Genomic DNA, 101,673 nt, shown 5'->3' on the forward strand with positions numbered 1-101,673 from the left:
TGAATACAGGTCCAACTCTACCATTGGAAACAATTGCAGTAGACCTAAGTGTTTGGCGAATTAGTTTTGTACTTGATTGACTAGTCGTGTTGAATTAAGATTCCTGAGCCAAGGCACAGGATGTTAGTATAGTGGTTCTGTGTGTAGGTTTGTGCAATGGAAAACGATTGATTGTAACAGAGATGTTCCTTGGCAATTCAGGTATTTTGTTTTTCAATCATGCCGTCATTCTCAGGTTCTTGTGGATGAAGTGGTCTGAATGCAGATTGATAATAATGTTCCGTGTGTATGCTGTCGTAAAAACATGTTTTCTGTCTTAGAGGTCCATGGCCAAAAGAAAGACCTGCCCTGAAACCTAGGCTGCGTTGTGAATGAATTTACCTCTGTGCAATACATACCCCAGCAAACTATGTTTAGTGATCAAACTCTGTGTTTCCAATTTAATCCTCTTTCTCCCAAGTTGTAGTTTTTTCTATGGCTTGTCTATGGAGCCTGGTAGAAAGAAAATTAATATACTTTGTGTTTGAAATGAGCTAAGACCAATCTAAATTTAATTTTCCATCCAAATGTTAATTTAATACTAAGGCTTGGAATAGTTGTGTGAGAGCTAATACCTCGAGAGAGGTGGAAACAAAAGTATTCAAAGTATTTGTGTGAAGTTCAATGTCAGTCTATATCATCTGGTAATATTTGGTAGTAATTGACTTTAAGAAAGGTGCTCAGCTGTACATTAGTAGCTTTTTCATTGTATATTGTCTGTCTTTGTGACTTCCCCTTTTATGAAACTTGAGGTCTAGTATTTACAAGAGCTTTGTGATGATGTCAATGAGGTCTTTTCTATCAAATATTGTTCATATTTTTCAATGAAAATCAGTTTTTAGTCACTGTGGAAAAAACATTTGTACACACAATCATTGTTGATTCTTGTTGTCATGTGCTGCATCTAGAATACAAAATATTTCCTATGAAACTTGTGTAAGTTGACTTCTGGGTACATCATTACCCAAAGATTCTCCAGTACTCGGTATTTCATGTTTGTTTAAACTCAGTCTTCACAACATATCTTCCTATGAAAGTTCCTTGTACTGCATTTGAATCCAGCTGAGAGATTTTTATGAACATGGAGGAAGCCATGTTAATAGTTCACAAATTTGTTAACTTGTATTCAAAGTTCACTTTTTCAGCCAAATTATATCACACTGTAATTTGTTTGTGTTCAATGTGTTTAGAAGGTGCAGAGCTAGTGAAGGAGATGCAAAAATGTTAGTTTGAAAATTTTAATAGCACTACCAACCAAAATCTAGTAATCACACACATTGATAAAGAAACCAAATGAACTAGTGGGAACTTAGGGACGGACCATTAGATCTTGGGAGGGGGGGGGTCAAAAACAGAAAAAAAAAATTTTCAGAGCAAAAAGTTAGGAAAAAAAAATCTTCAAACTAGTTTGCAAAATAAAAAAAAAATAAATCAGAAGACAAAGGCGTAAAAAAAAAATCTGCAAAAGTCTTTAAAATTTTGAATTTTTTTTAGATTTTACCGACAGAAAGCAACTTTCTGTATTTTTTAGTACATCCTCCAGGCACATTTTTAATTGTAATTTATACATTTAGAGTGACTGTATCCCTTATACTGGAAGTTGTGATTATCTTAGCTTTTCAGGACTTTTGTATTCTGATCACTTGAAAATTATGAAATATAGAGCCTGTTTTCTACTTGTTTCCTGCGTACAAACCAAGCAGGTACACTAGGTAAAACATTGAAACTATGGTATGGTTGTCAAGACTGAAAGTTGTATTTGCCTTTTAAGATCAAGGTAAACAGATGCAGGCCACATCAGTTTCATTTTTTTCACAGCATTTTATTGCAATGATGAATGCAAGAATGGGTGAACAAGTAGAAACACGTCAATAGTAATAAAACAACATATCAAGTCATTATGTATTATTTTGCTTTTAAAAAGGCATTTTCAATTCTTTTTTCTCAAAAAACAGCCTCAAAAAACAACAGCAACACATGGTTTAACATTCAACAATACACTACGTAGAATGCCATCTATCCAACAAATCCCAACACAAAAACACACAAAAAGGTTGAACTTTGAAAGTTTCTCGATAGCAAATACTGAATAAATCTGCATGAATAATCGTTTTTGTGTAGCAAATTTCAAAGAAATTGGACAAGCCCTTTCAGAGAATACAGATTTTTTTACCATGAATGGCATAAATTGTCCTAAAAGACAAATATTGAAATTTCAACACATCTATACACATCCAATCAATTTGGACATGCTGCTACAGCGAAATAGATGTTTTGATCAAAAAAGTGCATCAATTGCTCTAAAAACACAAATATGCAAATTTAACTATATTATTTAGCTTATTTTAGCTTCTCAGCTTGTCAAAATCAATTGTAAATCATGAGATATGCATGATGTTTGGTGGGGTGAATGTAGGCATTTCACCACGCAGTAGAAAGGGAAGCCAGGAAACCAAAATAGTCAATTTTCAAAACTTATAGGAAGCTACTGAGGAGCAAGAAGACCATGTTTCAGAGGAAGATGAGTTATCCGAAAAAAATGCTCCCAAAGTGCCACCAAATAACACCATTTTCATCTCTATTTTTCAAAAGCTCCAACAGCAGGAGGGGGGACACCCCCCTCCTGACCTCCCCCCACAAAAATACTCCCCAAGTGCCACCAAATAACACCATTTTAATCTCTTTTTTCAAAAGCTCCAACAGCAGGAGGGGGAAACCCCCTCCTGACCACCCCCCCCGCAAAAATACTCCCCAAGTGCCACCACAAATAACACCATTTTAATCTCTATTTTTCAAAGGTCCAACGGCAGGAGGGGGACACCCTCTCCTGACCTCCCCCCGCAAAAATACTCCCCAAGTGCCACCAAATAACACCATTTTAATCTCTATTTTCAAAAGCTCCAACGGCAGCAGGGGGACACCCTCCCTGACCCCCCCCCCCCCCCCCCCCCCCCCCCCCCCCCCCCACCCCCCCCCCCCCCCCCCCCCCCCCCCCCCCCCCCGTGACCGCTTCGTGGCCGCTTGTGGTGCTTGGCACCACATCTTTGCCCTCTTTATCTTCAGACAGCGACGAACTAAAAAAAAAAATTATAAATCTGAAAATTTACTCTGAAAAAAAAAATTTGCACAGCTAATCTCAATTGGAAAAAAAAAAATTTCAGAAATTTACAATAGCAAAAAAAAAAATTTTCACAATTTCATTGTGACCACCCCCCCCTCCCAAGATCTAATGGTCCATCCCTTACAGTAACATGAAAGCTAGTTGCTAGCTGTTTTTAGTCTACACCTCATAATTTCCATAAACTCATTCTGAGGGAGTTTTAGTTGATTCACAGCTTCATTGTGAATGTGACTATGTAGTAGTGACAAGTACAGCTTTGGTACTGAATTTTTGAGCTGATAGCAAATTTATTCAGATATACCATATCATATTCCTCTCTTTAAATGGAGAAGTTAGATGTGTTAAATAAAAAGTAGAATAAAAAGTCTGCTTTTGCTCTGTGATTAGGCTCATTTGCATATTACACTCATCCAAACCATCTACAGTGAAATGATATGAGGGTGTTAGGTCAAAGGGCAGAGGAACAAATCTTTCAAAGTTAACATGCTCCCTATACTTCACTACATTCAATTACCTGCCAAACTCATCCAAACCATCTACTGTAAAACTTCATGAAGCTTCTGTAACAAAGTTAAAACCATCTTCTCAGACATGTTTGTTGTATGTCACAGCTCAGTAGTGTTTCACAGTGGATCCTATATTATATAGCAAATGAAGAGAAACTTAGAAAAAAGAAAATCATGACAACAGAGAATCCACAGCAAAACATTTGATTATGAAATATTTACTTTGGTATTTAAAATCTTCATGTAGTCATTTTTTGACAAAATGCTGTCAAGTATTTTCAACAGTCCATGAATGCAGAGTGATATGTAATTGATTTAATATATGTGAGTTTATTATTACATGGAACCTTCCATGATTTTATTTAATGGCAAATTTGTTTTTTATTTACTTTTTGTACCCTTTTATTTATTGTTTTAGCAGCCATAAAGTTTTTGTTGAATTTATGATACTTTGATTCTGAAAAGTGTAATTATTGAGAGATGAATTTTGCCACATCTGCTGTGCTTTTCTCATGTGTTTTGATATTCAGTACTATTTACTGTGAATGTATGGGTGCTGCGTTGTTGTTTTTTAAAGAATTCACAAAATTCGTACTTGTTACAAGGAAAGAATTCACAAAATCCGTACTTGTTACAAGGATCAAAAATAAAAAAGTCCTTTAATAATCTTTCTCAGTTGCCACATGTTGAAAATGTGTACTTTCTGAAAATGTTGACAGTGGGAAATTGTAAGAGCTTTACAATGATTTACTGAACATGACTCCAGCCAGGACTCTCAAATGTCATTCGCAACCCTCTCACCACCATGGTTTTGCCCAAACCCATTGTTCTCAATGGTGTTTGAGGACCTGTTCACTGGGAAGTGGGAGGCAAACAGGGTAACGATGTGCTGAATGTAAATTTTAAGTATTTTACAGCGAACGTCAAAATGAACCGGAGATCAACTTTGATAAGCCCCTATCAATTTCCCTGGCAATCTTCCAATACCCCTTTGAAAACACCGAGGTACTTTGGTCAGTAAACATACACTGCGCCTGCTGTGCTATCTCCATTCGATCTCCCTATGCAAGCTTCTGCATGGATCAAACCATTTTGCGCCAGTTTACAGCTATGGCTGTTTGATATCAGTGTATTCAACGAAGCTCATGGCATACTTGTTATATATTACAAAACAATGGGACGCTGGAGATCCCGAGACAGTATCGTTAGGAAAATGACACGTTTTCCCAGTACTTTCTTGATCTTTTGACCCTGCCCACCCCCGTCACCTTAATAGTATAGTTCATTACACGGTTACGTCCGCCATTGTTTATTTTCACTCACGGACCACAGCGATGTTAATTTTCATCCTCTGAACATGAAGTTTATTAGTTTGAAGCAATTATCCTTTCATCTGTGAAGAGTTTTACTGGTGACTATTACAATTTTCACTGCTATGTTGTTGTTTTCACAAGATGCAGACTGCTTTTCCGTGCAGTCAATCATAGACAGTTTCTCTACACTCTACAGTCCATGAGTCAATAAATGCCAGTTCACGGCATGCACTATGCTGTTGATCGGCACATGACGTCCTCATGTCAAGTTTTGGGAATTTTTGATGCTGAAATTTCACCAAAATACCATTTCTGTATCCAGAGATTGTGTAATCAGTTTGATTTAAAACAGCGATATAAAACACTGTGTCAGTTAATCTTGGAAATTTCGGCTGAGTTTTGCTGTCTTATCTATGGTTGTCAATCAGTATGTGCACTGCATTAGGGCCTGTATAGAGAGACCCTGATGTAATCAAGGTATGACAGTCCATAAAATCGTGAGCATATTTTTTTTTCTGTCGACATCGATTTGCCTTGCAATGGAATTTTAGGCAAGAAAGAGCATCATAGAAAATTGGTTGACAGGCGTTTCCCAAACCAGTATCGAAACAGAAATGCATCGCTCAGCACTGTGAACGATGTCATAATGAAATACCGTAGAACTGGGCATCTCCACGCGTAGAAGTTCACCAGCCGCCGAGAGTCAATCAGGGCCTCACTCAGTACAACAACATTGTCACTAGATAACCTAACTGGCTGTATCTCAGTCGTTCCATGTGAATGTTTCTAATTTTATGGGCTCTCACACTGACAGTTGTTTACTTTGCAAGCTCATGGAATTTACTATTCAATTTGGGTAAAGTATGTCGTGTGACATGACTGCATACGGGAAATACTTCACGATAACAGGATCGACGCACGTAACAATGCAAAACAAGTTCTGTGAAAATCGAGTTTGAAATTATTATTACAATTAAAGGTCTTAAAATCTCATGCTTTATGTCATTTCTTGTCAACCACTTTGGGCTTCAAAATGGTTTCTTCCGGAAAGGGAGCCAGAAATAGAAGGGAGATCGAATGGCGGTAACACAGCAGGCGCCTTGTATGTTTATTGGCCTGTTTATGGGCAACACTGACCAAAGTACCTCGGTGTTTTTCAAGGGATATTGGAAGATTACGAGGGAAATTGATAGGGGCTTATCAAAGTTGGTCTCCGGTTCATTTTGACGTTCGCTGTAAGTATTTTACTGTTTCCTTGCATAAGTAATTCTTATTTGGATTATCACAAAAATCTGCACATCTTTGTTCTAAGACATGCAAACTCTGTGAATGCCCTTCTAACAAATTCATTGATCAACCTGATTTTAGAGAATACAACATACATTCTTTGTATTCCTTAGATAGAGATAGTGTCCTAGTGTCCTTTGTCATGATATAGAATGTATACATAGAGTATCTTTGCAAACCAAGTATACCATGTCCCTTCATGTCCATTTCCATTGGCACAAGTAGTTATGTACTGACAATGTGATTGTACAAAATGGTGAGTTCAATCCAGCAACAAGTCATCGTTGATGACACAGTCCCCACTTGTTAATGGGTGCTTTGATTACAGGTCCTCAGAGAGGATAGAGTCCTCTTCATTAGGTCTGTGATAAAAATACTTTTGAATAAATTCGCTTGATACATGTCTGAGTTGTAGTTCAGGACATGAAAAAATCATAATAAAATGGCCACATGGTGGCCATATTGGATTGAATCACTAAACAAATCAATGTGCATATGTATGACATAGGTCAATGTCCTTGTACCAAGTTTGAATAAAATTGGTTGAGACATGCCTGAGTTATGGCTCTGTACATGAAAAAATCGTAACAAAATGGCGGCCATATTGGATCGTATCACAAAACAAATTGATGTGTATAGCTATGACATTGGTCAATGTCCTTGTACCAACTTTGAATAAAATCTGTAGAAACATGCCTGAGTTATGACTCTGTACATGAAAAAATCGTAATAAAATGGCCGCCTGCTGGCGGCCATATTGGATCGTATCACAAAACAAATCAATGTGCATATGTATGACATAGGTCAATGTCCTTGTACCAATTTTGAATGAAATTGGTTGAGATATGCCTGAGTTATGGCTCTGTACATGAAACAATCGTAACAAAATGGCCGCCTGGCGGCCATATTGGATCGTATCACAAAACGAATTGATGTGCATAGCTATGACATTGGTCAAAACGAATTGATGTGCATAGCTATGACATTGGTCAATGTCCTTGTACCAACTTTGAATAAAATCTGTAGAAACATGCCTGAGTTATGGCTCTGTACATGAAAAAATCGTAATAAAATGGCCGCCTGGCGGCCATATTGGATCGTATCACAAAACAAATTGACGTGCATATGTATGACATAGGTCAATGTCCTTGTACCAACTTTGAATAAAATCTGTAGAAACATGCCTGAGTTATGGCTCTGTACATGAAAAAATCGTAACAAAATGGCCGCCTGGCGGCCATATTGGATCGTATCACAAAACAAATTGATGTGCATAGCTATGACATTGGTCAATATCCTTGTACCAACTTTGAATAAAGTCTGTAGAAACATGCCTGAGTTATGGCTCTGTACATGAAAAAATCGTAATAAAATGGCCGCCTGGCGGCCATATTGGATCGTATCACAAAACAAATTGATGTGCATATGTATGACATAGGTCAATGTCCTTGTACCAATTTTGAATGAAATTGGTTGAGATATGCCTGAGTTATGGCTCTGTACATGAAAAAATCGTAACAAAATGGCCGCATGGCGGCCATATTGGATCGTATCACAAAAAGAATCGACGTGCATATCTATGACACTGGTCAATGTCCTTGTACCAACTTTGAATAAAATCAGTTGAAACATGCCTGAATTATGGCTCTGTACATGAAAAAATCATAATAAATGGCCGCCTGGCAGCCATATTGGATCGTATCACAAAACAAATTGACGTGCATCTGTATGACATATGAAGTAATCCTTGTACCAAGTTTGAATGAAATCGCTTCAGGCATCTCTGAGATATCTGCGTGAACGGACGGACGGACGCACGGACGCACGCACAACACGCACGGACATGACCAAACCTATAAGTCCCCACGGACGGTCCGTGGGCACTAAAAAGGTACACCACTGTAAAATGTCTGAAAACACTTTGCACTTACCGGGTATATGTAAAGTCTTTACAAGGTCACATGTATACTTGTATATCATGCTGAGAGGATAAATGCTTGTGTATCAACTCATGTAGCAGTAGCCCTCTATATTGAGTCAGCATGGGTAAGATTATGTGGTTATTGTGATACGTAGTGTCAAGATAGTGCATTTGTGATATAGAATACATCAGACAATTTTGCTGCCACCTGCATTATAGAGCTCCTCACTGAATATTGATGACATCATCATTTGATGACATCATTCTTAAAAAGCATGTCAGCTTCCATACCAGAATGGAATTCAGAATTGAATGTCAAATCTTTGAATTAGTATCCTAGTTAGATGTAGCATCATAGGTTAATTGTAAATATTGTTTTCAAACAACAACGTTGCAAGCCATCTGGTACAAGAGATAAGTACCAGACAATTGCACAAGGCAGCTTGTGTCAGTTCATTGACGTTTCAATCTCTGGACAAGCACATGTATTGGTGCCTCCATGTTAAACTGTGAACACCAGTGAACTCATGTATTACTGATATTTACTCTGTCACTGAATACTTTTACATTACATGTCTATGCAGCTAAACAATCAATGATGTGTATATTGAGTACTTGCACAGAGGCATTTGCTTCAATTTTCATGTGGGTTAAGCTAGCTTTTAGCCAAAGATCATCCTCTCTGATGATCCAAATGATAAGTTACAACATTTCATCTCTCATTCACTTGTCAGGAGGAAGCTGTTTAAAACTGGGAAATTACTATTTCCCTTTTAGTTTTCCAGAAATTACTTTTTTACTTTTCATTTTTCCTTACAAATTATTTTCTCTGTGTAATCTTACTCTGTTATTGTTACATAATGCTTTTCCCAGTTTACAGTGTTCTTCCTATTAAACTTCCATCTTTTGCTGGATATGGAATGTCATTTCTAGTTGTTACTGGTTTTATAACTCATTACATTGCAATATGGAATAGGAGTGGATAATATGACCACTGCACACCAAACTTCCTCACTGTCTTAGAGAGTCTGCTGTCACAACAGACAGCACTTACTTTTCACTTTCCCAAGTTTGATGAAAATATTATTTTTGGCATTTTTGTATGACTGAATGTAATTTGTCTGCTATACATCCATCTTGCAACTGTGGAATTATATGAATTCATACAACGAAGTACATTTATGTTAGTCATTGGCAGCTGAGAACTCTGTTTTGCTCGCTTAAATTTTGTTGTTTTGAAAAAGTTTAAATTGTTGTTCAAAGTATTTATTTCTGCTGTAAATAAAGTAGTCTTTGTTGTTAAAATACTAAAATCACAAAAAACTAGCCAGAGAATTCTGTCTTGTCACTGATGCTCATGTGTCTTTAAAGTGTAAACACATGCACAATACCGATAATTTAATGTCTTCTAGGTGCTTTCACAAGATAGGGGTCAGGTAGGTGTTAAAGAAGAGAACACTTTGTGTAGAGGAATGTACGAGATGACACAGATATGTGTACTTTTTTTGAAAACGGACAACATTTACCGGCAACAGTGACTGCATGGAGCATGATTCACTTGCTATTTTTATTTTGCAGTCAAAAATATCCTCATTTATTATCTCAGACAGCAGTAACTTATCCCCCACATTGGCATTGTTGATCCCATCTGAAAAGAAATGGCTTACAAGAACCAATTCACAGGAAAACTCTTCTGCATTGTAGTTTATTCTCTCTTGGAAGGAGAACATCTTCCATATGGACATGATGGAAGACTCAAGGAGTATTTTAGATAGCATGGTACGGCATAGCATGAATAGTTTTCTGCAATTTCTTCAAGTAGACTCCGTAGACATGGTGATGATTTTCATTTAGAAATTTACGTGTCCATGATGTGAAATTTTCATAAGTGTATTAAATGTACATTTACATTTGTCAAGGAAGATATGACCCAGTCAAAACTTTTTTCAAAATGACTTTCAAGCTCTTGCAGTTTGACTGATATTTGATGGCACAAGCTGGTGCAGAATGTTAGTCGGTGTTTGATTTATATCTTTGAAAGACTTGTGAGAATCTGTGATATTTATCTGTGGTTTTATGAATTAATGTCACAAGTACATGTAATAGCAAGATTATGTACATTAGCATAGTCTGTATGTTGTCATAAAACTGTCACAAATGCTTGATAATTGTATGTGTCATTCCAGTGCAGTGACCTCTTCCATTTTAATCAAATAAAAAGTTTATTTTCCTGTCAAACTTACTTTTGTCTCCGGGTATTTTTGAAATCCTTCGTGTACATCCATTACCAGTAACTAACATCAAACAGGAAGAGTTCATTGGAAATGAGAGATGGCTAGGCCAGCTAATTCTTGATCGTGCTTTGTGAAACATGAAGCCTAAGTTAACCAACAACACCAATTAAACTTCACAATTTCTAGAGGATCACAATATTTGGGTCCGACATTTTGAAAAGACCAGATGACTTGCCAGTCTATATGAATTGAGAATTCAAACTGTCATTTTAACCAGTGCTCAGTGTAATGTGTATTGCAAATTAGCACCTCAGGCCAGTAATGCTAATTTTTCATGATTTTTACCTTCTCGTGTCTATTTATAGACAGAGAAGGTATTAGAGTTGAAAAACCAGTATGCTGGTGTCAACTACTTCCGTCTGTCAAGACTTCCGTCTGTCAAGATCTGTTGACGTCATGCCATTGTGATGGGTCATATCATAAACTGGTGGGGGTGTTCATGGTTCAGGTTGAGGTGCAGGAGAACGATTTTGAGCTGTGACAAAAATCAAAAGGGACTTAGCGGCATAGCCACAGTGTTAAGCCTTTCTCCAAGGTTCTTAGTTGACTACGATCTATTACAGACTACTGAGCTGACAGCTAGTGTTTGGTACTGAGTTGCCTGGATATCCCCTCATGGCCTCACGTGATATGGGCCTGTTGCATAATCTGCAGATGATCATATGCCTCTGAGTCTGAAAACGGTCATTGTGTAAGCCTGTCGGCATTTTCCTTGCATTTTTTCTCATTAAATTTTGCAAAATATCGGCGAGTACCTCAATATTTCAAGATAACTCTTTCTTCCCAATCGTTTCCTGGAGTTTCAGAGTCATATGAACAAAAATGAGTGAAAGTTTTAGACAGGAAAATCGGACGTCGGCCATGTTCAATGTTTACAGTACAATCAGAAGTTTATGTGGAGGAAATAACTAACAAACACTGTTCATGATGCCCGCCCTCTAGAGGCAGACCTTCCTATATGAAGTACCACATTTGATGCTTGTGGAAAGCTTGACCACACAAAGGAGCATTTTAACTTTTAGAAAATGACAAATTGAATAAGAAGGTATTCTGAAAATGTCAAATACTGAGGAAAAATGCGCAAATATTCAAAATAAACAGGTTAACTGACTGGTCAGCTATAAAAAACAATGAAAATGTTTATGATCAAAAGTTTTTGAGATGCGCACATTTTAACAAATACAGAAATTATTAATATTATAAATATAAGACCAAACTATTTTTTCAGGGATGGGACAGGTTGGAAATGAGGGGTGAGAGACAAAGGCACTCCTATTGCTGCATGTGGATGCAGCCACACCATTTCATTACAGCATACTTATTCACTGTGTTGTGTTCAAGTTCCATATTGTAATCACTGTCATACAAGGATAACATAAGCAAAGCAAATCAAATTAGAAAAGGATCAATGCTGTTGTGTGGATTTTGCTGAACATGGCTGATTTTAATATTTCGCCCTATATATTTGGTATCCAGCAAAGGCATATTTTGATGTAAAGTCAAAATTAACACTACATTGCGGACAATATATGTTACCGTTTCTGCATGAACTTTTCTTTTTAGCTCATATTTGGTTTTATATATTTTAAATTATAGTATAGTAGTAGTTGAACAGATTAACAATTATCGTGATGTCAACCATAATTTTACATCACAAAGACTGTAATTCTGCCAATATTTTTATTTTCAGTCATTTTATAAATTTTGCACTAAACAAGATGATTGAACAAATTGCAATGTTTGAATTTGTAAACTCAAAGAATAAAAATCCTTTGGTCACAGATTAAATTATTTTTTGAAAAGAAATTTACTCTTAAACACTTTTAGCATATATTCTTTACACGGTCATGTATTTCAAGGAAAATATGCCTATTAAAAACAGTAATTTCTTCACTTTCAATTTTTTTTCAATACTATGACAATTATCAGCCATGAGGTTTTACAAACACAAGACCAGATAAGCGTTTTTCATCATTTCCACAGGACTCTTTGGAAAATCCATTAAAAACAGTTAAAAGTAACTTAAAATGATCACTTGGTATACATTTAATTTACAGATGCCAGGTTGTGTATTTCACATGCACTCAGGTCAGTAGGGAAGTGCGTCATTACTATTTTGGACTGTTAATTCTTATTTCTGAATTATTTAACTTTTTTTTCCACATTGAACTATCTTTAGGCAGTTTATACTGTAGCTTAGAATTTTTTTGATTGATGTATTTAATCATCTTTTGGGTTCTTTGGGTCCATATCCCACCTCATGCCCCTACATCATCAACTATTACCAACAACTCCATGCCAACAACCAATTACCTGACCTGGCCACACATTAGAGAAGGTACAGCGTCATTGACGGTATTTTTTATGAATAGCTCACGTGTGTCACACACGTGCGCTTATGGTTTAACGATGTGTGTGTGTGTGTCTGTCTGTATACACAATATCCAAGAATGGCTGGACATATTTCAACCAAATTATGTACATAGCTTCAGATATCAAATAAGAAGAACTGATTAGATTTTGTGGGTGTGGTATGCATATTAATGAAGTTATCAAAGTTTTAATTTTTCTGTTACATGGTTGTCTATGGGACACATCATGACCATAGTGTTATATACCAAGATTTACTGCACTAAATATGATGAAACTTGCCATATAAATTGTAATATGCAAGAAATGATAATATTTGGAGCATCATGCCATTAAAATACTTATTTGAATATTGTAATTTGTGATACAATTCTGAAATTGGTTCACCAATTTTGATAGAACGTGCAGATATTGAAGTTACAGACATTTGATGGTGCTGTGAGACATTCAGCAGAGCCATGTTAATTAGCAGCTCGCAGTGTTGATGGTATAATCTGAACCAGTGAAGGAAAGGACTGCTGAGTACTGAATGCTGGATTTTTCATCTTTGTCACCTCAGTCCTGGAGGCTAGTGATAGCGCCACCACTGGGTGGAGTGTGAATATAAATGTTAGTAAAACGATAGTTTGACCATATTGGCCTTTTGAGGGCGTGTAAGTACCATGTATTTGTATGGAATGTAGAGACTTTGAATATTAACTGGGATAACTATAAAAAGTCCTTGTTCCAGCTTTTAAATTGTCAAAACAGACAAAATTGTCAGCAATGTGGTAAATGACCTAAACTGGAAAATATATCATAGAGGTTTAGTCATAGAAAGTTTGACAAAAATTTTCAAAGTTAGTGAATGGGAAATGCCACATATCTGGGGACGAAGAGACCATTAAACATGCAATTTTTGATTGCAGATATGCAAACGAACTATGGGATAAATGCAAATTATTCTTAACAAAAGCGCATGGACGACATGAAGATACTGACTTGAAAAAATGGCAATAACTTGAGCAGACATTGATGATTCAATCTCAGAAATAATATTTTGTATTATTTCTATGTTATGTTAAATACACAACCTGGAAGATACGAAACTCTGTGGTTTTTGATAAGATAAAAGTTACAATCAATGCATATCTGATTCAGCCAAAGGTGGAGAGAAAGTGACCATTAAACTTCTGCAACTGCAAAAATGAGGGTGCACTTTCTACTCCACTACAACTTTTAGGTATTGCTCTTACACAAACAAAGCCATACTGTACCCCTCTTCTACAAAAATATTTCCAGGAAAATCATGAATAGTAGGGCAACATTCCCAAACCTAATAGCATCTACACTGTATCAAACCAAAGGAGAAATTTCTCCATCTATACTGTATCAAACCAAAGGAGAAATTTCTCCAAATATTCTGTAATCAACTTTTATCATCAATGATGTGTTTTTCAGATCAGACTATTTTTATTCTAAAAACATATTTAATATGATATATCATATTAATCTTGCAGACATCTTTCTGAACTATGCAACGACATTTTAGACTGAAACTCATCAGCCACTAATTACCAGATCCTGTAATTAATCACAAAAATTAATAAAACTTGCTACTAATGCTTATGTCACATACCACTCTGTGATAAAGACTAGTCGGACTAAATGACAGCCTTGACTCACTACTACTCATGTGGGCATGTTCAGTTCATATCTGGTTTTTGTTTTTAATGTCAACTGTAATTTCATGAGTTACTCCCCAAAGCAAGTTGATATACACAGTATTCAGCTTATCAAATAAGCCTGTAAATGAGTAAACTGTGTTGTTATTGTTGATGAGTGAATTCTGGTCTGGACTAGAATTCAAATGTAAACAATAACAGTGCACTTTACACACGTAGACACTATGTTGACAAGCTAACTAGCTGGTGTTGCAACATTCTCTTTGGAGTAGACTAAAAACTTGCGATTGACATACAAAGCAATAATAATGAAAATATCACTAAAAGTTAGCCTTTCTGGTCCTTTAAATTGCACAATATTACTAAATGTAAGATTAGTCATGAACAATTTATTTATCACTGATATTTTAGTATTTTGACTTTGAACATTCTATGGAATAAATTCCTGGTCAACTTTGTGGTGGTTGAAATGTTCTCAATTGTGCACATCGGGGCTGTGAGTTTACACACAGGTCATGCAAACATGATAAATGTAATATTCTTGTACATGGTTATTTTGCAATAGTCAATGTTGGTTATGAGACCAGTGTCTTGTTCTTTTTCATTATTCTATTTATACTGGTTCTTTTCACTGACATCACGGAGTTGATAGAAACAAAGTGAATATTAATGTTTGGAGTTAACTTTGTGCATAAAATACAAAATTCCTAAAATATTGTGGGACTTTAGTAAATGCAATGACATGCACAGTTTTGCGAGTGTCTATGGTAACTGTGAAGTAGAAACATACAGCAATGTTCACCATTTAACTTTGAAAACAGCCAGCTTAAGATACTTGGACGTATAGACTGTATGCAAAGCTTATTCATATTTGGTAGTGTGGTATTTGCAACTTTCAATTTTGGAGCTATTTTGTTTATGAACATGAAAATGACCAATGCTAGATGAAATAGAGCAGTATATTTTTAAATGTGTTTCTGTTACCTCAGTTCTATATTAACTTTATACTATCACTTTATCGGTATGCTGGCAAGGTTTCTTTTTGTGGTCAGGTGAAATTATTCTGGGTCTTTAGATTTGCATATTTCTTTATTTTATGTGACAAGGTTTGTTAGTGAAATATTCATTTTGGTCCTACCGGTATAAAAACTCACACAGTGCCACATTGAGCTTGCTACTGTGAGTGCTCTGCCTGTACATAATATTCATGTCTACTCGTGAGAGAAGTTTGGATCTGACTTCAGTGTAACTCTATTGTGAAGTGTCTGTCAGTATAGAAATGTCTTCCGTGCTGAAGATATTCTACATTCTGATGACAGAATTGGAAACAGAGAGATAAGAGTTTCTGCACTGCAGAATTCCATGCATGATATGATCTGCAGCAAAACTGTCGAATGTAACATGTTACTGTTCATCACTAACCAGAGAGCTCTCCCACTGGACTATGTACTTTTAGTTTAGCCGGGCTATATATATATTTTGTCACCTGGTCACACTCACCTTTACCATTTCGGGATTTATTATCATCATCATGTGGATCACTTCATTAAACTGGTACTGCACTTCATCAATAATGTTGTTTTGTCTTTCATTTGACCATCCTTTTACAAATTGCAGGTCTGTTTCTAAGTTGTGATCGGCTGCTTAAGTATGAAAATTGTAAATTTATGTGGCCAGAAATTTTGACCCTTGGGACGTACATGTCGTAAAAACATGTATATTGGGGGAACTGCTGGTGTGAAGCAGTATCAGTAATAACATTACTCCTTGTATTCAGTTGGTCTCATGCAGGATGATGTCACGTCAGTCTTGACAATAAACAGACTTGCAGTTTAACCTTTCCAAAACAAAATAAACTTTCTCTTTGATTGTGAAGTTCTATCTACATGTATGCATGGCGAATGGAGTGAAAGTGCTTTTGAAAAATTTGCATCTGAAAATAAAAAGTGATATGAGGATATCAATCCATAGCATCAACTGGAAAAAGATTACACTTTGTTTCAAATCACGCATCTGTGGCTGCTTTGAAACTTTTGAAAAGAACACACGCACACACTTGGTATTATACAAACATTACAACAAAACCGTACTTTATTTCATTTCTCTTGATATATAATTTACTATCACCATCATTTTTTTAAGATGTCTCAATATGAGGTGTGTCACTGATACAACATGTGTGCTACCTATAAACCACCTTTCAAAATAATTTTCTGACAAAAAAAATCTTTAAAATATTTTTACATAAGCAATTAACAGAAAGCTGACAATACAAGTTTGAATGTCTTCATTCATCATATGAAAAAAGTATGTCAAAAATGAAAGCTAGTTTGCCACTCTTGTAATATGTGAATATAGACATAACTCATTGTACTGGTTTGACATGTATTTGACTTATTTGAGTTTCTAGGAATGTGTCTAAGGTACCTTAAAAATTGTGTTCTTAATCATCTGCTGTTGAGAAGCAATTTCATGGACTCTGTTTGTGGTATCAAGTTTAATGTTCATGGTCAGAGTCTAATATGTGCTTGACGTCTGTTCAGAGAGGCCTAGTACAGTTCAAATCTGATTTAGTATAGGTCCTGTCACCAGAATTATTGCGGCCAAAGATTAGGCGAGCACCGCCTCTTATTCACTATACCCAAATGTGTATACCCATACAGACGTGACCCATGATAAGTAAAGCAAAGTGTGTCTTACATCTGTGTCGAAGTGTAAAACTTAGTAATTAAAGCCCTATTTCGATAATGACATCACGCTTCGGCTAAGTCCTTATATACAGCATCACACCAGGGCATTGTATAAAAACCAACATATCAATTCTTGCGACTCAAAATGAATGTCTCCTTGACTTTGGTACATGAAATTTCTCTTTAATCCGCATCTTCTCTCAGGCAATGGGTGTTTGAACATGACTGATTTTGTTTTCCATACTCACACAAATGAAAACCCAAACTGAAATTACTGTAACTTCTTATTTGGTCATGTGTTAGTGCTAAACCAATGAAAAGACCTTGATTTGTTTGCTGTTTACAAGAACATGCTACAGTTTCATATTTACCTACATGTCTACAACTCTTGGCCTGCAAGTCACCGTCCTGCCAACTCAGTAAAAGCAGCAACAAACATTAACTTATTTCCACAAACTTTGCATATCTCATACAAGAAGTTACCATATTTGATCTCAGTTTGGCAGTTGAAATACCCCTGACATCTACAGACATTACTGAATTGCACTGACTTGACAGGACGATGACCCCCCAGGAAAGAAAATGAAATTTTGTTGATCTTGGAAGAAAAGATAATTTGTGAAAAGGAATTTGGTGTTTTTACAGCTGAAAATTTATTGTACTATAAAAGGAATGGCCTTTACTGTTGCTTTTTGAAATTTCTATCAGCATTCAGTTTCTTCACTATGGTGATGACCTTTGACCTCTGACATTTGCTTTGATCACACTGTCTGTAAGGCGTGGTTCAATAGATCTACAATTGTTGAATAACGGTGGAAGCATTCAATGGAATTTATAAAACCAAAGAAACTGTAATCAGTAATTGGGGAAACACTGGTCACATATACAAGTAATATTGGGATGTACAATACTTCCTGTAACAAGTTTTTAAATACGCAGAACAAATTTAAAACCGTTTGGTTGTTTGACAGGCTCTATCCCATGGCATACTGAATGCAATATCTCTTCTCTAAAAAGACTATGATAACAAAGTTTGTTTGGTAACATGCCATTGATGTTTTATAAATGTTGCTCATCTTGAAAAAAACATGAAAAGAAAATATAACAATACAGAGTGACTGCAAGAGTATTCCACAAGTAATTTTAAATCAGTTTGCCATAATTACAGGGCTTTCAGTTATGTACAATTGCAATGTGGCTAACAATTAAATATCTGCTTTGGTTGACGACATGTTCATATGCTTTGTCAAAAATGTGAAAACAGTCATAATATCAAACAAACACAACTTATCCTTTGTGCTTGAAAATAAAATACAACCAACATACTTGGAAAATATCTGGAATCCTAGTTAAAAATATTCAACATGCATTATGGATGCTATTTACAATGAGTATAACCTTCCCCATGAGTTGATCCCACCCATGAAAAGCTTGACAAATTTATGCTGACCCCAAGACTTTACCAGATACAGGTGAACATATGCAGCATTTCTCTAAAATCATATTGTGGTGTAAAAATCTTTGTCAGAATTATCAGGTTCAGGGGTGGCGAGGTGTCATACCAGTGTTCATGATTGTATGTAGAATAGATTATCCAAACTATCCATAGAATGGTGAGGATTCATCGAACCAACTCCAACCATTCTTAAACTGGGTTTATATGACCGTGCAAACTGTATGACGCTACAGCCACTTGAATGAAACTGTCTCATTACCTACTTCCCCTAAAAAACAAAATTCTATAATATTAAACATGATTTATCTTATAGAATGAAGCAAAAGATACGCCCTGTGCCTTGGCATATTGCAAACAAAAAAGAATGATTGTCTGTGGTAGAAAATGTTGAGACCAAAATGCATCTTATCAACTTTGTCTTCAACAGTATGAAACTATCAAATCTTATTCTACTTCCACAGATATTTTCGCAGGCAATGTTTCTGAATATTGGAGTCCTTTCAAAATATCATGAACATATGAACATATAGTACATTGAATTGCGATATCCTATACTGTACACTTACAAAAAACATTTTTTTTTATCATTACCTTGCTTTGGTGCATTCTAATAGTAAAGCTTCTGGATTTGCAAATTTAGCCATTCCTAAACTAGATTCTGTGTTCTGAACTTATCTTGCTGTCATTACACTGTCGGCTATTTATTCTACAGTATGTGCAAATATCAACTGGAATCTGTACATGCCATAAAAATACCATACGATTTAGTGAAAATAAACACTGTTGGGTCAACATCATTTGTCTTGCCGCAATACACAGATTTCAATCTGAAGGACACGTTAAGGATGGTACAAGATGCATTATGTTGGTATCATACAACTGTGTATGAAGGTTCCTTAAAGCATCCATGATGACTATTAAAGAGTGATCATTTTTCTCCTTCAGAATCTCTCCATGTGGTGTTTCTGTACTTTGTCTATTGTGTCAGTTCAGAAAAATGTGTACACCTGATGAAATTTGCAACTTTTTTCATGCCCTAGGACAAAGGGCTAGGATGGAGGGCCTACATGTTATGCTTGGCAGTGCATTTTTCAACAACCCAACCATATCAAACTCACCCTTTTAAATAATGAAAACTGGATGGAAATTAAAGTATTTTCACATCACACAATCAGTATTACTACCAAACAATTTATTAGTATTTTCAAAAGTCTGCACATGATTTGTCTTTGTAATAGTACTCTGACAGATGGTTATTTGGCATGTGAATCTGTGTCCGGGAATAAAATTCAAGCTAGATCAGAAAGCCCTCATTTTAAACAGCACTGCAACTGTCTGTAACAACATGTCCAGATCACATGATTAGAACATAACGTATCTCTATCAAAAATAAATGAATCAAATATCATTATCTTCTTTACCAACATTACCAAAACTTTGACTCTTTTTTTCTTTACATGTACAATACAACTATGTTGTCCACTGCATATTATTACCTGCTTCTTACCTTATGGTGGTGAAGAAGATAATGATATTTGATTCATTTATTTTTGATAGAGATACGTTATGTTCTAATCATAGTTGTATTGTACATGTGAAGAAAAAAAGAGTCAAGGTTTTGGTAATGTTGGTAAAGAAGATAATGATATTTGATTCATTTATTTTTGATAATGATACGTTACCAAAACCTTGACTCTTTTTTTCTTCACATGTACAATACAACTATGTTGTCCATTGCATATTATTACCTGCTTCTTACCTTATGGTGGTGAACCATGAAAATTACTGAGAACACCAAGCTGTACTCGCTACAGAAAATGTCTAATTGCAGTCAAGTAATGTGCATCGTTTTTTCTTATTGATTACTAGAAGGCATGGGTATATGAATATTAAATTATTTTAGTGCACTTTCTTTTCCTGTATTGATTATTATATGCATGGGCATATAAATATTAAATTCGCTGTTGTAAATTGTATTCATCAGGAGAATAATAGTTTTCCTGCATTGTTGTGGTTTTCTATTCAAGAGAATAGTGTATTTGTTTAAAGGATACAACCCGAAGACCTCTCTCCATTGGATCTGTGATCATGAGTCCCCTAGGCAGATAAATATTTTCATTCTGGTCTTGTGCAAATAGTGCTATTCGTTTTAAACACTGAAAGGCAAAAATAACCAAGTGAGTGTCTGTGTGAAACAATACAGAAACAAAAACTTGCTAACTTTGAAGGATAAATTCCCAAAGTAATTTCATTTCCATCGCAACTGATCAACGCTGGTCTCAACACCCCATGCAGCTATTGTAACATTACATCCAAGTGTGTTGGACCATTTATATATTGTGGTCTTTCAGATTGACTTACACACTTGCATGTTCATCACACACGTTTTCTTCCAAAGAATACACAGAATGTGTTGATAAGCCAGACATTAAAGTTGCTAACTCAATTATTGGTTCTATTTATGTGTGTGAGTGGCTAATGTTGTCTGTGTCAGCAGTCAATTGCCTTTCTGTTTACTTGAAAGAGGTCATAAACTGGCACCCTGTGTTCTGTGTTCTTTACAGGCTACATAAGAAAACAACTATTTTGTTTAGCAATAAAGTTCTTACATTTTGAATAAGGGGCATATTCATTTTAGTAACCATGTTTTTAATTACTTTTGTTTGAGTGTCAGTCTTTCAACCCTGCCATTTTAAAATAAGGATGGATAATGCACATACTCTTGTTCCAAGTGAAATATCACATTTCAGAAAATAGTATCAAGTATTTGACTTAAATTTTTATCATTAATACTAAAATTGTGGTTTCTTACCCCAAATATGCACCCCTTCATCCTTCATGTAAACTATTGCTATTATAATAAACTTTAGATTCACTGCTTTTTGAAAATATATAGTATGAGGGGTTTCCTTTTCTTCTTAGTCCAGAAATATTCCTTTGAAAAAAACTGTATTGGCAATGTGCAGCTCCACCTTTAGTTGTCAGGGCAAGTTTTCAGCCAACTACTCACGGTGAGGTAATTGACACAGTTAATTCACTTTGTTTATGCATATTACCGTACTCGTCCGAGTATAAGCCCCTGCTCGTGTATAAGCCCCCCTACTGATTTCAGAGGATTTTAGAAAATGCATTACATCCGTGTATAAGCCTCTACCCTAGTGTAACTCAAATACAGAAAGGTTAGGAGAGTATATTTGGTCATTTAACTTGGTAAAATTACTTTTAGATAATAAAGAAACTATTAAAAGATGTTAAAACAATGGGAAACTGGAGTTCCCTTGACATCATAAGGAAAATGACATGCTTTACCAGTACTATCTTGATTCTTTGACCCTGCTCACCCCTGTCCCTTAAATAGAATAGTCTCACTCACGTCCGCCATTGTTCATTTTCATTCACGGCCACGATGTTTTCATGCTTGAAACATGCAATTTCTTTTGTTTGAAGCAATTATCCTTTCATTTGTGAAGACTTTTCCTGGTGACTATTACAATTTTCACTGCTATGTTGTTGTTTTCACAAGATGTAGACAGTTTGATACTGGAATATTGAGTTGCCTTTCCGTGTAGGCAATGCATGCCTGTTCACATTACTGTTGATCAGCACCATACATGATGTCTTTGTTTCAAGTTTGGGTTTGTTTTCGATGCTGAAATTTCACCAAAATGTCACTTCTGTATTCAGAGATTGTACAATCAATTTCTTTGGATGAGTAAGTCGATTTTGAAAACGATAGAAAGATCGAGTGGTGTTGAAAAAAATAATGCATAAAATTAGCATAAATTAAGCGTCCATGGCAGATAACATGGGGTTGCTCGAGTATAAGCCCCTCCCCTAGTTTTACCGCTGTTTAGTGTTGCCGAACCGGGGGCTTATACTCGGACGAGTACAGTATCAAGAGTATCCAAACAAAATGTTTTCAGGCTGCATGTCACAGTAGTTCAATCCTTAAGATGGTACCTACCTTTTGGTAATGTGTATCCATACAAATGAATATTGTGTACGCAGTTAAACACGCAAGACACCCCTCGCAGTATGCTCTTGATCCTACTGCTTCTGCCTCTGAGAAGATTTCATTGATTTCGTTGATGGTATATTGAAAATTGCTTTGATCAATCTGCACAGTGAAAGACAAGTATGTCAAAAAGTGCATGACTAGAATCTGTGTCCAGACAGCTGTGATTTTTATATCATCAAGGACAATGCTGTCAAAATACACATATATACAGTTGAAAATCACAGAAAAATAACAAAAAGCCTTTGACAACATCGTTCACATTTGTGAGGCACATGTTTCAACACGTGAAAATGGAAGAATGGCACTGATGGAAATCAATAGAAATTCATTGTGATAATGCAAGAAAGAAGAAACTGTTGAGCTTTTCATCTGCAGAGAATTTGTATCCTGAATTTGAAAAAATACCGATATGAAGATAATATTCATAGGGATAGAGCTTTATGACCTTCATGGGGAAATGATTTATGATGTTGCATTTATTAGCATATTAATAAATTAAATGGACTGCTAGACAAATTTTTGTACATAAGTATTAAGTCAAGGGAATAATATAGGATTGTTGATAGTGCCAAAATGTACTGCAATGAACCAAATGGGAGACATATCTTTCATACAGTTGTGCATTAAGGTAGTGACTCGGGTTCCTTTGTAAATTTTAGCGATTTTGTGATTATTTCATATTCTGAACCCCTGAAATATGATCTTTTTATTAGAGAAAACTGTGAGGTAACATTGTACTGGAAAATGTCTTAAATTTTAGTGAAAACACGGCCTTCTAACCACTGCGCGAGTTATTATTTTCTTTTTGTTTTAACGGTCCGGATTACTGTCAGCGTTATCGTTATACCTTGAGGAGATTATGTAAATTTTTACGCACCATGTTGCGCATGCGCGCACGTCTTCATAAGAGACGCTATCCAACAATGGCTGATGACTGCCGGCAGTATAAGCAGTGTAGAAAACGCAAACGGGGCCGAAGAAGCAAAATGGAAAGCTGATGGACGCGATGTTGTGTGTTGGCCGCTACAGCTAACACACAGCATCGTACACAGGGCTAGCGAGAGAGTTGCCGACATCGACGGTTATTTACGAAAAGTGAATAAAAGACTGGCATTTTTGGAAGCGATCGAGTAGCTGAGGTAAGCAGGGATACGACTTGGGCCCAAGAACGCTGAATTTCGACAGTAATTTGGCTTTTTACGTCAAGTCCCAAAATGGATTTGAAGTCACCGACCCTACGTTCTGGTCTTTGCAGGGTTGTGGTGAGCGAGGCGATTAGCTGTAGCGGAACACATAGCATCGTACGCCGGGCTATAGATTACACTGCCGTCCAAAGAGAATCTATTTAATTTTCACTGGAAAATATGGTTCTATAACAGCAGCCCATATCTTGGACAGGTGCAGCCAACGAACAATGCACTTTTAAAAAGGTCCTTACTATGATAAGATACATGTTGCATGACAAATAATGTGAACTGACTAAATTTAAGTCAAGTGGGTAATTAATTAGCTGTTCATAATTTGCCCTCCCACAGAAAATTTTTCGACTTACTCTCCCACTCTCAAACTTCATTTTTACCCACTCCCCACTTATTTTTGCCTGTTTCCCCTTCCCACTGTGAATTTTTGAAGCTCCCTCGCCCTGTGGCGAAAAAAAATTGCCAATTTCCCCTGCCCTGGAAACAATTCCCCTCAAAAAGTTTTTCGCCAAGCCCTGTCCCCAGGACAATCAACCGATATCCGCCCTGCCCTACAAAACAAACTAAAATTTGCTCCCCTACCACCTAAAAACATGTCCCCTGCCCTAGCAAAATTAAAATTTCCCCTGCCCTCAAAAATTGCTCCTGGAATAGCTTTTTCGATGAATAGCTCCGTTGGCTGCACCTGTCTTGGACTTAGTTTGTCCATGGATGTAGGAAGCATGGTTTGTCCAATTTGTCAATCCGACACTGTAATGTCGGTCTAGAGCACAGCAACGTACGCGAAACGTCGCTTCACGATCGTTGCCTGTCAATTTCTATCTGTGGTCAAGAGAGTGTCGCTGGGTGTCGCGATATGTCGCCGTTTCAATTTTACAATGAGTGAATCTGTCGAGTATCGCCTCAGTCGTTTATTTTAAGTCATGAAGAATCGCTTTTACGTGTAACTGAAGTTGATTTTGGTTTCATATTCGAGGCCATAATAGTACATGTCACAGTGGAAAGCGAAATAGCGCACGAAAACCCGGTCATTTTTTATGGTGAGCAAAAGGACTGCAGCAGATCACATGTGAAAACCACTAAAACAAGTGCGACTTTCCCGCATTCCTCAAGTTGAACTTCTCAACTACAGAATTTTTTAGAGCATCGAGAGTTGGTCGTCTCATCTCCGAAAGCAAGCAAGCAAGTGACGTCTTGTACTATAGGCACAAAAATCGGCACTAAAATGAACTGGGCAACCATTTCACACTTGGTACGTGCATAAATTACGGGCTGTGAGACCGGAAGTCGAGCGCTTGCGAGAGAGCGAGCGCACGTCGTCGGCAGAACGCAGACCTGTTAACCATTCCGGCTGTATGATTTTTTTAAACTTTTCTCGTCTTGTAACCAGACTCTAACCGTTACCAAACAGTGTACAGTTAATATAATTATAAGCTAGATACGTATTTGACAAACAGATTATGCCCTGAATTATCTTTCTAGTGTTTATCGTGTAAATAGTACCCACCGCTTACGCTGACCAGCCTCACGTTTCTACGCACAATTTTCATCATTTTTAGGCGAACTAATGTTCAGGACTTGTCAGAAATTCTCTAACCTGATGCCCAATATTTAACCTAGACCCAGATCGAATAATTTGTTTTGAAACGCACAAAAATCCGACTTTTTTCGGCGATATTGTGTGAAAAATGGGACGTTTACACAAATCGTCGATTTTCTCAGTTCCGATTTTTGCTATGTATGCGCACCTTCAAATGAGTGTAAGTCGGCGACGCGTGGGCGGATTTCCCCGATTCTTCGCATGCTAACACTTCATGAATAGACCTGAAAAACCGTGTCTTAGATTTTTGATAAACCCCCCTGAAGTGACGATAACTTGACAAACGTGAACAAAAGCCGATAATTTATGCGAAAATCCGACAGTTCACACTTCGAAGGCTCACTGTGCAGAACACAAAAGCGAATTTCAAAAATCCAAACACGGTTTTCCCCCCTGTATATCCAGCTGTCTAGTGCCGTTAACAGATCACTTAGGGGTGCTGCCAATTCTTACTTATACTCTTTTAAGTGAAAAAATTCAAAATCACATGTTTTTGACTTAAACAAACATACCAATGCATGTTTTGACAACTAAACAAAATTTTTACCTTCTTCAAATATAGACCTATTAGAAAATGTACCACATGTTGGGTGTGAGACCCTGTTTTCTATGTGAAACTTTTGATTGAAAATATGTGTCAACGAAACTGAGTCACTACCTTAAATCATGGCTGATGGATACAAAATCACAAATATTGCCTGAATTTTTACAAACACTCTTCTAACATGATAATAAATCTAGAAGGCGCAAGAATAGCAAAATTGTGCATTAGATCAACTGATTGTCAAAATATTCAATAGAATAACAGTGCATCAGAAAGAAGTGGTCAGGAAATATGTAATATACCAAAACTCTCAAACCATGTGAATGTCCAATACAAGGTGACATGCACTTGTACTGAAGCAAAGTCCCTTTCATGCTGTACCGTTATATTTGTAAAATATGAAATCCATATCCCTAATCATATGTATGCAATATGGTCAAGAGTTAAAAATCAAAGAATGTAAGTAAAATCAGCATATGCTGTGGTTGCTTGCTGATGACCCCTATAGCTAAGTTAGCATCATGTTATGAATCTCAATTCTGATCACTGGGTATTCAGCACTTTATTGCCATTGGAATGACAATTCTGTAGTCACATTGATTGGCACATACACCAGCTTGCAAGCATTTCTTGATTGACTCAAATACTTTGGAATGGTCAAAGGCACTCTTCTTGAGTGCAAAAAAAGTCTGTTGCCATACTTAGTATGCCAGTTTGAACTCTGAGGTCAAAGGGTCAGCAGCTGTTTGTTTGGGCGAACCCTGGTCTTTCCTGTATTGCTTGGAAATGTTTAGGCATGGACAAAACATCAAATTTAAAATATTACAATCTTAGCCCAAGCATGGTGCTGTTAGTCAACATACATTTGAGAGTGGTGACAATGATTTGACTTGCACTGTGCTGGAGTACATGAAATATGGTTTTTAAATAAAACATTCATGTAAATAGCTATGCTGCCATCTGAATTCATTCCTGTTACAGTATCTGCATTTTTGTAATTTGTCTGTATCACCATTTAATGACAACTTTAACCCTTCTACTTCAAAGTTCAAATATCACCATCAGGCAAAGTTGGTTATAATAAAACCAGTGAGGCATAACATGCCCCATAAGTTGCATTTTAACAAGGACTTGAACATTTGAAGGCCCCAGAAAACATAGATGCTGTGAACATGACTTGTAATGACTCAACCTGTGGTAACATATCATGCCCTGTAGGTGAAAATGTGTACAGTTATGAGAATGCATAGGAGTGGTGGAGATGGCCACATCAGTGTTCTCCCTAGGATCAAGGGCAAGCATGTCGGAAATTTGCATAAAATTTACATAATTAATTTGCATACATTAACATATATTTAAATACATACACACATAAAACAGTCACCGCAAATTGTAGTCATTTAACATGCGTTTTATTTACTTACACACACTGCTGCATGAACATACATATCAGGGGAATAAACAATTTAGTTTACAGGTAGCACCATGAATTCATACATGAAAACTGAACGGTCACATCTTGGTTTCTTCAGCAATCCAACTTCAGTTGGAAAAATTCAACTCGTACGCTCATTGCATGGAGAAACGTTTGCGATGAAACATTGCGTCACTTGTTTACGAAATTATACAGAGCAACGAAGCCACACAATCAGGGCTGTGTACCGGGTACTACCCCAGCGAGTTTTTGAGCACATGATTACGGTCACGGTCCCAATGAATAGAGGGACTGTTACGGTTTACCATAACATAAAATTCAGACATATTTACACGAATGATAGTCACCAAAATTTATGAAACGCCTGTCGTTTTAGTAACTTGCCTCCTTAGCGAACCTGAAACGAGACCTGCACTTGAAAACAGCGCGAAACGCTAGCGCTCAAAGCCCACACATCGACCGCCATCTTGGAAATCGCCTGACCTGTTTACGTCACATGGCACTGTAGACATCATTTCGCGACCAAATGTTAATCCAAACTCATATTTTTAAAAACTTTGCGCGAAATAAAAAAAAGATTACAAGAATGCAAAAGAACGATTGTACGGTTAGCCAAAAAACTTGTAAAATTACAGTGACCCCAACATTGAGAAACTAGGTCAAGTCAGCGTAGCGTAATATGACGCACACGTAACGTGTGCAGCCCACGGACTCTACCGTTCTCCTGCTCTGATACTTTCACCGTTTGTCTCAACAACAAGAACAGAAAAATAATTAAAATACAAATGCACATTCGTAATACTGCCATGGAGATTTCATGTAGACTAACTGTCATCAGGTATAGACGCCTTATAAACCTTTCTTGAGGGTCGCAATTTTGACTGATAGCTTTGACCACCAGCATTTTCACGGCGTCGACGTCACTGTTATCCCCCCACGTAACTTGATAAACGGCCATTGACACGACGCTCGATCAACATGATCAAAGTCGCGGCCACACCGATGTGCCGCTCGGCCGGTGTTTTTCAACACCTTTGTACGTGTCAATTGATTAATGTAAACTCGTCAATCAACACGAAAAAGTCTATTCAGGACTAAAAACGATGTTGATAAGGCTAGTTTTGGCAGATGTCCCATGCCAATGAATACACTGAGCCGTCAAGTGGGGCTGTCAATCAAGGGTGTCGGGAAAAATCTGAAGCGTCACGGCATTGTAGCAAGCATCACGGCGATCAAGGCAAGCGTCACGGAGACGTGATGCTTGAAGGGCCTAGGGAGAACACTGCCACATGTATCTTTGAATGACCCATTCCAATACATTTTAACAAATGAAAAATTTGCTATATGTAGCTTTTATTGGCACAACAATTTTAAATCAGTCCAATAATCATAACAGTTATCTTCAAAATCGGAGAAAACTTTGAGTGGTTTGAGCATGCATATGAGTGTCCATGTTAAGGATGTTGCCATATCAGCATATTGACTCTTTAGGCTTGGTCCTAGTCTGACATATGCAAGTGTAGAAAGCAAGTCAACCGTCCTGTCCAAGCCGGCAAGGTGATGATATTTCAGATTAAGATAACCCACAAGACATAAAAGGAAAGAACGTAGCCAGTCCCATTTTTTCAAGGTCTATGGTTAGACCAATGTTCTCAACAGCTTGAAAAAACAGAAGGACGGCACACTGATATAACAATTCATAGTTTGCATATTCTTTTTGTTGTAAAAATGTATCCTTTGGTATGCTTATAACATATGACTGGATTGCTCAAAAAACAGACGGGTGGTCAAACCTGAAAAAAAATATCCTTGTTGAGAACCCCGAGTTAGACAGTTCAATTCGTCATTTTTCTTACTTTCCTAAATGCTAAACTGTTGACATATGCTTCTTACCTTGCCTTCAAGTTCCTGAGGAAACCTTGTTTGGAATTTCACTCCTGTACCATCTGAGTAATCTCTTTGGATGAAGACCTTGGAAACAACTTGTCTGGACAGACTATCCAGAGGCTGTGCCTGAAAATAAAATTGATGGTCATTTAGTTTTCAAATTTACAGACAAGAAATGAGTACCGGAAAATATATATACACATATATGTCTGCAAAGCTCAAAACCAATGGTGGTCTTGCATCCAATAGTCTTTCACTTTTTCATCTGGACCACCTTATTTGGATGTTGGCGGTCCAATTTGCACCACTGCAAATATCTAACAATTTTGCAATGATTGGTTACCTTGATGATTGTAAGAAATTCAACATTCATTGTTCAAAGGTCAACAGCAAGCAGAGCTGATTTACCCACTCCTACTAGTCCTAGCTGTCACTCATTTAGTATTATCAAATCAGTATTACCAAATCAACACATTTCCATATATATCCACACAGTACAGACAACCAGGGTGTCAGGGGTGCCATGAAACTTACATCAATATGCAATTGTGTCATGTATGACATTCTGCATCAGTGTTGGGCATCCTTAACCCTTTTCCTGCCAAGTCCATATTTCACCACCAGGTCAAGATGGCAAAAATTAATGGAACACAGCATATTCCATATGGTGTATTTTTACATAATACTGTACATTTGAAGGCTGTTTAAAACATAAATACTGTAAACTTGATTTTTTGGGACTAAAGATGCTATAAAATACCAAGCCAAGTGGGTGAAAATACGTCATGTTTTGGCTCAATACCACTTTTTACTGACTTGGCTGATGGGGAAATGATACTGTCTGGCAGGAAAAGGGTTAATACCAGTAGATACAAGATTCAATAATGCACATCTTAATAAATTATTCTAAAGAACCCATGACATTTTGCATCACTGTGAGCATTGCCAACAGATACCAGATACGACAAGCATATTCTCGTACATGCTGTTAATAAACAAATGTATTCAACAGTTGATTGTTTTTGGAGTTTTACTAGGTTTTATGGCAGAATTTTATATGATTAGACATGGTAAAAAAGTGCTGAAATTCTTTTACATGTAAAATGTAAGCAGTAAGGACCATTTTAGCTTGGATTCAGCTGAGTTTCTAAGGCAAGTGAAACCATATACCCTAAACTTAGGGTCTATGGTGAAACCTGAAGCTAACTGGATGGAAATGTCAGCTGCAGTACTGTTCAGTCCTCTGCCAGTGAAGCAAAAAACTGAAATGGTGAAAGCATCAGATGTGTAAAGCAAAACATCCTCTCTGAAAGACAATAACCAGGACAGTGCTGTACTATCTTAGAAAAAAAGTGGTCAAAAAGACATGAAGAACTGGGTGACTGGTTGTATTTTAACCCAATATTGACAACATAGAGAAGTACTGTCACTGGCAATGACACTATTAGCCACAATAAACCTTTGTCAATATTTGATGGTAATAAAATAGCATTCAAGTTGCATAATTTGAGTGACCATCACATTTTCAGTTTAGACCACCAAAATATATTTTTGGAAGTCTACATGGACAACCGTGTTAAATTGTCAATTTTAAAGCTTTAACATTCGTTTTTATCAAACTCTGGCACTGAGGCTGTATTGCTTGTAGGTTCTTTGGAAAGTGAACCATCAAGATCGTATTATACATGTAGATGAATTACTTGTGGTCATCCTGTCTGTACACAGCATCTCCTATGAGCAGGAAGTGATATGAGACTTTTTGTCTAGCCAACTGAAACATTTGAAAATGATAAGGCCGTAGAAAAATTTGATGGTGTTCAAATTTAACAAGTGAAATAAGTGTGGAAGCTGTGCAAATTCTGACATGCTGGCACTCTTGGTGATGGTCATGAAAATGTAATTTGTGTGCCAAATGGTAAAGTACCTTTCTTACATAAAATTAATATTCAATTTTTAATTGAAATGCTTTTTGTAGGAAAAATTGTCACATGGGAACATAAACTTTTAGGCAAAAGACAACATAATGGTCTTACAATTAAAATGTACATATCTATGCATTGGAATGAAGTATACTGTCCAGTATTAGTATCACAACATACACCTACACTTTATAAACTTTTTGATGAGTAATAGAATAATATAATACAGCAAAAAGGTTTCATAAAGAAGTGGTTGAAACAATATTAAAGTGGACAAAAATATTTATTAATACTTAACAGAGGTTTTTAAGCTGAGATTAGTGACTGTAGTCAAGCCATTGAATCTATATGTTTCATCAAAAATAATAATTAACAGATACCCTCGGCATATCTATTACTACTTTTTGAATTAGGAAATAACGTGACAAACAAATAAAATTACAGATGTCAATGTTAATAATCCACTAAATGTCTATGCATAGTACCAGCAGATGGCATTGGCTTTCTGGTGATTTATTTGAAATCGCATTTACAATGAGAGGTCACAAAATTTGTAACCAGCGTTCTCCCTGAATAAGGTAACAGGGGCGTGGCGCCCTCTTGTAAATTCCGAGCGCCCCCTTGCCAGAAATGAAAAAGATTTATTTTTTTGAAACATAAAACAATAAAATGTACGGGGAAAAAAAAGTTGACAGTGATTTACAAGCAAAATGCGAGCGTGAGCGTCGATCCTAGCAGACTGCAAACGTAATTCTCATCGATCTTGCAAATCTCGCGAGTTTGTGATGTCATCCGAGATCATAAGCCCATGTGCAACTCATCGTAGGCAGCCATATTTGCATGGCTCAGTCCGTAACGTTACGTTAGCCACGGTCCCTCCATAGGGACCGTGCATTAGGTAACCGACTTAGCTGAGTAAACATGGCAAGGAGCTGGAGGGTAACCAAGGACAGCAGAGTACACTGAAGTTTTTATGGGAGGTTAGAATTTTGTTTGTGTATTCCTTCCCAAAGCAAAACAACCTAATGTTAGGCTCGGTCGGACGTGTATGAGGATGAGAACACGTGAGTGTTATGGTGATAATTTTGACATCGATGAATAAATGTATGTCTCTAGACTCGCTATGTTTTCGTTTTCAAATGTAATCTTCATAATTGAAATCAGTGAACTGTAATAAAAGTTATGAAACACTGTCTCAGATCTCCTTTCCTTAGAGTTTTTATACGAAAAAAATCTGAAAAAAATACTCCCCAAGTGCCACCAAATAACACCATTTTAATCTCTGTTTTTCAAAAGCTCCAAGGCAGGAGGGGGACACCCCCCTCCTGACCTCCCCCCGCGACCGCTAAAGCGGTCACTTGTGGTGCTTCACACCACGTCTTCGCCCTCTTATAAAAAAATCCTGGGGAGAACACTGATTTGTAACCAATATACATGAAAAAAGTTTAGCTATCAAATCTGGATGTTTGTGGGTATATGTGGTATAGATAACTTATCTGTCTATCTGTCTTCCTGATGGTCGGTCAACACTGCTTTTATTCAGTTATATTTTGACTTGTTGATGAGGAAGTTGGAGAATCGTCATCATTTTAGACATTCATTTGTGACCCGTCAACATGATATCAATGCAGCACTCGGCAGTATTATAAAATTTCCGCAAACCTTGTCAGGATGGTAGTGAAGACTACAACTAAGTACAACCAAACAGTGTGCATTCTTTGACCCTAATGATTGCTACAAAAGATGTCAAACAAATCACTTGCAAGGTTTTCTTTACATCTCTGGTTACCTTTATTAAAAAAAATTTCTTCAAAACTTCAAATGACTTACAAACATGATGTGAACAGTCTTTGATCATCTTCACTTTCTAAAATAACACTTTAAATTAGCACAGGTCCAGACTGTTCCTTTCCACTATCTGCAATGACCTTATGAATGTGCCAAATGAGACTTTACTATTTACTCAGATTAATTTGGACAACTTGTACTTGAGTAAAGGGAAATTAATAGTTTGGGAAAATGGTTAGGTAACGAATGCTCAAAGTGTGGTAGCTTTATGACCTTAAATTTGACAATCATAAAATTGTAGCTTAGGGTTAACATATATAATATGTACAATGTTGAATTATCACACATCATCAATACATCTAAATTTACATTATGCTATTAGTATATGGTATATTTCTATTTTGATTGCATGAATTTCTTTTCAAAATCAGAGTGTGCTTGACACCATTTAGTGTATTGAGAAACTTGGTGGAATTGAAATTCATGTTTTGTTCTTCTTTAGCATGAACCATACTTCTTTTGATCAAGAACTCCTGTGCTAACTGCAAGAAATTTAATATTTGGCACAACTTCATTTTATTTCTCCAGTTAAATGCAATAACAAGAGATACAGGAATATTTTCATATTTTTATATCATTTCCAAATGTTTCATTAACCCTCAGCCCTGATATTGAGATTGTAATTACCAATTTGAAGTGGTTTCTGATTGTACTAGAGGATACTGCCCTTGTTTGTAAAGTGAGCTCAATAATCAATGCATGAGGTAACTGGTAATTGAGGTAACTGGTAATTTCATTATTGAACTGTTATGGCCCAAGTCATTTTGGTCCGGTATTTTCCAGCCCCAAGTCCCTTCCGCACCATGAAACAAGACATTTTGGCACCCCTGTTTCTGATATTTTAATGTGCTCTTTTTGTTTCATTTAATTATTGAACATGCTTAGTGTTCTTGTCAAACCTTATACATCTTGTATAATGATTTATTTTTCAGTTTTTGCACGTCATACTCTTTCAAGTGCCGCAGCCAAAGTCATATGTGTAACCATAGACCCTTGAGGGTCTATGGTGAAACCTTTGTCTTCACACCTGCAGCTGCACAGCTACTGCTGTGATAAATGATGACAATGTATACACCTCTATTCCGGAAAAAAAACATTTCACTCACACTTACATGTATTGTTGGCCTGGTGTACAATGAAAGTTTGTGGTGATATGTGTTTGTATCATGGCAATCACAGTTTTTATTGTTGTATCATGGTAGCCTAATATTGGTTTGATTATTGGGAAAGAGGGTCGTGCCGAAATGTCTTGGATTGTGGTGTTGAAATAACCTGGGGCAGGAATAAATGGCGCTGAAACGACTAGGGCCACAATGGTTCAGAGCCAAAATGTCTAGGAAACCCTGCACAAACATACACTGTGGTTTAATGTTGTCAACCTGGGACAAGAGATCGGCTGGGGCTGACTCGCAGCGTGTTTGCAAGGTTATATCTGATTGGTCGATTGTCACTATTCACAGCCACTTAGGGAGTCTATTTGTATTGTTTTCATTATATTGGTAAGATTCAGCCACCCAATTGGATAACAGCTTCGAAATCGCTGCGAAGAGATACAAAGGTAGTATCTCGCTTCTAGAGTCTATGTACCAACACACTGTAATTAGGTGCTAACGAGACAAATGCTATGTATTTGGTGACATCTCCGTGTCAGTAAATGAAAGAGAAGCAGGTGATTTTTTTAACTTTCAGAATCAACACACTATCTATGTCCCTCTGCCTGATTCACATTTTTATAGAGGAAGCATTTATCTCAAGATTCAACTATGGGTAGAAAAGGGACGAAATAGCTCCCTGACACTTACAACGAGCACTTGTTGATGTCCACAAAGGTCGAGTTAGTGGCCATATGTAAAATATAACACATCTGGCTGTCCGACCAACCACAGTCCCTAGGGTCTGTGTACCAACACAAACTGGCCATATCGCAAAGCGATTGTTGTTGGTTTCAACACAGTCCTTTTGTGGAGGGACCGTGGTTTCAACTATGGGGTCCTTGCTTGAACTCGCGTCATTCAGAACGATATTCTTTAACAACCGCTCGTGGATCTGAGCATTCATATTGCATGGTGGCTTGTTACGCCCTCAAAAATGAATATTGCCGTTCGCGTGTTTTTTGTCTCTTGGAGCTTAAAGATTATTGATACAAAACAGGAAACAAACGTCAACGTTGCTAATTTATCGATTCAATGATTATAGAGCTCAAACATTAACGGGATTGACTAATTCAAAGGTACAAATGAAGTTTCCAAGGCGTCCACCGCTGTCGAAAAGAAAGAATATCACTAACAGACTTCTGACTGCATTTTGAAATTGAAAACTTCTCAAAAGTTGACAAATTACTAAGATTTGTATAAGGTAACGTACCTGATGACTCGACGCCATTTTGGGTTGAGATGACATGACATCCGGGAAGTTTCTGCACTGTGACCTTTCTTATCTGGACGATTGAGGGCGCTTCGCAACAACAGGACAGGCTGACAGGTTTTATCACAAAGTTTTCAAGCCTTGTAAGACTTGATGGAGAAGAATGCATCCTGAATGCATTCATATGATGATCTTTGTAATTAAACAGCTAATTATTTGGTTCTTTTTGTTTTCAGACAAGACGCATTGTAATTTTAATGCATTCACAGTTATGTAGATTTGTTTTATTTGTGACTATGTGGAAATAAATTTATCTTTTTCAAAAAAAAAGATGTACAGCAGGTTACAACAGGAATTGTTAGCAGTTCAGTAAATGATTTCAATTTGAAGATTTTCCGTAGAGGCCTAGTCACAGGAAGCTTGGCCAAAACTTTCAATTTAAGTGATGGGAAATGCCATATTTGTGGCCAAGAAGAAAGACTGGAACACATCTTATTTGGGTGTAAATATGTAAAAGAAATCTGGCAGAAATGTATTTCTTTATTTGTCAGAAAACACAACTTTGATAACAATCTTTTGGGTGTAAATATGTAAAAGAAATCTGACAGAAATGTATTTCTTTATTTGTCAGAAAACAAAACTTTGATAACAATCTCAATATCAAAAGATTAGCAATTGCAGGAATCGAAAATGATCATAACGCAGCATCTTCCTTTGTAAAACACACACTTTGGAATATTCGAAATTCGGTTACTCTTGATGGGATTAAAGCTTCCCTTCAATCCTATGTTATGCAAAATTAAAATGTTATCTTTCCTCAAGGATGAATATATTATATTTCACTATAAGATGATGAACAAAGCTGAGGATTTTATCACAAAGTTTTCAAGCCTTGTAAGACTTGAAGGAGAAGAATTCATCCTGAATGCATTTATATGATGATCTTTGAAGTTAAATGACTGATTTTTTGTTTTTTTCAGACAAGTTGCATTGTAATTTTAACGCATTCACAGTTACTTAGATTTGTTTTATTTGTGAATTTGTTGAAATAAATTTATCATTTAAAAAAAAAGTGCAGACAAATAAAGCTTGCATGGACTCCATGCATGGAGTCCCAAAAGCACTTTGAGGTACATTCACAGTCCAACCACTGCACTGGGAACTCAGTCTTCGATGTTTTCTCATTGTTTGTTTGTTTTGTTTTTGACAAATACATGCATAGAGTAAATAACAACATTGCTGAAATATGAAGATGATTATAAAGTTATGTTTAAATGTGTGTCTAGGAAGAGTGTTAGTTTAGGCAGTGTATGATGCTGTTCAACATTTTTCATGTTTTATTATTGTTTTATTTCAAAAACAAACACACATCTTCATGTTTGCAACGTTGTACTTTGCTCTCTCTATATATTTGTAAACAAACAAACAAACAAACAACAAGAAAACAAAGGAGACTGCATTCCCTGTGGTTCCACCACTTTTCGTGAAGGGACTGTTGATCATCATACACATATTTAGAAGCCTTTTTATTGCCATTTAAACAAGAGTGTCCCTAATATTTTTAAAACAGTTTGCCTGTCACCAAGAATGGGCACTTGATAATATTGTACTATATTCAACAGTCTGTCAATATATACAGTGATTGGTTGAAAACATTGGTATTATGACAGTGAAGTTTTCCCTTTGTCTTCGTCCAATACATAAACCTCGAGCTATACACAGGAGCTAGAGATATCCCCCCTTTGTCATGTCACAGACAAGAGAAATAGCTTTATTCAATAGTCTATGAATATACATGTATATCAAAAGTTACAAGAGTATCTACATATGTGTGTGTTTGAGGATAACAACTTCATTATTTTTTTGTACTATCTTTTACTTAGTAACTATTTTAATTCATCTGGAGTTACATGGTATGATCTGCACTACTTAACTGGGTCAGCATGTTACAATCTCCCTGACCAACCCGTTAGAATTATTTGATGCTCTGCAGAAATATTTAAAATTGCTGCATTGGTAAGGTGAGCAAAATGACTACCACTGAATATACAATCATCTATCCAAATTTGTTTTGTTTTTTTTGTGGATGAACATCTTGAAAATGCTGAGAAGAGGTTGTAACGTTATTAACACACTATTACGGGCATTCAGTAAATAAGTATGGTATAATGATTACAATCTCTGACTCATAGAAGCTTTTCAAAAATGACAGTGACACTGCAATGGGGAAAACACTGCTTTGATAGCACACTTTTATTGTGAAACATTTCAATTTGTCCAATACACATGATTCCATGAGAATTCAGATGTTCTCTCCGTGTCCTTGTTAACAGGTTCACTCTTTGGTGAATTGAAGTCTAAGCATTTCAGTTTATAGAGCCTTTGTGACATGTTTGTACGGAAAATATGAATATTAATAAAAATACACAGATGCACTTTGAATAGGATATCTGTTCATATTTGAAGTGTTGAAGTTTTAGTTTGATTGAACTGCCAAACTTATATGTATTACCTTCATGTATAATGCATAAATTTCATGTTCTGAAATTTGTTTGTAGGTAAGACAAAATAATTATCTTCATGACCTTAGAGGGCGCACCACATCAAACTGCACAAGCTACTCTGATAGACGACTTTTTGCTCTCCTGGTCTTCACTTGACTCTGTGCAACACAGTGCTGACCATCTCACCAATTCCATCGTATATCTCATGAAGGTGTGTTTGACACATAAATGCTGGTGTTGTAACTATATTGTTTGTTTCATCAACATGGATGTCGTGAGGCAAGAGTTAAGGAAATGATATCGCAGTTCTCTTCTACTTGAATTGTCATTTTGCCCAATGAAGTATTTGGCTTGTTAGGCAATAAAATAACACATGTCACTTAATTTTGACTGGAACATAGTCTTTCCAGAAGAACTTTATCATTTGCCAATCAGCAACTTGAAAAATTAGTGAACACTTTTTGAAAATAGGGTGACACCCTGAAAGCTAAAGGTCATCCAATGAAAAGATGTCCTCAGACACAGACACACACACACATATATCTTATATATATATATATATATATATATATATATATATATATATATATATATATATAAGTTGCATGCCTGAAGGATGCACAGAAAACTGCAACTGTATGATGCAATGTGTGGCTGGTATGGTGCATTTTATGCAATTATGGGCTTGTGTCTTAATTCAAATACACACTTGACAACACCCCCCCCCCCCCTCTTGTAAAGAGCATTTCAAAAACATGGTGACCCCCTCCTACCACTAAGGTGAAAAACAGGGTGAATCCCCCAGCTGAAGAAATTTACCAGTCCCTAAAGTACAGTTTCTTTTCCTACTCCAAATATTACATCGAAAGTCTAGAATTTGACTTGTCAAAATGCTAGTGTTCAACTTGTCAACTTAGCCTATTGGATCACTATTGGGTGAACTACCATCAGAATTTTATCTTGGACATAGATCCTTTACTTTTCTTGAGCATCTATGGTTTGAACTGGAATTCATGTGTCAACAATAACATTACATGCTGTACACAGTGCACTGTGCTGGCAAGGATGATGTAATTTATTTCAACATATTTGATAAAGACATCTTTGAGAAGAGAAAATTTGCCTCTTGTCTTGAACAAAATAGTTTACCTTTTTCCAGAACAAAAATATTGAAAACATTACCAAAAGTTCTAGCTATCCTTCCATTAAGAACAGTGTACCAACAGGCTTCATGTTGTTGCCAAATATCAACGACTGACAAAGTCCATTGCTGTTTGAGGTTTGCATTTGTGTGACAGTTATATTGGAAATCACGAAATACAGACCCAAACATTGATTATACCTGGTAGCTGTTTCTTACTCGGTCCAAGATTTTACTGTGTACCATGAATTCATTTCATAAAATATATATATATCTTATATTTTCTAGGAGTGAAATAAGAGAAGCATATAAATGCAAAAGGTTTTAAAGGATATCGTGACACTTTTGTTCACATGCTTTGCTCCAAGTTCTTCCACTGCAGCTGCTGTTCCAGCATATGGCCACTTCCCTCCATCTTCTGTGTCATGACCCACTGTTATCTCACAGTTTTGGATCACCTTGGCAGCCAAAACGGGGGCAATGCAACAAAGCCTGGAATGGCAAAGTGTTTGTCTACGAACAAATCCTGGTAGAATGTGCAGACAAAACTCAAACATATTTTTGTAAGGCCTTAGGGACAGTCTCAGATTGTCGCATAAGTTCAAGAAACGAAATTTCTTCTTTTAAATCAAAACCCTCTTCCACCTCCCCTAAAACAAAAGTTCAAAAGTGCGAAATGTTGATGTCTGCCTGATTGAGAGTACAATGTAGCATTCTGAATTCTGAATCATATGTATCCCCTGACCACATAACACCCTCAAGAAATCGATCAAATTTGAGTACTAACCGGCATGACACAAATGAGTTGGAAACAGTTATAGCAAAATTTGTTGGTACAAGTGCAATTTTTGTTTACTTTTACACACAAAGTAAATAGAGCTTGTAATCACAAAATAAAAGTGCGAAAGTGAAGTTCACCAATTGAATGGGGGTCAAACCCCTTCCCCCCGTACACGAACAAATTTCGCTTTTTGAACTCACACAACAATCTAAGGCGGTCCTTCAAAGAAACTAAAGTCGCTTTTCTGACCTTTTTGTGATATAAAGAAAACATGGAATACTTGTACAAAGTCACTCAGTGTACAAAGTGATGCAAATAACTCCAAAAGTGTCAGCAAGCAACTGATAGAGATCTGTATGTGTTGATAAAGAAGGTGGAAATTTTTGATAACTCACTTCAGGACAGCCTGACCCGAAATGGTAAAAATAGTTGCAAAGATACACAATTGAAGATTCACCTGTAATCATAATTTGAATGTGTCATATATAGATCACCCCTAACAATATGTCTACCAAACATTACAGCTATCAGACAGGTAGTTCTTGAGAAACAAATTTTCTGACCAAAAATGGCAAAAAATGTTCAAAAAATACAAAATGGCAGGTTTCATCATAATTTCAATATTTCACAGTTAGATCATTCCTAGGAACCTGTATACCAAATATTAAAGCTATTGGATGAGTGTTTTTGAGAAAATAACAACTTATGGCAAAATAGCCTCAAAATACAAAATTGCAGATTTCATTATAATTTGAACATATCACATTCTAATCATCCCTATGAACCTGTATACCAAATATAAAGGCTATCAGATGAATAGTTTTGGAGAAAATTTTTTGACCAAAATTGACAAAAATTGCCCTAAAAATACATATATGCAAATTTAACAACAATATGAACAAACCTCACTGAAATAAGCTCAAGGAACCTCAATATCAAGTTTTAAATCAACTGCACCAGTAGTTTCAAACAAGATTTTTTGACCAAAAACAGAAACATACCACAACTATGAGCTAAAAATACCCTTAAAAATACAAATATGCAAATTTCACCATAATTTGAACAAAACTGACTAAGGACACCCTAAGGAACCTGCATACCACATAAGCCAGTTCAAATGTGCGTTTATCTTTCATGATAATATGATTGAGAACTAATTATTTACCCGATAGGCTTCTTTTCTGTGTGGAATTCCTTGATGACCCTTTCAACATCAGGGTCAATGGAACATTTGGTACCATCAACAGCAAAGGTACATCTGTGAAGACAAATTGTGACAATCCCAACCAGATCAGAGGTCATGAGTAAGGCAGCTAACTATCTTTACAGGTCAATTATTATGACAGATATGAAAAGAAAGAAAAATTATAATAAGGTGGTATATATGTATACGAGGAAGACAATTTTCAGGCCAAGGAATGTGTTGCTGTGGTGCATTTGGCAAAGATATTACATGTAATAAATGTATACAAACTGATGAAACACACAATGACTCACAGGTTCTTTGCAGCTCCAAATCCACCAGGGAAAACAATGGCATCAAAGTCACTTGCTTTCAGATCAACCAATGGAGAGATTTCACCGCGGGCAATGCGACCAGACTCTACCAATACATTTCTATTTTTCAGGGGAAATAACACAGAAAGAAAACAGAGTATTCAATATGTAATTTCATTGAAAGGATGCAGAAAATGGCAGAAATGGGAAATGGTGATTTGGAGGAACAGTTCATTTTTTCTGACTTGGCTAACCCTATGACTAGGCAAGTAGTTGGCTATCTCTGAGCTGTTAACATTCCCTTTTGCGATGTTGAAATATACCGCAAACTTAGCGCAGAGCTCATCTACTTTGCCATGGCAATCACATACTTAGTTATTGTGTAAATAATGCAACATGTTTGCAGATTCATTTGGAAAGGCTAAATTTAAGAAGAATTTTGAACAGTAATTTCTCAGTTCTTCGGAGCGAAATCTTAGTTCAGCAGGAGCTGTTTTGTCCTGGAATTCTATATTGTTTCACACAATATCTGGCATTACCTTGTTTCTCCCTCCATTGGCTCTCCCTTGTTATGGTTGATAACATGCATCTGTGGTTTATCTGGAGCAAAGATTGACGTCTCTGCACCACCTCTACTCAAATGAACCAAAATCCTGTCAATCAATTCAAAGTATGACATTTGTCAATCAACATATAAGTTGCTAAATCAATACAAATAAAGACATCTGTCAATCAAAATGTATGCTGCCATTCAATCGATAAAAACCAATAACATCTGTCAGTCAACCTCAGTGTGTAGTCTGCCAATAAACCAAAAATTCAAATTATTCTGATTAACTATCCTGTTATGTTGACTTTATACTTAATTGTAAACATTGTCATAAATGTGACAAAATGCAAAATGTTGTTGTGTACTATTTACATTTCATATTTCCAAACTGTTGTGATATCTTCTAAATGCGGCTCCAGTTCCAGAATAAAGTGGAGTTAAACCATGGAGGTAATACACTACATTACTAGTTATATGCTAAGATAAACTGGAAACATGTTATAAGTTACTGGCACTGACTTAGAAAGTAATGCATTCAATGTTGAAATAGTAAATGATCAAATAAGACATGATATCAGAGCAAAATATATCAATATTCTACATTAAGTCCTATACGCATGTTTTCCAAGCAGAAGTCAAACCTCTTTATGGAGGTTCACACTCCATTCTACAGAGGTAAGTACAACCAATTCACTTACGCGGATGCTTCATGTATTTCACTGCCATCATAGACCCCACTGCCAGATAGTACCTGGAAATGTGATAAATTCATTACAGCAACAATTGAAGAGACCAACAGAAAATACTTTACTCTTCAAAGAGAGAACTCAAAATCCAAGAAATTGAGTACACACATGGAAATAAATGTAATGCTGACATTGTTGAACACTAATAAAAGGAAAGCAATAACATAAACTCCATCTGTGTCTCTGAGTTGGCAGTAGCACATTAGATCACTGATGAAAATAGTAAACTAAGAATGTATGCCAAAATAAAGCATAATTTTAGATTAGAACCCTACTTAACACAGTTACAAGGTGAGAAAAGAAAATTACTCACCAAACTTCGCATTAGCAATCATGATCTAGCAATTGAAAAAGGAAGACACACTGTTCCAAAAACCCCAATTACTGAAAGATACTGCAATCAGTGTAACACCAACAGTATTGAAGATGAAACACACTTTTTATTAGTCTGTCAGAAATACAAAGTCCAAAGAAAGAACTTTTTCAGTAAAATCAACTTCCCAAACGACAATACTGAAAATCAGCTTATTTCTCTACTAACAAAACAAGAGTTCTCTTTTAATGAACAACTTGCAGATTATATTTTTACTTTATACAAACAAAGAAATACCTAGTTATATTTATTATTAGCTACTATTATTATACTGTAATACTTTATCTTTATTGAAGAAAATTTTAACTTATTTTTGTATCACACTTTTATTGCCACAAATGTGATGTAAATCCTATATTTACAAGCAAGCAATAAAATATTATTATTATTATTATTAGATACTTCAGTGAATTTTATATATATATATATATATATATATATATATATATTAGTTCACAGTGAACTACAACAGTCCGATGCACCAGCAGGTTTCTACAAATGTGGCTCAACCAGGGGCTGCAACATCTGTAAACATTCGACAAATGCCACCAGTTTCCATAGCTACTCAAATAATACAGTTCACACTATTACACAAAACATCACATGCAAGTCTAAAAACATAATATATCTTATAACCTGTAATAAATGCAAAAAACAGTACGTAGGAGAGACCAAAACAGAATTTCGATTAAGATTCAATAACCATCTGTCCACCATCCGTCGTAACTCAAACATGCCAGTAGCGCTCCATTTCAATTCAGATCAACACACAATCCAAGACGTTTCAATAGTTGGCATTGTGAAAATCAATAAAATGGACGACCCGCTTCGAAAAAAGCTGGAATCCTTGTGGATTTCCAAATTAAAGACATTAACACCTGACGGCCTAAATATTCACAGCTAGCTACTCCCATTGTCTTTATTCAAATTCCAACACTAGCGCCCTCCCAGCCACACTATAAATACACATTCAAACATTCTCCCAATTGCCATTCAACATCTGAGCCATTCAAATAGGTAAGAAACAACTCCTGTATTTCACCATACTGTCACTTAGTATTTTCTCCGACATGTAACTTTTGTACGTTAAATATCACTGTGACTTACTCCGTGTTGAAACGTTTTGATCTGTAGCACCTGAGGAAGTCCTACTTTTAGGACGAAACGTTGTGCAGATATAATAAACTATTTGAACCAGCAGATTGGTACGTGTGTAATATCCTACAAACGAATATATCATAACCACGCCACCGACAACACTGGGGACAACCTGAAAAAACCACAGTCGAACATATATATATATATATATATATATATATATATATATATATATATATATATATATATATAAACATAAAATTACTTCTAGTAGAAAGTCATAATATCTGTTACTTAAGTTTCATGCATCCTGCAATCTTCAGACAGACTGTCTGTCTGTCTGTCTGTAGATTGCAGGTTGCATGAAACTTAAGTAACAGATATTATGACTTTCTACTAGAAGTAATTTGTGTTTTCATAACACTCTGCTTTTACCATCAAGCAAAGTAATTTCTCACAAGGACTGATGTATACTTAAACACACACACACACACACACACACACACACATATATATATATATATATATATATATATATATATATATATATATATATATATATGTGTGTGTGTTTGTGTGTGTGTGTGTGTGTATGTATGTATATATATATATATACATACACACACATACATACATATATATATATATATATATATATATATATATATACATACACACACATACATACATATATATATAATAGAGATAGAGAGATAGAGAGATAGAGAGATAGATAGAAGGGATATTGTGCGCCTGGACGCTCTTATGAACGGAATAGCACAACAGCTTCGATTTACCGATTCTATTTCGAAAGGCAATGTTGGGCTTGAACTCTGGTGAACTCTCCCCTCCATCTGCGATAACTGTCGGGGTTTGGGATATTGCACGGGGGCTGTAAACTCACCACAGCCACTTTGCTGCCCTTTTTATGATGATGACACGACCGGGCTGCAATGTAGGAACTGCCGAGCACTCTGCTTGTCACAGGCGCGATGAAAGATCTTAATGCCATGGTTGTTGACAACATGTTTTACTTGTAGAGTTCTTGCCAGCAGACGGTACGTAGGTTATGCAGGGTCACCGACCAGATCTTTGTACGGCAAATATTCGTGTAATTTTAAATTCACACTTTCGCTGACATGCATTACATCATTCAGACAATATTACAAATAATTGAAATTATTTTTTTATGATAAACTTTAAGAATAGGGAATACAACTATAGGCTTTACACTTAGAATTACAAAATATATTTTTTCGAATTACATACTGCAAAGTTCAAGACATTGACCCGGAAAAGAAACAAACCAAAGGTCAAACATGTGCGACAGAATGATACGTTCAGGAGGTGCGAGAGGAGACAGTCTGAGGACGTAATGAAACTCATCTGGCGATATGTGTCCCTGTTATTTAGTCTCTGCATCTGTTGTTATTTTATCTTGAAATCTATGAAAAGTGGCTCAAAAGAAAGAGCACCTTTTCATGGCAACACTTTGTTACCAGATGGTCACGGTCTGAGTGAACTGACCTGTAGACAGAGAGAACGTATTTTTGGTGTACAGACACGTCGATTACAAGCCTGTAACACAGGCCACTTCAGTTTACCGGGCATGGAAGATTGTCACGCGTGGCTTACATGTGACGACATTGACAACAATGTTCACATTAAAAAACCAATTGGCCATGGAGCTGTGAAAAGGGTTTGTACTTTTTCACTCAAATCTTAGCGAAAGCCTCTGCTCTGTTCAGGTAACTGCAAGCCAGACAGTGACAGCAACAATAGCAATATTCACACATGCAGACATGTTATGGCTTCCCAACAACCAGATTGAAATCATATGTACAGATTTGCTCATAACCGTAATTGCTTAATTGCCTATCACATCAGCTACTGTCAGGACCCACCAAAGATGAAAGGAATACCAGCTGTAACCTTTGATGATTTTTCACTGTATTTGTTTTAAATGCCACCTCAAGTTTCTTGTTTTATTCCAAAAAATATGCTGAAACACAGGCCAACTGGAAATCAATACTAAAATATGATATTTTATTAATAATCATTAAAAATAATAAATCGTAATTATGAAATATTGATATCACGTAACAGAGTTCGTATTTCATCCAGGTTGCGCTTCCTTTATGAGGAGGAGAACTGGATGAAAACGCTCTATGTGTATGAGTTGTGTATGACATAAGCGGCCGGCTGGCGTGCATGCCCGGCCAGGCCGTCCTGTATACCAGAAGTATATACTCCTAGTATATGGGATGGCCTGGCCGGGCACACGTGCTGCTTATGTCCTACACAACTCATACACATAGAGCGTTTTTATCGAGTTCTCCTCCTAAAGGAAGTGCAACCTGGATGAAATACAAACTTGGTTACGTGATATCAATATTTCATAATTACAATTTATTATTTTGGATAATTATGAATAAAATATCATATTTTAGACAATTAATGTCCAGTTGGCCTGTGGCTGAAATACACAGTATTCAACTTATCAACTCAGTCTGCACATGACACAGTATAAACTGTGTTCTTATTGTTGACCAACGAATTTGGTCTAGAATAGAATTTAAAAGTAACTAATAACTGTGCATGTTACACATATAGGGGTGTGCAAACAAGCTAAATGGTAGATGTTTCATCGTGGTTTAGGGAGATGAACAAGAACTTGCAATTGACATACAAAACAAAAATAATGAAAAATCTTTAAAAGATACAGCTGCTGGTCTTTGAATTCAAAGGACGAGGCTAAGAGGAAGAAAACTTCCTACATCTGATTATTTTAATCAGATTGTCTTTTTCTAATTCCATTATGCATATGGCAGTCAATTTTTGGTCCAGACAGCCATCAACACTGTCATCATCAGTCAGCAAATATTGAACAAAAAAGCATAAGGCAACTTTAATAACATTCTTTGTTTGGCGTCTGTAAATTTTCATACAACCTATCCTCCTGCCAGGCAAACAAATAAACTCAGAAACAACGTAAATTTTTCACTGGATTTCTTTGTCAGATAATTTTTTATTAGCTCACATTTGGTTTTACCAATGTGAGTTTATCGTATAGGCTGAAGTCGATGGCGTCTGTATGTATGTGTGTATGTATGTATGTATGTATGTATGTATGTATGTACAGTATGTCCGTCAACATCAAAAACACGCAAACCGCTGCACGTTTCAGCTTGGTATTTGGTGTGTGGATGCATCCTGGGCTATAGATGGGATTTTGTTCAAATGAAGTCTGCATTGCCAAAATTATGCAAATGAGCTTACAAAATGTGAAAATGGTTAAGAATTAATAACTCAAGAACCGCTTTTTTGATTGCTTTGAAAATTTGTGTGCAAGTACCTTAGGTTAACCTTATACATTTTATGAATATTGTGAAGATATCCTTAATTTTGTATTTTTGCTGAATTTTTTTGTGATTTTTCTCATTTTCAGTAAAAATTCTTCTCTGAAACCGCCGGCCCAATCGCTCTCAAATTTGGGTTGTCTCTTTGCAAGGGTGTTACTCTTCTAATTTGTTGAAATTATGACAAAATTGGGAAAATTACTATTTTTGTGCAATTTTGTCATTTTTGGTCAAAAAATCTTAGACAGTGTTTCCTTTTTAAAACCCCTGTACAGACAGCTTTCATATTTCGTACACAGACGTACAGAGATAACAATATGAGGAAATTGTCCTGAAATATAAAAAATTGTATTTTTAAGACAATATTGTCATTTTTGGTCAAGAAAACTTTATCTCAAAATTACTTGTTTGATAGCTTTGTAATTTGGTATAAAGTCCCTTGTTTGATAGCTTTGTAATTTGGTATAAAGTCCCGAAAGATGTTATTAGATAAATTTTCTGCTCAAAGTGTTGGGAAACCCCAAAATTTGTATATTTTAGGTACTTTTCTCAGTTTGTGACCTTAAATGACCTATACTAACCCAGGATATGTTGTGAGACAATTTTGAAGGCTGTGAACATAATTTTGTCATATTTGATACCAATTTGTAGGAAAATTTGATCCAGAAAACAAAGCTGAGGTGATTTTTTTCATTTTGGACCAATTTTTGCAACTTTTCTATGTAAGACATACAAAAACTGATGAGAAATTTGGATCCAGGATAATTCCAGATGTTGTAATCACCACCCACAGTGGAAGGCATTTCACTATACTATCTGTAACTAACTTAAGTGCTGTTTACATTAGAATGATAACACTCATGGCATTAATTAAATATCTCCAAGGTTGTAAATGTACTTCCTGTCATTTGGTCTTATGTAATACCAAGGGGTGGAACATTTGATATGCAGGAGGGGGTAGGGTTTAGAAGATCAATGATGTAGCATTACTTTTATACCAGATCCCTTGTGCATTTTTTGCCCACTCCCACCTTTTCTTTTTATCAAGCCTTCTCTGTTTTTTGTTGTTGACATTTGCTTATGTATTTAGGATCTGCTTCTCCCATTGCTATAGAAGTTGATATGCATGTTCCTAAAGATGACCTCCAGTACCTAAGTTGGAGACCTTATTTGCTTTTGTCATTCTTGTTTTTCCTGGTTTAAATATTTCTCGAATGGACCAATTCAAACCGAATGTGAGCACATAGTGTCCTTGACGGTATTTTTTGTAATACCGTTTGCATAGCGTGTGTTCTTCATTTTGCATGAAAAATCTACCTGCCAGCAAGTGACAAACAATGTTATTAGAAGTGCTTTGGCTTTGAGATGGAGCTCTGAGATAGAGCTCTCAAGACTTGACTGAAGCCTGCGCAACTTGTAATAGATCCCAATTGACACATACAAGCACAAACACAAACAGTTTGTTTAATCATGCTTACTTCTGTCTTTTTTCTGAGCTATGTTTTTATCTCCATTAGGTATACTTTGCTGAATGGAAAGGCTTCAAAGTTGCGTATTGTAATCTTACAACTGAAGTATTCAGAGAAGACTTCAGACATGGCTTAAAGATGATTAAGTTGTTTCAGCCTTATGATCATGTTGTACAGCTTGTCGGATACTGTGGAGATGCCATGGTTCTGGAATACCATCCTTGGCATTCAGCAGACAATCTCAATCAGATCTTATCCCGAAGTGAAAATGAACATTTAAATACAGTTTTATTCAGATTTATACTCAGTATAAACTATGTTGAAATCATACACTTCCTGCACACACACCCTGCAGGAGTTCATGTGATGTGTGATTCAAATGACATTGTCAAGACTTTATCACAATTCCTTATAAGAAGTGATTTTCAGCTTATACTGTCTGACCTTGATGCACTGCCAAGGATAGACCCCGAACAAGAAAATCTCATCAAGTGTGGACACAGGCAGCTTTTTGGAAACTTTGTTGCCCCTGAGCAATTATGGCCATATGACGACAGAGACTTTGATGATGATGAAATGCCAGGTTATGATGAGAAAACAGACATTTGGAAAATACCAAGTGTTGTACAGTTCATCCTGGGAGACGTCCCTGGGAGCGATGTACTTTGGTTTCACTTGTTTAAAGTTCATAGGCGCTGCAGAGAAGTGGATCCAAGGTTAAGACCGAATACTCAGGAAATTCTGGACGAATATATGCAAATATATATCAGCTTGTACAGTAGCTGAAAGTGATACCCAAACCCACAAACCATCTGTCACATATTTCAGAATTCTACATTTCCACGTCGAACTGAACTTCACCATGCTGTGTTTGAAGATACCTCAGACCACAGTCCCTCCTCGGTGGAGGGACCGTGCTCAGACAATGTAAATGAATAGTCAAGAAAAACATTTGAATAATGTGGAAACAATATGCAAAGCTTCAAGTGTGATAGCACTGTGATTTTTTTTAGGCTTTCATGTGGGATATTTTCCATTTTTAAAGATAAATGGCAAAAGTTCATATTTTTTATTTTATTTTAATTTAAAATGAAATAAAATAAAATAAAAGTGTATATCATTGTTTAGTTTAAGTCAGTGTACATGTTTCTACCAAGGTTTTGGAAGATAAGTAACAGGTATGAGATCCCTGGCACCATTTCTATTGACCTCTGGTATTATTGCATCACTGTTCTAAGATGAAACCCTTTAGATTTTTACCAGTGTAAAGCCCTGATCTGAACAAATATTATATGTGTCAGTCTGTCTGACTTACAAAGTATCATATCACACAGTGTTGCACAATGATAGGAAAGTTGTTACTGTCCAGAAATTGATTGACTGCCCTACAACTGTCTGAAAAAAGGGGTTTTAAACTGAAGTTGGTAATACAGATTACCTCAAGAATTAAATAATGTACTTTAAACAGAAATGTTGTATTTTTGTATTTATTGTTTTTTCAAATGTACACAAACACATGTTAAAAGAAAATTTGGGAATTGGCTGTACATAGAAATAAATACAAGAAAACACTCAACAGGTGACAAAAGTTACAAATTTTAACTGTACATAATTCTAAAGTACAACAAAATATACAGACGAATGTATTCTGTACACTGCTAGAGACGAGTTTTTCTTTCCTTGATTCAACAATATTGAGCCATATCATTCAAATTTTGACTGAAAAAATCTGAAATGTGAGTGACATCTAATGAAATGTGGAATACATGAAAGGCAATGAGGCTTGTTGTTTGAACTGTTGCAGAGAGAAATTTTATTTGAATGTCAAAAAACAGCCCCCCTCATTTGTTACAACCGATTGAACACTTGCAATGAAGAGTAATCAGTGTACTTTACAGCTTTGGAAAACAAAGGGTGGCAAATTTACATAATAATACAAAATTTTCATACTCTTTTATTGTGAAAAGTATTCTTTTGTATAGTTATTAACATATGAATAGATTGCTCCAAAAACACAGGGGTGGCCTAGCCTTGAAAATTCCCTTGTGGAGAACCCTGTAATGATGGATACGCTTTGGATATCTGAAGCTGGTTTGTTGAGTTTAGCAAACCTGACAAAAAATAGTTTATGGATTCATGGGTTATCCTTATCTATCTGTAACATTCAAAATGAATTGTTCCTCGTTAACATTGAAGGTGTTTAAATGTTCTACATCAGGCTTTGCTGGTGTACAGTCCCTCATAGCATTTCAAAGTTTACCAAAATGAAAGGTTGTCGGAGTGTTAACAGCCTGGTGAGTGCCTCTCGATATTCAGGTTCCACATTTCACACACCCACATTTCAGAAATCATGTAGGGGCCATTTCTAAATGGCTGATGTGTATGTTCACAAATAAGACACTTTATCTTTGGAAAAATTCTTAATTTTACATACTATGCAAATACTGAACAATTGGCAGCCACTTAAATAAGGTGTCCTGTCAAGGTTTAATTAGATACAGAATTTTTCAAGAGAATAAACTGATACAAAAACAAAAAATTTGTTTGAAACTTTCAAGCCTACGAATCTTTATAACCTGTCTTGTAAACTCGTGTTAAGTACAACGTTGTAAAGTGTGTAGAGAAAACAACTTGATGACATCTATATGGCACTTCGGGGTGGGGGGTGGGGGGATAAACAAAAACATCTTGGAGGAAAGGTTATGAAACCATCTTTCTTTTACGAACTAGTCATGTTGATATACAGAATGGGTGATTTCTTCTGATGGGAATGCATATGGTATCACAGGGAAAAACTTTATCAAATTCTTGAAAAGTAAAGAAAAGTTGATTATTCTACAGAAGTTACTATGAAGCAATGCAAGGACATGTAGCAACTATACATGCATTGGAAGTCAGAACTTGCAAGTTCTTCCAAAGTAACCTAAAAATGATATTTAAATTTTCAGAAACAGATGGAAAGAAAACATCACAAATAATGGAAGGAATATATTAAATTGGATATGGATATGAACATTTTGGCATGGAATACAAATTGGAGGGAATTTTGACGTGTGACAAAAAAATATGCATATAAACAAAGTAACAGTTATACAACATTTGCTACGTTGTTGCACCTTGAACCCTAACTGTAATTAAATCAAATCAAGGCCAAGTGAAAGTCTGATTTCATCACAGAAAGATATTACTTTTCAGTATTTACATTTAATAGCTGCTGTGAATATATTTTATTATAAAACTTATCTTTAAATAAAAGTTAAAAATCTGATCACATGAAGGAATATCAGAGTATTGACGTGACCAAAAAGAATTGAAAATAGTTGTGAAGTGGCATTCTGTAGATGGATACCAAGGTATGATGAATACAAAGGTATCAATATCAATGTATCAAACACAGATGTACTTCTCAGTCAAGCTGTACTGTATACTAGTTCTGAATACAGATAGAAATCAACCTAAACCCTGTTGACCCAAATTTCCTTAACGCGATTTGCCCTCACAAAAATAATCACAGTTGCACCATGATTTTGATGGTAAACAGATGGTGTGAGGTTACAGGGACGGCAGGAGTAAATCTCAGCACTCTGGTCAATCTTTGATGTGTACAAACTGCAAACTGTTTTGTGGTACACAGGCACATGGGAAACTTAGATTTCGTATAGCAATTGTTGATTTTGCTGATGAATGGCTTGGAGCAAACTCCATTGTTGGCGCTGTGTGTTTCCCGCAGAATGTGTACATACCACTCCTTTGTAACATTCATACCTCGCTTCCCTGTCTTTATTTTTCTACCTTGAAAGAGGTACCATTCTAGTGGGTGAAATCAACTGAAAGTGTTACTCTGTCACCCCTAATTTCCTTAACATGTGTGCAACCACACTGTCAAAAGCTATGTGGATCAACCCACAGCCAAGTGGTGTAAGGTAAACCAACTCTTTGAGTCTACAAAGTATCATTCTTTGGTTTGATCATGAAGAGGCTGCACGTACAATACCGGCATAATCACTTAGAAAGACACTCAAAATGAAGCAGGATATTTTGTTCTTCCATGATTAGAATACACCTCCGCTACAGACAAGATTTCTGACTAACATTTCTTACATAGACAAGTTGTGTACTGTATGAGGATCTATGCCCCAGTGCACTTGCTCCAGACAGTATAAACAACCCTGATTTTGTATCATTCACATTGTCCATGTGTGTGTGTTCTTACATTCGTCAGATTCATTCTACTTTAAATTATGTCTATCTCCTACTGCGAATAACTGGAATGATATCATATGATTGTGATGTAGGGAACGGTTTCCATACTGGTTTCAATTTTGACATTGATATCTGGGTCAGTGCATACAGTGACCTTTGAATGTTAATGGAACAATGTCTGTACTTTGATAATATTTTCAATATTGTAATTTTGTTCTGTGGAACAAGTTTACATTTTTAATTGTCTCCCTAAAGTATGATGAAATATCAAGTATTAGCCTCGTCAACATAGTGCACTGTGTATAATATGCAAAGTTATCATTGAAAAAATGCTACAATTCTAGTCAAATAACATTGGATTTCACACATACAGGCAGTGCTACCAAACTGAACACTAGACATTGTGGGCTGATATGGGAGAAGAGAATATGGAACTTGCGTTTCATAAATATGACAAATTTACCGGGAAATAAACCAAAAGTTATAGCCAATGGAGCTTTAAGATGGTCAAAACTCTGTAATTTTGAAATCAATGATGATATTTTTTTAAAAGCTGTTTCTTGTTGTAGATAGACACTTCTTCTAGCTAGGGTTATTGCAGGTGCATGATGGGAAAACACCACTGTTACGTCTCCTGTATGCTGTAAGTATTTAATTGGGTATTAAAATCCATTATAAATAAATATTATCTGAAATCTCTGACTCACTGGTGCTGAAAATTAGATATGAAAATTAACAAGATGGGAATTTTTCTCAAATGGCTTGATCACAAGGCATTTAAGACAACGTCACTTCAAGAAAATCATCCAAGTTGCCAGGTTACAGTTACCGTGGTAACTATTCAGTCCTGCTATTCAAGTTCATGTACTCCGGCAAAATCCATCGGTTCCTCATGTGTTGCTTTCCTCGATGACTGTTGTTTGCTTCTCTCACTCAGGTAACTCTCCATGTTTCGAATGATCGACCTTGGATTTTTCTTTGCAAACGCTTCAACATCTGTGACAGATAGGAGAGAAAACAGAAGTGCACATTGAAATGGCTTACATATATCAGGAAATACAGCTATTCAGAGGGAATAAAAACCTGCTTCACTGTTTTCTCTGAGTGTTCATAAAAAGGGGGAAACTGTGGGTGGCCCTTTCATAAAAATGAGAAGGTACAATGGAATATTTTCGGTGAAGTGAACGTTTTTGTCTTGTTAATGGCAGGGTGAAGCACATAAGTGCTCTTTCTGACTTAACTGCGTTCAACGTTTACAAATGTTCACATTATTTTCAAAGTTGGTATCTCAAAACATTTGGAACTGAAGTGTGTGAAAGGTGTTGGTAGACGTAGGACTATAATCTTTGTCCATAAAATACTAGCTTTCACTTGCAGGCAATGCAAGATAAGAAATTATTATTGTGACACATAACAGTTAGTGATACAGTAGCATTTGAAGTGTATAATTTTTATGCAGTCAACAATTTTTTCTAAGATTATACAGGATCCTGGCATGTGCAATTTGCATCATTGAGCTAGCAAAAGAAAAATCAAACATTCCACACGGCATATTAGCTGATCTGCGATTTATCGTCACTTTTATAAATTTATTATCAATTTATCACATCAGCAATTTATGATCACACAACCACTGAATGTTTCACATTATATTGGTAATGTCAGCATTATGAAACTCTATATGTTTTAACAGTGACTACTTAGGGGCCGTTGATAGTAAAAGCTGACGCACGACAAACATAATTCTTTTGTTTAGGGGGGAGGGGGTAAAAGCTCATTTCGTTTTGTGTGCGTCAAAATCTCATAAGGATTTTCTATTGTTTTCGAAGTGCGACGTTGCTGCGAGAACGCAATACTACCTTCGCGTTCATCGAGAACAGAATGACCACAAAATACAGAGACAGATAAGACAACGAAAATACATGAATTTGAAATAAAAACTTGTATGCTTTTTCAACGTGAAACATGTACATGAAACATTTTCCTATGTGCGAAATGCATTAAAATGTTCTGTCTTAAAAAGTGAAACGTGTAAAGTGGAGGTTTATTAATTAAAGTGCACTTCCGGTATTTTTTCATGGGCGTGCGGATAGCAGAGGTGCGTGTGGGTTTGTCAGAAACGGCATCATAATATGAAATTGATTTCGCATAAGAACTTTCATTTTGAGGGGGGAGGGAGGGGGTTTCAAGTAAAACGACGGAATTACGTTTCTTGTGCGTCAGCTTTTCTTATCGACGGCCCTTATCCAATCTTACACCAAATCATGTGTTCTTTGAAAGGTCACGAGGGCGCTGTACTCATCACATAGATCTGTCATTCAGGGCAGGAAATACCCTAGAATGACAGATTATCTTGTCTACTCATCAAACACAACTGTCAGATTTCTGTTTAGCTTCAGTCATGTTGTCATCAAAGTATGGAAAAATATGACATCACAAACTTGACTTCAAAATTATCCTCACCCTTAAGTACATATCCTGAGTCTTTTATAGTTTTGTGTTGTTTCTTCCAAATGAGATACAGGTGTAAATATATGCCAACGTAGAAATCGTTGATGACACCAAACACTTGCTGCCGTCTATTGCATTCTCTGTCAGAGGTGAGAGAAATTGACAAAGGAACCATCAAAAATAGATCATTAAGTTTGACACCTGTAGGATATACATGTATCACTTATAATGGAGAAAATGTTTTATTTGTATTCACAAATGCAGACAAGTTTTCTTTTCATAACTTTTCAAAGTAAAGTTTACTACAACAGTGAAATATCTTAAGCTGTATTACTCACAGATGGTCAGTTGTTGAACACAAGTTTACTTATCCCTTGTCACTTCTGCATAAAGTTTAAATCAAAATCTTGATAATGCTACCGGTTGGATAATTTTCATGAGCAAATAAGCTGTTTAATGTCACAGTATATACATGGCTATATTGATATTCTGTTTCTATGATTGATCTTTCCAACAGAAAAATACCAATATATGTAATATCACAACTGCATGGAACTTGGTAAATAAATTTTGCTAGATTAGACTTACTTTGATAAAATTTCTTCCCTCAGGGTCTGTATGACTATCCTTGTCATGTTGATGGACATTACACAGAATGGAAAATTCTGGATAAAACAAAATCAGACTTTTTTCAAAATCATCTGAAGAATCCAGGTTTTTAATTCATGCAAGACACTTTCAACACGTTACGTACTATTTGTAGAAAAGGGTTATTAATCCTTTCAGACCTGAACTCCTGTAAGTTACCAGAAAGACATGCCTAGAGTTCAAAGTTTTTATTAAACTGACAAGTGGGCAAGCAGTATTGCATTTTGTACTTGACATATCTCAGACAAATCAAATCAGCCACGAAAGTAAATTTATTCAAATACAAATGATTAATACAGTGTCTACAGTTTTATCGCCACTGTCATACCTATACTGTACACTGACCCAATTATACAACTGTAACAGTGAAGTGACCACCTAGATCTTTCCTGTTCAACTTTACATTATTTGCAAGAAGTGCTGAGTCATTTCATTGCAATATGTTCATATGAAAACATTTGAAATACCCAGAGGCATCAGATATTGTCTCTTGCTTTAATGATGGAAAAGAATTATGTATCCACTTATTCACTAAATTATTATAGACAATCAACTCTGTAGTGCAAAAACAATAAATAAGATGATATCCCTTTCAATCAACAACTTCACGTTGGCTGAAATTTTGATACAGAAATGTGAACTGAAAAGAAATGAAAATGAAAATGAAATGAAATGAAAATCACAGGACTTAGTTGACCTTAAGGTACAACACACCTTGGGGACAGATATTTGGACTCTCAAATTTCTATAATTCTTTTCTGATCTACCACTTGTGGAGGCTCTTTTTGAAGCTCTTGGAGAAGGAAAAACTTTCACAGTCCTATTTTTTCAAAAATCCAAAATTTTGTTTTCCCCATAGAGTTAATACAGGGATGGCGGCCACTTTGAATTTCAAATATAGCAAAATATTTGAGCAATTTGTTTTGCCAGTTCCAAACTTTGCACGGTGACCCCCAATCTTCATTGTTGATTTGGTAAGAGAATGGATGAAAGTTTCACTTAGGAAAGTTTGAGCAAAAGTGTAAGTCTTTCACTTTCGAGGCGCACACTACCTTAAGATGAAAATATCTCTTCACGGTTAATTTGTCTCCATATGTTATGGTTTTCACCTGGCAATCTGACAGGCAATGGTCAATGGTATTCAAAATTTGGCTTACTTGTACTTCATGAGTGGACAGTTTGTAGATTTCTCTGGCAAGAGTCAGCGAGTTCGGATCCATGACAAAATATAACAGAGTCATCAAACCTAAAAATCCTGTTGCCCTCAGATCTGTTGCTGGATCATTACCTAGGAGTGAAATGGGATAAAGAAATGTCCGTAAAATGTAGATAAAGGAATAAATGAATGAATGGATGGATAAATAAATGAATGAATGAATGTATGAATGAATGAATGAACATGTACGATTGACAGGAGGTAATTCTCACAGACAAATACAATTTAACAACTGGGGTAGTGAATCAATGTACAGCTTTCTTGTCATATCACACAGTACATGTATTGAAAATATGATATGAATTGTCAAATGGAAGAATTTCATATAATGTAAAACGCTTACTCACCTTGGAAACCAATCTCCTCCCAATGACTGCCATACCTGGGACAATCAAATTGATTGCCTGTAAGTCGTTTGTATATCGTCTGTAAGGTCCTGGTGTGAATCAGTTCTTCATTGTTAAATGGACCTGTCAAACAATAACAATAGTTACAAGTTTGTCCATGCAGCAGTCTTAAGTTTTTAATGGGGCATTTTTCATGTGCTTAGTTTTTAAAACCTATATTCTGTTCACCTGGAATCAATGTATGGGTCAAATGTTAGCTTGCTAGTTTCATTGAGTCATTGCTGTCAAGGTCTCTATACAAAAGAATTCATAGAGTCACAGGTTGAGATTATATCAGTTTGTTTAGGAGTACATGAAAAACTTTGGAAATTAAGTTTAAAGACATTTGATGTTGTACTTTTGATGTTTCAACACTTTTTCAATTGACTGCATTCTCTATGATCTATATTCAATAACTTTTATTTTTCTCTGCTACTTGAAATGACAAATTTTGAAATGTTTTATCAAATGAATACTGTGTTGTACAGTTTTTGTGGGAACTCACAGGTCCACCTACACCTATTGAAAACAGCAGGGAGATACTAAAGTCTGGTGGTGAAAGGGTATAATATTATGATGAACTGTCGGTCACATAGCTTTCACTTCAAGGAGTTGTATGGGAAATCAAAGAACAAAGTGCCTGTATGTATCTGGTTAAGGTTAGAAAATATGAAAATCAACCATGTAGTTAAAGGGGCAGGTCATATATCAGCTTTATCTAACAGCAAATTGACAAACTTGATAAAAAAATTTCAATGGAAAACAAAGGGCTAACACCATGTGAGTACATGTTAACAAGAACTAATCTGAAAACCAGGGATTGATTTGTCCCTTTAAGGTACCCAACATCAGCAGGAAGGATGTAATTTGCTCTTTGCTTCCTTTCCTGAATTTCACAGGTCCTACTTTGTTACAAACAAATGTGAGAACCAACAATCAATACTCCTCTTGGGAATTATGTAGGGTTTAATCTACCAAAACCTTCAAATGAACGACTAGTTCTCATCTCTGACACAAAAGACTTGTCAATAACATGACTTGTACTTACACTGTGCGATGGCAAAAATCAAATTTCTCTCCTCGTGTAGATTTCTATTCATCTTGGGTGGGCCAAAGAGTAACTGTTTAAACGCTGCAAAGCCTGTCCTGTGTTGGGTGGGTTTAATTTTTTTCTGAAAAATAAAGTTTTAAAATTTACTATTATCAAGGGTCATCGTCAGAATGATATAGAATTCACGCAAACCAAAAAGCCTGAACTTGACTTTCTATTCTTCATCAAACTCTCTGAATGGATCTCAAGCAAATCAAAATTATCTCACAAGCTCAGTGTTTGCTGACTGGTCACCAAATGAAAAAATTCTACATCACCATTATTGTACCTGTGTGTCTTTTGTAAATTCAGATTCTCCACACTGTCTGAGTGACTAAGTTTTTTACACATGCTGATGACTTCAGACAAAGCTGTCTGTTCCATATAGAATCTGAATAATATAGGGTTATTCAAAAAACACGGCCCTGTATGGACGAGGGCTCAATGAGTGACGTATTGGACAAGCCAAAGGCGAGTCCAATACGTCACTCACTGAGCCCGAGTCCATACAGGGCCGTATTTTGTGTATAACCCTATTATTATACACCTCCCTCCATTAATCGTCCGTATAAACTAATTCTATGGTAAATTTTGAGGGATGCGGCACGCGCGATATGAGTGGAACGCGCGCGATTGTTGAAATAAAATTGCTACAAACTCCAAACAGGCGCGTCGTGCGTCTCCCGTATTCATGACTCCGCGTACTATACAAAATACGGAAAGTTATTAGACGGTCAAACTCCCATAGGTTACGGCAGTAGGTGTATAATAAGGAAGTTGATGCATTCTATACTCACCAAGTACTGGTCCATATCGGCTACTTGAAAATGACCTAACACCTCATTAAATGAAATCAAAGGTAACCTTGTCACTTCTTGCCCTGAACCCAGAAAGAAAAAAAAGAGAACTATGAAACTCTTATGACAATCCAATATCAGAATTGACAAACTGCTTGATAACTGTGTTTACCCACTCACAGAGCTGAACAGAAACTGTTCACAGTTTCAGTTCATGTCAATCCCGTTATCATCAACAAATAATTTCAAAAGTCAGAACACATAAAATAGCAGATTTAAGTTTATTCTCTGTAACCTAATTTGGACTAGTTTGACACAAGTCTACCTCTACTACGATAGCTCATCTTGCAAAAAAGGATATCATATATTACCTAACAGGCACAAAGTAAATATCAATTCTGTCAAATTTAACATGCAGTAATAGCCACATGTAAAGGTGAAAATAATAAGATATCTAGGAAATGAAAGATAGCATTATCTAAATTATGCATAAATTTAAAATAACCCAAATCATAACGCTACAACATGCAATGATTTTATAATGTGAAACTATAAATCATCATGATGAAATGCAGCAATGGGCATGCAATTACATTTGATTTAACAACATTCTTTCTCAATAAATACACATGCACAATAAAAATTCTTCAAATTACCAACCAAAGAGCTACAGATATTTTAATGTGACACATTGAGCCATAAACCGTGTAGTGTTGGATTAAATTAGATGGATTTTAGACAACTTTTCCTCATTTAAAAGGTTTGTACAGTGTTGCAAGTCACTGAGTCTTGTCTTTTGGTCTAGAGAGTTTTAAAGCCCCATTAGCTGTATCTTTTGCATTCTTTTTCAATAAGTAACTCATCTAAACATGCTCACTGAAGTATGACCACAGAATGTATTTTCATACATTGGTGATGAACATAATTAGATTTTAACAACTAAATAATTTTTTACTTTTAAGTTATATGTGGCCGTTGTGAGTGAGTACACAAATCTAAACAATTGACCGAATCCATCGCCAAGGACTGAATTAGTGATATTTTCAAATGCAGTATTGGCTCCACAAGGGAATCAAAAACATCTCTCCGATGACTGGATGATTTCTTTTGGTCAGCAAAATGTGAAAAAATACAGCTAACAGGGCTTTAACAATTTTTTGTAAAACTGGTCTTGTACGTATCTTCTAATTTAACCCATTCTCCCATTCACCAAATTACCTTTTCCAGTGAACTCTGCCAATGTGTGAAAGAAGACATAACACGAACATGGAAGTTAAATGAATGAAACAGAAAAAGAGAAAAAAATGTTATTACAGGATTATTAGTAGCTTAATATGTCTATTAACATGCAATCAATTTGCAATTATTTCCCAGTAGATCACATATATTAAGTTCCACAGTGGCAGATGGATTGAATATTTTCCAGAAATGACAAAGCACTTCAGGCAATTTCAACCAAGAGCGAACCATATTAATTTTTTCTATTCCGCATTGCGAAAATGTTATTTCATTGATTCACGGATGGTTTGTGCATGAGAAAAAAGTTATCTAATTCTGTTTGAAAACTTCTTTGTTCTTAAAATAAGCAGTTGTGATTTGAAAAAAAAAACTGATACAGATTGAAGCAGCTTTAGAAAGTCATACAGCATCCTGAACACAAAGACAAATTTCATTGTGATCATAACATCAGTCATCACTGACTCAAAGTGGACAATAAAAAGTGTGTTATCAGCATTTCTACCAAGGGGCAAATTTGAACAGCACAAAACAGCCATAACAGCAGAATAGTATCTTCTACCACATTTGGAAATTGACTTGAAGTGTAGCTGCATTTTCACTGCAAAAGTGATCTGTGAACGATGTAAACTTCAAAGTCACTGTCATACTTTTCTACTTAAACTGTTCAGTGTTCTTAAAAAAATTATTCCATTTTTAAACACTGTACAACTATCACAGAGTGAAGAGTTTATACTCAGATCACGTTGCAGTAAAAAATTTGTGTAATAGCTGCAATATAAAAAGTAAGCACTGAAATTAAAAAACTTTTGAAACACTCTAATATAAAGAATATACACATGTATCATGATGTTCATGGTGTGTCATTTAGAAATGATGAAATTTCTATCAGTAAAACCCATGCCTATAATTTCAAAATGCTAACAATTACGCAAGGAAACCTTTCCAAGAAAACTTGACACGATAGATGTGAACTGCACACTTAAATAAGGCGTAGTCTTCGAAAGTCAAAACTGAGATTCCATGAATGTAATTGAACTGTAAAATCTCACTGATGGATTTCCTGTTTCAAGCTGTCAAAAATTATAAAGTAAAGGAAAGCGTGTAATTCTTCTACTTCCTGGCAAAATCAGACAACTTCATAGGACTTTGTAAAGTATAATATTATCATTGTATGGAAAAACATGAGAACTTAAAATAGCGACTTCAACACTGCTTTTGTCTGACAGACACACAGCAAAACTCTGGATAAAATTTGACATCAAAAATCAGCTTCCATACCTGGCTCCACAGTTTCCAAAGCATCCCACTCTTCCTGGGCCTGCAACAATTCAGCTGACGGCTTTTTATCATCCTTTTTATCCTCTGCTCCGTCAGCCATTGTCAGCATACTTAACACACCGTTCACTCGCAACGGGCCAGCCTACCGACGGTGACAGATATATATGTTCATGCAAATAAAGCTAACCTGGAATTTAGGTCACGTCAAAACCTAAATTGCATAATCCAGGTTATTCAAATCAACAGGGGATATATTCTGTGAAACTGAGTGTGTAGCTGGAAATCACAGAGTGAAAAACGAGAGTAAGCCAGAATCATATGAACATGTCCCATATACAGTTGGAAGGTTCACTTGTAAGTTATATTATCCCAACTTCCTGTTTTACTCAGCGAAGTCAAAGGTTAACAGACTTGTCTTTTGCACGTTATAGTAACCTAGAAACTGACAAGGCAGGTTTTCGCATTTCCACAATTGATACGCAGAGTTCCTTGTGCTTTTGTGTATGGGTATATTGAAGACTAATTCAACTGACTGCAGTCAACACTATATCACATCAAAGAATGCTTTAGAGTCGCTGTATTGGACTTCACAGGCAGTCCTGTCAACTCAATGGGGTTATCAAGAATGCTCGGCGGCAGGGGATTGCAATCTGTTCGGGGGTACCTGGATTTTATTTCAGTAACACAATACTTGAAAGTTCAGGTTAGCAATTTTGCACTTTGAACAAAAATATGTATACCCTAATTCTGCAGATTTCAATCTCTGTGTGGCGTTTTTATCATCATTTTAGCATGATTTGTTAAACTGATTAACACTACTGATATGAAAAGCTTCAAAACTGATAACAATTATGATTTTAATATTCAATTTTGTTTGTATGCTAACTAATTAAACATAGTAGATGATGATTTTTCGAACAATGAAAATACCTCTGTGTTTGGAGATACTTTATACACAGACTCATTGTAAAGAAACAGCAGTTTTTGAAATTTGCTTCCGCAAAAACACAAAGATAAACAATACAAAACCAATTTAAGGTGCTATTGTGCTTAACCAACACTTTTTTCAAAGATTTTTTTTTTCTTATCAAAGATGACATGATAACCCTCTCATACTATCTATTTTCAAAAAGCACAGAATCAAAAGTTTAGTATGGTAGCAATACTTCACTCGTGGAAGGGTATGTATTTTGAGCAGAAAACAAATTTTGGTATTAATGATACAAATTAATTAAGTCAACAACTTGATACTACTTAATGAAATATAATATCTTATATACTGGAGAAAAATAGACAATTTTATCTTGCATTATCTATTATCATTCTTAAATGGCTGGGATTGAAAGACTGACATTCAAAAAAGAGATTAAAATCATAATAAGCAAAGTTGAAATGACTCTTATGCTAAATGTAAGAGCTTCATTGCCAAACAGAATTGTCATTTTGTTATATAGTATTGAAAGAACATATTGTGAAAATTTCACAAAATTTGACTTGGCCAGAGTGGAGTTTAATTTTTTGGATGTTAAATATGGGAGAAAAATGAAGTCAGGAAATTTGATGATTTGCATAAATTTGCATGAATTTACACTTGTTTCTCACCCAACTTACAACTGCTTGTCATCATACAGGGTAAACCCAACCAACATTTTAATCCTGGGTTAACACATTAATGAAAATTGATTGAATCTTTGCTGAAAAGTGATTTTGAGCAAAATACGCTGTGTTATGTGAAATGCCACCTTAAAAATTTTGTTTATGGCATGCAGTTTGATTGCACAATTTGTCAAGAAGTTACGTTGCTGACTTATTAGAGCCGTAAAATAATAATTTAACGATGTCTTATGACATAATTATGTGACTGTAATGAACTTTGAGCTCAAATGAAGTAACCTTTTCAACTCTACATCAAGCCAATGGAAACAATAAGGCTATACCATTGTGTGATTGGGGAACAATGGGTAGATCTTGGAAGGGGTGGTAGGAGATGGCAATTCTGGAGCAAATTATGAGAGAAAATTAAGAGGACTCGTTTACTTAAAAAAATATTCACAGGACAGTGTGGAATTCTCTGAGGAAAATGTGTGTTTTGAAATGCTTGTAAGCCCTAGAAACTCTGAAAATCAATATGACAGGACTGACAACACATAAAAATAGCTTTTCCCTTTTCTGACATAACCCTACAAGAATCTAATGATTTATCATTTACAAGAAAAATATGAAACTTAAAAATAAAGAAAATATGTTACTTCACTTTTCTTACAGACTTTAATGAGCAATTTTGGCAATAATTGGCAATTGAATTGCCATTTTTTTTTCCAAATGAGCTATCAACAGCAACACAAACATTACCATTATCAATTGTCTTAATGTTTTTACTAATTGGAGATAAGAACTTTTCCACATTGGTTGATATATATTTATCTGGCAAAGAAAATCAGAAACTAAATCATTTAATTTTCAAAAGATTACTACAAAAGATACAGAAAGTAGAATATTATATAGCAGTCAAAAAGAACAAATTGACTTTACACAACAAGAAATGGAGTAGTTATCTACAAACTCCTATTCCTACAACCATAATACAGTGAATTTATTACATGTAGTTGGAAAATCATATTCTGTTATTGTTTTTTTTTATGTGCATATAGCCTCTGAAACTTCTTGACTGACATTTATTGATACCAGTGCATGGGTGGGTGGGTGGGTGGGTGGGTTGGTGGATGGATGGATGGATGGATGGATGGATAAGATAGATAAGATAGATATATTGATAGATAGATATTCACTGCAGCCAATATTCTCTGTTGTATCCACTGGGAAAAACAAATTTTTTTTTTTCCTTTTTTGGAAAACTATGGAGAAACTGTGATAAGAGTATCTGCAAATCTGCTGTAAGATCACAGACCATATAGTATCTTATACAAGTAGACGCAGAATAGCCTTATAGAAATATACAATAAAACTGATGAACTCACGGCCAGATCAGGCTGCTGTGGCTGTGTAGATAGATCCTGCAATGGTTGTTCAGCTGAATGTTGAGTTTGTACAACTTGTGGCGTCACTTGTGTTTGTTCTGTTCCTTGTCCACCCTCCCTTTGCTGTTCTGCTGGCATTTGTTTCTCCTCCGAGGGTACTGTCCCTGTCCCATCACAGTCTTGAGTTGTTCCTTCCAGTGTCATTGTGGGCTGACCTTTGCCCTCAGTATTTTCATCATCTATCTGGTTTTCACTTTTCTGAAAGTGAACAATGCAAATGATAGCTACAGTTCAGGCTTTTTAACTAACTTTGATTCATAACATACATCAACAGCACACAGAAAGAGACCTTAAGGAACACTGAATGAGTTTTTACTATTTCCTTGATTTGAAGTTCATGTTCCAGCTACTGCTTGCTACACTTGTGCCCAAAGAAAAGAAATAAAAATATGGCAAATTTATTGATAGTAATTCTTATTGGCTAACCTACAAAATATGGTGCTGGCAGAAATCTGTCAATGGCTTTTTCAGGAATAGACAGGTAGATTTTGTAAGGATGAACAATTTTTTGTGTTCAAAGATTTGAGAAAGAGTTTGCCCTGAAGTTGGCATCACTTGCAATTTTTCTTGCAGTTTTTAAGTAATAAGGATATGCTTTTTCACAAATGTAGCAAAGCTGAAGGAATTTTTCAATTATTTTCTCAACAGATTATCCACTTTTGACCACGTAATTTGCAAAATGTGATGGTTGATCGATCTTGCTCTAGGTTTTCAACTATTAAATGCAGCCATGCATGATAGGGTATCTTGTTTTACCATAAAGTTCTATTTTTGACCATGCTTTTGTCATACAACCCAATGTTTTCAGGCTGAAGGAGCCATGAGGCCCACCACTGAGTTTTACGAATTTTGTTACCTGTTCAGTCTGCAGATCAGCCACAAGAAAACCCTGTTCAGGCTCCTGTTTTGTCTGTGGTGTGGGGAAATAGTTCCCTTGTCCTGGCAACATCTGTTAACAAATGAATCAGAGATGAAAAAAAAATTCTATCAGAGAAACTTTCACATTTTTAGCTTTGGTACTGTTGTTATAGTACTATGTTTACCAGGACATGAGAGTTTAGTACAGTAAACCGTCGATTATCCGAACGTCAATTATCCGAATTGTTCGGTTATCCGAACTCAATTCATGTCCCCCAAACTTTTGTGTGTTTACATTGCGTTGGGCAAAATGCATTTTTTGTGTGGCGATCGTAAAGTGTCAGCGTGTGCATATATCACACTTCAATAAAGTTTTCTCTTTCAACAACCATACCGCTTCTTTGTCTGTCTTAATTGTTTATTGTTGCATGTGCATTAACGTACAAAATGATTTCAGAGAGGTGATAATGATACGAAACTAGAAACAATCACAATGACTTGACAAGTTTATCAAACCTGCCGCCTCACATAAAGGCACGGCTACCGACGACACCCAATTTTAAAGAGGTGTGATTGATAACAATAAAGTGAAACTGTCATTACGGCTGTCAATCAACATTGTCGGCTTGACGTAAAAGTCAAACACCTTGCTCGTTCAAGTGTATAAATTGAGACGGTGAACATGAGAATTTTCATTCGATTATCAAACAGCCTTCTGGTTACATCGAATTGATCTCAGCAACTTGCGCCATGTCATCGAAACCCGCTTCCATGAAACGTAAACGCAACGTGCTTCACCTTGACACGAAGCTGTCAATCACCGACCGACTGGAACGCGGTCAGACAGCAAGCAAGTTGGCTGCCGAATATGGTGTTGGTAAATCAACGATCACCGACATCAAAAAGGCAAAGTCAAAGCTGGTTGACTTCGCCGGCAAGATGGACTCTAGTGCTGGACTAAAGCGAAAGATAATGAAAACGGCCGATGATGAAAAGTTGGAGAAATCAGTCTTCACTTGGTTTACGCAAGAACGCAGCCAGGGCACGCCTCTTTCCGGTCAGATCATCATGGAAAAAGCCAAGTGGTTTGACGAGAAATTAAATGGAGACAAGTCAACATTCAAAGCAAGCACCGGTTGGCTGAAGAATTTCCAACTGCGACATGGTATACGACAGATTTCCGCACAGGGTGAGAAACTTTCATCGAACCAGTCTGAAGTCGAGCCGTTCATCAACAAACTCCACGAAATTATACGACGAGAAAACTACACAACAGAGCAACTCTACAACGCCGATGAGTCCGGTCTTTATTGGAAACTTCTACCCAGAAAGACATTAGCTGCTGCTGCCGAGAAATCTGCACCAGGCTACAAAATCAGCAAAGATCGCATCACAATTATGGGCTGTGCGAACGCTGCCGGTACCCACAGACTTTCTCCCGTTGTGATCGGCAAAGCACAGAAGCCTAGATGTTTCAAGCATGTCAACATGAACAATCTTCCCATCCGATATCTCGCCCAAAGAAACGCGTGGATGAGCTGTGAACTGTTTTTGACATGGTTCCATGATGATTTCGTACCGGCAGTAAGAAGGCATTTACGCGGGAAGCAACTTCAAGAAAAGGCGCTGCTGTTGCTTGACAATGCCCCGTCTCATCCAGGTCTGGACCAGCTTCAAAGCCGAGACGGGATGATCAAGTGCCTTTTCCTGCCGCCAAATACGACACCACTACTTCAGCCGATGGACCAAGGTGTACTCAACGCAACAAAACGTCGCTACAAAAGCAAAATGCTGCGGAAAGTCATCATGGAAAACACAGACGATGTCCCGATCACCGAGTGCATCAAGACGGTCAATTTGAAAGACGCATGTTACATGATAGCTGAATCGTGGAATGATCTCAGTGAAAAGACTCTTGCAAATGCTTGGCATAAACTCAAGTTAAACCTCAATGATGAAGAAACAGGGTCAGTGGTCCAGCCAAGCAACAGTGAAACCTGTGATACCAATATTGCCGACATCACCGATCGCCTGACACCAGAAGATCGAGATGAAATCGAACATTGGTTTCAGACAGACGAAGGCGATCCGGGTCTCCAGACTTTGGACGACGAAGATATCATTCAAGCAGCAACTTCAGCGACAGACGCCGATTCTCCGCTTACGGAAGACGACGACAAGGAAAACAACGACCCTTGTGAACCAGTGCCGTCACACAGCGAAGCAGCCAACATGTTTACGCGATGTTTGACATGGTTAGAAGCGCAGCCAGATTGTGACCCGACTCAGCTGTTACTTCTCCGCAGTTTGCACAAGAAAGCTGTCCAAAGATGCCAGCAGTCCAGCAAGCAGAAATCCATCTTTTCATTTTTCCAGAAGACATCAAAGCAGTAAGGGTTGAACAGTGCACTATCATTCCAGTAAAGTGAACACTGACACAATCAGAGTTTCTTTTTAGTACGTGAACTTTACTCTTCACTCTCAAACTATTTTGAGTTCATAACGATGCACTTTCCTATTTTCCTTTTATTATTTTTTTTGAAACGAAATACATGTACATAGACATTTGTAATTTCTCTTCTTTCCTGAAAATTATTAAAGAAAAGTTAAAATGTAGAACAAAGTTTCGAGTATTTTTATCCATGAGTTGTGTCTGTGTGAACGCACGATGTGTTATGTGTATGTGCCGTGTGTGCGTGAATAGCGATTTGACCTAATTATGACCCCGCCTCCCCAAGATCGCATATCCGAACTGATCGCATATCCGAACAAAAAGTCAGTCCCCCTAGGTGTTCGGATAATCGACGGTTTACTGTAATCAAAAATGAAAAAAATTATTGAAGAAACTCACATTTTCAACTTTTGGTTCTGTTGTTATGGTATTATATTGACCAGGACATGAGAGTTTAGTAGAAGCTTGTGATAGAACATTGATAGATGTGAGCTACAGGAAGCTAAGGTTACTGCAACATGACATGAACAGAGCTCAGAGCGGATGCTAGGGAAATCAAGTATTACATATTTGCCCCTGTAGTATATTGAGTATATTATACCTCACACAAGGGTACTGGTAGCTATGTTGACATTTGTGTTGGCGAGCAGATATTTTGGAAGCAGAGTCTTCAACAAAGTACTCCGATTTTATGGGTTGGAAAACTTTCAAACATAAAAGCATTTCAGTGAGGTTAAAAATACTATCTGCCTGAAACTCTGGCTGATGCCTGAACTTTGTAGGGTGCTTCATTTGATACAAGTTACTCATATGGTTTTTAACATGGTTGTAATATACCACTATTATCAGTATTGGTGCATTGTCTGTGAAGATATCAGTAACTATTGGTCATTATTTTGCAAATTTGAATCTCCCAAATATTACAATCATTTCAACCTCATTATATTTTGTTACATAACACCAACAATATATAATATGAAAGTGGACTGAAAATATGGTGGAAAATATAAATTGGTCTCATTGGGAATATAAATCTTTACATGTCTAGGACAACTTTTAGTTTGGAGCTTGATTAATTCAATGGGACTTGTTTGAGGGGTATGTACATAGGTACAAATTGGTCATTATAGTTTCAGCCATTTTTGAAGGATATTTTGGCTGATGAACGCCGAACTTTAAGGGAAGCATGCTAGTTCAAACCTAAAGGAGGATGGAAAAGAACAAAACCGTGTCAATGAATTGTCTCTGCTACAGACACAACCAATTTATTACCACATGTCTGATCTTATGGTTGTGGTTTGATCACCTCCTTCCTGTACAAGATTCCGAAAGCCTCTATTATCAAAACTTTGAAATAGCAGGGGTGGTTTGAAGTTTCAATGCATGGATGAATGCATGATTGCACAGACAGATAAACACACAAATGAACAAGTAATTTACATACACATACAATATACCTCTTCACTCTCAGAGTCCGAATGAAAACCACCTTCAAAAACAATTTTACAAATTCTGGCCAAAATCTGCATAATGACATACTAGTGCTTATTTTTCCTTATAGAAAGTAGCAGTATTAGTGTTTTATTACAGTAACATGAGCACAGCTGCCCTCCCTATCCAATTGACTTACATGTAAATATCACCTCAGATTTTTTTTTCAAGAAGTGATATTCTCATGTAATTTGTCAAACTACAAACCACACAGCAATGATATCTGTCCAGTATGTAGTAACAGGAAGTTATAGGTATTCATCTGAATACCTATTTTGACTTGTTTCACATGTAATCATGATCAGTCACTCATTATGGGAATTTGTCTTTGATACCTTTGGAATCCTTTTTAATTGTATACTATATCCACATTGTTTAGTCAGTATCATTTGAAAAGTGGTCAAAGGCTATCAGTAACAAATGTAAAGTTCAAGCCATCTTGATCTTTTTTGGTTTGTTCTCGGGTGTCACATTCAAGACACAATAAGGAATTACTTGTTCCAAGCCTGATACATTTTTTTCAAGACTGGTACCCTGTCATTTTACCAAAGTTTCCCTTTGGAGTATCATGGCAATTATTAAAGTGAAAAACAGAAACAGCGCAGGATTCCAATACCATCTCTCAATGTTTCAGAACAGTTTCAAAACACTGCGAATAATGACAATACTCACCAATTTTTCATTATTGTCATCATTCACCGCATACTTTGTAGCAGAGATACTTATTTCTTGTGAAGTGAACTCTGAGTTGGTTGTCGTTGTTGTTGTTGTGGTCATAGTCTGATAGGCCATCATTCTCTCTAATGTCCCACCGTTGCCATTCGTCTGTATGTTATTTTCCTGAAGGTGATATATATGAGAAGGTGATATATACAGGAAATATAATCACAGAATGGTATATAAAATGCGCGTGTAAAATAGTGGCAAATCATCCTCCTGGTTTGACCACTTCACTTTATTTTATTGTAAAGTGTGTGATTAGGCTGACGTAATAACCAAATGGTACAAAAAATCCCCATATAAATGCAGTTTATAGTGAAGTGAAACCTTACTGGATCACAGCATTAAACAAATTAGTGTTTACATGTATACCATGGTACACTTTGGAGCAGCCAACAAACCTATGGGTGGAAATTTTTTTTTTTTGGTATCAGCAGATGGGAATCAGGCAGGTAAACAATTTTTTCTCATTTATGGGCAGGATGATTTCTTTCCTTTACTCTGAAGGTTTGCGAATAGGGATATTTCACATTGGGGACAGGGTGAGGGAAAGTGGAGAGGTTAGGTCCCTTCGAGGGGATTGGAAAGAGGGGAAAACTCATGGGAAAGCTAGTTGACAGGAAGGAAAATTTCAAATTGTAGCTGGAAGACAGTTGCGAAAAGCTTGAACTCTGGTTTTCAACGTTTGATTTTGTGCAAAATAAGTTAACATTGCATTTTTATGTGCAATATTCATATGCTATATTGCACTGCTGTCTTTTTACAAAAGTGCAGTTCATATTTCTAACAGCTGTGTAGCAAGTACGAAGAATATAAACACCTGTGGAAAAGTGTCTTCAGTTATCACATATTTACTTCTTCTCTGCTCAACCACCTTTTCATCATTAGATCCTTGATTTGTTGGTGTTTGTTCACTCAGATGGCCAATATCATCAAAGATCAAATCAAATTCATCGTCAATGGCTGAACTAAAATTTAAACAAAAGACACAATCCAAGTAGTTAGTGTAACTGTAATAAATATTATATTTGTTGGTATATCATAAAATAAAAGGCAGACTCCCACTCATGAAGTAAAGTCATATCTTCAACTTAATTTAAAGTGACTTTGTCTTTAAACTGTTGCTTTGATTGCATTTCCTGATTGACTACAGCATAAACATACACATGTCATTGTGAATTATAAACAATATCATTTAAGCTAGCAACAGCCTCAAAACGGAATTTCCTTGATTGAACTCACAACCGTATTCTTTCAAAATTTGCACAGTGACCCCTCATTTCAAAATCTAAGGTCACCATGCTAGTTTCAATACCATAGAAACATAAACCTAAACTTTAAAGATTTTTGAAATTCAAAATGGCCACCATCTGTGTGTTAACTCTATGGCAAAGTTATGTTTTTTATTTTCAAAATAATACGACAATGAAAATCTCATTCACTCCAAAAGCTTCAAAACAATCCGATATCTTTTTATTGCATTTCCAGTGCCCAGTGTAATATGCTGCTCCTGTTGTTTTCAGTGAACAATGAGCTTTAAAAGGGTTGCAACAAATAAATATATAAATAAATAAGCAGTAGATCAGAAAAGTATTGTAAAAAGTTGAGTGTCTGAATATCTGTCCCTGAGACGCATTCTACCTTAGCTATTGCTATTGCACGAAGTTTATTTTGAGAATAATAATGACCGTGTTAGTAAAACTGAAGTTTTCCTTCAGAAGGAAAAACTGTGCAGTCTGCAATATGTGTCCAAAAATACTCATCTTACTTCACAAGTTTTCATTTTGTTGGGGGAGTGTGGTGTATGACACTGAAAATAAGATAATTCTGCTTGGGTCAATTCAGGTTAAATCTTATCTACCATGCAAATTTCTGCTAATTTACATAATCTGTCAACAGGTGTTGATTTTCTTGAATTCACAGGAATCCCCAAAGAAATTCCGACATTTCTATTGTTAGGTACACCTTCCTGACAGTTATATGCTTATTCATTTATTTATTCGAACACCTCACTCGGTGCTGTCAATTCACTGTCCACACTTACACATGGCGACGCAACGTACAGTTGTCATACAGTTGTCGGGGTTTCAGAAGAACCCATTGATCGGTTGCGTCAGCGAAGACAACTTTGAATATTGGCAGGCCATACAAGCAAAATCATGGTATAATACTTTTATTTCACAAACACATACAACCGCGGAGGTCGCGTACACTGCGTGAAATAAGGAATCAGTGCACCTCTTCCATCGCAGCGATTTTCTGTGGCAGCTATGATGCTAGATCTTGACGACCGACTGGGGGCTCGCGCGCGACCGACGACCGACCCACATAGAAACTTACGTCATTGAACCAAGGCTCCTATAAGCGCCATCTTGAATTTTGCTCGCACATGCGCAGTTTACATAAACAGCGCCACAGGTGGCAGAGTTTGATATTTTTCCGTGTACTTGAGGATACGTTGTGCTCTGGCCAAGGATGCAACGTTTTTCTTTTATACCTTTTAAATCTTTTATTTGTGAGAGAGGCAGGAGGTTGACAAGAAAAAGGCATGATTTTCTTTTGAAAAATCATAATTATTTTCCACCAGAGGGCCATGTTTCTGTCTCTTTCAACACGGAAACCACTGCAGACATTTTTTATTTTGGAGGTGCAAGGAGAACTGAAGGAGCCTCCTGGTCATCTGAAAACCAACTGTTCCACTTAACGCTCTCTGTGAGTATTTTTACTAAATAGGAGACATGGACAGACAATGACTGATAGATAGGTATTTTTAGAAAGGTATACATACAGACTAACCCAGATGAAGATATACATTCATAGAAATGGACACATACCTGTACTAGACAGAGAGACAAAAGCAGACTTAGACAGTGAGAGAGAAATTGATAAATGAGATAGGGAGGAAGGTAGACAGAAAAGGATACATTGATTTACAGATTGGGTTGATACTTGTAGATAAATAGCCAGACGTGTAGATTTAGAAAAGGAGACAGTAAGACAGCTACATAGAAAAAGATGATACACGATCGACATTAACTAGACTATAACACTAGATTAGATACACAGATAAATGGATAGATAGATTGATAGATAGACAGACAGATAGACATATAGATGGTTGGACAGACAAAAAGATAGGGAGAGATGCGCTGATCGTGATAAGCATTCCCCTTACGACATTCTCAGCTAGTTTTTTCATTGTTTAATCAGTAGTCACAATATTTGTCCTTTTTAAAGGTAGAAGATGATGATGTGAACATCACTGACCTGAGAACACCAAGTTTAAGGGGTGCATCTCTTCCACCGTTACAGTCACCGGGTTTCTGCGGTAAATCGTGTGAACAGCTAATACTTTGGGGTGGATTCAACACTTTAGAAGTTTGTACAGTGAACGACTTATTTTTATTTGAAAAAATCTCAAGTTCAAGATATAAGATCTCTGTTTTCAAGGATCCTAAGGAACAGTGTGAATTTAGTTTCCTGAAACCAGTAAATGAACTGAAAAGACAGTTAGGGCAGGTTCCCAGATCAAGAACAGGTCATACTTTGACTCTTTTGTCAGACACAGAGTTTGCTGTGATGCATGGTGGTATTCAACTTGACCAACGTTACTCACCTGCTATTTCAAAAACATTTTCACAGATATGTGACGATGGTTCATTTTACCTACTTAATACATCAACCTTTACTTGGCAGCTGCTAAATTTACCAGAAATTGCCCCAAGGGCCTATCACAGTGCTACATATTTACCTTCTACAAAGTCTATTGTTTTCATAGGTGGTGTGTCATATCTAGGCAGACAACCTCATCATAGGATCTCAGTTACTTCTCCCCTCATTTTGTACTGTGACACACAAAATGATCAATTTTCACTCAGGACTGTTTCTTTAAGTATGTGTGGTCTATCACCAGTGTATCTATCTTATCACAGCACTTGTCTACTAGGGGATAAAATTGTTGTATATGGGGGTTTCCAGCAACTACAAAAAGAAATTGAAAAGGGCCATTGCCCTAGTCCATCGTTACAAATGTTGATCATTGATTTAGACCAAACTGATATTTCTAGTGTATTAGCCCCAGCAAATGAATTTTCAACAGCAGGTCAGACATGTGCATCCCTTGGTTTACGTGAAGATTGCCTGCTTTTCAGTGGAGGGAATAAAAAACACTACTTCATGTACACATCTAAACCTATGATACCAAGTCCCTGTGATTTGCATGATGAGTGTCAAATTATGGAGTCTAATGAAATATCTCCGATAGCATGGATTCAGTGTGATAAATGCACAAAGTGGTATCATCAATTCTGTGTGCAGTTGTTGGGCAGAGTGCCTCGTGGAAAGTACTTTTGCAAAGCATGTCAAAGCACTGCCACAAGTAATAGAAAAAAACAAAAGAAAACCTAGGGGTGTAGCAAAACAATGTGTAATCAATAACCTTGTCCTTGTCATAATCTGGAGTTTAAACAGTTCTAACTCATAATAGGTTACTTTCATTTGTCTTTCAGTACAGTCAGGAGATTAGTGGTAAATTTGGTTGCCAGAGATACCTATAGCTCTTTTTGAAAATCATGTTAATCAAGAGCTATATGTATCTCTGACAACCAAATTTACCACCAACCACCTGACCTTACCGAAAGACAAAATGAAAGTAATCTATTCAAAATGAGGCAAAGTAAGAATTTGACCTGGATTAAAATTGTTGACTGTGTCATTTATCATTGCAATCAATATAAATGTCTGAATTTACTGAGTGTTACTTTTTATGGCAATTTTACAAAACACAACACAGGTTACCCAGTCTGCAGAAATATGTGATTTTTTTCTACAAATGTAGAGTAGAGTTATGGGGTCCAGTGTTCTCAAACAAACCAGTAGTCACGTAATAAGTCATCAGTCTATGACACAGTCCCTACCAGTTTAATGTTGTGACAGCATAGTACATGTATATGATTGTTCATTTGAGGACTGAAAAATACAGATATAAAATAATGTATTGAATAAATTATGTGGGTTAAATAAAAAAATAAATCAACTTCAAAATTAATTTATGAAACTTTGAAATTTTTATTCAGTGTTTACTTTGCATGTTCTTTTGTTATGCCCCAGTTCGTAGCAAGTACTACATCTTTGCTGTCCACGTGTAATTTTCGCTAAATCTATTAGCTTCGGACTAGTGTAGAGCCAGTGGAACCACAGGACATCTCTCAAACCATCATATGTTCTCCCCCTACGAGCAAAATGTAGCCTTAAGTATCTGAAGATCTTATTTCCAGCTTCATTTCCTTCACCACTCATTCCTCCTACTGTACCTGGCCCTGCTTCACTTTCAATTATTTCTTGCACATGTTCTATTATTTTGTGCAAATAATTTGGCCAGGTACAGTAGGAGAAATGGTGAAGGAGTAACCTTCCCATCTGAGTGGCATTTACTTTGTAAAGAGACACTTGTTCCTGACAGTGCACTTTAGGGTTTTTACACCTGTATACATGACGCAACTGTCGAAAAATATTAAAAATTACAATGAGGTTCCTTTTCTTCTCACTTTCAGGAATTAATTCCAATAGACAATCAAGGTCACATTCAAACAAAACCCTGGCGTAATTCCCTGGCATCATCAACTGGGGGTTTATGCCTATTTTATCTTTCATATGGGTATCAAATTTGGCTTCGGCATCTACTAACATATGCTTAATATCACTACTTGCTTCCCATTTTTCTACCTGTGCTATTTCACGTACTATCAATTTTTTGAAAAATATGGCTAAATTGATATCTGCATGGGTGGCATCAATCCCCCTATCTATTGCATCTCCTTTAGATAATGGAACTGATTTGACACCTTTAGCGATGGCAGCAAGTTTCTCATTGCTCAAGTTATCGGGATTTTGATTCAAATATTCAGCAATTTCTTTTGTCTCGTTGTAATTTCGCGAAATGCAGTGGGATCCTAGTTTGCTTATAGCTGTTTGCCTTGTAGCATAGCATAAGGTACACATATATCCAGAACCACTACCTTGGAGCCCACTTTCTACCCTATCAAATTTCTCATCTATCATGCTATTGAAAAACCTGAATTGATAGTTTCTCCACAGCCCACCCTCAGTGTGGATTCTGATAATTTTATTTTTCAGGAATTCTCTCTCTTTTTCGATTGGGCTTATGCATATGATAGTAGATGCACGATTATTTTCATCGCTAATGGCTTCAAGGAGAGGTCTGTTTGTGCGTACTGAATTGGGGTTTTGCTCAAAAAAAATGTCTGTACATGCACCATTTTCATCAACAACTTCTATTTTTACAATTGCAAAAGAAAAACGGAAAGCTTTGTCGGGTAGAAATCTATCCCCCCTTTCCTTATGCACAGATACCTCCCCCATGCCATCAGCTCCATCTTTAATAGTAACCCTCATTAGAATACTTTCATCAGCTGCATCTAACCCAGCAGACACCATACCAAGTACAACTTTTGGATCCATCTCCTCTAAAGTTTTGGCCAGTGAATCCAAATAATTGAAACGAACACCTTTACAATTTGGAGTGGCCAACTCAGGCAGACAGTTTTCAAAATCTTCCAAAATGTCTATGGGCTCGTAGGTGTCATAACTGGATGCAGCTGATGAAAAGGATTCAACCACTTCTCTTTTCACTGGTGTATGGTAGTAATTGCCAATGTGCTCATCAGCTTGGACTGAGTACCGGACAGAACCAGGCATGTAGGAAAATTCTCTGTCTGTCACAATATTTGGTGATGCCAGAAGATTGCTGCAAGTTTTCTCTTTAAGGAATGCATATTGGGCTTTGTACTGCCCCTTCGACTGCAAATTGTCAACTCTCTGGGCAAGGCACTGGTCTGCACTTAAATCAGGTGTCTTGCCTGCCCACAAACCTTTGACAATATCAGCATTCTTATCCCGAAGATTATGCAAATGCTCATACAATAAAAAATACAACACATCACTTTTGTTTTCAAAATGATGGCTACAAAATTCATCGATCTGAGAAATGATAGGTGCAAGCCGTTTCTGTTTTACATATTTTCTGTTGCACTCTATCAACGGTTCTTTGGTCTTGCGTTTTGTACGTGTAGCCTTGTACGGTTTCCTGAATATAGCTGCACTATACTTACAAGATTGCTCATGGGCATCTAGCTGTGTCATACTGACAACGTCAGTGCAGCCAAACTCTGCATAAATGCAAACTATTTCCAAGGCTGAATAAATTGAACCCAGCTGACCTGTTAAAGGTAGCAAGTCAGTCCTGTTAAGAAAATTTCGACAACAAGGACAAGAATTTGCATCAAAAAGCCAATATTCAATGCAGCCCTTGCAAAAAATATGATTACATGTGGTGAGTACAGGTCTGGTAGGAAGACCTTGGCAAACGGTACACATGAGAATTTCAGCTAAATGCCTCTGGACAGTTCTTTCTAATATTATACTATCTATATAATTGTTTGGCCTCTCAACAGTTTTAAAGATGTCTCTTGTTGCACTCTCTTTAGTCAAATGACCTGAGAAGTTCTTTGTATACTGTTCCTTGCTACTGCTGCTAGTGCTAGGCATACATGACTCATTACACGCAGCAGATGATTTGGGGTCTTTGGTACATGCATCTGGCAATTTTGTATGTTTGTGTGATTGTTCCACAGTAAGTGCTGTCATGATGCCCTCACTAACAATTTTTTTTGGCCGTCCTTTTCCTTTACTGCAAATTTTGCATTCCGGTGAATGTTCAGTGAATTCAAACAGTGGTGGCAAGTTGGATACATTTCTTCCTTCTTTCAGTGCTCTTTGAAAGCGGTCAAATTTGCATCGACATTTCCGACAAATTTTTTTGGGATGCTGAGTGATCAAATCATCATGTATATCCACTAAATATATGCTCTTGATCAGCTCTCTATACTTCAACACTACTGTCTCTGAGCCTTTACTGCCGCAGACCCTACACATCTGTTCTAGCTTGTCAAGGTGGGCTGAACTAAGTTTTGATGCTGCCATCATGTGACTCTGACTGCACTATCTTGTTACTACTGAGCTGACTACAATTACTGACTTTAATAGCTGACTCAACTACCTGCTGAGCTGACACCTATCTGTGATATCTATCTGTGAATGAATTACAATGGAATATCACTATGTTATTCTTATGCACAAAATTTATGTTTTAAGTTCAAACAAAACTGGTATAGAGACCTGTGACACGTTTTTTTCCCAGTTACTATTTCTTTGTAAGTTTCCTTGTACAGTATATTTCTGTTGACAAGATACGTAATCGGTGTATATTGAATCGGAGTTAACTTGGAACATATGGTGATTCATTGGGCATATTACAGTAACAAGAGGAACTAAAATAATCGAAATAATGTTTAAAATGAGCGAATTATAATATAATAATATTTTTATTGCTTGCTTGTAAATCTAGGATTTACATCACATTTGTGGCAATAAAAGTGTGATACAAAGATAAGTTAAAATTTTCTCCAATAAAGATAAAGTATTACAGTATAATAATAGTAGCTAATAATAAATATAACTAGGTATTTCTTTGTTTATATAAAGTAAAAATATAATCTGCAAGTTGTTCATTAAAAGATAACTCTTGTTTTGTTAGTAGAGAAATAAGCTGATTTTCAGTATCGTCGTTTGAATTTGTCCCTTCAAGTCAGAAAACAAATATTGAGTAGACGAGTGGTCAAATAGTCATGACTACATCTATTGATCGACACTGATAAAAACAAAAGGCATTTGCACTATTGGTATACAAACATGCACTCGACTGCATGCATATTACTCGCGACAAGCTTTATTTCATTGCGACAAACGATTATATTGTTTCCTATGCAATTATACAAACCACTACATTCGGAGAAAAAATACTAATGTTAGAAATAAAAATTTATTACGAAGAAATCGCGTAAAAAATGTACAGACCCTTTCTGAAGTGAAAATGATATTCAAATTTTGAATACATCATGCTGCAAATTTTTGAAATTTCATAGTTTACCTGTATTTTGGACGATTTCGAAGCCGTTTTCACTGTCCAATGCCTAAATTAGCGCAGAATGGCTTTAGTTCCATTGCGCATGCGTTCTAACTTTCAATAACCCCCCTAGGTTCGTTAGAAAATACAGATATCAGTTCTGCGCATATGGACGGTTTGCTTCGACGCCAGTGGCGCTCGATGAATAATTAGTGAGTTAATGAGCCATTACGTCACGCAAATCCAAGATGGCGTAAAATTCAAGGGAGCACGTAAGTTTCTATGTCGACCTCAAGCTCCAGCTGGTGACGAGAAATATCTGAACCTTCGGTAAGACGAATAAATTAAATGCCGTGCATTGTTACATAGCTGCCGATGCACCTTTCAATTCTACATCTTGTAGGCTAACATGCAGATGCATACATAATCACGATTTTGTGACAGAAGCAATACAAAATTCTTACCTGATATCCACCGCCATTTTGAAGAATTTGGCCCCAAGTTGACCTTTAGAAAGACCGCCTAAGTTTATGATATAAATACGACTCGAGTGGAGTAAAAACTATCAATTTGAAGTGTACTCTACAAAATAGAGACATTTTAATGTTTTCATTCTAGATATCAGTGAAATTTTTATTTGAAAAGATCAGTCTTGGCGTAAACTGTCAAATGCATCGTAAAGCCCATTTAGAGCTCCGTATTACTTTCTTTCATAGCCTAGGAGGTTAAACAAGATGTCGTCGTGCGTGGTGAAGATAGCTGTCCGAGCTTCTCTGCCAAGGGTTAGACAGTTTTTCATTGCAAAGAGGATAGTAACATCACAAAATGTACCACTTTTTCTTCGAACGGATAACCGAGGTACATATAGCAAACCCATTAGAGAATCTACAAAAAATTTTCGCATCACTACACTTTGACTCGGGTCTTGCATGCTCTCCAGTGTGTGGAAACTGACATGTGCATGTGGGTTTGTATGACCTCCTATGGCATAATCCTCAAACCACCTGTAATATGCCTATCTGTGAAGATTACAGCCTGGCCCATCAACAGAGAAAAGAAAATGATAGGGCACAGATATTTCAGTCATTGACTTTACCATTAGTTGAAATGTAGCAATGGCAACAGTGGGGATAATGTAGTGACCTAATCAATTGTTACATTTTTTGACAATTGATACATGCTGAGATATATAATGTAACACAAAGGAAATATACTAGTATCCATGAAAGACAATCCAATATAGCTGTTTACAGTGTGAGTCCTGGCTCTTCCTACCTCAAACAATGGCACACCTTTCAAATGTCGCGTTTTCTCTACTAATCCAAGGCATGTGTTCATGTTTTCTTCCATAGCTTTGTTCTGTACATCCGCAGTACAGACAGACAGCAAAGTTGTTTTGTCAGGACTAGATACCACTCACAGTACAGTTGTCAATAATGTTACTGACCCTGCAAATGAAGACGATGGCAAGAAAGACATGGTAGGATTGTACAGCAATTTTGCATATACTCTGCACAAAGGGCAAACAAAACATACCCCATTGAATTAATGTTTTTCGGTATTGTTTATTTTGTCTTTCTTTATTTGAATGATTTAAAAGTTTTAAATGTGTGCTTGGAATTCACTTGAATGTCATGCCAGAAAGATAAATATATGTAAAAGGAATATATCACGATGAATACATTGAAATTCATGCTTCTAGATTAATGATTGTACCTTTACATCAACAAAGTATTGTCATACACAATGTTCAAGATTTTTGTAAATTACAAACATTTTAATACCAGAGTTACCTAATTGTCAAGATAGTTTTGATCAAAAGGTAACATGTAAAAGTACATTTACGAGCCAGTAGCTGTACCTTTTAATGTTTTCCTAGTTTTTGTTTTAATTTCAACTTCAGTTTCCTGTTCAATCCTCAAAGCATATTTGGATACAAAGTGTTGTGCTTGTCAATTAAGCCTGTATATGTATAGACTGCATTGTATTTGTTGACAAGTGAATTCTGGTCTGGACTAGAATTCAAACGTAAACAAGAACCGTGCATGCTGTGTTGACAAGCTCAATAGTAGTGTTTTAACATGCTGAGGGAATAGAACAATAACTTGAAATTGACTGTAAAAAACAAAAATAGTGAAAAAATCTGCAAAAATTTCAGCTACTGGCCATTTACTGAACAATTAAAAAAGTTTCAAATATTTCACATCAAAAAAGAGCCATTGGTAATAGCATGCACAAACCTGAAAAATTTCTTTGGAAAATATTTTTTAGACTGTCAGAGTGGCAATTTTATTTTTGTCTTCTTTAATTCTTACAATTTTTTCTTCCAATGCTTTTTTATTTGACAGCCAGAAACAGAGATTGAAGATCCTTACAAACCTGCAAGAAAGAAATGTCTGCTCTGTGAGCATGATATTGAAGTCAACTATAAGGTGATTGCTTTTTAGCTCATATTTGGTATTTCTATAAATACCAAAAAGAGCTTATATGGTTAGTCGGTGGCATCTGTATGTCTGTATGTATGTATGTGGGTATGTATGTGTGGATGTATGTCCATCACACGCAAAAGCTCCCATACCGCCTAAGCTACCATCTCAGTATTTGGTGTACAGGTAGATGCAGGGGTTGAGATGTGACGTTGTTCAAATGAACACATCAGTGTCAAAAATGTGCAAATGAGGTAAGAAAAAGGGAAATTCTGCAAATGTTCAGGAGTGGTGGCATGCCAATAACTGAAACAGGATACTCCACTGACCTTGAGTCATTTCCTGTCATCGTCTATGAACTGTTACATATTAACAGACCTGTTCAAACTAAGGGACGGACCATTACATCTTGGGAGGGGATGGTCACAATGAAATTGAGAACATTTTTTTACAATTGTAAATCTATAAAAAAGAATTTTCAAAAATGAGAAAAGCTGTGCTAATTTTTTTTCTGAGTAAATTTTCAGATTTATAATTTTTAGCTCCCATAGCCATATGTATATATGGCAATGGAAGCTATTCTTATAGGCTAGGGAAATGTCTGTATGTATGTATGTCTGTATGTCTGTATGTCTGTATGTCTGTATGTCTGTATGTCTGTATGTCTGTATGTCTGTATGTCTGTCCGTCAACATCAAAAACTCCAAAACTGCTGCACATTTCATCTTGATATTTGGTGTGTACATGGATGATGGGCTGTAGATGAGATTTTGTTCAAATGAAGTTGTCATTGCCAAAAATATGCAAATTAAGTGAAAAAATGTAAAAACAGTCAAAATTGAAAATCTCAATAACCACTGAGCAGATTACATGAAAAATTAGCATGTAAGTACTTTGGGCTGACCTGAAATGATTGTGCTGTTTTTGATTTTTTGATATTGTTGAAAATATGCAAATTAGTGCCAAAAAAGGCGTTTTTGGTAAAAAATCTTCTTCTTCATAACCGCTGGTCAGACAGCTTTGATATTTGGTATACAGGTCCCTAAGGATAACCCAACTTGGATTTGTTCAAATTGTGATGAAATAAGCAAATCTATATTTTAAGGAATTTTTTTGTCGTTTTTGGTCAAAAATTTATTTTATCAAAACCGCTCGTCTGACAGCTTTGATATTTGGTATACAGGTCCCTAGGGATAACCCAACTTGGATTTGTTCAAATTGTGATGAAATAAGCAAATCTGTATTTTTAAGGAATTTTTTTGTCATATTTGGTCAAAAATTTATTTCATCAAAACCGCTCGTCTGACAGCTTTGATATTTGGTATACAGGTCCCTAGGGATAACCCAACTTTGATTTGTTCAAATTGTGATGAAATAAGCAAATCTGTATTTTTAAGGAATTTTTTTGTCATATTTGGTCAAAAATTTATTTCATCAAAACCGCTTGTCTGACAGCTTTGATATTTGGTATACAGGTCCCTAGGGATAACCAACTTTGATTTGTTCAAATTGTGATGAAATAAGCAAATCTGTATTTTTAAGGAATTTTTTTGTCATATTTGGTCAAAAATTATTTCATCAAAACCGCTCGTCTGACAGCTTTGATATTTGGTATACAGGTTCCTACAGATAAACTAAATATGATATACAGAATATATGATGAAATCTGCAATTTTGTATTTTTGGTGCAATTTTTGCCATTTTTGGTCAAAAATGTGTTTCTCAAAACTACTTGTCTGATGCCTTTGATAATTGGTATACAGGTTCTTGGGGTTCTCTTAGTGTGATATAGTGAAATTTGATGAAATCTTCACTTTTTGTATTTTTGGGTCAGTTTTTGCCGTTTTTGGTCAAAATATTTGTTTCTCAAAAGTTACTCATGTGATAGCTTTGATATTAGGTATACATTTTTATACATAATTATGATGAAATCATCAATTTTGTATTTTTGCAGCTAATTTTGCCATTTTAGGTCAGGCCATCCTGAAATGAGCTATCAAAGATCTCAACCCTCTTCATCAATACATATGTCACAAAAAGTTGCTCTCTACATAACACAGCAGAGCTCTGTCGACCATTGGGTCGCTTGTTAGCTCCCATAGCCATATGTATATATGTTTACAAGTTTACATTTTATTGAAAATCTCAATAGCCACTGAGCAGATTAGATGAAAAATTAGCATGTAAGTACTTTGGCTGACCTGAAATGATTGTGGCACATCTTGGGTCAGTATCTTGGACTTGCTATTTTTCATGAATTTTTTGGTAATTTTCTCCCATTTTTGGTCAAAAATCTTCTTCTCTGAACCACAAGTCTGATTGATTTGAAACTTGGTATGGAAGTGCATAGGAGTGACCTTTCCCAAATCTGGGCAAATCATGGTGAAATTTGCATTTTTGGGCTATTTTTTTCATTTTTGATCAAAATTTTTTTTCTCTGAAACCACACGTCCGATTGAGTTGAAACTTAGTGTAGAGGTTTTTACGGGTGACGTCAGTAAGATTTGATCAAATTCTGGTGAAATTTGCATAATTTTATTTTATTTGGGGAATTATTTCTATTTGTGATAAAAAAAATCTTTTAGCTTGATTTTAGCTTGTTTTGATAATTATATGGGAGCGACCAGTGACATTGTCACTATTTTTTTATTTTGACGCTGTCTGAGGATACAATGTACATCCATATCACAAGCGCAAATAAAATTGCGTGCTGTAACTACAATATACATATGGCCTAGTGATTTATATTGCTAATAGATTTCGCGAAATGTTGCAGATCATCTTTTGACAAGCTGAGAAGCTGTTTGCAAAAAATGTGTGAAATTTCAATATTTGTGTTTTTAGGACAATTTTTGCCCTATTTTAGCTCCGCTGTCAGCGACGCGGAGCTTATCAAATAGGTTGATTTTCCGTCATCGTCCGTCGTCGTCGTCCGTCGTCGTCCGTCAACAATTGCCTTCTCCTCTGAAACTGCAAGTCTGATTGCTTTGAAATTTTAAATGCAGCTCACTTGGGGTAACCTCACTTAAGTTTGTTCAAATCGTAGTGAAATTTGCATATTTGTATTTTTGGGGCATTTTTGGTGTTTTTGGTAAAAAAATCTTCTTCTCTGAAACCGCTTGTCTGATTGCTTTGAAATTTGATATGCAGTTTACTTAGGGTGACGTCAGACAGATTTGTTCAAATTGTGGTGAAATTTGCATATTTGTATTTTTAAGGCAATTTTTGTCATTTTCGGTAAAAAAATCTTTAAAAATCTTCTCCTTCAAAACTACCTGTCAGATAGCTTTGATATTTGGTACATATGTCTCTAGGGATGATTTATTTCAGATTTGTTCAAATTGTGCAGAAATATGCAAATTTGCATTTTTAAGGCAATTTTTGCGATTTTTGGTCAAAAAATGCATTTCTCAAAAAGTACTGGTCTGATAGTTTTGAAATTTGGCATACAGGTTTCTATAGATGAACTAAGTAATATATATTGAATTTCTGATGAAATCTGTAATTTTGTATTTTTTGGGCAATTTTTACCATTTTTGGTCAAAAAACGTGTATTTCCAAAAGTACTCATCTGATAGCTTTGAAACTTGGTATACAGGTTTCTACAGATGAACTAAATGATATTTGTTGAAATTATGATGAAATCTGCAATTTTGTATTTTTGGGGCAATTTTTGCCACTTTTGGTCAAAAAATGTGTATTTCCAAAACTACTCATCTGATAGCTTTGCAATTTGGTATACAGGTTCCTACAGATCACCTTAATGATATTTATTGAAATTATGATGAAATCTGCAATTTTGTAATTTGGGGCAATTTTTGCCATTTTTGGTCAAAAAATGTATTTCTCAAATAGTACTGGTCTGATAGCTTTGAAATTTGGTATACAGGTTTCTACAGATGAGCTAAGTAATATATATTGAACTTCTGATGAAATCTGTAATTTTGTATTTTTGGGGCAATTTTTTCCAATTTTGGTCAAAAATTGTGTACCGGTATTTCCAAAACTACTCATCTGATAGCTTTGAAATTTGGTATAGAGGTTTCTATAGATGGACTAAATAATATTTATTGACATTATGATGAAATCTGCAATTTTGAATTTTTGGGTTAATTTTTTCCATTTTTGGTTAAAAAATATGTTTCTCAAAAAGTACTGTTCAACAGCTTTGAAATTTGGTATACAGGTTTCTATAGATGAACTAAATTTGATCTTTTGAAATTATGATGAAATCTGCAAATTTTATTTTTGGGGCAATTGTTGCCATTTTTGGTCAGAAAATTTTATTCTCCAAAAAACTACTCATCAGATAGCTTTGGTTGACATGTTCTTAGGGATGATCCAATGTGATATATTCAAAGTACAATGAAATCTTCTATTGTGTATTTTTGCAGCTATTTTAGCCACTTTTTTCTGGCCACTGCATTGAGCTATCAAAGATTTCCACCTACTTCATCAACATGTGTCAAAAATAGTTATTCTCTACATAAACACAGCGGAGCTATATCGGCCGCTAGGTCCCTTGTTGATCAAAACATCTATTTCTCTGTAGCAGCATGTCCAACTTTTGTCATTCTTGTTTTTCTGGTTTAAATATTTCTTGTTGTTTTTCTGGTTGTACTGTGCAGAAATCACTGTCATAACATCAACGTAAAATTTTCCTGCTCTGAACAGATAGAAACAACATTTATTGTTGATCTTTGATACCCATACTGGTATGTACCAATGTTGATCAAATGTGAGCGACACCGTATAATTGCGGTATTTTTGTACTCTGTGACTAATCCTGCTTTGCTTGTACTTTTCAAAGAAAATCATTCAGTTGAGCTGCAAATGAAATCATTGTGTTTGCAACATGAAGCATTATGATTTGTGAAAGCGAGGAAATTACTTCAGGGGACAAGATTGGAAAGAAAACTTAGCCTCACCTACTCTGAATCAATGCACTATTAGGATCCAGAGATAGTGTCTCACTTCTTATCATCATTACACTCTAGTGTATCCTTGTTAAATTTTGTGTATGACTCGGCAGTTTTCACAATATGGTTAAAAGGCCAGTAGCTGTAACTTTTGATTTTTATCTATTTCTGGTTTGTATGTCTATTCCGAATTCTTTTTCCACTCCCAAAAACATGATGTTCGCACCAGACCCAATTTCTCCATGTGTAAAATGCAATGCTAGTGTTTACATTTGAATACTACTCCAGATCAGAATTCACTTGTCAATAGTAACAATGCAATTCACCTATTTACATGCTTCAGGAGTAGAACATGAAAAACAAAAATAGTGAAAAAAATTATCAAAAGTTATAGCTACCGGCCTATTAATATGTATACAAATTTAGGCATGCATTTCCAATCTTCGGTGACCAGTTTACAGATACCTAACATGTCATCACAACTATGCACGATATTGCAAGTATGAGATAGGTAGCGTGAAATGATCCCAACTGACTATGTGTAGTGCTGGCTGACATAGACAAAATATGATGTCAGCACAGCCAAAATAAATAAAATTAATATGTATACATATGTAACATGTATACATATGTAAAATGGTTTTCAGTTAAATTCATATAGAATTAATTCAGAAGCTAACAGCAATAAAAATCCAAGTCCCTTCCATAGTAAGTGATCTATAGAGTCTTGCACATGTTTAGTCTGGTGATATCAACATTATTGAATAGTACTTAGTGAATTCTTAGAAAATTGGACGGTGCAACCTCGAAGGGTCTTTAATTCATGATATGTCATTGAAAAATAATTTTGACCATTTTCATGTTATTTTCTCCAGAATGTACGACTACTATCACAATTTGTATCACCTCAAACTGGCAATATCTACCCAAGACATGTAACTGGCTTGTGCACTCACAGACAGGAGGAAATTGTTCAAAATATCAAAATAGCGAGACAAATTGGTGAGTATTTTGTGTATCATTGCTGTTTAATATCAATACATACCTTTGATAAGTCTTTCTCAGATACTTTTGGCAAATTGCAACTTGTGACCAGTCATCTAAAAGTTACCAACTTCAAGTTTTACATCTGATAACCACTTATTATGTGATTACTATAAGCTATTGATGATGGCAGTGGATTTGTCTGGTTATAGATAATATGACAGAGGAGAATGACATCTGAAAGGGCTTACGTGCCAAACCTTTACCATGAAGTTAATTTTGTATATCCCAATTACAGACCACTATAAGGGAAGGTGACTTGTCGTTGCAGTTACAAATGTAGCATTAAATTATCTGCACAAAGTCTCTCTGATTAATGTACAGTATGGTAGACATTGGATGGATTTGTGTTTAAAGTGTAACATTCTCTGCATTACCACACATATTTTATCCTCCCTTCATGTATTTTATTAGACATTTACCAAAAATGTTAACAGTCAGTGAACAGTCAATAAATTGTCTTCATTCTTTGTAACATAAACTATCAATAAAATGCAAAACTGTTCATATTTTGATGCCTAGGCCAGCCAATAAATATCAATAGCAATAATCTTGGTATGTATTCACATTTGAATTTCTAATTTGTTTGATTTTATTTTTTTCAGGTTATATGCCTGTTGTTTACAAGGACACCACGTTTTTGAAAGATCCTAAACTAACAGATGACAGAAGGCGTGCTTCATGATGGTGGTATTGACAGAAGGAATGAACCCCAGCAATTTCTCTGTTTTCATTCGTTGCGGTTTCTTTTTCATCGTCTCTTCATTTCATGAGTGATATTTGTGCCAATAAAACAAGTTGAAATTGAAATTGATGCCTCGCTTCTTAATTATTAGTATGAAAACAATCCATACCAGTGCTTGACCAGTCATTTATGGAAGTTTGTTTGCCATTCCATGCCTTATACATCCAAAGTTGCATGCTCCATAGGATTCAGTGGTAACTTCTTGATGACGTCACAGGCCGTATGGTCATCATTGGACTGAAAGTGAACTTGAACTATTTTCAACTTGACAACTTCGGGATCTAAAAACATGATGAAATTATATGTTTTACCTAGGAAATACAAAATTTACAAAATTCTGCATAAAAAAAATTGATAAACTGCATAATAGTGATTTAAATATATCACTGCACCATTCAATGATGAATTTTTCTAGTTTTTCAGATTTTTTAGTCTGACATGTAAATAAAACATATGATTGTTTGTATGCAAACTCAAAAATTTGGAGGGAAACCTACCAGTATGTAAGAATGTAAAACAAACATAACTCAAACATGGGACTATGTACCCTCAAGGCAGGAGACAGTTTGCCCTCCTTACTTCGGGCAAATGGTCACCTACCCACTGGCACATAGTCCCATGTTTGAGCTATAATACACATTAATGTTTATCCAATGGTTCTCAGTCGACTGAAAATTTATGTTGTTCCCATACATATGTGTAATAGCTGATCTGAATGTATACACAAAATGTTACCGTTGTTCATGTGTTTTCTGGAAAAGTTGCATACAATAAAGAAAGTGTAAAACAACAATTTTATGTTACAACCGAAATTAACTTAAAATTATGTGGTTTCATTAAAAATTCATTTTAATTTGCTCTGACGACACTCTTCTTAAGGTGGAGCTGCATGTTGCCAACAGTTTTTTTCAAAGCAATATTTCTCATCAAAGATGACAAGGAAACCCCCTCATACTATATATTTTCAAAAAGCGGAGACTAAAGGTTAGTATGGTAGCAGTAGTTTACTCGAATGATAAAGTGTGTGTATATTTTGGGTAAAAAACCTCAATTTTGGTATTAATGATAAAAATTAATTTAAGTCAAAAACTTTACACTATTTTCTGAAATGTAATATTTAACTTGCAAGAAGAGTATATGTAGAAAAAAGCGACTTTTATTTTGCATAATCTATCATTCAAAAATAGCTAGGATTGGAAAAACTGACACTCAAAAAAGTGATTAAAATCATGATTAGTAAAATTCAAATGCCTCTTATTTAAATGTAAGAAATTTATTGCCAAACAAAATAGTTGTTTTTTTAAAGAGCATTTAATGAACATAATGCGAAAATTTCAGAAAATTTGACCCAGCCAGAGTGGAGTTAAATTCCTTGGAAATTTTGAAATTGGGAGGAAAAAGAAGCCAGAAAATTGGGTGATTTGCATTCATTTGCAGAAATTAACACTTCTTTATCACAAAACTTACAATGCTTGACAAGCTAAAAGGTGAACCCCACCAACATTTTAACCTTTGGTTAAATATATAAATTAAAATTGAATGAATATCTGCAAAAACGTGATTTTTGAGCAAAATATGCTGTGTTTGGTGTTTGGACTGTTCCATAGCAAGGTGTATCTAATTTGTTTCATGGAAGTCTCATAATTGATCTGTCAGTTGTTTCTTTGCTTGTTTGTTTTTGTTTATTTAGTTTACTTGTTTGTCTTTGTTCATTCTATTTTTTGGGGACCGTTTTTATTTTTTTTTATTTTTTATTTACTTATTTACTGTTATTCAGTCAAAGTTCCCTATGGTATTCATATGATTTTAAACTTTGGAAATGTTGTGACCTAACATATGCAAATGGGAGTTATATTGGATTTTTGTTTTTTTCAAAAAATACCATAAAAATCCAACAGGTGATTCGCTACAGCCGAAGTTGTACTCGCAGTCACACACAGCCAACTGTAGCCCTGCATGCAGTACCTGGGATAGGCTATGGGGCGCCCTCAGCGGTCGTGTCAGCTACTCGATCGCGATGGTTTGTTGCGATGTGAACGTGTCACCGTGTCACAATGGCGATTAGGTTACCCTGAAGGCGAGCCGGAAGGATGGGCAGTCGGTCGTGCGAGATGCCGCATTTTGTCGTGCTGTGCTCTCTTTCCATCCTAGCGGTTACTTCGGCAGCCGAACCCAAACTTGAAGAAGAGGGCACACGTAAGTTGTAAGCTTGGATTTTTTAGCAGATAACGATTACATGTAAATACATGACACATCTATGAACAACCCGTCAAATATAACCTGTGTTACGTGTAGTGTAGGCTGTGGATAGTGTAGACACAGCTCAAGGCTCAATATAGCTGCAGTACAGTAGCTCGAAGTTTTGCCTGGGGTTGTTGGTCGAACGACCCACAACCAGGCAAAACCTCAGGTTTCTGTACTGCAGCTACTTCACTGGTTAACGGGCGGAAGAAGTGCAGAGTGAGTTTCTGCAGAAATAAACTGTGACAAGACTCAGCAAACCATGATAGACACACCTGACATTGTCATTAGCACCAGTGCTTTACAGGTAGCTAAGTTATGTCAAATAATACCTCAATTACAGGCTTCGTGAGTGTAGTGCTAAATTTTGGTGTCCAACCTGCCTCTTGCCTTTTATAGCCAGATTTTTCTATTTGTATGATGATTTTATGGAAGGAAATTCAAAACATGCAAGAGTTAATTGACAATGAGAAAACAAATGAAAACAACAACAACAACAAATTAAAAAAATATTGTTATTATAAGTATGATTGTTGTTATTATTATTATTATTATTATATCAAGAACTTTCGACTTCAAGTAATGGTGATTTATAATGCTGAAGACAAATGGTGTTACTAATATTGCATATATTTGTAATGTCTATATTATCGTAACATAAGTAAAATTAGTTAATATGAACACAGAAAAGTCAACATTTCTGGTACTATTTTTCACATGCTATAGTACAGTGAAACATTTGTTATGTATCTTAATCTACCATACCATATACTCTCTGTCAGTATAAGTCGAGTGCAATAAAGATTGATTGATTGAACGTTTCTTTTTCACATGATAAATCAATTTTTGAATGGTTAAATGATTTCCAAATTTCCAAACTATATGTCAGTTGCAGGAGTACAAAGAGAAATCATGCAAGGAAGTTGGTATTTTGGGAAGCTTGTTCAGTACATGGCTAATTTTGTAATAAACTTGTCTTCTTTAGGTGAGAAGACCAATGTTGAAGGTCAAGCAAGTGGAAACATATTGTATGGAGGAATTCTCAAAGAATTCAACAAGAATGTTCGGCCAAATGACACTGATGTACAATCTGCAGTGGAGGTAGTAAAATGATGAATTTTTTTGGAATGACGAGATCCACATAGCAACAGGCATCTGCTTATATTTTACATTTTACAAAAATTCACCAAAAGTCCTCATAAATAATTGATATGTATCAAGCCCTTGCAACAAGAGGTCGGGATTATTATTTTCCAATTATGAGCCTTTGGCCACAATAGAATTGCCAATCTAATCTCGGTGCCACAGGGAGATTTACTGGTAGAGTGAATAATCACAAGAAACTGATCTCCATAATTTTACTATCATTTCATTGTTCGTTGCACAAATTCCTAGTGTCATATTTCTGATAAATAGAAGTAAAACAATATTCTTGGATCATGTGTTCATATTAAATAAAAAAGTTACATATCATGATACCATGTGCTGGTAAATATTACAGGGACCGCAAAGCTGTCTATATGTTAGCATGGAAAATATGTGTACAGGTGATAGGATCGGATTATTTCCATGTCACTATTTCCCTTTACTGGTATTGGTCCTTTCACAATCTTTAAAACTATCTATATTATTCTTGTTATTATATTAGTACGCCTTGGACTATACCAGCGTGAGGCATGGTGACAAAGTACCAAAGAATGAAAAGGGAGACATTGTTAGGCCACAAGTACTCCATCCAAAAAAGATGGTATGTATACAAACCAGCCGTTCATGCAGTATAAATCTTCAATACTTTATATTTGTGTGAGTTTATTCTGTGACAAGAATTCTCTCCATATTTTGCTCATTTTCTTAAATCCGCTTACTGTAGCGTGAGAGGTAGGTTCCATATTGCCAATTAATCTCTATTTGCTGTTTCGATGAATGCAAATATTTGCCCACATATTTTAATGTAACAGACCTTTATGTCTGAATTATCAAAGTAACTGCTGTACCATCATATTTGGCAAAACAATTAACTTGAGTGCACGAGTGATTTGGTTCTTTTTATAAAATCATCTACTGGAAAACAGCCTACTCCATTCCAATGACTGATTACTTATGGAGGAGGAATATAACAGAATAGTTAGACTATTTAAATTTAATGATAATCATGATCCTATCACTGTAAACTTTTGAAACTGTAAAAAAACCCAGAATTTTGTCAGCATGTTATCCTGTTCATTTTATGGATAGAAAGCACTGCTAGAAGAGCCACTGTATTAGTTTGCAAAAATATTGTGGTCTCTTGATGATTCTTTTATGTTTGTATTCACAGCTATGGTAGAGTACACTTCACTGAGATCAGATGTTGTCACATTATTATATAGAATAAATATTTGGGAATGTCAATATTTCCACTAACATATTGAATATTGTGTTCTTTCATCGCCAGAAATTACAGTACACCATTGATGGTGTGACGCCTTTCCACTATGAAGTCATCATCATGGAAGGGGGCAGAAAGCAACACCAAAGTCGGCAGGTGATTCTTGGTCTGATGTACAGCTTTGTACTGGCTTGGCCGACAATTCCCAACAGTTATCTTCACCGCTTTGTCATCACACAGGACAGAAAGAGGAATTCTTTTGTCTATCAACACACTTTCTACCTACCAGAACCATTACAAGGTGCCAGCAAAGCAGTAGAGTATTGTGAGAAAAGCATTCTTAGGCGCGATTATGCAACCTCATCCGGCCAAACAGAGACCTCTAATCATGTGACTTTATCAAGCCAATCAGACTCTGACAGTGGTACTCATGTGACCAAAGCTAGCCAATTAGATTGCATCGTGCCAAGAGAAAAACTTTGGAGCCTACCAAATGACGTGAGAACTCAAGAATTGGTGAAACACTTTGAAGTGAAAAATAGGCGTGTGTCTGATGTTTCTCAGGAATATTACCTAGACATTGGGTCTTATAATATTTGGAACTTTAATAGTGTCACCAATGGGGACAAGGGTTATGAGAGAAGAATTACTCATCTTGGAGAGGTAAAGTGAATATCTCTTTTCTAAAGGAAAAGAAGTTTGTAGGATTGAATCATTTACTAACATTAATATGCTGGAAGATAAATTGTTTTAGGATATTCCGTATACTCCTTCCCAATCTGAGTATGGGATCATGGATTGAATGATCCATATTCTGGTTGCTACTTGCACTTGGCCCCAACCTTCTCTGATAAGGGTATTGGAAAGTGCAAGGAACACTGTCAAGCATTGGAATCTTTCTGTCTATGAAGACACTTAACTCTATCACACCAACACCCTGTGAGCTGGATTGACTGCATACCTTTTAATGGTATACAGTGCTTCCATTGTGATGTAACTGATGTTTCCACTTATTTTGCAGATTCTAGCGAAGAGTTCTGCTGATATTGTCGGCTTGCAAGAAGTTCGCTTTGCACTAGGTAAAGGTGGTGACTTGGGTCCCTGCCAGTTGCATCATCTTGTAAAAGCAATGCCAAATCACCAGGTAGGTTGTTGTATGTCTTTTGATCAAATTACTTGCAGAAAATGATTTTGCACATGCAAATTTAAACATGATTGTCTTCAGTAATTTAGCAGAGCAGACACCGTTGAAGACAACTTTATTTTACTTATAAAGGACCAATACATAACGATTTCAAGAAATTCCTTGGGCTTTGCTTAAGTAGTCAGAAGTCTTCACATTCAAGTAGGAGAATGTAATGATGTGATAATGTTTTTATTGCTGCTTTAGAAACAGTACTATGACTTATGAAAAAAATGTCAACATATTTTTCCAATATAAATGTGACTTAAATCCACGAGATTTCCAGCTAACCACTTTGATAAGGTGTCAATAATACATATCCAATTGACCCTTCACCATGTGGAAACCATTTCAGAACTGAGCTTAATTTAAAAAAATTAAAAACTTCAAAAGAAAAAACTTGTCAATTCTTCATTCTAAAATGTGAGATTTTGATGGTATTGAGTGCTTTACCATGAAAAGTATTTCTGGTAAAAAATGTGAACCATATGTCATTTATTTTTGCAGTTTCTTTATCAGCCAGCCATGACTTATGTTGAGGATATTTTTGGCAGGACGGAAGAAGGCTTAGCCATATTTTCAAGATTTCCAATTTCATCTCATGATTTTATACTGTTGCCAAGGTAAGATTTTGATCAATTGTCAACGTGTTCATATGAATTTATAACTGTAAGGCGCTTTAAATAAAATTCTTTGTTTGCCATCCGCGTGCTGGTAGATTTTCAGAGAAAATTAAGAAAATAAACACAATGTTACCACTATTACAAAGGAAAATATTATTTTTTCCAAAGTAAACCAAATAAATAATGAGCTTATGTTAATTAATACACTTGTGTTTTTGTCTGTGTTTGTTTTTTACCCCGGTAGGTTTTTCAAACATCCAAGGATGGCAAACAAAGAATTTGCTTTGAATGGCCTAATGGGACTAACACGTTGTATTTGAATGTAGGGGCTATTTGCCATTCCTACTGTACTTGGAGTTCCTGTGTAATCTGTAATGTATGGACATTGAAATAGAGTTTTGTGTCATAAAGTTAATTTTACAGATGTAAAACAGAAGTTTTGGGTGGGTCTCAGCTTGCAGGTTTTGATACATTAATCAAAAGTAATTAAATCATGAAGTTTGCAATAGATTAAACCTGATGACATTCAAAAAGTGTTTTTCACTATTTTTTTCTTCAGGAATACATCTGACCCAGATGATTTCCATCAAAGAATATTGCTACATGCTGAAGTTGAAATTCCTGTCTTTGGCAGGGTAAGCTTTTTAAAATTCAAATGCTCATTTATATCGTATTAAATCTAATCTTCACTCCATCAGTGTCAGTGCATTTAATGTTATAATTGTTGTACGATACGTTAAAAGTAGGCCGGTAAAACCTATAGCTGTCCCTGAAGTACTCACACACAAGACCCAATGTTCATTCCTATAACAGTTCATGAATAGAAATGGAAAGTGACCCACAAATAATATTTATCCATATAATCATATCATTCAGAGTAGCTAAATTTTCTCATTTGTAGATTTATACACGTACTACCTACTTTTGTTGTCTAATTCAAATTTGTTTAATATTGCAGTGCAACGTTAATACCGGTAAATTTGTTTTGAAAGATAACATGTAATATGTCCAAACATGTAAAGCTACCAAAATATTTGAAAAAAAACACCAAACATACCAAAAAAATTTACAAGTGTTATATGAATACTCTGTAGATTGGGAGAGCCACATCAGTGCATCAGCTATTGTAGCATTATCATTGTGCATTTTATCAAATACCATCATATATAAATAATGGATGAATATAAAATGCCCTGAGCCATGCAACACTAGTTCTGCTCAGTTACTTGGAAAGTAGAATTGTTCGTGAACATTTTTTCTGTTTTCCACCAAAGGTTCATGTATTTTTAACTCATCTATCACTGAGTGAAGAGGCCCGTGATAGGTCTGTCACAGTCATATGGGAGTACATGCAGCGTTTCTCTGGACCAGCTGTCTTAATGGGAGATCTCAATGCTGAGCCACAGTCCAAAGCTATCAGGTAAAGAAAGGTGACTTATTTCCCTACAGAGTAAATGCCAATAAAGTTACTAACGGTATGTGCTACCAACCATGACGATACATAGATGCCATGAATTTTGAAGATCTCATTACTTGCGGAAAGCTTATTTTAATTATTCATATGAAAAGTGACACGCAAACACTACTTGTTGCTATGGATATGAACTAAGGCCTCTTAACATGCATGAATAAGTCTCTTATATTTGAATATTAACAGACAGTATGTGAATTGAGTGGGTATTGAGATCATACATTTTGTAAAAATTTAATCATTAAATCCAAACCTGTAGAAATATTCATATTGGGCAAATTTCCTAGGTATTAGGCAAATGATAAAACATGGGTTCCCAACACAAGTTGAACTCAAGTACTATGTCAATTACTTTTTGTTCTTTGACGTAGATCAAACCAATTCCTAACTGCTCAATGAAATGGGCAGTAAATTTTTTACAATTGTTTTGACAAAAATCCCCAAAATATTATCAATTAGCATTGCCTTAGTTGCAACTGATATTAGTATTGACATTTTCAAGATTATAGATCTTTGTTTATCCTATCTGCTAGATTTCTATCAGGGACAGCTGTGATAAACGGAATGCAAACCAAAGGTCTGTATGATGCCTGGACAATGTTGCATCCAGAACCTAGGTAACTATTGACATAAGACAGATAGTGTAGAAGTATGTTTTCTACTTTCAGGGCAGATGTCACATGCCCCATCATTTGTATTCTACACAGCAGCTTGTTACAATCATATTTTCTCATATGAAAGTTGGCAGAGTGTAATGATACATACATTAAATTTGTATACAAAATTTGATTATTTTATTTATACCCATTGAATGGTAGGTTGATAAACTGAAGCTTGTCAATGGTTCTATTTTGTTTACTTTGCATTTTTGGCAGGCCAGGCAATGATGGAACGTATGCAAGAAATGAAGCAAGAGACTTGGGTCTTACTTTCAGTACTCTCAATCGACATCTACAAAAAAGGGTAAGTTTGATCACATGTGAAGGAAGTAGTCAATGACAATTTAAAGCAGATACCTTCTGCCCTGTGTCAAATGGTAAAGCTGCCTCTGGTACGATGCATTGCCAATATGCTTGTATAGTTGCAAAGGCCACGTTCTTGTAGTTGATATGTTTTGTGTCTCAGTATTAAAATTTGACAAATTTTTGTGCATTGATTTGAGACTCTGTACTGAACAATGTCATCTTGAACCTACCTTTCATTGTTGGAACATCAATGTACACAATATTGCACTTACCCATGGTATTCCTTCAGAACACTGACAATAAGTCTGGTCAGAGGGGTAACCTGTTATGTTGTTTGTAGTCTAGGGTGGCAGAATCATGGATGTCAAGAATGACATTACGAAACAATAAATTGAAAATGTTGAGAGCAGGCTCCCACAATGCTCAGTCAGAGTAAGTTTCAGGACAGACTCATAATGTTCTCATACATTGTTGGAAATTCCTTCTATAACAAGATTTAAATCATCCAAGCCTTCATTTTGGAATTGACTCCTGTCTTCTCGATTATGTTTCTTCAAATTTTCTCTTGCAGATCGACTACATCTTTGTGAGGAACGCTGACAATTTTAAACTTAATAACATGTCACTTCTTGATGATGGCAAACGAAGACTTCATGCCGCATCAGATCACCTTGGTCTCCTAGCAACTCTTGCTACGCAGATGAAGCTACATGAAAATATTTAAGGTTATCAGAGCCTAGTGATCTTGTATATTGTGGACCAGTGACAGTTGATACTGTATGACAATGCAATTACTTTTTATTAAAATTTCTCAATTTTTTTTAATTAACAGGGATGTAGGGATGTACAAAGAAGCTTGTGATATTGTTTTTCACAGTATATTGAAATTGAGAGCATTTACAATTGTACCATTACACCTTATCCATGTCAAATTTTAGGATATGCCATGATATGTCCCTTTCACAATCATGGTTTATCACCATTCTATCGTTTTCTGGTGCAAAGGTGGACTTCTGTACAGAACGGTTGCTGTCATGGTTTCATCAGTGCAAAGGGATGTGCACGGAAAACTAGCTGGAAAGCTTCACTTAACACCTTCTGAACCCACCGGTACCCAAGCTTGTATTTTATTGTTTTTTGTGCATCAATAAAATTGATTTTCAGATATTATTTTCAACAAGGTGTAAGCATAGGTTATGGAAAATCAGACAATCTGTTTTTTTTAATATCATATTATGTCAGGGCTCGAAATTAACTTTTTCCCCTGGTAGTCCACTTGGGCTACCATTTTCTGAAGTTGGTAGTCCAGTGACAATGGCTGGTAGCCCATGCATATTTTAGTTTAGGGACATTTTTTTCGTTAACCAGACAAACAAAAGCAATTTTTCAAGATTCTGCCCATAAGGGGAATTTTCTAGTCATTCGATTTGAAAACTTACACACCTACTACCAAAAGGAAACAGGTATAAGCTCCCCCCCCCCCCCCCCCGAAAAAAAATGTTTCTGGTCCTTGACATTCAGCAAAAGTGATGCGGCGACGCGGTTTTCCTTTCTTTACCCCGTTTTTTTTTTCTTAATAATGCTGCTTTGGCACTATTGATGCAACAGTTATTGTCTTTTATCACTGGCTGCATAATACTTCCGTTTTCTGTTTAGCATTTTTGGACATGCAAACAGGGATATCAAGGATAGCTGTACTGATTAGTATGTGACCAAAAAAAAAATGCCATGACACTCAGGTTCTGAAAAGACGCACGCGGTGACCAGAAACGATCTTTTTTTAGCCTAATGGACAACTGTGATACTCAAAAGTTTGGTGATCTACTTTCAACTTTTTTCATTCTCAGAGTTGTATGAAAATTTTGATATTTGTCATGACAACGACTACGACCTCAGTACGTCGAGACCAGCCATACTGTAGCAGTGCTAAAAATAGACCATGGGCTTTCTGTAGGAAGGAGGAGGCATATTACCTGTGATTGATACATTAGGATCAAAATGCAATGAAAATGCATTTTCGTTGACCATCACTTCAAGTGCCTGTCATTCAAGTACGTCGGTTCAGATATTGGACATTGCACACCAAGTGCTGACTGAATTTTATGTCCCGGTCTTTGGTAGTCCGTGTGGGCTACCATTTCATGGATTTTGGTAGCCCCAGGGAAAAGTTGGTAGTCTGTGGACGCGGGACTACCGCTAATTTCGAGCCCTGTATGTGATTCCAAAGGAAATTTTATTTTTAATTATCAAGAAACGTTAAAGTTGTTACACTAAGTGTCATGTCAGGGGATCGTATTTCATCAAACATATCAAATAAGTTGAGTTTTTCCAAAGAGCTCAGATTTCTGTATCGCATAGGGCAAATCACCACACTTTTGACATGTTTGTTTAATGTTGTAAAAATAGTCGTTTCTTTGTATCGTTATGTGCACACAGCTTTAAGCCATGCTTTTGTTCATTGCGGTGGGGATCATGTCTTTATAAACATCTAAAGAATGTCAAAAAGACTGCCATTTTGCTCCATGCAAATGAGATCTTAAATTGTCTGAAATTTCATATACTGCCAGGTGTATTTCAAACTTTGTAAAGTCCTTTGTTATTATATCTCTTGTCCGACAGAAGTATTAAGTCACAATTTCTGTATGACAGTGGGGAATCACATATTTCAAAGTAAGATTACTAGTAGCATTTGTATTATTGTAATTTTGATATTTTTTAAAATTCAAGGATAGTCATTCAAGTTTCATGGCTTGATAGAGGTGCATAGCTGTTTGATAGCAATGAGTTATAATACCAGTCTTTCCAACTGGTTCTTTGACAAAGGAATGCTTTTCACATCGCAGTGTACAATAATTATAAAAGGTAATACCTCGTCAAGTCACTATTTACATATAAACATTAATATGCACACAACTTACAACTTTCTTGAGGCTGGCCACATTAAACACTTTGTGATAATGTGCAAGCTTCAAATTTCCCAACCCTTGCAACTTGGAACTTTAAGTGAAGCACCGTTCATTTGTTTCACACTTGGGAGCAACTCGGCACAGAGTGTTTGAAATATAAGAGCAACTCAGCAGAGTGTTTGGAATATATTCTTACGCAAAGGAAAGGAATGAACTTGACCACCTTGAAAATAGCATAAGTTACTAGTATCTACCGTGCATTATGAAATTCTATCTTTGAAGATTTGCAAAAACTTGTCCTGTGTTCAAGACTACATGTATTAGACTACTTCAGTCTACATAAACCATTTCACGATGAAAAGCCAACAAGAGTGTTTTTTTTTAACTAACCAAAAAAAGGGCAGGATGTACAAGCCTGTAGAATCTCTGTAATATTTTGTTTCCATTATTCCATAAACACATAAATATTTTGGCTTGAAGTCTTCTTCACTCATGAGGTGTATGATATCCTAATTTGAAAACACTACAGAAGTTACATTTATACAATATGCCACACAGAGTTTTGATTTTTACCCTTCTTCTCTGGCAACATTGGGTATTTTGTAACCAATTTATTAGTCCCCACGGACACCGTCCGGGGGGACTTATAGGTTTGTTCATGTCCGTGCGTGCGTGCGTGCGTCCGTGCGTCCGTCCGTTCACGCAGATATCTCTGAGATGCCTGGAGCGATTTCATTCAAACTTGGTACAAGGATTACTTCATATGTCATACAGATGCACGTCAATTTGTTTTGTGATACGATCCAATATGGCCGCCAGGCGGCCATTTTATTACGATTTTTTCATGTACAGAGCCATAACTCAGGCATGTTCCAACCGATTTTATTCAAAGTTGGTACAAGGACATTGACCAATGTCATACATATGCACGTCAATCTG

General features: G+C 36.0%; 7 protein-coding genes across 11 annotated transcripts; 4 read left to right on the plus strand and 3 right to left on the minus strand.

Annotated features, from left to right (window-relative positions):
* Window positions 1-16,575: 16,575 nt before the first annotated feature.
* On the minus strand, window positions 16,576-35,530 carry LOC139119862 (golgin subfamily A member 7-like). Its single transcript, XM_070683786.1, has 5 exons — window positions 35,476-35,530; window positions 29,351-29,470; window positions 22,626-22,778; window positions 20,716-20,817; window positions 16,576-19,488 (listed from the first exon to the last, which is right to left on the minus strand). The coding sequence occupies exons 1-5, from the start codon at window positions 35,509-35,511 to the stop codon at window positions 19,456-19,458; spliced, it is 444 nt and encodes a 147-aa protein (XP_070539887.1). The 5' UTR covers window positions 35,512-35,530; the 3' UTR covers window positions 16,576-19,455.
* Window positions 35,531-37,698: 2,168 nt separating this feature from the next.
* On the minus strand, window positions 37,699-45,266 carry LOC139119861 (glutamine amidotransferase-like class 1 domain-containing protein 3, mitochondrial). The gene is made up of 7 exons (XM_070683785.1): window positions 45,070-45,266; window positions 42,647-42,699; window positions 41,938-42,051; window positions 41,399-41,518; window positions 41,067-41,159; window positions 39,456-39,612; window positions 37,699-38,253 (listed from the first exon to the last, which is right to left on the minus strand). Exons 1-7 carry the CDS (start codon window positions 45,190-45,192, stop codon window positions 38,128-38,130), a joined length of 786 nt encoding a protein of 261 aa, XP_070539886.1. The 5' UTR covers window positions 45,193-45,266; the 3' UTR covers window positions 37,699-38,127.
* A 211-nt stretch (window positions 45,267-45,477) lies between these two features.
* On the plus strand, window positions 45,478-50,944 carry LOC139119866 (protein O-mannose kinase-like). Its single transcript, XM_070683792.1, has 2 exons — window positions 45,478-45,864; window positions 49,042-50,944. Exons 1-2 carry the CDS (start codon window positions 45,541-45,543, stop codon window positions 49,777-49,779), a joined length of 1,062 nt encoding a protein of 353 aa, XP_070539893.1. The 5' UTR covers window positions 45,478-45,540; the 3' UTR covers window positions 49,780-50,944.
* On the minus strand, window positions 50,465-80,451 carry LOC139119863 (ELMO domain-containing protein 3-like). 4 transcript variants are annotated; one of them, XM_070683787.1, is made up of 14 exons: window positions 80,308-80,451; window positions 71,681-71,828; window positions 70,813-70,980; window positions 66,196-66,288; window positions 65,280-65,537; window positions 62,302-62,443; window positions 61,003-61,017; window positions 59,785-59,867; window positions 58,946-59,069; window positions 57,859-57,981; window positions 57,453-57,583; window positions 56,236-56,312; window positions 55,660-55,787; window positions 50,465-54,192 (listed from the first exon to the last, which is right to left on the minus strand). In XM_070683787.1, the coding sequence occupies exons 1-14, from the start codon at window positions 80,322-80,324 to the stop codon at window positions 54,047-54,049; spliced, it is 1,653 nt and encodes a 550-aa protein (XP_070539888.1). In that variant the 5' UTR covers window positions 80,325-80,451; the 3' UTR covers window positions 50,465-54,046. The 4 variants fall into 4 exon arrangements, with proteins under 4 accessions (XP_070539888.1, XP_070539891.1, XP_070539889.1 ...); XM_070683790.1 differs by lacking the exon at window positions 80,308-80,451 and adding an exon at window positions 79,868-79,931; XM_070683788.1 differs by lacking the exon at window positions 80,308-80,451 and adding an exon at window positions 73,201-73,220.
* LOC139119864 (uncharacterized) lies at window positions 73,298-75,907 on the plus strand. The gene is made up of 2 exons (XM_070683791.1): window positions 73,298-73,572; window positions 74,098-75,907. Exons 1-2 carry the CDS (start codon window positions 73,336-73,338, stop codon window positions 75,265-75,267), a joined length of 1,407 nt encoding a protein of 468 aa, XP_070539892.1. The 5' UTR covers window positions 73,298-73,335; the 3' UTR covers window positions 75,268-75,907.
* LOC139119867 (small ribosomal subunit protein bS18m-like) lies at window positions 79,996-89,042 on the plus strand. The gene is made up of 6 exons (XM_070683793.1): window positions 79,996-80,173; window positions 80,560-80,701; window positions 81,196-81,323; window positions 82,192-82,275; window positions 88,064-88,190; window positions 88,838-89,042. Exons 2-6 carry the CDS (start codon window positions 80,578-80,580, stop codon window positions 88,915-88,917), a joined length of 543 nt encoding a protein of 180 aa, XP_070539894.1. The 5' UTR covers window positions 79,996-80,173; window positions 80,560-80,577; the 3' UTR covers window positions 88,918-89,042.
* Window positions 89,043-91,016: 1,974 nt separating this feature from the next.
* Window positions 91,017-101,213, plus strand: LOC139119869 (uncharacterized). 2 transcript variants are annotated; one of them, XM_070683798.1, is made up of 11 exons: window positions 91,017-91,173; window positions 92,204-92,319; window positions 92,867-92,965; window positions 93,653-94,249; window positions 94,608-94,730; window positions 95,277-95,392; window positions 95,952-96,027; window positions 96,667-96,812; window positions 97,397-97,480; window positions 97,739-97,826; window positions 98,400-101,213. In XM_070683798.1, exons 1-11 carry the CDS (start codon window positions 91,068-91,070, stop codon window positions 98,550-98,552), a joined length of 1,704 nt encoding a protein of 567 aa, XP_070539899.1. In that variant the 5' UTR covers window positions 91,017-91,067; the 3' UTR covers window positions 98,553-101,213. The 2 variants fall into 2 exon arrangements, with proteins under 2 accessions (XP_070539899.1, XP_070539900.1); XM_070683799.1 differs by having other exon boundaries at window positions 91,043-91,180; window positions 98,400-98,728.
* Window positions 101,214-101,673: the final 460 nt, after the last annotated feature.

The sequence above is a fragment of the Ptychodera flava genome, chromosome 20 (genome assembly GCF_041260155.1).
Source record: "Ptychodera flava strain L36383 chromosome 20, AS_Pfla_20210202, whole genome shotgun sequence".
NCBI lineage: Eukaryota > Metazoa > Hemichordata > Enteropneusta > Ptychoderidae > Ptychodera > Ptychodera flava.

What these genes read in the sequence shown, in the direction of transcription:
- LOC139119862 (XM_070683786.1), bottom strand. Translation starts at nt 35,511, where the DNA reads ATGTCATCTCAACCCAAAATGGCGTCGAGTCATCAG. An exon ending in AAATGGCGTCGAGTCATCAG is followed by an intron (nt 29,471 to 35,475) that starts GTACGTTACCTT and finishes TTTTATTTTCAG; the next exon opens with GCACAGCCTCTGGATAGTCT. An exon ending in TGGATACACATTACCAAAAG is followed by an intron (nt 20,818 to 22,625) that starts GTAGGTACCATC and finishes TTTGCCTTTCAG; the next exon opens with TGTTTAAAACGAATAGCACT.
- LOC139119861 (XM_070683785.1), bottom strand. Translation starts at nt 45,192, where the DNA reads ATGTTGTCAACAACCATGGCATTAAGATCTTTCATCGCGCCTGTGACA. An exon ending in TTTGGAGCTGCAAAGAACCT is followed by an intron (nt 41,160 to 41,398) that starts GTGAGTCATTGT and finishes TTGTCTTCACAG; the next exon opens with ATGTACCTTTGCTGTTGATG. An exon ending in ATGTGAACAAAAGTGTCACG is followed by an intron (nt 38,254 to 39,455) that starts ATATCCTTTAAA and finishes CTCTTGCCTCAC; the next exon opens with GACATCCATGTTGATGAAAC.
- LOC139119866 (XM_070683792.1), top strand. Translation starts at nt 45,541, where the DNA reads ATGAAACTCATCTGGCGATATGTGTCCCTGTTATTTAGTCTCTGCATC. An exon ending in GCCATGGAGCTGTGAAAAGG is followed by an intron (nt 45,865 to 49,041) that starts GTTTGTACTTTT and finishes TATCTCCATTAG; the next exon opens with GTATACTTTGCTGAATGGAA.
- LOC139119864 (XM_070683791.1), top strand. Translation starts at nt 73,336, where the DNA reads ATGCAACGTTTTTCTTTTATACCTTTTAAATCTTTTATTTGTGAGAGA. An exon ending in TGTTCCACTTAACGCTCTCT is followed by an intron (nt 73,573 to 74,097) that starts GTGAGTATTTTT and finishes TCCTTTTTAAAG; the next exon opens with GTAGAAGATGATGATGTGAA.
- LOC139119863 (XM_070683787.1), bottom strand. An exon ending in CTGAAGACACTTTTCCACAG is followed by an intron (nt 70,981 to 71,680) that starts GTGTTTATATTC and finishes TATCACCTTCAG; the next exon opens with GAAAATAACATACAGACGAA. An exon ending in ATGACAATAATGAAAAATTG is followed by an intron (nt 66,289 to 70,812) that starts GTGAGTATTGTC and finishes ATTTGTTAACAG; the next exon opens with ATGTTGCCAGGACAAGGGAA.
- LOC139119867 (XM_070683793.1), top strand. Translation starts at nt 80,578, where the DNA reads ATGTCGTCGTGCGTGGTGAAGATAGCTGTCCGAGCTTCTCTGCCAAGG. An exon ending in TCTTCGAACGGATAACCGAG is followed by an intron (nt 80,702 to 81,195) that starts GTACATATAGCA and finishes TTTCTTCCATAG; the next exon opens with CTTTGTTCTGTACATCCGCA. An exon ending in ATATTGAAGTCAACTATAAG is followed by an intron (nt 82,276 to 88,063) that starts GTGATTGCTTTT and finishes TATTTTCTCCAG; the next exon opens with AATGTACGACTACTATCACA.
- LOC139119869 (XM_070683798.1), top strand. Translation starts at nt 91,068, where the DNA reads ATGGGCAGTCGGTCGTGCGAGATGCCGCATTTTGTCGTGCTGTGCTCT. An exon ending in GATTTTATACTGTTGCCAAG is followed by an intron (nt 95,393 to 95,951) that starts GTAAGATTTTGA and finishes TTTTTTCTTCAG; the next exon opens with GAATACATCTGACCCAGATG. An exon ending in ATGTTGCATCCAGAACCTAG is followed by an intron (nt 97,481 to 97,738) that starts GTAACTATTGAC and finishes CATTTTTGGCAG; the next exon opens with GCCAGGCAATGATGGAACGT.